Source organism: Zalophus californianus, chromosome 17 (genome assembly GCF_009762305.2).
Source record: "Zalophus californianus isolate mZalCal1 chromosome 17, mZalCal1.pri.v2, whole genome shotgun sequence".
Lineage (NCBI taxonomy): Eukaryota > Metazoa > Chordata > Mammalia > Carnivora > Otariidae > Zalophus > Zalophus californianus.
The window spans coordinates 38478133-38620473 of record NC_045611.1 but is presented as its reverse complement, the minus strand read 5'-3'; the positions used below and the strand labels follow the sequence as shown (position 1 = coordinate 38620473).

General features: G+C 48.9%; 3 protein-coding genes across 10 annotated transcripts; 1 reads left to right on the top strand and 2 right to left on the bottom strand.

Annotated features, from left to right (window-relative positions):
* The first annotated feature begins 25530 nt into the window (after positions 1-25530).
* C17H19orf12 (chromosome 17 C19orf12 homolog) lies at positions 25531-34191 on the top strand. Of its 5 annotated transcripts, none has more exons than XM_027619570.2 (3): positions 25531-25791; positions 29628-29797; positions 33169-34191. In XM_027619570.2, the coding sequence occupies exons 2-3, from the start codon at positions 29638-29640 to the stop codon at positions 33432-33434; spliced, it is 426 nt and encodes a 141-aa protein (XP_027475371.1). In that variant the 5' UTR covers positions 25531-25791; positions 29628-29637; the 3' UTR covers positions 33435-34191. The 5 variants fall into 5 exon arrangements, with proteins under 5 accessions (XP_027475371.1, XP_027475370.1, XP_027475368.1 ...); XM_027619569.1 differs by lacking the exon at positions 25531-25791 and adding an exon at positions 25830-26085; XM_027619567.1 differs by lacking the exon at positions 25531-25791 and adding an exon at positions 25830-26085 and having other exon boundaries at positions 29444-29797.
* Positions 34192-50012: 15821 nt separating this feature from the next.
* On the bottom strand, positions 50013-57398 carry PLEKHF1 (pleckstrin homology and FYVE domain containing 1). Of its 2 annotated transcripts, none has more exons than XM_027618950.2 (2): positions 57317-57398; positions 50013-51639 (listed from the first exon to the last, which is right to left on the bottom strand). In XM_027618950.2, the coding sequence occupies exon 2, from the start codon at positions 51620-51622 to the stop codon at positions 50789-50791; it is 834 nt and encodes a 277-aa protein (XP_027474751.1). In that variant the 5' UTR covers positions 51623-51639; positions 57317-57398; the 3' UTR covers positions 50013-50788. The 2 variants fall into 2 exon arrangements, with proteins under 2 accessions (XP_027474751.1, XP_027474752.1); XM_027618951.2 differs by having other exon boundaries at positions 50013-51635; positions 57317-57380.
* Positions 57399-86712: 29314 nt separating this feature from the next.
* POP4 (POP4 homolog, ribonuclease P/MRP subunit) lies at positions 86713-99474 on the bottom strand. Of its 3 annotated transcripts, XR_003524243.2 has the most exons (8): positions 99246-99474; positions 97010-97062; positions 95181-95404; positions 93672-93749; positions 93444-93505; positions 91713-91814; positions 89202-90738; positions 86715-88737 (listed from the first exon to the last, which is right to left on the bottom strand). XR_003524243.2 is itself a non-coding variant. In XM_027619450.2 (7 exons), the coding sequence occupies exons 1-7, from the start codon at positions 99250-99252 to the stop codon at positions 90648-90650; spliced, it is 648 nt and encodes a 215-aa protein (XP_027475251.1). In that variant the 5' UTR covers positions 99253-99466; the 3' UTR covers positions 86713-90647. The 3 variants fall into 3 exon arrangements, 2 of the variants coding, with proteins under 2 accessions (XP_027475251.1, XP_027475249.1); XM_027619450.2 differs by having other exon boundaries at positions 86713-90769; positions 99246-99466; XM_027619448.2 differs by having other exon boundaries at positions 86715-90738.
* Positions 99475-142341: the final 42867 nt, after the last annotated feature.

Genomic DNA, 142341 nt, shown 5'->3' with positions numbered 1-142341 from the left:
GCCTGAGCAGAAACTGCTTTCAAGTCTGGGATGGTCAGATTCTCTCCTGAAGTCAGAGAACTGGCAAGATTCCCAGGGTCCTGCCCTGTCCTGCTGCGGATTTAAAGGCGATGTTCTGGGTAAGAAATAACAAAGTACCAACTGGACAACTCTGCAGTGCTTTATTATTTGTTTGCCTTAAATACCTACTTTCTTGTCTGAGCAACAGTGTAGAAAATGAGTGGGTCTTGTTCTTAGGACATCTCAGAGGTGCTGGCCCAGCCTCTGCCTCTGGTACCCCAGAGGTGGCAGGGGTGGGTGCCCTGTCTGCTCAGGGAGCCCTGGTTGAGGTGCTCAGCAGAGGGCCAGAGAGCCCAGCCAGAGAGACGCAGCACCCCAGAAGCGCCTCCATCCTCAGTACCTTTGCCCTGGCTCTTCCCTCTGCTCAGCGCTCCTCCCCAGATCCTCGTGTCTCCTTGTCACTTGGTGCTGAGTACAGATGCCTCCTCCTCAGGGACATCTTGGACCACCTGCTTCCCAGCATCTCACCTTGCTTTATTTTTTGCTGTGCCTGTACTGGTATCCGAAGTGTCCTCTCTGTTGGCAGAAAACGAGGGCTCTGGGGCAGGAGTGACCCCTCTCTACGCCTATGGCTCAGACCCATGGTGGGGAGAGGGAACCCCCCCCCCCGCCCGCTCCAGTGCCCACGGCAGAAGGCCTGGTAGAAGTCTGTGGAACGGAGGAGAGGGAAGGAACAACTCGCTGCAGAGGTGGCCCTGATGGTCACGTGGCTGAGACGGGCGAGCGGGGCTCCTGGCTGTGGGACCACCCATCCCTTGTCCTCTACCCCCAGAGATGCTGATCTAGCTCCCTGAGGTGTAAGTGTTGGCTGGAGGGTGAGTTTTAAAACTTACTGATTTCACTGTTATTGCCTTAATTCTCCGGTTTTCTGGGTCTAGAGGACAGGCCAGAGCGATAGGGACCTCTCTCCTGCTCCGAGTCTTTGCCGTGGCTCCAGCCCCTGCTTCCCTGTCTGGCCGCCGCCCATCTCTTTCTCCTCGCCTGCCCCTAATGGAACCTGTTCCCTGCCTGGCATTGCTCGGACGAGCCGCACAGCTTTCCTTTGAGAAACCACCTCTCTCCACTCTCAGACCCTGCCCTTGGGGTGCGGCCAGTAGTTGTATCCCATCCCCCTGCCCCAGAGCAGGCTTGCAGGTGGCCTGGGTTCCACCCAGCAGAGGGGAGGACCCCACGATTTGAGCCACAGCTGTGGCAACCCTGAGGATGGCTTCCAGCCAAAAGGGTGAGTCCCTGGATCAGGCCGGTCCTGAAGCAAGCCTCAGCCACGGGCTTTTCAGTTATGATCGTGTTTCCCTCCATGCCGAAGCCAGCGTGCCTGGCCCCTTCGTGCTGCTGGGAGGCCCCTGATGGATCTGTGCCTGCCCTCAGCCCCTGTTCCATGGAGACTTCTTTCCCTGTATACACAGAGCTCCGGGTGGTCTCGGCCATTCCCCAGGGAAGAGACGGTTGGAGACCCCATGAAAACAATAAGGGTGTGTGTGGGCTGGCGTGAGGTGGAGTTGGGGGCACTCGGAGCCCTCTGGCCCAGGAGCTTTGCCCTGCTACACCCCACTGCATTTGTCAGCCGGGTTATCAGAGTGGCCCCGGGGGAGGCACATGTGACAGAGATGCCAACAATTAGGTTTGTAAAGCTCCCTGTGTCAATTTGCTCTGAAAGCAGTGAGTACATCTTTGTCAGGGTAGAAGCTCATCTTCACACTCGGAAGCTATGGAGGGTAAGCATTTTAAGCTGCAAATATTGTTATTCATAATAGGTTGGCAAATATTTTCAGATTAAGCTAAGTGCCAAACTCTGGAATTATGACAGTGAATCCTTCGGCTTTCCGTGATCATTCTTCTCGCCTTGTTCTTAGGCTGGGAGACCCTCAGAGCAGGCCCTGTCCCTAGGGGCTGGGCGGTCTGACCTTCCCCCATAGCAGGCGTCCCCTCCCCACTTCCCACCCTGGGACAGGGTCCACGTGCTCGTGGACACCTCTGGGGGTGGGCCGTTCACACCTTCAAAGGCATAATGCATTCCACAGCTGGCCTGTTCTGAATCTCAGAAGATGCTCTGGGTTACATAACCCACTCTACCAGTCTTGTGTTTAACTATGGTGATGGCATGCCTCCGTGTAGTCGCCAAAAACCCTCCTCATGTGCTTACCGGGCACCTGACCCCTTTGCCAGGATTCAGAGGAGAAGGAAGTGTGACCCCTACTCAGGAGGAGCTCATTCCTGGGAAGTAGACGAGAGCACATGCAGCCCTTGTGTCAGATGGAAGAGGGGAACCGGGGTGCTGGCGGATCTCAGGGGACACCGAGGGTGGCCTCGAAGGATGGACACAGCATGAATCTGCAGAGTCGGGGGGATGGGGGGTGGCTTGTGGTTGCCGGGCCCTCCCCACAGACAAGGACAGGTGGTAGCATCCTTTTGCCCAGGGCGGGGCATGCTTGAGCGGCCACACAGGTGGGGGGGGGGGGGGCGGCAGGTTGGGGTCCGTGTGTTCAACAAACAGGCCGTGAAGGCAAGGCCTCACCGCGGTACTGCACTGCTGCTTTCTTCCAGGGGCTCCCTGTGCGCAGCCTCGGCAGCTCCCCGCCATCGTGGCTGCCTCCCACCTCTTGGGTCCCTCCTAGACCAGCTCTGTGATGGAGGGCTCCAGAACCGGGCCCTCCACCCCACCTGCTGCCCTCCAGCCTCCCTCCCCCAGAGCACCACAGCTCCGTCTCCCCTGGGGCTCCAGCTGAGACCTGGGAGTCATTCCTGACACCCCTTCTCTTCTGTGCCCACATGCGAACCGTCATCAGGTGGGGGCCCCGCTACAGCGCGTCTCATACCCCGTCTGCTCCCCTCCCCACCCGCTGCCACTCTGCTCCAAGCCTCCTCCTTGTTCACGGGCCTGGACCCCCAGCTAGCCTCCGGTCTTAGCTCCGGATGCCATACAAATATGCCACAGGGTGGGCGGCATGAGCAACAGAAACTTATTTTCTCCCCGTTCTAGAGGCTGGAAGCTGGAGAGGAGGGTGCAGCAGGGTCAGGTTTGGGTGGGAGCTCTCTTCCTGGCCTGCAGACTCTGCCTTCTCCCTGTCCTCACACGGCAGAGGGAGGGCAAACACTCTGGTGTCTCTTCTGATAAGGACACTAATCCCCTCACGAGGGGCCCACCCTTGTGACCTCGTCTAACCCCAATCACTCCCAAGGGCCTCACGTCCTGATACCATCATATTGGGCATTAAGGCTTCAGTATATGGATGGGGTTGGGTACAGACACTCCTTCAGTCCATGACACTTCCTCCCAGCCTCCCTTACTCCCCGCAGTCTCTGCTCCTCACATGGGGCCCTGTTTTAAGTCAGTCTGATCAGCTTTCCTGCAGGCCCCGACCTGCCCCCCCACCCCCGCCTAGTGGCCTCCCATAGCTTCTAGGACAAAGCCCCATGACCTAGTGGGTCCAGAAGGCCCTGCAGGCCTGGCCTGCCCCCTCCTGCCCCCGCTGCTCCTGTCTCCCCCTCACCCTCAGGACACGGAGGCACAAAGTGTTTAAGGGACTTGAGATAGTCATATAGCTGCAGTAACAGAAATGTGGAAACCGTGAACGATGGAGGCCCTGATTTTTCCTGCCTTCCCCCATTCCCCAGGCCCTGACTCTCAAACCCTGAGAGGCAGCCCTTCACCCCGTTCTGCAGGCTGGCTCCCCCCCGCCCCCAGCCAGCTTCCACCTCTCGTGGACAATTCTCCCACCTCTTCCCACACCATCAAAAGCTCTCTCCTGTGCACAGTGCCTGTAGGACCATATGAGACAGGCACCTAATCAAATAAACACTCGGGGCTAATGGGCTGTTAGGAGCCAGTGGGTGACAGGGCCGCCACGGCAGGTCACACTCTTGTCTTTAACTGGGACTGTGGGGGGGGGGGGCTACCAGGTCTCAGTGAAGGACCGGCACAATGGTGGGGTTTGGGGTAACACATCAGACCCAACTGAGTGGTGATGGTATGTGATCAAAGGGTATTTTTCTAGCAACTCCTTGTAGTCTAAAGTTGATCTTGGTTACTCAAAGGAAAATAATGAAAGGAGACCTTTTTGCCCCTAAATGAAAGTATGTACTAGGAAAGATGGTCTTAATGACAGGGCTGGGCTTTGTCTCAATACGCCCACATCCCCAGTGGGGCTCTGAGCGGCGGGACTGGATACCTGGAAGTCTGGACCCAAAGGGCATTGGCTGTGTGCAGACTGGCACCTGTAGGGAGGGGGTGGGTGGGGAACACGGGCAGGTTGGGTGAAACCGGCCTGGGTAGTGACTCAGCACAGCGACACCAGCATCTGTGTGACTATGGAAAACCCTCTCCCCGTCTGAGCTTCATTTTTACCCCATCTGATCAAGGGTGAGAGGCGGCTGCAAGAGGACACTGCTGCCCAATCTCAAGGACCCACCCCCCCCCACATCTTACTTACTAGCTGAGTGAGCCGCCCCTGAGAGTGCATCTGTAACAGGTGCCCGGTGCACCAGGAGCCTCGGGGCTCTGGGTACAAGGCCTCTCCAGCCACCTGCTTGGCAGCATATATAAAAAAGAAAAAGGGAGGCCAGTCGGGAGGGGCATGGCCAGCCCTGGGGCGCAGAGGAGGGCAGCCCCGGAGCCCAGTCTGAGGTCACTTTAGCTGTCGCGCCCAGGACTATTTCCAGTGTCACTGGGGCCCATGGAGATGCATTAGGAGCCAGTAAACATCCTGTTACCTGGAGGTCTCCTTGCTCAAAAGGCAAGGAAGAGGGCCTGGCTTCTCGGGAAAGTCTGTGTCCAGGAGAAAGGATACTGGCCACACAGATGAGAGGAACCCAGTCTGTGAGATGGTTATTTTCTTGCTACCCAAGGGGAACTTGACTCTGTGCGGTAAACCCTGGGCTCATGTGTGGGGTGCTGAGCTTGAGGAAGTAAGTCGCATGTAGACACTGGGGTGCTGGCAGGAAGAGGGGCCAGCACCCCAATCCCACCTAGGTGTTTGCTGAGCTCAGAACCTGCAGGCCCAGCAGAAGAAGACAGCTGGGGAGTGTGCTCCTGGGAGCCAGGAGGCTAACAAGGACACAACAATGGGTATAATCTCGTGTCAAAAGGTGGAGGACGCTGGAGTGTCCTGGGCAGGGAAGCTGGAAGGGACCACCATGGAGTAAGTCTGGGAAGAAAGATGGGGGCCTCTGCCCACCCCAGGTCCCTGCAGTCCCCTGAGAGTGAGGACTTCAGCAGGTTCCGAGGCTCCAGGAAAAGGAACATGGAGGATGGCGGGGGAAGGGGGCCCGGGATGGATGTGTAGATCAGAAGGCAGCTCTTGGTGGGACTGAAGGGGTCCCGGATTGCCCCTCAGAGGCGGTCTGTGGGTCCAGAAGGGGCCAAGGTGATGCTGACATATCATTCCCCATAGAGAACCCTGAGGGGGTGGGAGCGGGGATTGGAGGCAGTACTTGGTAAAATGCAGTAATTTTACTTTTTCCATCATTGAAAGGCCATGGCCACAGAGAAGTGCTGGGAGACACAAACCTCACAGCCCAGAGCTGGCAAAACCACAGTAAATTATGATCATCGTCTCCAAGATCAAGTACTGAATCAACTTAAAACAAATCCTCCACTTTTTTAAGCCTTATTTTGTTAGAGCAGTTTTAGGTTTACAACAAAATTGAATGAAGGTGTAGAGATTTCCCATTTACGCCCTGGCCCCACACAGGCACCCCGCCCCCCGGCGTTAGCCTGTCCCCACCGCAGTGGTGCATTTGTCACTCTGAATGAGGCCGGCACAGCGTCCTCCCCAGCATCCATGGTCTCTGGTTTGCTCTCAGTGCTGTCCATTCGAGGGGTTTTGACAAATGTGTCATGACCTGCATCTATTATTATGCCTCATACAGGGCATTTCCCCTGTCTCCAAATCCTCTGTGCTCCAACTATTCATCCCTCCCCTACCTCCCTTTTTAGGACCACTTTTTCAAAGACCCCAACCTTCACCTAATGCTCGCTGTTTTGAGTGTTAGGAATTGAGGAACTCCCAGGAAGCAGGTAGGAGGATTTTGACTCCAGGGTTGGAAACATTTATCAGAGAAGCTGCTGGTCTTTGACAAATGTCTCTCTCTCTCTCTCTCTCTCTCTCTCTCCTTGAGCAGACCTCACGGGGTCCCTGATTCCATAGAACTAGGAAACCTGGTGAATGCCAAGCTTCCTGCCAATTCCGCAGAAGAAAAGTCTCCACCTCTCCGCACAGCCCCATGGCTCCATCTGCTTAGAGAGCCCAAGAGCTCGCAGGGACCTTCCCCTGCCCAGCCCCCTTCAGTGACACGCACAGGGGAAGCAGAAACCCCCTCTTGTGTGCACGTGCCCACAGATGACTCAAACTTCATTTTCTTCTTGACACCAGACTTTCTTCCTGCCCAGCATGTCAGCACCTTGGTCTGACTGTAGCATGTTCTAAAATTCCACCAATAAAAAGGAGATGAGGGGCACCTGGGTGGCTCAGTAGTTGAGCATCTGCTTTCAGCTCAGGTCACGATCTCAGGATCCTGGGATCGAGCCCCGCACTGGGCTCCCTGCTCAGCGCGGAGTCTGCTTCTCCCTCTCCCACTCCCCCTGCTTGTGTTCCCTCTCTCACTGTCTCTCTCTCTCTCTCTCTCTCTCTCTCTCTCTGTCAAATGAATAAATAAAATCTTAAAAAAAAAAAAGGAGATGGGAAGCAAATCATTTATGAAGTGGGGCTGAAAATCCTGACAAAGGCCAAGCACTTCATGAAGTTGATGAAAATAGTGTTGGAGAGTTTCTGGGATCATGTGGAAAGCCCTGAGCCTCTGGCCAAGTTAGATCAGATAAGGATCAAAAGAAAGAAAATTGACAAAAATGTTGACTTGTAGGAGTTCAAAGGAGAATGATTCAAATATCAAATAGTTGAAGCCTCACATGTTTTTAGAAGAATGATATTTTTGTGATCACCTTGTGGAAGTCATAAGTAAGGGAGGCCACAGCATGTCATCATGCACTTTTGCCAGAAAAGCATTCTCCCCCTAAAAATAAAAGTTACGAATAATAATGCGAAAGTTATAAATAAAATATAATGAAATAAATAAATAAAATAAAAAAGTTACAAATAGAAAGTAGTCAATTCATTCTTTGTCCTAGGATTTAGAGCATAGCGGCCATAATAACCTAGATTTTAGTTAAATTTAGTAAAATATTGAAAACAAACTTATTTTCAGTAGTTGACAGATTCAATTTTGAAGACAATAACCAAATCATATTTTGTACCCATTTTAAGTGGCTTCTGTTTGGGGCTTTTTGTCAGGTTCTGAGTGAACAAAGATGTCCTAAGGAGTCAGATTTGTTGTTTGTTTTTGCTTCTGATTTTTTTAAAAGATTTTATTTATTTATTTGACAGAGAGAGAGAGAGAGAGAGAGCACAAGCAGGGGGAGCAGCAGGCAGAGGGAGAAGCAGGCTCCCCGCTGAGCAGGGAGCCCGATGTGAGACTTGATCCCAGGACCCTGGGATCACAACCTGAGCCGAAGGCAGATGCTTAACTGATGAGCCACCCAGGCATTCCTTGCTTTTGATTTTAATGAAAATGATAATTTATGACTGATCAGATTGCACTAAAATTATTAATGTATTTTTTCTAAATTTTATTTGGAAATTACCTTAAACCTACATAAATGTTGCAAAAATGGAACGAAGAACTCCTGTATATCTGTCCCTCACTCAGATTCTCCAAATGTTTTCATGTTACCACATCTGTCTTATAATGATCTCTTAATTGATAGATAGAAATATAGATGTATAATTTCTTTCCTGAAACACTTGAGAATAAGTTGCAGGTCTACTTCCCCTTTCTTCTTATTTCTGTGTATATTTTCTAAAAACAGAGACATTGTCTTATACAACCATGGTTCAATTATCAAAATCAGGAAATAACTGCTGATATAATAGTGTTATCTAATCTATGGATCTCATTCAAATTTCACCATAAGTTGCTCTTTTTGACCTTGTGGGACCTACTGATGTCTTGGAAGAAGTTCCAAAGAGATGGAAATCCATTCATGTATTCATCCAACCAACCAACCAACCAACCAACCAACCAACCAACCAACCAACCAACATTTACTGACCCCTTGCCATGTGCCAGGGACTATGCAGTGGTTGGAAACCAGAAAGGAATCCTACATAGACCCTCTCCTCAAAATGATTTTATTAAACTAAGAATCAAAATGTCATGAATAAAATAACACCTCAGTACTCTCTATCACAATATAGTCTGAACAGCACAATGGTGCCCCATTATGACATTAGGCCAAGTGGACCTGGTAAGCAGCAAGTGGCAATCACTGGATATCCTAGTAAGAAGAAACGCCAAGGGTAGGAGGTATACCCTAGAAATATTCAGGGGACTGCCATATGGGTGAGGTTTTTTTTTTTTTTAAAGATTTTATTTATTTATTTGAGAGAGAGAGAATGAGAAATAGAGAGCACGAGAGGGAAGAGGGTCAGAGGGAGAGGCAGACTCCCTGCTGAGCAGGGAGCCCGATGTGGGACTCGATCCCGGGACTCCAGGATCATGACCTGAGCCGAAGGCAGTCGCTTAACCAACTGAGCCACCCAGGCGCCCCTGGGTGAGGTTTTTAGAAGTCCCACTGGCCTGGGACATGGCAGGGCTCCTGTCTAAGGTAACGCATGAGCAGTGACAATTTTGTTGTATCATCTCCTACTGAGAAAGAAGCACAGTGCTGGGTGCACTCCTGGGAATCTAGGAGCAGCACACTTGGTAATATTTCTCTTAATCCGTTACTCAGATGACTTGGAAGCCTGCCATTTTTGAGGGAGTCCAGAGCAAGAGGGCTGTCCAGAAATCTGCCCTTCTACTAAGGTAGTGTGCCCTGGAGGAACCAATGGTGATAGACTCAGTACCCACTGTGATGGAGAAGCGTTCCATGTTGAGTCTCTGGCAAGCCCCAGTGGGAGAGTCACAGAGTACACCTTCAGGATTCTGGAGAAAGACCATTCCTTCTGCTCCAGAGAACTACTCATAGTTTGAAAAAGAGCTTCTGTTGTGCAACTGGGTCTGGTAGAGACTTAGTACCTACTCATCGGAGAGCAGTTACTGTGCTCTTGGGCTAACCATAATGAGTTGGCCATGGTCAGACTCATCGAGTCATTGATTGGGAGGGCATAATTGCATTCCATTATGCAATGAAAATGGTGTATTCGGGATCAGGCCCAAGGAAGTCTAGCAGGAACATATAAATTATGTGGACAGGTGGCCTAGACCCTTAGATCATCTATCTCTGATGCAATGACACTTCTCCCTCAGCTCACACTTATAGCCTGCTATGGTCTGAATGTTTGTGCCCTCCCCCTAGTTCGTATATTGAATACCATCCTAACCTCTAAAGGTAATGGTATTAGTAGATAGGGGCTTTGGGAGGCCATGAGGATGGAGCCCTCATAATGGGATTAGTCCTCTTATAAAAGAACCCCAGAGAGCTCCCTGGCCCTTTCCACCATGTAGGGACACAGGGAGAAGTTGACGGTCTGCAACCCAGAAGAAGATGGTCACAAGACACCGGAACTGCTCGCGCCATGAGACTGGACTTCCCAGCCTTCAGAACTGTGAGAAATAAAGGTTTGTCCCTGATGTTTTGTTATAGCAGCCCAAAAGGACTAAGATATGGTCTTGAGGGCACATGGTGGGGTGGGGGAAGGATGTGCCTGTGTCCCGTTGATGGAGGAGGAGAAAACATGGACCTGGTTCAATACGTGGGCACTAAGTAAAACTATTGCCCTCAGGCTGGGACAAGGGTGGCACATAACTTGGGTGAAAAATATATCAGTGGTGAAGATAAATGTTACTGTAATATTTAAAAAGTCAAAATTAATGCAAAAAAATCCATAATGAGTAAAATACCAAAATTTGCAATAAACACCAGATGAGTAACAGTACTGGGCTGGGCTATATTTGAGGTTGAGGCAAAAGGAAAAATCAGTGATATTAATCTATGGAAATGGGCACAGGTACACCAATTCTTGGATTTATGGTAAGGCTCCTCCACCCCAGAAAGCATCTTCTGCAGAGGAGGCACTTGGCATCCAGGTAGATAAGATGATTCCTCCTGTGGATCCATCGTCAGCCACCCCACCGCTTGGGCAATAAATAGTTTCATGAATGGCATGGCCAAGGTGACCAAGATCAGGCTATACATGGGCCCAGCATCATGAGTTCCCTCTTATTATGGATGATCTGGCTACTGTCACTGCTAAATACCTTATCTGCCAGCAACATAAACCAATACTGGGTCCTCCATATGACACCATTTCTTAAAGAGACCAGGCCACTGGTGAGAAGTTAATTATATCAGATTCCTTCTGCCCTCGAGGAAACAGTGATTAGAGTTTGCCAGAATCCACACTTATTCTAGAGATGGATTTCCTCCCCTGCCATAGTGCCTTCACCAGGATAACCATCCAAGTACTTACAGATGCATGGTTTATTGGCATGGGATTCAAACATTGCCTCAAGCCCAGGGATCTCTTTTTTAGCAAAGGAGGTAGACAATGGGCTCATGACCACAGGATTCATCCAGAAGCAGCTGGCCTGATAGAAAATCAGAATGGCCTATTACAAGGCCATGAAGGGGAAAACTTGGGGACAACAAGCTATGTAGCTGGGGTGCTATCCTTTAGACTACAGTGTATGTGCTAAACCACACGTTGGTCCTATGTTCCCAGCAGTGGAAATAGATGGGTCCAGGAACCAAGGGGTGGGCGTTAGAGTGACTTCTCTCATCATCCCTTTCAGTGACTGACTTGAGAAATCTGTGCTTCTTGTCCCCACACCTTGGGTGGCGCTCTGGTAAATTAGTGGTCTTGGTTCTTGATGAGGGTGGAGGGGGTGGAGGGCACACTCTTCCACTAGGGGATATCATAAATGTCACTGAACTTAAAAACATAACTACAGCCTGGTCACCTTGGGTTTCTCAAGTAAGTGGGCCAGAGTCGGGGGGTGGGGGGAAGGAATGCCTAGCACAACTGGATTTCTACTTGCAAAAGAATGAAGAAGGACCCTCCACCTCACGCTATACCCATAAATCAACTCAAAATGGGTCAATGACCTGCATATAAGAGGTAAAACCATAAAACTTTAAAAAGAAAAATAGGGCTAAGTCTTCATGACCTTGGATTTGGAAATGGGTTCTTAGATTATGACACCAAAAACATGAGCAACACAAGAAAAAAATAAATTGGGCTTCATCAAAATTTAAATGTGTACATCAAAGGACATTAGCAAGAAAGTGAAAAGATAATCTATGGAAAAGAAAAAATATTTGTAAATCATATATCTAATAAGAGTTTAATATCCAGAATACAGTTGACTCTTGAACAATGTAGGGGTTAGGGCACCGACCCACACATAGTTGAAAACCTATGTATACTTTTTTTTTTTGAAAGTTTTTTTTTTTAAGATTTTATTTATTTATATTTGAGAGAGAGAGAGAGCCAGGGGCAGAGCAGAAGGAGAGGGACAAGTAGATCCCAAGCTGAGTGCAGAGCCCTCCGTGGGCCTCTATCCCATGACCTTGAAATCAGGACCCAAGCCAAAACCAAGGATTGGCACTCAACTGACTGAGCCACCCAGGTGCCCCTTAAAATCCATGTATAACTTTTGAGTCCCCCAAAACTTAACTACTAGTATCCTGCTGTTGACTTCACCAATGACATGAACAGTCGATTAACACATATTATGGATATGTATTATATACTGTATCCTTACAATAAAGTAAGCTGGAGAAAAGAAAATGTTATTAAGAGAATCAGAAGCAAGAGAAACTACATTCGTAGTACTATAGTGCATGTATAAAAAAAAAAAATCCATGTGGGGGCACCTGGGTGGCTCAGTCGGTTAAGTCTTTGCCTTCTGCTCAGGTCATGATCCCTGGGTCCTGGGATTGAGCCCCACATTGGGCTTTCTCCCTCTGTGCTCACTCTCTCTCAAATAAATAAAACCTTTTTATTTTTTTATTTTTATTATTTTTATTTTTTAAAGATTTCATTTATTGATTTGACAGAGAGAGACACAGCGAGAGAGGGAACACAAGCAGGAGGAGTGCGAGAGGGAGAGCAGGCCTCCCGCCGAGCAGGGAGCCCGATGTGGGGCTTGATGCGGGGCTCGATTTCAGGACCCTGGGATCACCACCCGAGCCGAAGGCAGACGCCCAATGACTGAGCCACCCAGGCGCCCCTAAATAAAACCTTTAAAAAAAAAATCCACATGGAGGTGGACTCACACAGTTCAAAAGTGTGTTTTCAAGGGTCAGCTGTATATAAAGAATTCCTACCACTCAACAACAGAAAGACAAACAACTCAATTGGAAAATGGGCAAAGGACTTAATAGATATGTCTCTAAAGAAGATCTACAAATGCCCAATGAGCACATGAAAAGATGTTCAACACCACTGGTCCTGAGGGGAATGAAAATCAAACCATTAACAAGACACCACTTCACACCCATTAGAAAGGCTAGTATAGAAGAAAACACAGAACACGTGTTGGTGACCATGTGGAGACGTTGGAGCCTTGTGCCCTGTTGGTGGGAATGCACTCACAGCTGCTTCGGAAAACAGCAGCCTGGTGGGTCCTCAAAAATTTAAAAATAGAATAGCCAGAGATTCCATTCGCAGGTATATATCCCAAAGAATTGGAAGCAGGGACTCCAACACATACTTGTATGCCAATGTTCTCTGCAGCACTAGTCACAATAGCCCAAAGGTGGGAACAACACAAGTGTCCATCAACAGATAAACGAACAAACAAATGTTGGTTGACACACAGTGGCATATTATTCAGCCATAGAAAGGAATGAGATTCTAAGACATGCCATGACACGGATGAACCTTGAAAACACTATGCTGAGTAAAATAAGCCAGCCACAGAAGGACAGATATCGTATGATTCTGCTTATATGGAATATCTAGAATAGGCAAATTCATTGAGACAGCTGGTAGATTAGGCTACCAGGGCCCGGGGGAAGGGGGAAAGAGGAGTTATTGCTTAATGGGCATAGGGTTTCTGGTTGGGTGATGGAAAAAATGTTTTGGAAATAGTGGTGATGCTTGTACAATATTGTGGACATAATACCATTGAGCTGTATACTTAAAAATAGCAAATTTTGTGCTATGTGTACCTACAACAGTGAAATGTAGCGATTACAGTAGAGTGGAAATCAACCCTGATTATCATGAAGGATAGCGGTGTTGCTCCACAATGAGGGCGGGCCGGGCATGTCTCGACTCAGGGGAGTCACTGGGGCATCTCTTGGCGAGGTAACTGGGCAACTGAAGCAACCATGGGCTTAGAGCAACTAAGGACTGAGAACGCTCCGGGTGGAGGTGTGGTCACCTCACCTGGCACAGGGTTTAGACAAGCTACAGTGCTGGCCAAGAGGGAGGAAATCTAGAACGGTTGGAATGGGAGGGAGATGATGAATATCACTTGTGGCTCCAGGGCCATCTGCAGTAAAGATTTTGGCTGGTCTCTGCCTTGAAGACTTGGTGACAGATTGGAGTTAAGGCGGGGCAGGAGTGGATCTGAGGGGTAGGAACGTGGACTGTCTCAGACATGTCTTAGGCACTGGCCCATTTTCCCTAGGCCTCAATGCCAGTTGTACCTGTGGTGCAAGCCTCAGCTTACCTTGCGCCGATAGCACCTTGCCTCAGGGGTGTTTTTGCTTTTGGCCCCCGGGTTTCCCTAATGCCATGGCAGGGGATGGCGGGAAGAGCCCGTTCCGCATGCACCGCGGCCTAGAAGTGCAGGAGATTGTCATTCATGGGAACCTTGAGGAGTGGGGACCGGGTGGATAGTGGGAGTGGAGGGGGGTGGGGGGCGGGGGGCGGGGGTGGGTGGGGGGACTAGGTTGGAGGGCCGTGAGGAGATGGGGTGGGGGTAGGCAGAGAATTCTGGGAGGCCTTCCCCAGGCAGCTGGGAAGTCTGCACAGGGCTGAGCCCCCGCTGCCTACAGCAGTGAGCCTCCAGCCTTGATAACGCATCCTTGCACGGGCTTTCCCCCCTTCCCTTGTGCCACTTCTTCCCGTTCCTCATCCCGGTCCCTAGGGTAGCCTCTCAAAGAAGCCATCCTTGTTCACGGCCTTTTCTCAGGCTCTGCTTTGGGGGAAGGACCTAGGTTAACACCGTGTCTCCAAATTCCAACTCCCTCTGGAAAAGCACTGAGGTAGACGAGTGGGATTTCGGTCCCTGTCAGGCGAAAAAGGATAAGAACACAAAGTACTTAAGATACTTGTTTATCACACAGACGTGGTTCTGTAACCGGCAGGCGGTCTTGAAATTCTGCGGAATCACAGGATGTGCCTAGTTATCAGATTGGGCATATAGAGACTAATTCCATCATGGCAAAATGGTGAAGAGAGAAGTCATTGTCGCTGTACAGTTCCCACTAAGTGACATGCTTCCTCTGTTGGATTACAATCCCTAGCAGCGCCTTGAGCTCTCGGCAGCGCCAATGCTTCCCGGATTTCCTGATCTCTAGCTCCCCCTCGTGGTGTCTCCGATTCACGCTCTGAGTTTAGCTGTGAAGCCTAGAATCTGGCTTCCACAAAAACTAGGATTAGGGGAAATTTGTTGTAGAAGCTACTTTTAGTGCTTTTTCTCTAAAGAGAAGTCATCAGGTGTTTGAACAGAGGTGCTACCTCTCTGTTTAGAATAAATTATCATGTCTTATGCTTTGTTCCTCCAGCAAATAACTGTTGAGTGTCCAAGTGGTCTGTAGAGCATGAGATTTCGATTGAAAACGCACCACCTTTCCACAGATGAACAGCTAAGGAGGGAGTTAAACCAGGATCCAAGCAGGTGTGTGCAGGGGAGACAGATGCCACTGTTTGCTTCAATCCCAAATCGGAATTCATCATCCTACCTGGCTCAGGAGCAGATATGGGGAACATATGCTCTCTTTATAGTTTGCCCACGATCAATCTCAGTGCATCAGTGCAGGGTGATGAGAGCTGTCCTAAACGTCTTATAAAACAAAAACACAACTTTGCTTTAATCAGGGCTTAGCAGCTTTAAATTTAGTGGGGTTAAGTCTTTAGCACACTCCAGTGGGGCTGATTCTCATACACTTCGGGTAATTCATATGCATGAGAAGACATTATCATTCTTGGTGCAGTTTTGAAAGGAGGTATTAAGGGTGAGAATTTGATTTTAAGTGATGGGAAGAAAAAAAAAGGTGTGAATTTAGCTCTAGACTCTGCAGAGGATAAAAGAAGATGTTATATTTCTGTTTGAGACGTTGCGAATCACTCCAGAATGCCTCTGACCTTCTCCCTCAGTCCACCTGTCCACAAAATGGCTGGGATTCACTCTGTTGTGCCACCTCTCTGATAGTCTTTGGAGAACAGACAATCTTAGAAAACCCCTCAAATCACTGCATGGACAATAAGTTGTTCTGCAAAGTGATGGTATATATAGAATACTTTTTAAAAGGTACTCAGGATTTGGGGTGCCTGGATGGTACAGTCATTTAAGCATCCAACTCTTGGTTCCCATTCAGGTCATGATCTCATGATCTCGAGGTCCTGAGATCGAGCCCCATGTCAGGCTCCACACTCAGTGGGGAGTCTGCTTGAGATTCTCTCTGCCTCTCTCTCTGCCCCTCCCCACTCTCTAAAATAAATAAATAAAATCTTAATAAATAAGTAAGTACTCAAGATTTGTCAATTTTCTCAAGATGATATTTTCTTTGTGTTAATCAGCGTCTCGTGGGCATGTATGTATATCTATGAATAGCTAGAATTAAAAATTTCTAGTAAAAAAAACATAATTGACTAGGATGCTTGTGTCTTCTAAGAGGAAGGGGGTGTTGCATAATTCATTATGGGACTACAATAAGCCATTATACCCATAGCTGCCCTCCATTTAGAAGAAAGGTGGGCACCAAACCTAAAAAGGCGACCACGCTAAAGGTAAGGTGATAGTTTGGAGCTTTGGACCCCCAACTGCTGACAGCTGGTGTGAATGAAAATCTAACAGACACCAGCTACGAACGGGGAGAGTGCAGCAAGAGTGTGGGAGTGCACTGAGGCTGGCCCATTGGGAAGAGAGTAGTAAGGTAGGGAGAGCCTGGCTGAGCCCCAGAAACTTGCAAGAACAAAGAAGTCTCAATATTCTCTCTCAGGCCACTTGGTGGCTCATGCTGTCACATCTCACCCTCTCTGGTCGCTGCAAACCCTCAAAGTCTGGGACACCAAGCACTTTGTGTTAGAGTCGCTTTGGGGACGTCCTGGGAAGATCTGGACTCCCCATTCATTCGGGCCTGGCAAGCGGAGCAGAGAGGATTTCTGCCGCAGGAGCTGAGACAGGAAGCTGAAAGAGGAACCAGGAGGACACAGGCTCCTGGGGCTCCCGCTCTGTCCCCCCATCCCTCTCTGGCAGTCTTTAGGACTCTGTGCTGACATTCCACTGTAAGTGGACTGAGAGCTTCAGCCACTTTTATCTATTAATGTGAAGGGTGACTTCCATTAAACCCGAAAGACCTGGAGACACGAAAAAGGCTGATTAGGTATTTAACAATTATTATTAATGATAGTCACTAGTGAATATCAACTTTGTACTAGTCATTCCTTAGGTGCCAAAGATATAGGAGTAAAGGAGATATAGTAAGTTCCTCTCCTGTGGATCTTTCATTCGGGAGGGGGAGTTGTGCAAATGAGAGGTGCTCCATAAGGGGTGTGATGCTATCAAAATTCTGTCTTATCCAGGCTGTTTTTCTACTAAAGGTTTCAGTTGCAGCCACCTCACTGCAATGCATGGGTCACTGCAGATTTCTGATTTCTGACGAAGGTGTACGGATCCCCAACTATGGCCCTCAGGGCTTGCTGTCCTTCCCGAATCCCCCAAGTGACAGCATCACCTATAGTCCTCTCTAGAGCAGTATAGCACCAGCTGCCAGCCATTTGTCTCCTTATGTCTTCCCTCTCCATGACCTAAGAGACCCATGATGAGGAATCTTCTCTCTCTTCACTACTGTTCTATTCCCCAATCTGGAAGGGGGCCCTGATTCCATGTTTGTTGGACAGATGGCTGGTTTGGCTGTGACATGGGATACCATTAATAGCAACTGACCACTTGGTTTGAATTGACTACAAAGACAAATAAGAAATAGTGGCTTTAGCCACATAGCACTCTCCTCTGGAGCCTCAAAACACCCCTGCCAAATAGTATTAATAATAACTACTTGTGGTAACCAGTCTCCAAGAGAGCTCTCAATGATCCTCACCTGTTGTATTCGTACCTTTGTGTAGTCCTTGCCATACATATTGACAAATGCTGGGCTGCATGACCCATAGGATGTTGAGGAAGTGATAGTGTGAAACTTTCAAAGCTAGATCATAAAGAGGTGTGGCTTCCGCTCTGTGTCTTGGATCATTTGCTCTGGAGGAAGCCCACTCCTTCGTCATGAGGATGCTCAGGCAGCCCTCTGGAGCAGCCCGTGTGTGGAGAAGCTGAGGCCTCCAACAGCCATATAAGTGCGCCATGGTGGAAGTCTATCCTCCAGCCCCAGTCGAGCCGTCAAATGACTGCAGCCTTATGACCCCAGCTGGAACTGCCCAGGCAAAGCATTTCCAAATTCTTGAGCCACAGAAACTGTGAGATGTATGAGACCTTTATTGTTGTCTTAAGCCACTAAGTTTTGAATTAACCCATCATGCAGCAATAATCACAGATAAGGTGATGTTAGTGTTGATTCTTGATCCAACGATTGACATTTCCTCAGTCTGGTATATATTTTAGAAAAGGAATTTTAGAAAGTGTTACATTTTTTAAAAGTTGCAACGTAAAACCTTAGCCTTCCCAGGACATGGCTGCCCCCAAGCCTCCTATACAGATTCTGGAGTTTCCCTTCAAGAAAAGCAGGCTGAGTAAAGTGAGAGCACTGATGGTCTACTTTATTCCCACAGTCAAGGTGGACAGCAGGAGTTGTCTGACTCAGAGGACTGACGCCGGGATCTGGCTGGGAGGAGACCATCCCTTTGCCCACTGTGCATCCTCCTCCAGGCTCAATTATCTCAATAATACAGGAAAGGAAGACTGTATGTTATGTAAATAAGACAAACATTCAGCCACAATTCAGTTTTACTGAAATGGCATGCAAATTACTTGCTGGACCTTAGCAGAAAGCAGCCCGGTGAAAAGGCGGGGCCTTGGGAGCGCGGTCACATTTCTTCAAAAACCCCCACACACAATGTTCCACTAGGGCTTCATTACTTGTCAGGTGCGCACTGGACTGGCTGGGCCCTTTGTCTTGCTTGCTTTGCTGAGCTGGCAGCCAGTGTGGCGCCCTCCCCTGCTGGAGCAGATGTGCCCAGGGCCTTTGTTTTCAGGGTGAAGCAATGCGGGCTCCCCCCAACCCCGGTCCCCAGGAGCTGGGGCATGGGGGGCCTCCACTGTGGTCCCCCTCTCCCTATGCCAATGTCTTCCCCAGATTGTCTGCTTCCTTATCGGAAGCTGCTTGCTCCCACCATGTATGCGCTGTAATTTTCGAGGTTCCTGGAGATGTTTTGAGGAGCTTAGTTGAGAGAAATCCCTTGGCAACTCAGATCGCTCTGTGCACAGCCGACTCTGGCCCGGCCGCCACCAAGGCCACCAAAAGGCATGGGCCTCTGATCCCTGGGACAGGGCGCTGAGGGCCCTGCTGCTCGCTGACCTGGGCTGGCTGCTGGCTTGGGCTTCGATAGCAAAGCCTGATGGCGACTGAAAAGAACATCCTGCGGTGGGGACTTTGACCAAGGAAGGGGGAGCGAGTGCTCAAGGCCAGGCACCTGCGGGAAGCTTGGTCATGGTCAGAGGAGGGGGCCTGGTAGAAATGGCTACTGGGGGTGCTGGATGCTCTCTGCATCGCTGAATTCCTGACCCACGGAAATTGCCAGAGGTGATACCTGCTTATCTTCCCACACCTTCACCTCAAACTCCCCATCACCAGGGCCTGAGTACTGAGGTGAATGGAGCATTGTTTACCCCAGTGGCTAAGCCATGGGAACCCATGGTAATAGGGTGAGTCTGGGCTCTCATAACAGGAAAGGGATGTGTGCCAGGAGCCCCCCTGTCCCTGCTGGTTTCCATCCTGACGTCAGGCACGTGCTCCCCCAAGGCAATTGAAATTTTGCAGTGGACAGCCGGCTGTGGGATGGGAAAGGGGGTGGAGGAGAAGGCAAGACCCCAGGTGCCCCCCAATGCTGCTGAACCTCGAAAGAATGCTCTGTGAATTCCAAGGTGCCTCTCTTCTAGGAGCTCCAACTATGGGATCGTTTTCATGTTGGAGAATTCCTAGAACATTCTCCTGTCTTCTTGTCTCCATATTCATAATGTGTGCGTGTACTTTACCCCCCTCAGCCTCCCTGCCTTCAAAGGCCCTCAGCAGCCCCCACGACAGTGGCCTCCATCCCATCCCTGCGAGAGAGTGTGCTATGGAGAGAACAGAGGCCGCGAGGAGTTTTCCTCCGATTCTGTTACTGACAGCGTAACCACGGAGAGTCCTTTCCTCTCTCTATTTCTTGGGGAGCCCAAGAAATCATCTGGAAACCAGGGCGCCTAGATTTTAGCTCCATCTAGTTAAAGACTGTGATTGGGGAGCCTCGGCTTTTCCCAGGGCTCAGGACCTGTGACCCCATCAGCAGTTCTGGGCTCTAAGCTGAGAGTGTGTTTCACCCGGGACGTGTGGAAATGGTGGCTGGTCTCACAGGTGGCTCTGTGTGTGGCTATTTGGGAATTTTCATGGTCCTTAAATCCTTTCATTATGGAGAGGTCCCCTGGGCCTAAAGTTAGATTTGATATCCAAGATTTGTGGACCTTCCTGGAAGTGGTGACTTCCTGGCAGCTAAGACCATCATGCTGGAGTCAAGGAACATGTTTCCAGATCTAGGCTGGGCTTCCAACAGCTGGGAGTCCGACACCAGTGAATTAAGGGGGGTACTCCTGCCCCCTCCCCCCTCCCCTCTTCTCCCCACCCACAGAGGATTACCATCGAAATAGGATGTTACTTAACTGAACTGTGCCTCAAGTATCAAGGTCTCTATTGTATATTCACTAACATTATTTACTCCTTCTTGAAATATTGTTTATCAGGTTCATTCAATACAAGGTCTCTGGGTATTCCTTCAGCAATTAAAAAAAAATTCAGTACTATGCACTGAATTATGTGCCCCCAAATTCATGTTGAGGCCGTAAGCCCCGGTGTAACTGTCTTTGGGCATGGAACCCATAAGGAGGTAATGAGGGTTCAAGGAGGTCATAAGGTGGGGCCCTGATGTGATAGGATTCATGTTCTCAGAAGAGACACCAGAGACTTGGATCCTCCATCCCCACCACAAACACAAAGAAGAGGTCCTAAGTGCCCACCGCAGGATGGCAGGCCTGCAAGCCAGAAGATCTCTGAATGAATCCTGCCTGGCCAGCACCTTGATCTCGGGCTTCCAGGCTCCAGAACTGTGGGAAATCAGTGTTGTTTAAGCCCCCCAGTGTACGGTAACTTGTTATGGCAGCTTGAGCAGACTAAAGCACACACATACAACAACGCAGCTAGTAGGTTAAAGAAACCGTGTGCACCACATGCTAACAACACACAAACAAATAAACACCAGGGGGACTCAGCCACAGTCTGTACTGCAGCAAACAAACAAACAAACAAACAAACACCAAAAGACAAAAAAAACCCACCCCGCATTCTGCCATTTGAACAAAGTCTTGAACACACCAAAGTTTAATACAGAAAACAAAAACAACCAAAGCAGCATTAAAGTAGAAATTACTCGGGAAAGAGAATTTCCATCCTATGAGCAATTTGAAATAAAAACTTCAGAATCATAATAGTGACTCTACCATCATTTTCTGTAATAAAATATCTATTATAACTGGTTTGACAATACAATAAAAGTCCTATTGTTCCAGAAACTGTATTCTAACTGAAACAGGATAATTATAGAAGTACCTGCATGAGAATTGCATGTTCAACAGAACCATTGAAAATCATTCTTCTCAGACTGAAAATAAGTCTTCCAGGTACAGAGAACTCTTCAGTGAGATCTCAAATGGAAGACAAGGTGGCTGTTTTATTTTTTCAAATCTTTTATAGCAGCTTAACCTTCCAGAGCCCCCTCAGGGCATCTGTAGCTCGTCTCCAAGCGCCCATCCGGATCTGAGTTCCACACTTACTTGGAATACTAAAATCTGATGGTAGATTTTGAAGTGGGGCACCTCTCTATTCTTTCAACAAACAGATTTTAGGGTGAATCTCAGTTCTATCAAGTTCATTTTGTAAATTCTAGCTTGGAATCTCTAGCTTTTAGAGCAGCAGACCCCTGGAACATTCTGCAGAGATCCAATCGTGCGTTGAAGACGATCTGGTACTGCCGCTCCCCCTGCCTTGCAGTTTACAAGGCACTTTCCTCTCTGGCCCTCATCCGTCCTCACAGCAATCCCAGGGTGTTGAGAGCAAGGATTCCTATCCTCATTTCATAGCTGAGGAAATTGGGGACCGTCTGCATAGAAGCAGGGGCAGGGGATTTGTCTGGAAACTGCATTTGCACTGTGAGCATGCTGTTCTTACTTAGTTCGTCTTCTTTATTTGATGTGGCTTTGGGGAAACTGACAAAAGAGTAGGACCCCAGAGGGCCTGTCAGCTGTCCCTTGTCACCTGACTACTGACTTCTGATGCTCCATCCCAGTAACTTGACGCTTGCAGGGCTGGGAACCTGGAGGAAATTCACGAAGCAGTGATGGTGGCGGAGGGACCAAGGGAATGTGCAGGGAGGAAATAATAATAATAATAATAATAAATAATAACGCACCATGGCAAATATGTCGGGGGAGGCGCTAAGTGATGACAAGGGGACAGGGTAGCTGTCTAAAAATATTTGAAGGATGTAAACACCGATTATTTAGAAGAACAACGATGAAGCCCGGGACAGGCTCATTACCAGTCCCAGAGCCAGCTTGTCTGGCAACAGCCCTTGCAGAACTAAGCTCCTCCATGACCAGAGGCAGGAGGCTCTGCGCACAGTGACTTTGACGCAAGGCATGGGCTGAGTCTGCTAGTTTCCTTGTACCAGCAAGGACCATGTGCACACTCAACATGCTTATCATCACGGCTGGTATCTGTTGACTTCCTGGTGTTTGGGGTTGAATTGTGTCACCCCGAACAGATATCTGTAGTCCTAATCCCTGGTACTTGTAAACGTGACCTTATTTGAAAATAGAGTCTTTGCAGATGCAATCAAGTTAAGATGAGGTCTGTAGGGTGGGCCTTTATTCCAATATGACTGGTGTTGTTATAAGCAGAGGGAAACTGGGGCACAGACACAGACACACGGGGCCTGCCATGTGATGACAGGCGCAGAGGCGCTGCTGCAAGCCAAGGACTGCCAAGGACTGCCGGCCACTCCCAGAAGAGGCAAGGAATGATTCTCCCCCACAGATTTCAGAGGGAGCTTGGGCCTGCCAACTCATTGGACTCGTCTCCAAAACACAGACAATAAAGTCCTGTTTTAAGCCCCCTAATTTGTGGTCCTTTGTTATACCACCCTAGCAAACTAATAGATCCACCTGATATGTGCCTGGCAGTGCACTGAACATCTCACATCTGAAAGGAATGGCATGCATCCTGGGGAAAAGCCTGGAGGCAGGGGAGACCTCCTCTACCCCCAGCGCTGCGAGGAAGGGGTTCCCAGGCCCACTCTGTGGGCTGGAACCTCTCCTGACACCAAACCCTGGCTCTATGGCTGCCTTGGGGCAAATGACTGGCTGCAAGTCTGGATCCAGATCCCTGGGAATCCCTAAGCACAAGACTGTGGTGCCTCCTTAGAGGTAATTTAAAATACAAACAACACTGACCGTAAGATTTTAGTTTTCAAAATGACATTAAGTTTACTCATATGCTTTAATTAAGAGGTCGCAGGGGTTTATGTGTGTGTACCCTGTTTGTGGGATCATCCAGCCCTGGGTCTGGGTGGGATTATCCTGAAAAAGCCATATAAGTTAGGAGCTGGCTAACTGGAACTCTGGAAAAGGTGGGGGGGAACAAGGCGCCGGCCTCAGAGGGCCGCATGGCGCCCGGGCTGCACTCCTTCACATCCAGCCTCTGCCCTCTACCCCAGCCCAGACGCATTCTAGGTGGACCTTGCACCTTGCATTTTCCTCAAGCCTGGAGAGGCTTTCTGGGGACCCTGTTTCCCTTTGGCCTTTGATTCGGGATCTCTGACCCTTAGGCCAAGAGATGCTCCTCCCTCCCCTCAGCAGGCGCAGGAGAGAGCCCAGGGACCTTGGGAAGCCTAAGGTGCTAAGTTAATGTTTGGTGAATGTACGGGCCAAAGTCCACTGCTGGTTCTGTGAACAGAGCCTCGAATACTGGGGGATTCTTGGACCCCCAGCATCGTGGGCTGGGGATGGTGGATTGTGAAAGTGGGAGTGGAATCCGAGTTCCTGCCTCTCTGGGCACATGAGGCTCACATTTGGGACTCTGGAGATGTTTTCCATTTTCACACCCTATGATATAAACAAGAGTAATCTAGATCCCTACATATTACCTCCTTTAGTCTTCAGAATAACCCTTTGAGGTGGCACTATTGTCATTTCCCCCAAATGAGGGAACTGAGGCATAGAGAAGTTGCATGACTTTCCCGAGGTCACCCAGCCAGATCTAAGGACGGTAAGCATCATGACAGCCCTGTCTGGATGCTGGGCCAGTGCACAGTCACCATGATGGGGGCCCCACTGTGCACCCCACATTCACAGGACCTGCTCTGCGGCAGGCCTGGGTGTCACTAGGAGACTGTGGTACATTGATGGGCTTCCGTGTGTGCAACCATTTTATGACTCATTCATATCAGAATGAAGGTCCCGGGTTGCTGACAGGTGCAAAGTTGGCCGGACTTCCTACAGCTCACCTTCTCTGGAGGGCCCCGACTTTGCAGTTTCTTTTCCTTCCAGCATCTTTCCTGCCTACCAGTGCTCCCCTCCCCACCTCTGGGGGAGTCAGCTGCCCAATTCTTTAAGGAGTCGCCAGAGGGAGCTGCCCACAGAGCAATGGGAGAATCTCCCCCAGGCCTGAGCCTGGAGATGGCTGAGCTGTTCTTAGCCTCAGTGAACTTTCACTGTTGAAAGTCACCCAAACTCAAGCAAAAGCTCCTGTTCAGAAATGAAGGGGTTATTTCACTGTGCCCAGGGAACCCTGCTTAATGCTTGAGGCCCTTTCTCACAATGACAGGAGGTAAACGGAAGTAACAAAATGATGATAGTTCAGAGTCCAAAGTTTCAGTTCTGTAAGATAAATAAATGCTGGGAATCTACACAGCATACTGCCTATAGCTAATAATATTGTATTGTACACTAAATGTATACTAAAGAGGGTAACTCTTATGTTACGTGTTCTTAACAGGCACACAGACATACACAGGTGATAGTAATAAAAAGGACAGGAAGAAACTTCTTGAGTGATGGATACGTTTATGGTATAGATTGTGATGATGGTCTCACAGGTGCATACTTATCCCCAGACTCATCGAGTTGTATACATTAAATATGTACAGGTTTTTTAAGTCAGCTAATATATATATATTTTAAAAACCACCTTATTGGGGCATGTGTATACTCTAGTATAGATAGATGTGTGTGTGTATATGTATGTGTGTATATAGATGTGTGTGTGTGTGTGTATAGATGTGTGTGTATATAGATGTGTGTGTGTATAGATGCGTGTGTGTGTATATAGATGCGTGTGTGCGTATAGATGTGTGTGTGTGTATATATACTTACACACTCCCAAAACACTTTCCCATTCAAAAGAGGAAAAAGAAGAAAAAGAAACCCAACGGCCCTGGCAGTGTGAGAGGCCCATCCTCTGCGTGTGTCCAGCATCCTGGAAAGCCCGGCAGAGTGCTGGTTACAGCGAGGGCTTTGAGCCAGGTGGACCCAGGTTAGAGTCTGAACCCGGACTCTCCGTACCTGGGTGGCCTTGAGCAGACCCCCGTCTCTGCACCTCTCTGTAATATGGCAGTGGTAACCGCGCCTGGGTGGGGGGACAGCGGTCAGGATTAAGTGGGCTAGTCCATGGGAAGCCCCCAGAGCCTTTGTCAGATTTGAGATGGATCAAGGCCAGACCCTGTGTGTATGGGATGGGGGGGGTCTTCTCCATACTTCCTCTAAATTACTCCCTGCACCGCCCCCCTCCACCTCTGCCCCCTCCCAAGATGCTCCCCAACCTGACTCCCCCTGCCTTTGGAACCCTAGGAGTAAAGCCAGCGCTTAGCCTTTCAAACCCCACACCCAGGGACCCCTGGTGCCGGCACCAGGTGGGCGGGGGGCGGGGGGGGGGGCAGCCTATGTTGGACTTTGGCCCATACGCTCAGGAAACCTTGGGCTTCCGGGGGCCGCTGGGCTCTCTTCCGCGCCCACTGAAGGTTAGGAGGAGGCTCTGTAAGCCCGAGGGTCGGAGATCCTGAATCAAGGGCCAAAGGCGTCTCCCAGCTTCAGGAAAGTGCGAGAGAAGCCCCGGTAAAACGCACGCGGGCCGCGGCAGAGGGCTGGTGCCGGGCGGAAGGAGCACAGCCTGCGGCCCACGGGGACTTCAGCCCGCCACACCCAGGCCGGGCCGCAGGAGGAGGAGGAGCGCCGCCTGCGCCCTCGGGCTGCTCGGGAGCCGGGGCCGGCTGGCTACGCAAGCGCGGCGCGGCGCGGCGCCTGGTGAGTGGGGACCGGAAGGCCCCCCGCGCGGGCGAGCCGGAAGGCGGCGGGGGGTGGGGCCTGCGCGCTGGGGCGGCCGCGGGGCCCGGAGACCCTGGCGGGGCGGGGCGGCGGCCGCAGGAGCGCGGGCCTGGGTCTCCGCTGGGCGGGGGCCGCGTCTCCGCAGGTGAAGAGCTGGGGCGCCCAGGGCGCGGTGCGCGAGGCCTGCGGGCTGCGAGCCGGCCCCACGTCGCTGGGGTATTCATTTGCCACATGAAGACACTGAGGCACGGGGAGGCTGACGTCACGCCAGAAGTAAGCGACAGCGGCCCAGTTGGGGTTAGAATCTGGGCACCTGGACTCAGGGCCCTGGCACCCAGCGGTGCGCCCTGCAGTGACCCAGGTGCGTGTATGACCGCCCCAGTTACCCACGTGTATGTGCCATCCTCAGTAACCCGGGGGTGTGTGTCACCCTCCTCTGTGTCTCAGGTGCGTGGGTGGGGCGGCAGGGCTTATATATGCAGGACAGAGTCCTAGGATACCTGGTGAGTCAGCACCCCTGGCCTCGCCCTGCGGGGAAACTTTGGTGGGGACTGGTCTAAACAGGGTGCCCGGAGGTCTGTGCTAGCTCTAAACCCTTCCTCTCCCTGCTCTCTCGCAATCTGGTCCATCTCCGAAAGTTGGGCTGCAGTCTCGGGGATGGGCTCATCTCCCACCTTCCCCAGAACCTTGCTGTCATCAGCAGACCAGCCCGGTGCCTGCAAGAAAGCAGGGCTTCAAGTGGGCATTTGCCTTCCCTGTGGCTGGCAGATGGCTTTCTGTGACCAGAGCCCGTGTTGTGGACAAATCCGATTCTGAAATAGGTGTGATATGGGGAGGGAAGGCCCCATTCCCACCCTCTGAGGTCTGTCCCCATCAGAGTACTCTAACTCCCTCCTCCCTCCTTACTGGCTTCCTTGTTGCTTACAGACAAAGGCAAGCCTGGAACCGGGGTGGGGGGGTGGGGTAGGGGGGTGGGGTAGGGGGGGGGTGGGAGGGGTGGGGGAGGGGGAGGGGTGGAGACACAGGACTGGCTTCCTTCCTCAATCCCGCAAGCCTAGAGAAGTCAGAAGGCTGGGCTTTCTAGCAGGGAGTCAGGAGATGGGGTGACAAACCTTCCTTCCACAAGTCTATTGATGCTCTAACGTCTAAAATCATTCTCACAGGGAAATTAAACCAGCTTTGTCTTGGATTGAGGCAGCCACAGTGTTACCTCTTCCTGTGGTGCGGAGCTGCTGAACCCCGCCAGTGATGGGCCACGTCCTCCCCTGCCCTCCCACACACCGGGACACCTGCTGGCCCTCCAGGTGGACAGAGCCCTGGGCTCCTGCCTTGTGCTGGTCTGCCTGGGCTGAGTGGAGGTTGGGAGTAGCCTTTGCACGATGATGCCTTATTAGCCCCTGTGGGTTTATAAGAAGTCATTCAGAGCAAATGGGAAGCTAGGTTTTTGATGGATACTCTAGTATGAAGTGGCTGATTCCTGCCTCCTTTCCATGCATTTTCTTGCTGTGCAGAAAGTGTTTCCAGAGTGCGGGTCCATAATCCTGCAGAAACCCTATTTAGGAGTGGTGTCTGGGCAGAGTGCCCCGGCCAGGAAGCCAGCCTTGCAGACCATGCTTGGGGTCTTCACGTGCCTGGAAATGGGAAGCTCACTGCAGCCTCCAGAGGGGCCTTCCCAGGACCGAGCTTCGTGCCCCTTTTTCCCAGCATAACTGACAGATAGAAAGCTGGATATAAACCAGATATAAACTATGCAACGATTAGATGTTTTACAGGAGGAATGTTAGGTTTTTGAGCTAAGGTTTTACCATGATATTAATTCCTTTGGTTATCAGTATTTGAAATAAATTAGTTTTTGAAATAAAACTCATTTTGTTTACATAGCTTCACAGAACCGTGGCTGTGAATCAAGTCACATCCTCCATCCCCTCGTTTCTCAGTGACTTCTGCCATGTACAGTTCCTTTGCTGTTCTAATGCTGTTTTATTATTGTGACCTATGTGTGTGGACAAGTCATGACCCTTAGGTGGGCTCTCATCTGCAGTGGAGGAGGTGGCATGGACTCCGTCTACAAGGGGTTGCCGGTAGTGAGCAAAGGGGCAGGAATCCAGAGGTGTATTGGCAGGTCCAGGACACATGGAGCCAGAGCAGGGGCAGGCACACCTGAGTTCTTCACCAGTCCCTTGAGCACCCCTGCCCTGCCCCTCTGCTGCCTCTACACCCCACTTGGTCAAACAGACACATTTGGGGTGCTTGTTTGCCCTTTCTGAACTCGAGGACTAAGTAGCCGATGTCAAATGTCTGGGTCATGCTCTCTTAGAGTCTTGCTGTCCAAAGAGGGCTTAGAGACCAGCTGGAGGCTTGTTCCCAATGCAGAATCTCAGCCCACGCATACTGGCTGCATTTAACAAGGTCGGCAGTGATTCTATGCGCTTGTGGAGAATTGCTGAGCTCAGAACATTGCAGGGGCCAGAGCACAGGACACTTCTTACCTCTCCTGGCATGGCAGAGAAGTTCTGAACCCTGACTGTGGTGATCCAGCAGACCCACAGACTCATTCTAGGGGCTCAAAATTCTCTCCCAGGACTGGGAGGAGGATTTTACGTGAGAGGCTGGTTCTGGATTAACCTTGGGTCAAAAAAGAGATGTAACCAAGAGTTATTGAGCAATAGGGTGTGCCCCAAACTTTGTCGAGTTCCTGTAGGGACTGCTTGCATAAAAAGGGGAGTGATGGAAAGGAAGTGCCCTTCGAGCTTTGGGTCCAGCTGAAGCCAGAAGAAGCACCAGCTCGTGGCCACTTTGATTTTACTTCTGGGCCCGGCCAGGTGGCCTGTCAGTGTTGTGGGTCCCCATTCCCACAGACCCTGGGGCAGAGCCCACCCTCCCCTTGCCCTGCCTATCTGCCAGTTTCCCACCAGTGTGGCAAACAGTTTCCTGACTGCAGAGAATTGTTCCAAGGTCATTATTCCAAAAGTCCATTTGTCTGTCTCTCCAAACATATGCAAACCCCCGGAATTCTTTGGTTTATTTCATTCTCTGGTTGTTTCATCTTACTGGTTGTCCCGTCCCTGCCTTTAATACCCCCCATGCAGAACTGGATGGGCCTTAGGAGTGGTTGCTTTGTAGAAAAACCAGTGGTGTGTCTCAGTAACAGAATATTCATTTAGAGCCATCATGTCTGAGGGCCGCAGTGTTCCAGACTCACCAGGTACCTCTGCATCCATTCTACTCAGACCTTTCCAGAATCCAGCTTGTAGGTGGCTTATATCCCTTTTACTGGTGAGGAATCTGACGCTCTGCTCAGGGTCCCAGGGCCGGCGGGTGTGGGCACAAGGCCAGGGTGGTCACAGAGTCCAGTACTTTCCCCTTCTCTGGCTTGGCCGGAGCTCCGTTGCCCTGTCACACGACAGAGGACTGGAGGCTGGGACTTTCTGCCCTCCGCCAGGCTCTGTGCCCTGGGGATGCCTGAGACAGCAGGAAGGCCACTGATGCAAGAGAGGGCACGCTTTCCTCACTTGTGATGAACCACTGCAGCTTGCGGCCGGGCTTGCTCCGTAATCTTTCGTAAATCAGAAGTTAAGCAGAGGGCAAGGAAGACCTTTCATCCATTCTGCTGATTCTGTTTGCTTATTAGCTAAATGCTACCTGGCTTCGTCTGTGACAAGGAACCTCTCACACGGCTGGGTGCCGGTTCTGGCTACGGCAGAGCTCCTGTGCTTTACATGAGGACTCATCCTTGAAACTCTAGCAAGAGTAACATTTGTGTGCAGATGCTCTGACGCTCCTTAAAACTCTCCCTTTGAAATGCTTCCTTTGAGGCTCGCCAAGATGCCCATCGTGGTGGAAGACATCATGAAGCTGTTGTGCTCCATCTCTGGGGAGAGGAAAATGAAGGCGGCCGTCAAGCACTCTGGGAAGGGCGCCCTGGTCACAGGGGCTGTGGCCTTCATGGGTGGTCTGGTCGGAGGCCCACCCGGACTAGCTGTTGGTAAGTCAAGCGCCTCACAGGGGCAGCCAGCCTTGGGGGTGTTGTAAAAAAAGGCCTTTGAAACCACAGAGACCTCATAAAATTCTCTGTCATGTGGGAGATGTTTGTTGAGTTGAGATTGCTTCTGTGACTGGATCTTTGTGTCCCTAATTCATCCTGTTGAAAACACAGGCTTCGGAGTGTGAAGGTCTCAGAAATGCAGGGCATTCTTGCAAATGGCATCTGTGTCAGCAGCCCTGGAGGGTGCCTCTCCCCTCAGGGATGTGTCCTAGCGTCTGAAGACATCAGGGTATCCTGGGTGCCTTGGATGGTCTCCTTGCCCCGTCCCCATTACATGTCCCTGCGGAAGGGAACCAGGGAGGAAGCTGTATTTGCTGAGCACCTCCTAGGAGCAGGTGCCGTCTGGCCATTGTACATGAGCTCATTCAGAGAGACTCCCCATTCTGACAGCAAACAGTCTAATGCAACAAATATCCTAGAGGGGTCATCCCTGCCCCCCCCCCCCCGACCCCCGCTTTTCCCACCTGCTTCTCCTTGAGAGCCAGTTTCTGGCAATGAATGGAGGTTTGGCTGATTTTTCCCATCATTCCTTGGAGCTAGGATGGGGTTGCTTCCTTGGGCTTATTAGAAGCAGGAAGGATTCCCGCGTGGCCTGAACCGTGGGCCAGGGTGGCATCAGAGAGCTGGCTGCTGTGTGGGCCTGACTTGAAGGGGGCTTGGATTACGCCTCCGTGAGGTGCCTCAGATGGACCCTGCAACATGGGAGCGGCAAAGGCCTGGACTGCCGTGTTGGGCTCAGCAGACGCATTGCTGAATGCCTGCTCTGTGCTGGGCAGCCTGTGCTGGGGACGTGGGAGAGCTCACAGTTCGGCCTGCAGTCCTCCCATGAATACAGGCTGGAGAGATGACTGCTGTCTGTCCGGGTTGGCTTCTGCTTCTGGCTCCCAGCATGGCTTCCTGCCCTGTTCTGCCTTTCCGTGGCAGGGTTGGCATTCAGGGACATTTCATGACGCTGAGATCACACTGGGGAGTAAATCAGAGTGCGCGTGGCCCCAGACCTTCCACCCGTACATTTCTCTTTCCAGCCTGTGAATTAGTGAGTCCTGACTTCAGCTTCTCACCATCCAAGAAGCAGCCAGTGAGGGAGGAAACACGGCCATTGCCTCCTTCCTCAGTGACATTCTGTATCTTTGCCCCCCGCCCCCATCTAATGTGCTCAGGGGAGGGCTTGCTGGGATCATTTATCATGTGGCTGTTCCCAGGTGCCATGGTGGGAGCATATATCTTGTTCGGATGGTGTCAAAGCTGGTAGAGAACAGGATGTCTGCCAGGAGAACCCGGGGGATTCGCTACTTGCAGCCCCTCGTGGGTGGGAGCATCATTTTACCCAGAAAATCAAGGAATTTCCCCTTGTCCAAAGAGTTAGTAATTTGCTGGTCGATATTCCTGGTGACTTTTTGCATTAAGTGCTGCTCTAAATCAAATATTGATGTTCTCATAAAGGTTTAGTGCAGATGAGTGCAACTCTTGTCGGTTCTAAGCGCTTTACGGGTGTCATGGGGAGAAGTTCAGTACAACTTGTAAATGACTGGTTTTCCCTCCCCGAATCCTCCCTTCTTTTGGAGCAGAGAGGAGGGCTGTCCAGGGGCAGTGTTCAGCCTCCAGGGCCCGATGCTGGCCGGGGCTCAGCCCCAGGAGAGCTGCGTGCTTCCAGATGCCTCCACATTTGGCTTCCTGAGAGGGTTGCAGGTTTTACTGCCTGTTGGCGGGGTCCAGCCCACAACCGGGTTCTCTCTGGCCTGGGCTGTATTCTCTTGGATAAACCTTTTATTTTGGAATAGTAGTAGAATCACAGACAAGTTGGCAAGACCGTGCAGAGAACTCCCACATGTCCCATACCAGCTTCCGTCCCCCCCCCCCAACATTACCACCTTGTGTTACCATGGTGCACTTGGCAACAGTAAGAAACCAACACCGATGTATCACTATTAACTGCTCTCCAGACTTTATTTGCCAGTTTTTGCATTAAGTTCTTTTCCTGTCCCAGAATCCACCTCAAGATTTCACAGTGCATTTAATCCTCATGTCTCCTTAGTCTCCCCAGGTCTGTGACAGTTCCTCAGACTTTGCTGCTTTCATGGCCTGGGTAGTTTTGAGGAGTACTGGGCAGGTATTTGTAGAATGCCTCCCTGTTTGGGTCGGCCTGAGGGCTTTCTCTTGCTTAGCCCGGAGTTATGGACCTTTGGAAAGCTTACTGCTGACGGAGGTGGAGCGCCTGTCTCATAGCTCCATTTCAGGGACATGTGACATCCACAGGCCTCCCTGGCGATGTCCACCTTGATCATCTGGTTAAGGTGGTATTTGCCAGGTTTGTCCACTGTGAAGTTAGTGTCTCTCCTTTCCACACTCTGCTCTTTCAGAGAGAGTCACTATGTCAAGCTGGGCTGCATCTATTAATATCTGATCATCAATATTTAAAAATCATGGGACTTTTTCAGGATACACATCTGGCATTCTGTGTGGTAGCAATGGGCTGGCAAGGGGTAGCCACCGCCCCTTAGGCAGGGACCCAGCTCTCCGTCACCCACAGGCTCACTCAGCCCTATTTATTCCTCTCAGCTACCTGCCTGGCACCTGAGTTTGAGACCCCTGCCCCAAGGCACCTTCCTGTAGCAGACCTGCATCCCACCTGATCAGATAGAACTTTCCGTTGACATAAGGGCTTTTAGTCCCAACATCATGAACCTTAGATCTGATCATAAATTTATACTTAAAAATAATGGTTATGCCCTTTTGGGGTCACAGGAAGAGAAATAGTTGAATAAGTTATATTTGATAGTTATCATCATACAACTCTGGCGGGCTGGCATGAAAAACAGTTGCTTCCAGAGTAAAGGTCTCCTTCTCTGTCCCCAGGGTCCTTTAACCATGGGATTTCCCTAGAAATTTCCTAAGTTCAGGGGCAAAGGGCATATTATGGAGAAAACTCAGCCTCAGCACTGAGATGATTCTCCTTGAAAAAGCACTTGCTTCTCAGCTGTCTCCTTTACGATGAGAGAGAGTTTTGTGGGAAGCAGGAAACCTGCAGGCCCTGGAGAAGATTATTGTTAGCAGAGCTGTGAGGTGGGAGGTGCTTCGTGCTGCATCTGTGAGTGCACAGCTTGGGGAAGGGCACTTTGGGGTGTCAATTATCTGAGCCAAATGGACCGAAGATCCCATAAACCCTTTTCCCCTACACCGTGGGGTGGAGCGGGCACGAAGGCGAGCCTGTTCTGGCCCCCGCGTGAATGTGCCCACTCGTCATGGCAGCCGACGTGCTCTCAGTAAGAGCACTGATTGAACCAACTAATTGAACCTTCCTTGTTTTCTAGGGGGTGCTGTCGGGGGTCTACTAGGTGCGTGGATGACAAGCGGACAATTTAAGCCGATTCCTCAGATCATAATGGAGCTGCCGCCTGCTGAGCAGCAAAAGCTCTTTAATGAAGCCACCGCCATCCTCAGGCACCTGGACTGGATGGACGCCGTGCAGCTGACCACGCTGGTCATGGGCAGTGAGGCCCTGAAGCAGCAGCTGCTGGCCATGCTGGTGAACTACGTCACCAAGGAGCTCCGGGCCGAAGTTCAGTATGATGACTAGGTCGCTCCTCCTGGGAAGTGCGGGTCTCATTTAGATGATTCTCGGGACTCACAGGAGGGGACAGGGGAGTTGGGGAAGCCCCACATCATCAGTGTGTTACCTTAAATGGAGTGAAATCTGCTGGAGCGGCTACTACTATGCTGTATCATGTTCTGGAAATTATTTATGAAGATGTTGTGTTTTGTGACAACCCTCTCGCTGGGAGGCTGGTAGGAAGCGAAGCCCTGCCTGCTCCAGACATGGGTGAATCCACTGTCACTCATATGGGAGCGTAGCAGGAGGCCCTCGTGTTCCATCTCCTCACCTGTGAAGATGAGCCCTGTCCGAAGCACCCGTTACAGGACTGGTTCCTTCCCCGGGGCCCAGGGTCTCAGGACCTGAGAGCTGGCCCGTGCTGGAATTCACGTTTTCCCTCATGTGCCCCTTCCCTGACCAGTGACTCTGAGTGGCCCCACACAGGGTCAGTCGCCTGTTGAGTGAAGCCACAAACATCCAGGCCCCCAGCCCTTCTCTGTGCAGCACACCTGGGCTCTCACCCTCCCAGGGGCTTCTCTCCCCATCGGACAAGTCGTGGTAGTTCTTGAGTTTTGCTTTTTAAAATTAAATACTTCCAGCCAAGAGTATTGCTTTTTCTGACGTGGTAGGATCTAAGCAATGTGTCCACCCTGAATTTCCCCTAATACCGTATTCACTTTGCTTTCAGAACCGTTACTTGACTAGGTGTCATCAAATTGCAATAAATGTTTTCTGAACAGGGCTTTTCTCACACATTTTCTGTAAAAGCATCTCTAACACCCAGGGTCATTAGGGAAGGTTCTGGATTTGTGGCTTTAAAGAATGACAGACGCCTCCCAATTCCAGTGCCTGAGACCTGACTGTCCAGGTTTTCCTGTGTTGGCTCCTCTGTGCTTCCAGTATGCGCACACTGCCCGAGCCTCCGCAGGCCCCCAGGACCTGGGCCAGGGCAGCAGCTTGGGGCTCTCTCTAAGGGGGAAACAGCACAGGCCGCCCTGGGGATATGGAAGGAGGCACTCCTGCTGAGGAGAAGTGGTATTCTGACATCTCTGTGTGTGAAAAGAAAACTTCAGGATGAATTAGAACCAGTGCTGATTTAGGCCAGGGGAGGGACTTCAGTGGACATCAGGGCAGGCTCTCTGAACTAGGACCCCGTGTCCCCTGGGTCTGGGACAGTTGGGCCCAACACACAAGCAATGAATGGGTGAGGCTTCCCCCACCTCCCCAACAACCTTCTTTGAGAACTCACGGACATGGGATCCTAGCTCAGAGGTTCTGCCCTGATGTCCACTGAAGGCCCTCCCCTGGCCTGCCTGCCTTTATTCCTGGGAAAAACCCTGACCCAGCTCCTGACCAGTGTCCGGTCAGATGGAGCAGGCCTCGCTGAGTGAAGTCAGCCTGGACAAGCTGGGTCCTGGGGTGACTGTGATGGGCATTGGGCCCGAGAGGGCAGCCCAGACCTCAAATCCTGTCTCCCCCAGGAGGTGAAAGCACTTTACTGGCTTTTCCCTCAGGCTCTCCTCTCGGCTCCTGTGATTTTAGGATTCTTATTTCTGTGTCTCCTTGGCAAAAATTTTCATTTATTTATTTTTTAATAGATAATTCCAGCCTGGTACTTAGAAGACTTAGAAGACTCTAGACAGTACAATGGAAAAGCAAGGCTTCCTCCACCATCAACTCCTGCCCCAGGCCCCTCCCCAGAGGCAGCCGCTGTACCAATTTCTTGTGCATTCCTTACGTCAGTTTTTAAATAGTCTTTGAAAACCATTCACTTCCTTTTATTTGTCAGTGTTGATGGATGAAAACTTAGAAGAATCCAGCAAAGGATAATGAAACCGCTACAAATTTTACTGCCCAGAAAATCACTCTTAATACATTTGATACATTTCTTGCAAACCTTTTTTAATGCTATGTATGCACATTTCCAAAATATTTCCATTCTTACTGTTTAGACCTCTTTGATGCTTTTATCAATTAACATTTGTGTTTAATTTAAAACTCCTTGTAAATATGTGTATATATATGTATATATGTGTAAATATGTGTAATCATACTTAGCCTTATCCCTGGTGTGGTTTTCATTGCCCCGATGAATAGTTTTGTGTTAACATTCTGTTCATATTTTAGACTATGACAGATAGTATTTTGGATAGATACCTCAAAATGAAATTGCTGGATTAAAAAGTATGCAATATTTTTTAAGGTTTTATATTCAGTCAAAATTCCTTCTAGACAGTAAGCATCGGTATCACTCTCCCTGCAACAGTGTTTGGGGGTACACATCTCACTGCATCCTCACCAAGAAATAGGATGATAGTGTCTTAAACTTTTGTTGATTTGATGGGTGATTACGGACATCTTGTGTTGATTAGTTTTTCTTTGCTAGTGGGGGTGACAAGGCTGGGTCACCTCCTGGTGGTCATCTTCCCCGGTGGTGTTGAAAGCCCCCCGGGCCCCTGTGGCTGATTCCCAGCAGAGGGTGAGGGGGCCCTGGCCTGAGCAGAGGGCTAGCTATGGGCTGGCCCCCTGTGGCTGGCAGGGCGGTGGCGGGCTGGGCAGTGGCAGCGGGGTGGCCAGGAAACAGCAGGGGGCTGCCAGCAGGGCAAAGGGGCAAGCTGAGGAGGAAGCGTTGGTGGGGAGACCCAATAATTATAAAAAGAAACCATCTGTTCTGGGCCCGTTATTAACCTGCTTTGGGTGTTGACATGACAGCGCCAAGCAAGATTTTTCACAGGCAGATGGTGTATTTTTAGCTAGAATGAACTTTTTTATTTTTCTGTGTTTTTTTTTTTTTCAGATGTCTGGCTTGGAAGTAAACATGACTGGGGTGTGTTGCAATGCTGGGTTTGTCAGGGCTGGGGCTCCAGGTTTGGAAGGAAGCGATACTCCCCCCATTAGTTATTGAGAGGTGCCATCTAGTGGGCAAGTAGGCGCATCCTCTCTCTTTTTCCTCCCTGCCTTCCTAGGTCACCTGCCAGGCCAGGATGTGGCTCCACCAGAAAGTCCTTTTATGAGTTCCCCAGGGGACGGGGACTGGGGTCTTCCTGAGGTTTTTTTTTTTCTTTAAATTTTTTATTGTTATGTTAATCACCATACATTACATCATTAGTTTGTGATGTAGTTTTCCATGATTCATTGTTTGTGCATAACACCCAGTGCTCCACGCAGAATGTGCCCTCCTTAATACCCATCACCAGGCTAACCCATCCCCCCACCCCCTCCCCTTCCTGAGCTTTTAATAAGCCATGAACAGAACATCAGCCATGTCTCCTGCAACCTTTTTTACAGATAAACCAGAATGTGTCTCAATCCTGAACAATAAAAATATGGCAATTAAGAAATGCCAGGATTCGGAGCACCTGGGTGGCTCAGATGGTTAAGCATCTGCCTTCGGCTCAGGTTATGATCTCAGGGTCCTGGGATCGAGCCCCACATCGGGCTCCCTGCTTGGTGGGAGGCCTGCTTCTCCCTCTCCCTCTACTGTTCCCCCTGCTTGTGCTCTCTCGCTCTGTCAAATAAATAAAAATCTTAAAAAAAAAAAAAAAAAAAAAAAACGCCAGGATTTGTCTACACCACACAGGGAAGAGGGACCGTCTGATGTGTTTTCTGTTTGTTGGAGGAGATAAATGGCTTCTTGGACCATTGTGATAACAGTGGGTCAGGAGGTGAAGCTCGGGCCCGGCCCGCTGACTTGCAGCCTTGGGCGGCTGTGAGTACCTCAAATGCTGGCTAGCAGAGGGAGCCGAAAAGTGTTTCTCTAAACAGATATCGAGATGGTGGCTGTTTCTTTAATTTGTGTGAGTTTTAAGGGAAGGACTTTACTCATTTTCATCTGCAATTAAGCAAATGCCAGGATAATACCCAGGAAGTATCTGTTACCTAACAATTAATTGGTAAAAATAAACACAAACGCTCAAACCCGCAACTGGTAGGGGCATAGGAAGACAGCACGCGCGTGCGCATGGAGCACGCACGCACGAACAGACAGAGCACGCACGCGCGCACAGACCGAGCACGCACACGCGCACAGACCGAGCACGCACGCGCACACAGACCTCGGAGAACGTACCTGGTGTTACCGTGCGCTGGGAGGGTGATTTGAAGAAAAAAGTCACAGGAACCCTAAGATTGTATATAGTTTGCAGCCAGCACTTTTCACTTCAGGGAAGACATTACAATAAAATAATTCAAATGGAAAGAAGATGAGGATACTCCTAGCACTGCTGTTTAAGGCAGCAGAAGAGAAGGGAGCCAGCCCAGTGCTGAGCAACAGGGACAGAGTCAGACTGCCTTTGTGGGCAATATCATAGCCCTTTTCGATAAGTAGCCAACGGGGATGGGTGTATGAAATTCAGTAGAACTGCTCCACACACATTATTTACCGTACAGCAATCTCACACGTACGTGCATGCGAGGGGGGAATAAAGAGAAAAACCAGTTGTAACAGGTGCTGGTGACCTACGGGCTTCCCGGGCAACGAGATCATGGCTCAGAGGAAGCCGTGCAGGCAGCCGAGAATCTCTAGGTGTGGGCATCTTGTGCCTCGGGCGAGTCCAGTGTTGAAAAATGTGCATTATTTACCTGTGCCTAAACCAAACGAGAACCAGCCTGGTCCCCAGCTCCCTGGGGCTGCCTCCCAGGGACTGTCCAAGGACGCCTGCACTGGGCTCCAGGCTGTGTCCTCACGAAGCTGTGTCCTCATGAGCCGGCCCCGGGGCCCCTACCTCCTCTGAGGCATGGCCCTGCTGTAACACGCACTTGGAGGCTCATCCCCAGGTGGCGGCACAGACGTCGCGGCAGGAAGGCCTGCCATGCTGGGGGCTGTTTTGGATGTGGGGTCCTCCCCCTAGGGTCTCTCCAACAGAATCTCAACAAGCCACAAATGTCAGCCACATATATAATTTTAGATTTTCTAATAACCACATTTTTAAAAAGAAGAAACAGATGAAATTCATTTAATAATGTAATTTAACCTGGGGCGCCTGGGTGGCTCAGTCGTTAAGCGTCTGCCTTCGGCTCAGGTCATGATCCCAGGGTCCTGGGATCGAGCCCCGCATCAGGCTCGCTGCTCCATGGGGAGCCTGCTTCTCCCTCTCCCACCCCCACCCCCCACTTGTATTCTCTCTCTCACTGTCTCTCTCTGTCAAATAAATAAAATCTTAAAAAAATAGATCATTTCTTAAATGAAAACAAGGGAATAACTCTTTATGACCTTGTATGAAGCAATGTTTCTTAGATATGACATAAAAACACAAATGATCAAAAAAATAGATAAATGGGACTTCATCAAGATTAAAAATTTTTGTGCTTCGAAGGACACCATCAAGAAAGTGAAAAAAAAAAAGGAAGAATGGGAGAAAATTACAAATCAGATATCTGATAAGGGACTAGTATCAGAATATATAAAGAACTCTCACAGCTCAACAACAGACAATCCAGTTCAAAAATGGGCAAAGGATTTGCATAGATATTTCTCCAAAAATGATATTCAGATGGCCAATAAGCACATGAGAAGGTGCTCAACATCATTAGTCATCAAAACCACAATGAGATACCACTCTCCCCTACTCTGATGGCTAAAATAAAAAAGGCAATGACAAGTGTTGATGAGGTTGGGAAGAAGTTGGAACCCTTATATGTTGCTTGTGGGAATGTAAAATGTGGCAGTTCCTCAAAATATTAAGCACAGAGTTACCATAAGACCGAGTAATTGCAGTCCTAGATATATGCCTCAGAGAACTGAAAACATATCCAAACAAAACCTTGTATATGAATGTCCATTAGCAGCATGTTTTGTAACAGCCAAAAAGTGTTCACAATCTAGATGTCCATCATCTGGTGAATGGATAAAGAAGGTGTGGTCTATACATTGTATATAATATGCAAGGGGATATTATTCAGAAAAAAAAAAAAGGAATTATATACGGATACATGCTACAACATGGAGGAATTTGGAAAGGTGCTAAGTGGAAGAAGCCAGTCACAAAGGACCACATATTGCATGATTCCACTTGCATGAAATATCAGAATAGGCAAGCCAATAGAGACTGAAGGCAGATGGGTGGTGGTCAGGGGCTGGGAGAGGGGAGAATGGGCAGTGAGCTCTCATGGGTGTGGGGTTTCTCTCTGGGTTGGTGAAAATCCCCTGCGATTAGATAGTGGGATGGGTGCACAATCTTATGAATACACTAGCAAAAGTGAATGGCAAACTTAAAAGGGTGGACGGATTTTACGGGATAAGAATTATATCCCAATAAAGCTGTTTAAAAAGCAATTCTTCCAGGGGCACCTGGGTGGCTCAGTGGATTAAGTCTTTGCATTTGGCTCAGGTCATGATCCCAAGGTCCTGGGATTGAGCTCAGTGGTGGCTCCCAGCTCAGTGGGGAGACTGCTTCTCCTTCTGCCCCTCCCCCCCTTCTCTTGCTCTCTCTCTCACACTCTTTCTCAAATAAATAAAATCTTTTAAAAAAGAAAAGCAACTTTTCCATCTCCAGCCACTGCTCATTTCTCTTTTGCCCTTTGCAGTGAAATTCCTCAAATGACTTTGCCAGTTTGGCTCCCATTCTCTGGTGCTTTCTGGCAGGCCCCTGCTCCCACCACCCCACTAAATGGTCTCCGATCACGGTGGCCACCTTGTAGGCGACCACTGCACATGACGTCCACGTCACTGAACACGGGCTCGTTCTCGGTCCTCCTGCCGCCCGACCACCCCCTCGGCAGCATCTGGCAGGCTGCTCCCTTATGCCCACCGCTGCCGCTGCACCGGCCGGGCCCCCCAACCCCTGGCCGGCTGCTCCTCCTTCTCCACTTCTGCTGCTCCCACGTCTCCTCTCCCACGGGGCTCAGGTCCCACACGGTGCTTGACAGCTCAGACTTCCCTCCTGGCCCTAGTCCGTCCCGCACAACCGCCCACTCGGTCTCCAGCTTTACACTCGGAAACTGAGCTCCTGGTACTCACACTCCCCTCTCAAAAACCACAACAAACCAACAATCACCACAACACACCAGGCCCTGCTTCATCTCCCCTGCCTCTCAGTCATCTCCAGCTGTTCTCCCGCCCCCCTGCTCTGCCAGCCACACTGGCTCCTCTCAGCTCCATCTCCAGGCTGGGGATGTCCCCACCCCAGGGCATTTGCACTTGTTGCTTCCTCTGCCTTGGCTGTCCTTCTCCCAGATATCTGCCTCCTTTCCTTCAGGGCTTGACTCAAGGTCACCTTTTCAGTGACGCCTTGCCTGGCCACTCGATCTGAAATTGTAGCCACCCAGCCCTCCCCCTCCCCCTCTCTGCGTTGTTATCTGTAGCCCTCAGTCCTTGCAACATCCTCCATTATATACTTATTCCTACCCCACCCCCACGGAGAGGACCTACATCAAGAAGGGTGTTGAGATCATCTTTTCAGAAAACAAATCAACAGATGAATGGATAAAGAAGATGCGGTATATATACAATGGTATATTACTCAGCCATCGAAAAAATGAAATCGCCATTTACAACGATGTGGATGGAACTAGAAGTGATTATGCAAAATGAGTCAATCAGAGAAAGACAATTATCATATGATCTCACTCATATGTGGAATTTAAGAAACAAAACAGGGATCATAGGGGAAGGGAGGGAAAAATAAAATAAGATGAAATCAGAGAGGGAGACAAACCATACCAGACTCTTACTCTAGGAAATAATCTGAGGGTTGAGGAAGGGGAGGAGGGTGGAGGGTTGGCGTAACTGGGTGATGGGCTTTAAGGAGGACAGGTGATGTAATGAGCACTGGGTGTTATATGCAACTGATGAATCGCTGAACTCTACCTCTGAAACTAATAATACACTGTATGTTAATTAACTGAATTAAAATTAAGTTAAATTAAATTACATTACATTTTAAAAAAGGACACAAATGGATAAAGGCACATCGAGGGAGCTGAGCTAACCAGGGGCAGGCACGAGTGTTTCCACAGTGCACCCCTCTGGGTTGGGCATCTTCCTAGTGCTGGAAAAGACCCCAGAGATATGAGAGAGTATACTACCCTTTTCAGTTGTGTTTGTGATCTTTCTCTCTTCACTAGTGCGAGCTCCACGAGCGGAGGGCTCTTTGTCCGCTTCACAGCTGTGGCCCCAGGGCTGTAGGTGCTCAGTAAACACTTGGGGAAGGAAGGAAGAAAATAAAGGCAGTGGGCAGGTTTTCTCGGGTTTCGTTTTCCATCTCACCTGCATGCAGGGCAGGCCTAACACCCGCACCACCTCGGTCTCCCACCCCCACTCCTCCCAGCGCTGGAGAAAAGGCTGCCTCCCGCCAGCCAGGTGAGGGGAGCTCCGAAGTCAGGCTGGTGTCTGAGCCCTCGTTCCAAGTGACCCTCCAGGGTCACAGCAGTGAGACAGCCCTACAGTACCAGGTGCTGCTGAGGAGGGGAGCACCTGCAGCCTCGTCTGCTGAGTGGTGCAAACTGGTTTAACTACTGCAGGGAACTCTCGGGCAGCATCTGCTAAAGCCATATATGTGTATGTCCCGTGGCCCAGCAGTGCCAACCCTAATCATGTACCTGAAGGAAGTGAGAGCTTCGTCCACCAAAGATATCTACGGGAATGGTCACAGTGGCTTTATTCGTGCCAACTCCCAACTGGAAACAACCCAAATGCCCATCCACAGTAGAGTGGACACACAGTTGTGGAGGGCTCACTCAATAGAATATTCCACCACTTGAAAAACACCGACTACAGATGCTCATGACGACATGGTTTGAACAAAGAAGTCTGGACAAAAAAAAAATGCATACGATATGATTCTATTTATATGAAGTTAAAAAAAAACAAGGTAAAACTTGGGTGAACACCAGTCACCCTTGGAGGCAGGACGCTTGGGGAGGGCCTGAGGGAGCTATCTTGCCCTAGGAGGTGCTCATATGCATGCACACTTACGTGCACGCGCGCGTGTGTGTGTGTGTGTGCACGTGTGAAGTCTCACTGACTTAAGATTTGTGCAATTTCCTAGATGTAGGTTAGACCTCAATAAAAACCCCCAAAGCCCCAGGGGGTGCTCCAGATAGCTGACTGCCCCCACTTATGAACTATGTGTCACCCCTTGCTAATTTCCTCCTCATTCTGCTCTGAAGACTTATTGATTTTCCTAACTGCTTACTCCTTGACCTTTGTAGAAGAGATCAATGTGCAAAAGACCTTGGACCGAACAGTGGAGGACCTGGGTACTTTCAGGAAGCCCCTCCTTGCCAAGCTCAGTGTTTCTGTATCATTGTTGTCCTAACTTGATGAGGACTGGATGGGCTTTGTTTCCCCAAATCAGGTTTGCATCTGAATTATGTTTGTTCCTCAGAGTTTGACTCATGTGATAATCAGCTTGTGCCTGAGTGAGATGTCGCATTGTTTCTGACTTGAATAAAGGAAACAATCACTGTGTCCATTGTGCTTTTGAATGCGCTGTTTTCATATCTTGGAGCTGTTCATCACTGGGTGGGTTTCTCCCTAATTGAATTGAAATCTGCACAGTGTCTCTGTGACAGCCTCATTCTGGGATGAATGTAGGGCCCCTGATCCCTTTCCTGGGACCCTGCTGAGAGCCGGGCTGTGACCCCCTGCCACGTGACTCAGGACCACGCCTCTCTGCACAGGTGGGAGAAGTGGACGTGGACCCTCACAGCCCTCAGGACACCCTCTCAGTCCTACCAACTGCTGGTTGTTCCGACCCAGATTCTATGCTCATTTCTAGAGCCGGGATGTGAATGGCCCAGCTGCACAGAAGCCAGTAGCCAAAGCAAGGAGGGGGAGGAACACTCCTATTCTTGCCTTTATTCCACCGCCCCGCACGCACTACCACACCGCGCTCTGACACCGCACGTGGGGGACTCCCCCCACCAAGCGATTCTCTGCAACACCAGCTCGGTGTCCTACGGTTCGGTTTGGTTCTGACGTTCTCTCCCCGACCTTAGCGCAGATGCCACAGACCAGACTGCCCCCACTTCAGACAGCAGTCACAAGTCCAGGGGTGTCCCCTGTCCTTCTCACTGACCAGCTATAAATCAGGGCTCCCGTGATCCCCTCCTTGGGTTTGAGAATTTGCTAAAAGAGCTCACAGCACTCAGTGAAATACATTGACTGGTTTATCACAGAGGTTAGGATAAAGGCTACAGATGAATGGCCAGATGAAGAGATGCGTAGGGCAAGGTATGTGGGAAGGCTGCGGAGCCTCCCCACCACCCCAGGGGCCACCCTCCCAGCACCTCTGCATGTTCACCAACCCAAAAGCTCTCTGAACCCCTTACTTCTGGGGTTTTTATGGAACCTTCACCATGACTGATCGTTAGCTCAGTTTCTGGTCCCCCTCCCCTTCCGGGAGAATGAGGGGTGGGACCGAAAGTTCCAAGCTTCTAATCACAGCTTGGTCTTTCTAGTGCCCACTAAGTTCTGCCTCATTAGGACACCAGGCACTCCTGTCACCCGGGAAATTCCAAGGTGTTTGGGAGCTCTGTGCCAGGAATTGGAAGTAGAGACGAACAATTTTTTTTTTTTTTAAGATTTTTATTTATTTGACAGAGAGAGACACAGCGAGAGAGGGAACACAAGCAGGGGGAGTGGGAGAGGGAGAAGCAGGCTTCCGGCTGAGCAGGGAGCCCGATGCAGGGCTTGATCCCAGGACCCTGGGATCATGACCTGAGTCGAAGGCAGACGCTTAACGACTGAGCCACCCAGGCACCCCACTTTTTTTTGTATTATTTCATGCCAGTGAATACCAGGGTGTGAGTACCCAAAGGACGAACATACACAGGTGAGCCATGGGTGCCCACCACGCTGTGAACCCCCTCCAGCAGCAGGGGTCAGGGAGTTGGGAGCTGGCCTGTGTTTCAAGGTGAGGACATGAGTGTAGAACAGAAGGGCATGGGGAGCCTGGGCCTGTCCTGGGGTGATGACTACATCCCAGCCCCCAGCCAGACTCCCTCTCCCTGAGCGCCTCTGCCTTGACGCCACTCTCTTAGACCAGCTCTAGCTCAACCCTGGGGGAAAGAGATTAGCTATAGTGGCTAGCTTGGCCCAAGCCTGAGAGGGTCCCTCTATGTTCTGGGTGGGGGTGGGGACTCCAGGAGGCTTGGTTGGGATACAAAGGAAGGCATTTTGGTATTTTGAGAATGTTGGCAATTTGCAACTGCATAAAGTTTCCTTCTGTACACACAAAGGAAAACTTGTGTGTGTGTGTGTGTGTGTGTGTGTGTGTGTATCTTTGTGTGTGTGGTTCCAGAATCCTGGAAGCCTGGGTTCCCACACCCGGGGTGTCGCTATGGGCAGCTAGGGGGCATGTTAAGCCCCACTGTGTGGGGAAACAGTGGGCGGCAGCAGCACGGACGACTGGCTCCTGGCACCCAGCTTCCCTCCCTCCCAGCTTGGGAGCTACTGTGAGCAGAACTGCTCTCCAGAAAGCCTGTTCTTTGGGGTCAGAACATCTGACAGGACCCCCTAAAGTGACACTCCGGGGATTGAAATTTCCCCTTGTTTTTGCCCAGAAATGTCTGGCTTGGTCTTCACCCCCAGCCCCCTTCTCTTCCTCCCTGCCTGCCAGCCTTTCTGCTTTCAGCATTGGAACATTCCAGTCAGATCTCGCTCTGTGGTGGTGAGGGGAGCCAGCAGGAGAGAGGACTCTGGGAAGACATGGCACAGGACTCTGGCACTGTCCCTGATTCGTGAGTGTCAGGGGTGCACCTGCCCCGGGGGCCTCGGCTCCCCAGCCCAAACACTGAAGGAAATGGGGAGGAGCACCCGAGAGCCTCCTGGATGTTCACTCTCCCTTCCTGAGTGTGAGCCCCCGCCCTCACTCTCGATTCCTCCCTTTTAGACTGCTCCAAGAGCTAGTCTGAGGCTGTGACATGGGGAGTCTGGGAGGGCAAAGTAGGAGGCGGGCTGAGAGGGGCCCGAGGGGTGTGTGCACCCGTGTGTGCACAGGGCTCACTGTCCATTGGGATAAGGACTCTACCTTGTGCCACCTCTGTGGTCTTGCCTGAACCACTCCCTCCAGGGCCCTATGGAAGCTCCTTCAGGGCCCCAGTGCTCCACAGGCTCCCCCAGTTTGGGCCTGGGTTACCTAGAAAGGCACAGGAGGGTGGGGGACAGGCAAGGAAGGGTCAGGAGACTCCCCAGTGTCTGGCTCAAAGGCATGGGGGCAGGCGCCAATGGAGGCAGGACTAGCTGGTTAGGGGAAGCCAACGGGGTCAGTTTTGGATGCAGCGGCTTTGAGGTCCCGTGACCCCAGCATCTTGCAGACAGCCCCCCCCAACCCCGCCCGGAGCTAGGGGAAGGCCCAAGGCTACCTTCCATGAAAGGCATCTGTGGAAACTGGCTGAGAGTTGTGGGGGCTGCAGGTGAATGATGATTGAGCGGCCCCCTACCCTCGAGCAGCCCAGACTCGAGGGCCCACTCAGGCACTTCATGAAGGACGGAGGGTGGGAGCCAGAGCTGGGGCTGCAGGTGCTCCGGGAGCACAGATGGGCTAGCCATGCTGCCCTGGGGCAACCAGGAAGGCTGCAGAGGGGAGGTGGCAGCAGACTGGGGTCCACAGGGAGGGCCAAAGTTCATGCACAAAGGCGGATGCTGGGTTCAGAGTCAGCAAGTAGCCCAGAGAAGCCCAGGATCTGGCTCTGTTTGGCTTAGTGAGGCAGAATCCCTCCTCTGGCCTGTGACCCGCGCGGCCCAACTTCTGTCCTCTGGGCACAGGTCTCTCACTGAGTCTGCTCAGGGCTAAGGCAGAGCACACAAGTGGAGGGTGTGGGCCCCTTCACTGATGGAGCCTGGGTGCAGAGAGAGGCAGGGAGACAGTTGGCAAGCACTGAGGAGGGAGGCTTCGGGCAGCCCAGAGCCTGCTGGCGCCAGGTGTGAAAAGCCTCAGACTCGGAGGCGGCCTCTCGCCGGCCCACAGGCCTGGGGAGGGTTACTTCCTGCAGGCCTGGGTCAGAGGCAGGCTAGCGGAAGTGGTTGCCTTGGTTTGTGAGAGTGGCCTGAGAACCCCAGGATCCTGGCTGAGAACTGGGTCAGCCTTGCAGTCACTCCCCACCTGCCTCGTAGCAGAGTCCGGCGGGGGCCCTGACTTCCCCTGCAGCCTCTTCCTGGCTGAGTCCCCAAGAACAGGCTGGGGCTGGGCAGAGGCCAGGCCAGCTGACATCCTCTGAGGCCAACCTGGATGATGGCCCCCTGCAAACAGGTCTGACATCACGTCTCCAGAAAGCTCTGCCTGGGAGGGGGGAATGGGCGCTTCCTGTCCCTGCTGACAGGGCAGCACTCAGTGTCTGGGGGATGGGGCTGCTCCCCAACCCTCCAGAAAGAGGCCAGGCCCACCAGTTCTCATCCAGCACCTTGACTGGAGGCTCTAGAGGTGAGGCTCAATGGCCATTTCATTATTATCCCTTCTGCCCCCAGGTCCCCAACCTCATTTCTTACTTGATTCATTTATTCAATCCACACATGTTCAGTGTCATGGGCAGGAGGGGATAGTGAACAAAAGACCCAGAGTCCAGTCCTGGTGGAGACCACTGTCCTCTCTGATAAAGTCGTGCCTTCCTGGGGCTCAACTAAACATCACCTTCTCCAGGAAGCCCTCCCTGAGCACACAACTATTCTGGGAGCTCTGGCCACTGGCTTTGTCTATCCCTCTCTCAGGACTCAGGCCACATCCCCTTCAGACTCAGGATGGCCATGTGTAACCCGGCTCTGCCTTCCTGAGGCTGGAGGCCAGATGGGTCTCAGTACGGGGCAGCCAGGTTCAGCATCAGCATCAGTGACCTGCAGAGGCGTCCCTCAGTATTCGAGTCCTGTAGGACCACTGCAGCCCTGCCCAGGGGTAGGTCAAACTCTCAAGGGAGGCCCCTTTGCCCTGAGGTCACCCTGAGACTTCACTTTCCACCTGGAGCGACCTCCATCAGGGCTGATGCCACAGGGGCGCTTCAGGCAATGCTGAGGTGGTGGGTGCCTCTCAAATGCATAGGCCCGGTCCTCGGACCCTCTCCCAGCCCATCTCCATCTCCATCTCCATCTCCCAGGAGGAGGGGCAGGGCAGGGCAGGCCCCTCCCAGGGCTGAAGGATCAGCCTCTGGCAGGAACACGGAGTCCAGGCACGGCTGGGAGGAAGGATTCCTGGGCTGTGGAAGGGAGCACTTGGCTGGCAGGACAGTGGGTTCCCGGTCCTTGCCAGGCCCTGTAAGCAAATCCCCAGGAGAGAGCGAGGGCTGGGACATAGGCCCAGCAGACCCAGCCCTGCGGCCAGACCTCAAGCTTCGTTATGGGAAGAGGGAACATCGCAAAGAGCAGAAGCATTGATTGAGCCCTGAGAACTCCTGACCTCCTCCATGCGAGGGGGGCGGTGTGGTGGCCAAGGGCCAGGGTCCGCTATGTGGCCTCTACTAGGGGCAGCTCCAGAGCTTCGCAGGACTCCACCTGCTGGGGAAGTAGGTGAGAGAAAGCAGAACCCCCTGGCAGCCTGGCGGGCAGCCAGCCCCTTCTTGGAACAGCCTGGGGGGCGGCTGGAGGCAGGGCTTGGCCTGACCCATGACCCAAGGCAGGCTGACGAGGCTGTCTCTAAAGGGGACCAGACCTAAAGGAGTCAGAGATGGGGTCTCCTGAGGCAGCACCTTCCCTTCTCGGGCCCACATCTTTTCTGGGAGGTCCCGCTTCCTCCCAACACATTCCCCTCTGGGCTTCAGTGGCCGGGGCGCTGACCATCACCGACCCCCCACACTGGCCCAGGGCAAATGCTCGGCCGGAGGCATTTATCTTGCTTCCTGGTGCACCATCTGCTGTCAGTCAGAACAGGGGAGGGGCCAGCCCTTTAGGAGGAGGTGGGGACAGCCACAGCTTGCCGTCCACCCCCCACCACCGCAGGCAGATGCGGCCTTAGTGGAGCCTGGTTCCCCTCTCAGGGATCCTAGGAGTCTGGGGTGGCTGTCAGGCGGCTCTCTGCCTCAGCCATCTGCACACAGCTACCAGGCAAGCTCTGGAAAGCAAAGAGCAGACTTGCTGCCCTGTGGAAGGTTCTAGTGGCTCCTGGCTCATCTGAGCCGGCCCCACCACCCGTCTGGCCTCAGTCCAGCCATGCTGCTCCAGAACACCTCCTCTCCTCAGGGCCTTGGCACCTGCCATTCCCTCTGTCTGGAGCACCACCTCTCTAGCTGGCATTGCTCTCTTTCTCACCATATGCGGGGAGCTCACCCCTGCGGAGTGCTGCCGTCCACCTGCCCACCACGTCATGCCTCAGTCCCCGCCCCTGTCACAGCACACCAGGACTGACACCACCTGCCCCAGCCTGGCTCCTTGGCCAGAGGAGACACCTTAAGAGTGGGGACCTTGTGTGTCTCACCCACGGCTGTGTCCCCAGCACGTGGCATGGCACACAGCAATGCGTCTGCATGAATGAAGGCCCCCCAAAGCTTGCGGCCACTCAAGCCCTGAGTCCTTGCAGGCCCTAATAGGTGGGGGTACTAGGGGAGCAGGCCTAAGGGTCTCGGGCTAAGGGTTGAGCCAGAAGCTGCCCAGCCCTGGTGAGGAGGGCATGGCTCTCGGCCACCTGCCCTGCACGCTGTAGGCAGTCCTCTTCCTGTCCACATGAAAGCTGCCCGGTGCTTCTACTCCCCCTTCACCAGGAAAGGGAGGCTCCAGGAGAGCGGGGCTGTGACCAGGAGGCCAGTGGTTGGAGCTGGGCACTCCCTGCCCCAGCCCCGGCCCTGGGGTGAAGGGATGGGGCTGCCTGGCCTGGCTGTGAGAGGGTATCTGATCCGTCTTCAGGAAGTTGCCCCTCATCCCATGACCTGTCCTGCCCTGAGCCCTCTGCTCAGGCAGAACCAGCCTAGACCAGTTTGTGTGGCTCAGGGAGGCCAAGGGCTTGAAAACCAACAAGTTGTTCTTGGAAGCACCTCTGACCCTCCCTGCCGGCCTCCCTCTGCCCATGCAGGAAGGCGACAGGCAGGCCTGGGGCCTGGCACTTTACCTCTTCTACCCTCCCTCACAGGGGTGGCTCCCTGTCAACAGCTGGCTGGAGCCTGGCTGTCCCTGGAAGCCAGCGACCAGCTGAATCGGATGTGGTACTCTAGCCAGACCCTCAGGGTTCTATCTGCACAGGAAGACTTGAGAACCGGCCAGAGGGCGATTCTTCCCCCAAGGTCTGGAGCCCTGATGAAGGGGTTTTAGGCACAGGGTCATGTGGGCTAGGGGAGGCTTTCCTGGTCCCAGAGTCACTACTTCTCGCTGACAGTGACCTCCCCCTCCACCACAGTGGGCTCTGGCCAAGGTCAGCCAGGCAACAGGGAAAGACCAGAGCAGAAGTAAATCAGGAGACCGTGTTGCCATGGGCAGACCATGTCGTGCTGGGCCATGGGCAGAGCACCCAGGTGGACGGGGCCATGTCCTCGGGAAGCAGCCCAGGTGTGGCATGAATGTCTGACCCCACTGTGCTGCCAATGTTCCCAGGACACCCAGCATGGGGGATGGTTGCGGACATCCGCCACCGCGCATGGTTTGAGCCCCTGATGAGCTGTGTCTGAAGCAAGTCATTCCTGAACTTTTTGACCAGGTAAGTTAATAAGTGTTCTTTTTATTGTTAAATCAGTCTGGGTAGGGTTTCTGTCACTTGCAATGAAGGGTCCTAACAGAAAACACTGCTTTCCCCAGCCACAGGGGACAGGACCAAGGGGCATCAGACACCTGGACATCTGGAGTGAGGGGAGATGGGGCCAGGCGCCCGGGCATGTGCCCTGGACTCCGGGGAGCCAGGCTTCAGGCCCACGCCTGGTGGGCACCCACGGCATGGCAGACTCCAGTCTGGCTCAAGGTGAGCTCCCATGCCTGGCCTGAGAAGGCCCAGCCAGCCAGGCAGGTGAGCGTCAGCAAGGTGCATGGGCAGATCTGGTTTCCAGTCCTCCCAGTCTTCCCTGGGGGGGGGGTCACTTGTCTGGGGGGCAGGTGCTGGGGTGCACGGCCTCAGGGGACCTCACTCCAGTCCTATCTTCCCTCTGGTCCCGAAAGGTGCCTGGGGTTGTCTAGCTCAAGGCATTATCTGGGACCACAGCTCTTAGGGCTGAGAAAAAGGCATTTATTTATTTGTTCCTAACAGGCCCGAGTGTTTTGAGTTCGCTAAGTGGACAGAGAATTACCTGAAGTGGAAAAGAAGGATGCCAATGTCCAGCACAAAGGCACTGGGGTCTGGAGAGAAAGAGCCACTCCCACTGTGCCTGCCACCCGTGGGGCAGGGTCCTGGGGGCGGGGTGCAGCGCGGGAACTCTGCTCTCTCGGGGCCCAACGATGGAGTCTGCTCGGATGCAGGAGGGACCGGGAGGCCCTCCCTCACAGCCGCAGATCCCGGTCAGCTGTGGAAGGCTGACCAGGAGGCGCCCGAGGCGTAGAACTCCACACCGCTGGGCCAGTCGCCGTCCCCATTGCCCTCCTTGTCCTCGTCAGAGTCCTCCTCGTCCCCGCTGGATGCCCCGCAGCCCGCCCCGGCCGAGTGGGCCGGCTGCCCGGGGGCCCCCGCGTGCAGCTCCTCCTCCTCCCGCTTCGGGGCGGCCAGCTGGCGGTAGCAGAGGCTGCAGACGCGCAGGGGCTTGGGCGACAGGCGCGGCAGGAGGAAGCGCTCTCGGGAGCACTCGGCACAGACTACGAAGCCGCACTTGCGGCAGTGGTGGCGCCGCGTGAGGGCCGAGAAGCGCGTCTGCGTGCAGCGCATGCAGATGTCCGTGGCCTTGTCGGGGATCCAGGGCGCCGCGTGCTCCGTGCTGGGCTGGCGGCCCGTGGCCAGCAGCTGCCGCCGCACACACTCCTCAATGTGGCTGATCCACTCCTGGCGCTCCGTGCTGGAGGCGGCTGACACCACGAAGGACTTCTTGGCCGTCCGGATCATCCAGCGGTTCTTGGCCTGCGCGGTCTCGGGCAGCGGCTCGAGCGTCACCTCCTCCAGCGGGATGATGTGCTGGCTGCGGTACTTGCGCTTATGGAGCACGATGCTGCCGTACACCAGGATGTCGTTGAAGAGGAAGAAGATGCGTGGCTTGGCCTTCTTGCGGCACTCCTTGGTCAGCATGCCCTCGCCCAGCAGCACGCGGCCTGGCAGGGCCAGCGGCTGCCCTGATGCCCCGAAGCAGCTCTCCACGGCCGCGATGCGCTGGCTGTTGATCTCCGTGTTGGCCAGGTAATCCACCATGTTCTCCGGCAGCCTGGCTGTGGGAGGGGCGGCAGGTGAGGGAGGCGCCGGACCCCAGACCCCATGGCCCTCGCATGCCAGCCAGACAGGCCACCACAGGGCCCAGATGGCCAGCCAACCGCACAAACTCGCTGCCCCAGAAGCCAGAGCCAACTCTTAGACAAGGAACTGCCGAGACATGAAGGGGCGGTCCCCAGTGAGGGGCACGTGGAAGCCAGCCCGGGACGGGGAGGCAGCAGTGAAGATGTGTGGCTGAGCCAGGCCACCACTGTGGCCAGTGGGGGCTCAACTCCCTGGGGACCCTTGGGAGCCAGGGGAGAACGTGCCTCAACGCTGTCCACCCCAAGGGGCAAGGATACTGAGCCCCAACTCCCATCAGGGGCTCCCAGGAGCACCACAGACCTGGCACTTTGGGCCTGCTCCAGGTGGGACAGTGAGTGCCAGGCACCGGTGTCTGCAACCCTAACCCATCACAGACTCCGCCATCCACCAAGCCAAACCATCACAGACCTGCAGCCCGCTCCCTCGGCCCACGGCTCAGTGGTCACCACTGCCTGCATCACAGGTACCACGTGCTGACTGCTTCCTCCATGTCGAGCATGACTATCTTATTTAGTCCCCACACCAACCCAAGGAGGTAGAATCCCCCAGTGACAGGGGGGAAACTGAGGCTCTGTAGGTAGGGGGCCCAGAGCTTGTTTCCCGGGAGACAGTGCCATCCTCCATGGAGTGTGAGGCCCACTCTGTCCTCCTCTGCCAAGCACGAAATGTCAGTGGCCCAGATCTCATCCAGTTCTGTCCACACACACTGCCTTTGACCTCCAGACTCATGGCATTGAAGACCACCCAAATCCTGCTGACTCCCGCGGTCAAGCCTCCAGCTGTGGCTTCTCTCCTGCGCTGTTAAGCACGGACGTCCACCTGCCCACGCGATTTCCTACCTGCTCCTCTAAGAAGGTCCTCAAATTCAACATGTGCCTAACACAAACCCAGCTTTTCCCTCCAGTTCCTCTTTTCCATAAACAGAACCACCATTCACCCATTTGTTCAAGCCCCAAACCTAGGACTCATCCTTGAACCTCCTCTTTCCTGTACCCCCAACGGTCACCTCATGAGCAAGCTCCACCATCTTTATCTCTCACCACTGGCCAGAGTTTGCCCACCTCTCACCACACAGCTACACGGCTGGATCCACAGCAGAGTGCCATCATGTTTTGCCTGAACTAGGCTGTCCCATGCTGGCTCCTTCCTGTGACTGGGCTCTCGGTCCTCATCTCCCTTCAGAAAGGGTCTCTGACAACCCCATCTCAAGTACAGGGTTGGCAAACTATGGCCTGAGGGTCAAATCTGGCCCACAGCCTGTTTTTGTAAATAAAGTTTTATTGGAACACGGCCACACCCCACTTAAAATTGTCTGTGGCCGCTTTCAGGCTGCAATGGTAGAGATGACTAGAGGTGACAGAAACCACGGGTTGTAAAGCCTAAAGTACATACTATGTGGCCCTTTACAGAGAAAGTTTATTGACCCTTTCTCTAAGATGTTACCCTAGGACTTACCAGGACCAGTATTTTCTTATCTATCATTTGCTTACATGTTTTGTATTTCCATTTCTGGGTTCTAAACTCCATGAGGGCAGGAGCCTTGTCTTGTTCACTACAGTATCCCCAGTGCTTGGAACAGTGCCGAGCACACAGTAGGTGTTTTGCACCTACTGTGAAGTGAATGAAGGAACCCTTCCAAAGCTCCCCGAGGGCCCCCCATGCATAGAGTCAGCTTTACTTCCTGGAAAGAAGCAGGTGAGAGCTGACTTCATGGCCACTGCCAGGTGCACACAGGCACACACAGCATGACCCTGGCCAAGCTGATCACACTCATGGTATTTCTGGGTCACCACACTGCAGTTCTATAAGTCAGACTACTTGTGGGAAGCCAGAGCAGGGCTCAGTGTGGGGGCTGGATGCATTGCACAAGACGGGTGCTCAGTCCCCTGAGTCACATACCGCTTGCCCCCTTCAGACCACAAGGCATCCTGAGAGATGCTGCCCACACCACCTTATGTAAGAACGACTCTTTTTAGGTTGCTAATCTTGGCTGTGCGTTTCAGACCTCGCTGATTACTGGTGACAGCCCTGGGCTGTCCTGCTAGGACCAATCACTGGGTCCCTGCTGTGGACAATCTGAAAAAATTCCAGAGGCCATCCCCCTTCCCCCCACCGGCTGGGCTGAGTGCTGGCTAAGGGCTCCACTGGAGGAGCTCAGACCGCAGCCGAGGGAGACCCCCAGGAGCCATGAGTTCAAGACCTGTGGCAGAGACAACAGAGACGCCTAGCGGTGGGGGAATGGTTCCCACAGCTGGGCCACTCACACGCAGGAAGACCTCCGGCAGCTACTACAACTCACCCAATCCATGCGGGTCAACGTGGAGTGACAACAGACATCAGACACTGAGTGGAAAAAGCAACCTGCCAAATGGTAAGTTACAGATTGTGTGTAGATATTACAAAATGGTGCAAAAGTGTTCAAGAACTAGATATTCGAATGAAGATGGAGAAGATGGAACTTTACATGCATGAAGGTGGCTACTATTAAAAAAAAACAACAACAACAACTTAAAAAACCCAGGCAATAACAAGTGTTGGCAAAGACGTGAGGTTGAAACCCTGGCGTGCTGTTGGGGGAAATGTAAATTGGTGTAGCACTAAGGAAAAGAGTATGGGGGCTCCTCGAGAGATCAAAAATAGAAACACCATCTGACCAAGCACTTCCATTCCTGGGTGTCTCCCCACCAGACGGAAAGCAGGGTCTCAAAGTGGTATTGCACACCCACGTTCATGGCAGCATTATTCACAGTAGCTGGGAGGTGGAAGGAACCCAAATGTCCATCGACGGCTGAACGGCTGAACAGAATGTGCAACAGAAAATTATTCAGCCATAAAAGGAAGGAAATTCTGACCCCTGCTACCACATGGATGAACCCCGAAGACATTTTTGCTCCATGAAATAAGTCGGTCACAAAACAACAAATACAGTACGGTTCCACTCCTATGCGGCATTGCAAGTAGTCAAATGCATAGAGACAGAAAGTAGAAAGGTGGTTGCCCAGGTTGGGGGGCAGCGGGAGGAAGGAGAGCTGTTATTTGATGGGTACAGAGCTTCACTTTTGCAAGATGAAAAGAATTCTGGAGATGTTTCACAACAATGGAAATATACTTAATACCACTGAACTGTACACTTAAAAAGGGTTAAGACAGGTTAAAAACAAATGATGGACCCAAATCAAAGTCAGCTGAAAGTGGCCTGGAGAAAGGGTACCTGGATATAACCAGCAATGGAGGGGGGGAAATGCATAACGCACCTACTCTGGGGATGCACCTGACACAGGGCTTTGTCCTGATGGAACTTGTTCTCTCCTCTCCTCCACTCAGAAATAGTCTGTGTGATTTGTGAGAGAAGTCTGGGGCCCCACCCTGGGAACCCTGGAAAGCAGGACCTAGGAGGGGCACCCAGGTCCACCCTTCTGGGAGAGCTACAGTTGGGGACACCGCTTATCAGAGAAGGAGGTACCTGGCCAAGATCACGGAGGTGGGGGGTCAGAATGCTGGCCCCTTGTACTGTCCTTTGGCTTCTTCTGACTGGGGCCAGGCTGATTCATCGCCGCCCTTCCTTCCATCCAGCCCCAACCAGGCCCACGGTGCTCTCACGTCTGCTGGATTTCACCTTCCAAATGTGTATCATAAGTCCTACCATGTGCCAGACACAGTCCTACTGTGCTTGGCACCAGGTGACAGACAGCAAAGAAGTAGGGACCAGGCCCTTTAGTAACAGACTCCCTAGTGGGACAGTCAGACTAGTAAGTAAATCAACAAGGTAATTTCTGATTGTGTGTGCTAAGTGCTGTGAAGCAAAAGTCTGATCTGCCTGACAGAGCTGGGGTGGGGGTGGGGGTCAGGCAAGGCCTGGTGAGGAAGTAACCTTGCACCAACCCTAACACTGTGAAAGAGCCAGTCATGCAAAGGCCGGAGAAAAGAATGTTCTGGGCCCTGGGAACAGCTCAAGAATCTGACCCGTGGAGGCCATAGAGGAAGGAGTGAGGGGTAAGAGGTAAGGTCAAAGGGGCCAGCAGAGGCCAGTCTTGAAGGTCCAGAGGCCAAATGAGGATCTGAGGTTTTCTCCAAGTACACTGAGGAGAGTGCCAGATCCAAGTGTCCTTTCCTTCCAGAGGGGCTGCCCCTCAGCCTTGTCTAACCCTGTGTTTCCTGGAGGCTCTTCTCCAAGAAAAAAAAAAAAAAAGTAATAAGGAAAATAAACCAGAGGTGCTATTAACTAGGAGCTTACAGCTCACCAGCTACAACTGTAAGCACATTATAAGTATTCTCTCACTTAATCCTCACGAAAGCCCCACGGGGGAAAGTACCACCCCCATCATCAAAATTACTGCCCAAGGGCCCAGTCGAGTGATGGGGGAGCCCAGCTCCAAGAAGGCTGTTCTTGACCAAAGACAGAATCAGAAATCCTCAAGTCCAGAGGGCAGGGTCCCTCTCCAAATGCCTGATCCCCTGCCCCACCTCCCCAACCCCATACCAGCCCAGGGATCTCTTGGGCTGGTCTGGGCAGGTCCCTTAGCTCAGCTGGGCTGCCTCACCTCCTGTCTTGGCAGCCCTGAGGGCTGACGTGTGCAGGGACACAGGCCTAAGTCAGAGTCATCTCTCGGCCTGCACAGACCCCAGTGGAAATTATGTGCCCAGGAACAGCCCAGTACTAAGTGGAAGCTCTGTGCCAAGAATGACCCCCGCAATGATCCACCCTCCCCACTGGCTTTTCACCCTCTGGGGTGAGATAAGAACTTTGTTCAAATTGTAAACCAACATTTTCCTTGCACTGTGGAGATCAAATTTCAGAGTGCCTCTGAACTTTGGAACCTTCTGGAACCTTTGGAAACTTCCTTCTCCCCCCTGTAAAGGGGGCTGAAGACACCACTGCCTTGCTTAACTCTTCGGTGTTCCGGAAGAGGAAAGGGAAGGAGATTCCCGCTGATTCCAGGTTGGGAAGGAACTGCCATCTCTGTAGGCCGACCTTAGTGACTTCCTCTGTGAAATGGGAGATGAAGCCCTGCCATTCCTTCTGACAACTCCTACCCAAAATCACAAACTCCAACGCCTTGGGGACCAGGCTGTTCCATAGTGAGAGAGGCCAGAGAGGACCAAGGCCACCCAGAAAGCACTGCCACTCTCCCCCCGCCACCTCCCGGGTCCACTGGGGCAGCTGACTCTGCTCACGTGTGCAGACCCCGAAAACTGGGACCAAGGAGTGAGGCCCCCACGGCGGCGTCAGGCCAGGGCTCTAGCGGAGATCCCCGCCGCCTCAGGGGGCAGCACCCGCGGGCGCCTCCGGACCTCCTCTGCTCACAGGTCGCGCATCCCAGGGACCCGGCCTTGACCCCGAACGCCCTTACTTGTGCACACCCCGCTCTGCCTGGAGCCCCTGCAGCCTCCACCTCGCCTCCAGCAGCCCCAGCCAGCAGTAAGCGCCCTTCTCCGCGCCTCTGCTCGGGCTCAGGGTCTGAGGTGGCCCTTGCTGCGCGCCGGTCCCGCCCAAGCCCCGGAGCCACCTCGACAGGGCGGCCGGGGAGACTGGAGGCGGCGGGCAGGCGACCTGCCTTCCCCTCGTGTCCCTGCCAGGCCCGGGGCCCTTACCTCCTCCGCCGGCTCCCTGCGCGCCTGCGCCCCGCCCGGCACCCCTCCGCGAGCCTGCTCTTGGCCGCAGAGGTCCGCTCCGGGTCTGGGCGCCCACTCTCGCAGGACACGCCCCTCGCGGCGGCTCCGCCAATCGGAGCCCCGGCGCGCGGGCGGGGCCGGTGCCTGGGCTCCCGACTCTCGGTGCCTGACAGCCCGGGAAGTGTAGGCGGGCAGAGCCCCCCAGAGTTAGAATGGGCACGCGGTGCGCGCCCGCCGTGGGCAGGACCTGCACAGAGTTACTTTTCGGGACCTCCCAGGGCTGGCTCTCCAGTCTGACTGCCCCAGGCCCCTGCCCATTTCCCCCTGCCGCTCCCACCTCGCTGGAGACAGTCCTCGCAGGACTCCCAAGCGAGGCCTTGGAGTTACTGTGCCTTGTGCCGCCTCTGGCGGGCCTCCCTGCTGCTCGCTGACACAGTCATCTCCTCTCAGCACCCGAGAAACCAATCATCATCATATTAACAATCAGCAGCATTTAATCCTTTTTATATTTTAAAACTTTGTACAGTGGAAACTTTCATAGAAAGAGAGTCCAGTTTAGTGGACTCTAATGCGCTCATCACGCACTCCAACATCCAGCAGGTTATGCTGCCTCCCCACCCAGACCCTCCCCTGCCTCCTGGGACCCTGGAATGAAATTCCAGGCCTCACCCCTCCAGGAGGCCTGTCCCAGCCTCCCTCTGGTCCCCTCCCCGCACTTCCTTTCACACTGGCTTCTTCCTGTTCCTCAAAACCCCAAGGTTGTTCCCACCTATGGGCCTTTGCACGCCCCTACCTCCAGATCTTCCCATGGCTGCATTGTTGGCATTCAAGTGTCAGCTCAAACTGCCATGTCCTCAGAGGTTTCCCTGACCACGCAAAGCAGCTCACCGCCTCCACTCCCGCCCCCCGACCCTCAGCTACCTCACCCAGTTTTATTATTTTGTAAATTATTTCTCCAACCCAAAGTCATCTTATTCAGTCACTCATTTATGTGTTCATGGCTTGTCTCCCTCACCTAGGCAGTGAACCCCATGGACTGGACGATATTGATCTTGTTCCTCTCTTTATCTCCAGTTCTGAGAACCGATATGAGCACTTGGTAGAAACGTGGTCACTGTCCCACAGTGACAGTTTGTCGTGCCAAATAGGGCAGACGCTGGGCACTTTGGCGAGGAGCCAGCTCAGGCCAGTGCAGTGTCTGCCTGCCAGGACCAAGGCCAGAGACAGCAGCAGGCACAAGAGCTGATCCGGCCTGGGGGCTGGAGCCAGGAGGCCTGAGCAGAGCAGTGGTGACCTGCCCTCCGGGGCGGTGTGGGCAGAGCCTGTGAGGTAGGGATGGGCCTCTCCTAGCCCAGGTGGAGCGAGGCCAGGACATGGGCTAAGGAGGGAAGGGGATGAGGCAAGGGAGGAGAAGGGAGGGAGAGGCCCAAAGAAGAGGGGTGGTAGGCAAGTGAGAGGGCCACCACAAATGGCCTTAGCAAGCCCACCTCCCCACCACTGCCACGAGCCCCCCTCCACCACCTTCGCTGCTGTTACCTCCGCAGTAGGACAGACAGTGCTTACTGAGCACCCCACAGAAGCCACGGGCTCATAAAAGTAAACATGTATACAATGCATGGCAAACCTTCATACTGAGCTCTTTCAGATAAAAATCAGGATTTTCACCTTCTCATAAATCAGAGGATTTGAAAACACGGTCCCCATCTCCTCGTGGAACTGTTCCCTTCAGATTGGGCACATGACCCCATTCACGACAGTCCCACCTCACTCTGTGATTTCCTTCTCGCCCCGCTTTACCTGTTTATGTGCTTCCGGTTGACTAAGCATCTGCACTGAGGAGTCCTGACGGTACAGCGGGGCCTCTACACCAACAGAGGAGAAGGACACAAGGCCCAACCACCCCAGAGGCTGACGTAGAATCAGGCAGGTCAGTTGGGACCCCGGTAAATGCCATCCCAAGTGTACACACTGCTTGTTGCTGGGGGCTGGTGGGTGCTGGAGGGGGACACTGAGCTGAGCCTTCAAGGCCATGTTCCATGACTGCTTCAGGACCAGGTCCCCACCTCCCTAGCAAGAGGGGCTTCGTGGGGAACGTAGGCCCTGCCTGGGATGAGGGCACCACGGAAGGGAGCCAGAGAGCCTTTGAAGGCAGGATTATCCAGTTTGAGACAGCACCCTGGCACCTAACACTGCTCCTGGCATGCAGCAGGTGTCCAGAAAAGGGAGGCCTTTTCATGGTTCTGGGAAACCAGAGGGAGGAGGCACACCCGTTGGTCCTGGAGGTGGGAGAGACCCCAACTAGCTTTGTCTCACTGCTGTTCCAGGACCCACTGGGGCCTCAGTCTCCTCCTCTGTCCTTGATTCCAGCGCTGACATTCTGGGCCTCAGGGTGGAGACAGCGGAGACTCTACTCATCTAGCCGTCTGCCCCTTCCCAACAGGGACCAGCTGTGGGCGGAGAAGACCTGGGCGGAGGGCCTGCCCCTCCAAATAAGAGGAAAAACTCGTGACTCAGGGAAAGGCAGAAGTTGACTCAGCCAAGCCACAAGCTGTGGAAAAAATGAGTTCTCCCTGAGGCCTTTTTTTTTTTTTTTCTCCTGGGGTAAGAAGCCCTTTCTGAGGGAAAGCTGGCTTCCAGACTTGGGGAACCAGGCTTTCAGGAAACTGCCAAGGCTCATGATTTTCAAGTTAGGAGTTCCGGCAAACACCTGGGTGGAAAATGCCAGAAATTTATATTGGATCTTTTTAAGTTTTGTCTAAGTGCCACGCGCTGTGTGCTAAGTACTCCATATTATCTTATGTCTCCTCAGCCTACACCTGTCATTCCCCACCTTGGGCTTATGACAGTGAGGCAGACACAAAGCATTTAGGGTGAAGGATCCCCACCAGCACAAATGTTGCAGCAAGAGGCATGAAAACAAACGGGGCAAAGTAGTAACAGGGGATGACCTAGGTCAGAGGGGGGCAGACTTTCTGAAAAGGGTCAAATAGTCAACAGTTTGGTCTCTGTGAGCCCCTCCGGGCTCATGGCATGGCAACTCAGCAGCTCCGCTGTTGCCCCGAGCACAGCCCTCGCCAGGGTGCCAGCCCGTGGGCAGCTTTGCTTGGCGACGCTCACGGCTGACTGTCCAATCAGGTTCGTGTGTTAGGAAACTTTATTCTCCTTTTCATTTTTTTTTTCAGCCACTTAAAAATATAAAGGCCATTGTTAGCTCATGGGTCATGCAAAAACAGGCCAGAGGCTGGAGCTTGCCGACGACCCCTCACCTACAGGTGGTCGTCATTGCTTTCTTACAACTCTTCCGCTCAGTTGAAAATATTCAAAACAGAAAGTTGGGCCAACAAGTAAAGGGGAAAAAAAGCAAACGGCGGTTGTCCTACGTATCATGGGGCCTCATGGACTTGACTTCAAGTCGGCTCGCTCCCCACGATTCTGCATGCTGCTGTGCTACACCTGAGGCTGGGTCTGCAAACCGTGGAAATGTGGACATTAGGGAAGGATTTCTCGTGAAACGGTTGTGAAGATTAATTGTAGAAGAGGAGCCCCTGAGAGGTTTGGAAACCGATTTCACAAGAAAATCTCTCAAGGTTGTTGGATTTTTTTTAAAGGAGTGTTGGATCCTGGATTGCTGAAGTGTCGGATTTGAAACCGAGAGGAAATGTGCACTCTGCGCAACCACAGAACAGCAGTGGCCTTCCCCGCCCCCCCCCCCCACCTGCCTCTGCAGGGTCAATATTTACCCCTTCCTGTGTGTGTTTGCCCATGCGTGTCATTCCAAGTCTGCACCTCCTTGTCATGTTTGCAGGCAGTATGGGTCTGTTTCCCATCATGGGTGCCTCCGTGAGGCTCTGACCAGGCCCAAGGGGAAAACAAGATACACGAGAAGAGAAAACTGCCCTTTGAAAAATGCTTCGGATGGATGAAATAAATATTGCATTAAAGATCATCTTCAGAATGATTTAGACACCCCTACTTTCTCCAAGAGGGTAAACCAAGAGGCCTCTGACAGCACTGGATTGACAAAGTTCCATCTGGGTCATCCATTCCTTCCACAGTTACTGGACACTGTGCCACAGCCAAGCGGTGGAGGCAGAGATGAAGGGGGCACGGCCTCTGCCCTTGGGAGGCTCGCAGTCGAGCAGGGGGCAGACCTGTGGAACATATTCGTCCATGAGGAGCCAGAACCGCTCACCCAGAGCAGAGGACAGAGGTCATATCAGATGAGAACTGTCTGGGTTGGATACCACATCTTGGAGCACAGTTTTGGCACCAGAAAATCAGTCCTTGGGGTCTGGCTGGCAAAGAAACTCTTCATCTGCTGCATTTAAGGCAAGAACAGGAATTTTAAGGACCAGGAAGATGCAAGCTAGAGAGAGAAAAAGGCCCAGCGCGTGGTGTGGGAGAGGGCCAGGGGAGGCTTTCTGGCTGAGGAGTGGGGCTGGGGCAGTCAAGAAAGGCTTCAAAGGACAGGAATGGGTGATGTTCCATTTGAATTACTTGCTGGGCTGCCGGAGATGCCCCATGTTTTTGGCCATTACCCCTCAAAGCTTCATGAAATCCACACCTTTGCTGCCAAGCATGCAAATTATTATATCCAACTTCCACGGCGGGCAACGTGGCAACATCTATCACGTTGAGAAAGGGCGGCCCGTCTGTCCAGCTAGTCCCCTCTTAGAAACTTATTCTTAGACATTATTGTATTTGTGCAAAAGGATATATGCTCATATCTATTCATTGCAGCTTCACTTACAATAGGGAAATAATGGGACAACCTAAATATCCATCGACAGGGGGCTAGTTAGATCATGGACATCCATACCGTGGCTGGGCTCACCGCAGTTAAAGGGAAGAAGGCAGGTCCCTATGACCTGCGGTGGAACGATTTCCAAGATCTATTGAGAGAAAAAAGTAAGGTGCAAAAAGTGTGTGTAAACATGTGACTTCCTGCATGAGTATGTGTGAAAATTATTGCCAGAACAATTCGTGAGAAACTAGTGCCAGCGGTTACCTCTGGGGGGGAAATGGATGGTGTGGACCTGTGATAGAGGGACTCACATTTTATACTCTTGTCTAGTTCCCTCCCACACTGCACAGGTGACCCTGTGTGACCAGGGGAGATTGTGGAAATGACCGTGTGTGACTGTCCAGGCTTCTGCCTTGCTCTCTTGGATCACTGGCTCTGGGGGAAGTCAGCTCCTTCGTCCTGAGGCTGATCAAGCAGCCCTGGGGAGATGGCCGTGGAGTGAGAAACCTCAGCAGCAGCTTGCTGGCCATGTGAGGGACCATCCGGGCCCAGGGAAGACCCAAGGTGACTGCAACCCAGACTGACACCTTAACGGCAACCTTCCAAGCGACCTTGAGGCAGGACCATCCAGCTAAGCCCCTCCCCAACTCCTGACCCTCAGAAACCATGTGACGTCCCAAATGTTTATTTTCTCAAGCCACCAAATTTTGAGATAACTTGTTACACATCAATTTGTTATGCATCCTTTTATTTCTTCTAGACATTTTACCTTGTGCATTTGTGCATGTCCAAATAGTGGTGGTGATGCTACTGATCATAATCCTAACTGTCTCCACCACATGGACTGTGTGTGCAGTACTTTGGGGCGATCAGCACTAGGATACCTGAGGTGGAGAGCTGGGAACCAGCACAGGGCAAGGAGCCCTGCCTAAGTAGGACTCCACGTAAGTGCTCAGAGAAGGGGAGGAGGAGCCTACCTTCCAGGTGTGTATTTGCAAGGGGGGGGTGGTGACGTGTGTGTGTGTGTGCGCAGTGCACGTGCAGAGCTTGAACAGCCCTCAGGTGCAAAGTTTCACACCAGGTGCCTATAGGCCCACAGACCCTTTCTGTTTGGCCAGCACACTGAATTTTAAAATCTGAACTTGACACCCACCAGGATTGCTAAAATTGTAAATGTTGACAATGTCAAGTGTTGGCAAAGATACAGAGCAAGTGGATTCTCATAGGTTGCTGGAGGGAGTATAAATGGATACAACTATTTGGAAAACCATTCGGCAGAGTCTACTGAGCTCAACATATGCTATCCTATGGCCCAGAAAATCTACTCCCAAGTGTATATCCAAGAGGAAAGAGGGCATGTGTCCACCAAAATCCATGTGCAAGAATGTTATTCATAATAGTAAATTAATCAAAGCCAAGCAGGGGTTCATTGAAACCTCTGATCTATAACCAATTAGCCAACACAGGTGAAAACCTAAATTTGTGACTAGAGTCTGAAGTGGGAGGGGGTCAGACTTCTGGGACTGAGCCCTTAACCTGTGGGATATGATGCTGTCTCCAGGTAGATGGTGTCAGAATTGAGTAGAATTGTAGGACACCCAGCTAGTGTCTGAGAATTGCTTGTGTGTGTGTGGGGGGGCGGGAACCCATACATTGGAGGTGGGTGCAGAATGTTAATGCCCTGCCCTTCCTGCTGCAGGGGCCATGGTGGATAGATGGTCCAGAAGCTGCTCTTCTCAGTTCACTCCTTCCATGCCAAGACCCTACTTCATCCAGGCTGCTCCCAGACAATGTCTGAGCATGCAGGGTGCTAATACTGGTACGTTTCTGTGAGATGTGGGACCTTGGGCAATGTCTTAGTTTAGGCTGCTATTACAAGTTACAAACAGGGGAGCCTAAAAAGTAAAAAATTATTTCTGACTCTCCTGGAGGCTGGAAGTCTGAGATCAGGGCACCGGCATGGTTGGGTTCTGGCGAGACCCCTCCTCTGGGTGGTAGACAGTCATCTCTTCCTTGTACCGTCATATGGGGGAAAGAGAGACCTAGCTAGCTTTTCAGCCTCTTCTCATGGGGGCACTAATCCCATTCATGCGGGCCCTACCCTCACGACCTGTGTACCTCCCAAAGGATCAAATCTTATCACATTGGGATTAAGTGTCAGCATATGAATTTTAGAGGGGACACACTCAGTTTGTGTCAGGCTCCCTTGGCTCAGGGATTGTCCACTGGCCTAGCGAAGCTTTCCTGGAACTGTTGTGAAGTTTGAGACTCTTTCTACTCTATACTTCCTTCTCCCTCTCTTTCTGGGTGTCCCACCAATGGAGTAGTCTGCAGGCTCTGCCCACCTTTCCTGGAAACCTCTTCTTTATCCTTCATGGGTCTTCCCTCTAATTCATGGGCTGCATGTCTGCTCTTGTTTTGGTGTCTGCTTATTGGAAGACCCCAACTAGACACGAATGTACCAGTGATGCTCCCACCACCCAAGACCCCACCCTCCAGACACTTAATGTCTCCAGACTCCCTGCCTCTGCTCTGCCCTCCCTTTACCTCCTGTTTCCCAAACCCTCACCCTTTCCTCCTCTCCAACTGAGGTAATGGAAGAGCTTTAATTCACCCTCTCTTCATATCTTAGAGAAACTTTCTTTTTCTTTTTTTAATTAAAAATTAAAAAATAGTTTTTAATTTTTAATGGAGATATCCTTGACATATAACATTGTTAGTTTCAGGTGTACAATATAATGATTCAATATTTGTATATATTGCGATCAACACACTAAGTCCCACCTGTTTATTTTGCTTTTGATGCAAAAAACCATCACCAAGACTGATGTCAAGGAGCTTCGCACCTATGTTTCCTTCTAGGACTTTCATGGATTCAGGGCTTACAATCAAGTCCTTAATCCATTTTGAGTTAATTTTTGTTCATAGTGTAACACAGTGGTCCAGTTTCATTCTTTCTCATGTGCCTATCAAACTTTCCAACACCATTTATTAAAGAGACTGTCTTTTCCCCATTGTATGTTCTTGGCTCCTTTGTCATAAGATAAATGATAGTATATGTGTAGACTTATTTCTGCACTCTTGATTCTGTTCCACTGATCTATGTGTCTGTTTTTATGCCAGGACCGTACTCTTTTTATGACTATGGTTTTGTGATACGGTTTGAAATCAGGGAGTGTGAGGCCCCTGCTTTGTTCTTCCTTCCCAGGATGCTTTGGCTATTGGGAGTTTTCTTGAAACAGACAAATCATCACCTCTTTCCTGATACCTTCTATTCCTGTTTCTCGAGACAGACTCCAGCAGCATCTTCAAAAAAATGCCCCATCAAACTTCTGTGCTTAGACTCCATAAAGAGGATGAGGAAGGAAAATGTTTTAACAAATGGTGCTGGGATAACTAGATGTCCAAATGCAAAAAACCCAACTTCCAGCTCCATCATGTATCTTATACAAAAATTTACTAATGATGGATTGGTGATCTAAATGTAAAACACCAAACTATAAAACTTTTAAAGGAAAACATTGGGGAAAATCTTTGAGCTTGGGTTAAGCAGGGAATAATCAGATAGATACCAAAAACCTGATCCAGAAAGACAAAAGATGAAAAATTCGACTTTATCAAATGTAAACATTTGTTCTGTGAGGTACACTTTTCAGTTATGAAGAGAAGGCACAGGCTAGGGGTGTGTATTTGGAAATCTCATATCTGATAAAGGGATATATATTCAGAATACATAAAGAACTCCTGAAACTGAACAAAAAGGGAACAAACTGTCCAATATAAAATGGTCAAAATATTTCAGTAGATGCCTTCCCAAGGAAGATATATGGATGGCAAATAAACATGTAAGAAATAATGAATATCATTAGACATTAGGGAAATGCAAATTAAAACTGTAACGAGATGCCACTACACACCTAGTTGAACGGCTATAAAAACATGGCTCAGTCGGTTAGGCATCTGCCTTCAGCTCAGGTCAAGTACCAGGGTCCTGGGATCGAGCCCCGTCTCGGGCTCCCTGCTCAGTGGAGAGCCTGCTTCTCCCTCTTCCTCTGCTGCTCCCCCTGCTTGTGCACACACTCTCTCTCTCTCTGTTAAATAAATAAATAAAACCCTTTTAAAAAAACAGAACAAAAATGACAATACCAGGAGCTGGTGAGAATGTAGATCAACTGACACTTTGATTCTTTGCTACTATGGTATATTCATGCAGTGGAATGAAAAGGAGCTCAGTCCTAATAAGGCACAAACTACTACAGACCCAACAAGGCTGGATCGCAAATGTGTTGTGCTAGAAGAATCCCACACTCAGAGGCTCCATCCTGCATGTTTCCATTGGTAGGACATCCTGAAAGGCAAAACTATAAAGATGAAGACCAGACCAGCGTTTTTTCTAGTTAGGTGTGGGGTGACTGCAAAGGAGCAATATGAGGGTGAATTTGGGGGCTTTGGGTTCTGATTGTGGTAGTGGTTGCAATGTCTACGTTTGCCAGAACACATGACACTATAAACTAGCAGAATGACATTTAGTGTAAATTAAAAAATAAAAACAAGTATTAGTAAAATACATAATTATGTAATCTGTGATTTAGACTCTCCTAGCATATAGAGTATTTCCCACATTTGTTCTTCACATGGTTGCCGATTACACTGGAATTTGTGTGTGTTTCAAAAGTTTACTATATTAGATTTTCAAAAAAAAAAAAAAAGGCAATGTCTGGGAGTTGGGGTTTGGGGGCCATCTAGGTGCTAAAGAAAATCATGCTGGAAAACTTCCAAGGTACCTATTGTTAAGAGGGGGGAAAAAAAGCAAGCTTCCATTGTCAGGAGCTTCTTATATTCAGCTAGGAGTCCTTCAGCTATTTCCTGACTGGGAGGCCAGAGTAGGAAATTCCCCTCCCCTTTTCAAAGCCCCAGAGGGAATTTCCCAAGTAAAGTGCCAGTCTCCTTCCCACAAAGCCTAACAAGCAAAGCTCAGAATAAATAAAAATTAATTAGCAAAATCAAACACATACAACAACAAAAACAACAAGCAAAACCTTGCACACCAAATGAAATACAACTAGGAAGAAACAACAAAACAGAACAATACAAAGACCAATCTAGGCATAGAAAGTCTTTGGCAAAATAGCATGCCAAAAATCCTTCTAAAGGGGCAACTGGAGTTAAGAGAAACAAGATTCCAGAAATGAGCTTAGTTCTTAGTGCTGCCCTGACCCCTCACCCCAACCCCCAAAGCTGTAAGGGGGAAGAAGTGGGGGAAGGATCCTGCTGGAGCCGTAATACCTTCCAGTCAGAGACAGACAGACTGAGGTCCTGAGCAGCTCTGGGAAGAGATGTGGAAATTATTAGTGGCCTCCACGCCCCCGCGGTCTCCAGGGTCTTATGGAGGCAGGTCGGACCCCCTGGCCTAGCGTTGATTTTTCCTGGCTGGGGAGCACAGCTAGAGATGGAACACAGAACAATCATGTCACATTGCTCTAATTTTCTCCAGCCACAAATTCCATAGGGACTCGGGAAATGGATAGCTGCTTCTTGGGTCTGACCAAACCTCGGAATGTCTTCCCACCTAGAGCTGCCCTGTACTTTGATTTCCTTTGATTGCAACAACAACAAAAAATTTCTAGACCCCAGAGGCAAAATCTGTTCTTATTTCCCATCAAAGTCAGCACTAAGCTGTACCCAGGACGTATGTGCCCTTGTCCTGCCCACGTGTTGGTGGTGGGCATCTCACCATCCCACCTGCTTTGCCATCTAGAGCTCGCATTGCCTATTTGGTACCCAGGGGTTTTGCCTGGAGCTTACGGCCAAGCCCCTGCGGGAACTATGGGGCAAGCAAATGTCCACCAAACGGAGAGCCACTGACTCCTCCCCGAAGCCCCCTCTCACCCCCCCTCACCAGGCTGTGAGAGCTCACAGGGCTGTCCTGACAGTCCGGTATTAATAGAAGAAAGTACAGAGAACTTAAAACAGCCCATGTCGGGATTGGCCTTGGCATTACATAAGGGCCCTTTTAAATTGTGTGTGTGTGCGTGCGTGCGTGTGTGTGTGTGTGCGCGCGCGCGCGCACGCACATGTGTTAACAAAACTTTAAAATACTGTAAAACAAACAGACCCCCCAAAAATTGCAACAAAAACTCCCAAATCCTTCATCAAATTAAATCTCAAGGTTTAAAAAAGCAAACAACACAGCACCCAGAGGCTTACCTTGAAGCCCCTCTCTCATCTCCTGTCCTCCCCCAGCCAGCCACTTGGATCTCTTTTGGCTGATTTGTCTGCACCATGCAGGCTTGTTAAAGTCTTGTCGTCAGTCTCAGCCAGACCTGAGGGTTCCTGAGCCGCTGAGCCCAGGGGACTGTGCGTGAAGTCAAAGACTGACTTTGCAGCTTCTTTGCAGAAGAGATCAGCCCCCCTCTGAGTGTGTGGACTAGTGCACTAGAAGTGTCGAAGGCAGTGCAAGGACACCGCAGCTCCCTGCATTGTGACCAAGAGTGATTTTGGTATATTTATTTCCTGTTTAAGAACGTGGGTCCCTTTCTAGTTTTCATTCTCTGGTGTTAAAAGTGCCCTGATCCCCCTGTACCCTTGCCCCCCACCCTCTCTGACATGAGCACTGGTCACACCGGGCTCTGGCTACAGTCAGGGTCAATTAGGGATAGGGTTTCACCTGGCCAAAGGGTGTTTGACTATCTAGAGTCCAAACCTTCTTGCTCGGTTTACATTTTTCCTGAATTCATCCTTTAAAGCATAGAACAGACTTTCCCAATGGGCAGTGCTGCATCTAACTAAAACCTGGAATGCATTGGAATATTTCCCAGTTCTGAGCCCAGAAGGCAGTTTTCCTTTCAAGGTCATAGCATACAGTTGAGTAGGTTGTTCACTGCACAAAGAGGCTCAGCAGAGATGAGAGAGAGCCAACATCCAACCTTCACTCCACTTTACCAGCTGTGTTCTACAGGCTGCACCAGCCCAGAGGGGGCACCCTTTTTAAGTTGTCAGTCTAGAAAGGTAACTTGCAGAGGATGGAGATTCTTTTTCCTTCCACGGCCCACAGTACAACCCCCGTTGAATTATTATAGGCTCTCTCATTGCACAAACCAACCCTCGATGCTTCTGAGCAGGTGAGTCCTCTGGGTCTCTAGGAGAACAGCCTGGAGATGGTCTTCATGAAATTCATCCTTAGAATCAATGGTTCTCGACTGCGGGCAGTTTCGCTCCCCCGGGACTTTGCCCAATGTCTGGAGACGTTTTTGGTGGTCACAACTTGGGGTACTCTTGTCTTTAGTGTGTGGAGGCCAGGGATACCGCTAGACATCCCACAATGCACAGGACAGCCCCCATAACAAAACATTGTACAGCCCCAATGTCAACAGGGCCACTGTTGAGAAAGTCCATTCAAAACGAACATGACAGAGCCATCAACTAAAGCAGATTGTCCTGTTGCCGTTCTGGGGGTGCCTGGCTCATCGCCAGCTACAGCCACGATGGCTGTGTCTATATGCTTAGTTCCCGTTTGCCCCTGCCCAGCTCTTGGGAAGGTCTCACTTCAGTGTTGGAGCCTCGGCCTGTGTCCTTTCAGCTCAGGGGTGACCAGCGCCCTTCCTTTCTTCCATCCTCTGCAGAGAGGGGCTGCAGAAGACGAGGAGGCCCCTCGGGGGAAGGGGAGCTCTGGGGCAGGCGCAGGAAGGCTCAGCTGCCCCCACCATGCTGGTCTCCTTGCCCCGCAGCCACCTTGCCTCTCCCGGGTTGGGCATCAGGGAAAGCGGTGGTTTCCACAACATACCTGTAGGCCCCTCAAGCTGCTGCCTCCTGAGCCCTCAGAGGCTTGGAAGACCAAAAGCCTGATACTGGAGTTTGGAGTGGTTCTTTGTCATTAGTGTCAAAATCCAGGTCATTGTTCTTTCTCAGTGTGCAGGCTGGCGGCTTCCTGCTACAAGTGGTCTGTCTTTCTCTCATATCTGGACTTTTGCTGTTTTCTGGAACACTCTACCCTTTGAATTTCACTTTGGAAATCCAGTCTTCAGGGTCAGGCGGACTGTCCCCCCCACGGCAAGGCTCCCCTGACCCCCAGAGTGAGGTGCAGGCCCTTCACACTCTTCTTTTCCACCCCCAGCGCCCCGGCGGTCCCTGCTCCTGCTCTGTGGCTCAGCATTCTGTGACTCGGCCTCCCTGGAGACTAAGGCCCAAGGACAAGGGCCATGGGCTCAGTCCCCATGTGCACACCCACAGTAATTGCTCAATACTGGTTTTTGTTGATTGGAGTCTCTCCTTTGAAGCACAGCTGTTGTGAGGGAACACAATAGAACTGTTCCGAGGCCAGCTGCCTCCTGTTCAGCCATACTCCATACACGCAGAAGCTGTTTTCTGTAGGAGGAATCCCTTTTGGCTCTTGACATCAGAGTTGCATTTGAAAGTGCTGGTGTGTGTCTGCTATTTATGGGACCTGTGTCCCTTGGAGGTCTTCTGCTGGAGAAAGAAACCTCACGTCCACACCTCAGCTCATGGAACGTGCAGGGGGTCCCTCATATCTGAGGACAACAGCTCTCAGAGAAAAATCCCTTAACATGAGTCAACTCACAATCAGAGAGAAAATAAAAAAAGGAAAAAGTGACTTGACCTTCAAAAATGTAATAAAATTATGAAAGTGTTTATCTTCCATTTAACAAAACATAGGTCACGCTTGTAAATGCCCCAACATTCTCAGAATGAACAAAGCTTGAGTCATGTGGGTTTGGAGAAGGCATCCGTCTTCAGACACGGTGTGTGATTGCTCGATGTGATCTCCTTCACTTCATGTGTGACTCCGGCTTCTTGGTCATTAGAGTCAACTTTTGCAAAAACATTTAATTATTTATCAATTTTCTTTTTTTAAAAAAGATTTTATTTATTTATTTGAGAGTGAGGGAGAGAGAGTGAGCTGGAGAGAGCCCAAGTGGGGAGGAGAGGGAGAGGCAGGCTCCCCGCGAGCAGGGAGCCCGATGCGGGGCTTGATCCCACAACCTCGGGATCATGACCTGAGCCGAAGGCAGATGCCCAACCGACTGAGCCACCCAGGCACCCCTATTTTGTCAGTTTTCTTAGCCCATTGAAATTCAAATCGTTCTCTTTTGAAGCACCTGTCATATCATTAACCTAGTTGATGTTCTCCAACTATTATCTGGTCTGTTATATTTTTCTTGATGAATTGTTCATTTTATCAAAATGAGACATTTTTTTAAAAAAACATTTTACCTTGAATTCTAATTTTTAAAGCTAATAGCATTTTACCCTACCCCTCACATTGTTAGTGTTTGCTGAACAATCTTGAGGCACACAAATATTGCCAAAACCGTCTTTTCCATTGCTTTAATTTACTTTTTTTTCTAACATGACAAGGTACAGTGAATTTCTCATCTAAAACCCACATTCTTCATCCCCATTCTCCACCCTGGTACCGCAGAGCACAGCACCAAGGAAAAAAGACTCTTCCTGAATCCATCCATCTTCAGGGGAGTCACAAACATATCCTGTGGCCTTATAGGTCACGTAAGTGTGACCTCTGACTTGCAGGTCTGAGTTTGGGGCCCTTTAAAAAGGGTGTTTGAGCAGAATCATCTTAAGGCTCGGGCAGCTCTAAGGTAGCAGTAGTAACACCACTGGGCACGTGCTGGGCGTTTTCTGTGCTCTAGGCAGTGTGCTAAGTGCTCTGGCAGAGTCACTCGAGCCTAGCAACATCCCAAAGAGGGTAGCTCCACGATCAACCCCATATTTAATCTCATTTTGCATGGAGGAAAGGGAGGCTCAGAGAGTTTACAGGACTTTGCGAAGCCACCCTGCTAGAAAGTGGCAGAACGGGGGGCGCCTGGGTGGCTCAGTTGTTGAGCGTCTGCCTTCGGCTCAGGTCATGATCCCAGGGTCCTGGGATCGAGCCCCGCATCGGGCTCCCTGCTCTTTGGGGAGCCTGCTTCTCCTTCTCCCACTCCCCCTCCTTGTGTTCCCTCTCTTGCTGTGTCTCTCTCTGTCAAATAAATAAATCTTTAAAAAAAGAAAGAAAGAAAGTGGCAGAATGGGGACTGTCATGCAGGGCTGTCTGAATCCAGAGCTCCTGCTCTTGGCTATTTATATGTACGTAGGACCCCTTACCTTCCCTGGGTCTGCCTCTGTTTCTTTCTGGCTGCTTCCTGTTTCACCATTCGTGTCTGACCGTGTACGGAAGCTGAAGCTAACCCTTGCCCTAGGGATTCCTGTGTCTGACCCTGCATTCCCTAGGTCTTCCAATTTTGCCTTCATTCTTGTTAGTGTAACCCAAAGGTGAGTGGGGTCCCATGTGGCTCAGTCTGTGTGTGTGTGGCAGTCACAGAAAGATGGAACCACAGTCACAAAGTACTTCAGAGAACTTCCAAATCCAGGCTCAGTCTCCAGAGGAGAAAACACGGTCTCACGGTCCTGCAAAGTTCAACACGCCTTCTCTCCATCACCACTGCTTGTGCCCCCTAGCAGACGGTGGCAGCTCTCCAAGACTCCCTTTCTTCCCCACTCCCGTCTCCTGGCCCTCCAGATTCTCCCTAACACTCAGCCAGGACTCTGCTGTTCCTTTGCTTCCGCATCTTTGCCCAGCTCAGATCTTTATCCTGGGGACCAACCTCACCTCTCTGGTGACTTTAGTTTTCTGTTTTCCTTTGCCAACTGTCCAGCTCCAGCACGTCCAATGATAGGTCATTGTATGACTCAGAAAGTGAGAATCCTTTCCCCCGGAAAGCGAGCGAGCGAGAGAGAGAGAGAGAGACTGAGGAAGATGAAAATACCTTTCATCTCTGTGGCAGTAGTGAGATGCATTGAGCTGGCCCGGGAATGAGGATGATGGCATGTTGCTCCTTGCAGGGGAAGAGAAAGTATCTCAAAGTCAGACTTCCTTGCATCCTTCCCCCTTGCTTCTCTGTTGAGACATCCTATTCCCAGTGTGCAGGGACCCACTTATTTTGACAGGTGCTAGCATCCACCCAGCCTGGCGGGCCACGGTTCCACCAGGAGCAGGTGTGGCGGGGGCGGGGCGCTCAGGCCCCACAGCTGTCCTGACCGTGTTTACGTCTTCTTGAAGCAGCAGAGCTCCCCTCCTGCCTACAGACTTTTTATAATCGCAGTAAGACAACTCTGGGGAAGATCATCTTGTAGGAACTCCGGGGAGTAATCATCTAATCACATTCCGGGCTGATTTGAGGCACTCATCTGGACCAAATGCCTCCCCACACCCCAGGAGCGGCTTTAGGAGGTAGCAGCCAGGCCCCATCGAGGCTTGTTGCTTAATTAAAAACAAATTCCTGAGTAATTTATTTTTCTGTTTTTTATTATTTTTTTTATTTTTTGTCTTCCCATAAAACCACCAGCTGCAGGGAGAAGGTCGGGAGTTGGGAGAGGAAGCTGAGATTTACAGGCTGCTGAGCCGGGCACCTCACCCCTCGCGTGGGCCTGACATTACGTGGAAAGCCGTGCTGTAGGGCTGGGCCCTCCGGGGTCTTAGAGAGTGAGGGGCGCAGCCGGCAGGCCCGTGCGTGGGACACCTGGCGTCATTAAGTGATATCATCCCTCAGCCCTGCCCCGGGGTGTTGGGATGACTGCTCTGGGCTGTGCCAGACCCTCCAAAATGCCACCACCTAATTGGGCCTTAATCTGCCTGTCCAGGGCCGTTGGAGAAGGCCGGTAGTGCCGCCCGGCCCCTGCTTTGGACCCTACAAGGCGCAATCTGCACCCTAGGAGAACCTGCCCACCACTCCCAAGATGGCCTCGGTTCCCTCCCCTGAACTGGAGTGACAGATCCCACCTGTATCCCAAGGTCATTATGGAAGGATCCGAGTGGACAGTGGTGCCAGAGAAGCTGGGGTTCCCTCCCACTTGCAGGGGACGAGGAAGACTGTTTTGGAGCAGTTTTGGTTTTAAACAAGGAGACGAGAGTCCCAGCTTCCCAGGAGAGGCTGCGAGAAGGGAGGTATTCTCTTACTTCTTTGTACTAGGACTCACAGGGATGCAGAGCCTCGGGGAGAGCCAGGAGACAGGACCGTCCGTGCTCATGCATGCAGGAGAGCTGGGGGCAGGTGTGCATGTGTGTGGGTGGGTGTCACTGTGTGTTTGCAGAGGCCCAAGGGTCTCTGTGTCACATACTCTGGGGCCGAGCTGCAGGGATTCAAATCCCAGCTCCACTTAGGCAAGGGACAACCTCTCTGGGCCTCAATTTTCTTATGTGCTAAATGCGAATAATGATAGCATTGACCTTACCAGGTTGTTGTGAGGATGAAATTAGTTAATATGTGCAAAATACTTAAAATAGTGCCTGGCAAGTGCTTCTTAAGTGTTCATACACCTATGAGCATGTGCATGTGACTTCTTAAAAATTACATATATAGAAACTTCTCCAACTCAATTCACATTTTCCCATAGACTTTAATTTCAAAAATTAGGGAAGAGACTTATAGAAAGAATTTTGTCCCTATGATAAACCAGTATCACCAAGAAACAGGGGCCGATCTTTACATGACAAGTCAGGACTTCTGTAGGAATGTGTGTGCCTTATATCGGGGTACAAACCGGGGATCAATTGTGCTTAGAACTGAAAAGAAAACAGAGGTCTTTTGTCTATTCCGATTCTGATAGCTGAACCCTGCCTCTGGACCCACGGCTTCTATAGGAGAGCTGAGCCACGAATGTTCCCCTTCCCACTCTCCTCTCCTCCCACGTCCATCAACACTTCAGAAATAAGAGCCAAGTGGCCAAAATCAGCTCTGGGAAGATTGCAATCAAGAGCGGAGATCTTAAGCCACTTCAGAAAGAGGGAGCCTCTCTGGGAAATGTAAGGGTCATTCATTAGCATCTGCAGAAAAACATGCCTGAGAAGAAAGTCTGCAACAATCTGGGGTCTCAGAGGGGAAGGCCTGCCTGTTGATCCCAGGGGGCACCCCAGGGGCCCAAGACAGGGGAGACCCCACAGAGTGACCATTGGCAAAGGTGGGCTGCTGGAGGGTCACCAAAGTGGCAGCTTGCCTTCCTTGTCCGGGAAGCCGAAGGGCCTGGCGGTGGCCGACAATAGCCTGCTTGATTTATGGGGGTTGGTGGAGAGAGCAGGGCCTCAGGGCCAGTCTTCCGGGGTCCAAATCCCTGCCCTTTCATCTTGCCAGCTGCAAGCCACTTCCTGGGGCTCCTTGGGGAATTGGGAGGTTGAGAGTTGCCAGACGTGCCAGAGAACAAACCTGCTGGGTTGGCTCTCACCAGTTGGCCTTGGTGGGTAAGCACCCCAACTCCCTCACCTTCAGGGGGACTCACTGAGGGTGGGTTCCCCCACGATGCCCCCCACTGTCATCCTCTGAGAGATGGAGCTGGGTGCTCTGCAGCTCCACGTGCCCCATGGCACACGCTTTGTTGGCTGCCTTCCCTTTTCTGCCTCACCCCCCAGCCCCCACCCCATTGCCAGTGTTTATCTTCACCTCCCTCCCACCCACCACCACCCCACCTTCACCTACTTGCATTGAAATCCTGGTTTCTGGCCTTTACCTGGCTGAACCCAAAGGAAGACCGTTCCTCCCCCGGTCTTATCCCTGCCCTCCCGGCTGCTGGATTGGCAAGGACTCAACACAACAGTCCTAGCACCATCCCCAAGCCCAGCCTTTTCATTGACACCAGGCACCCTGGCCTACCTATGCTTACACATCCTTATCTACTATTTTTGTCAGCCTGGGAACCTTTCTCCCTTCCGGCAGAAATACCTGTTATCTTTGGGGAACTACACCTTTCTCTCTCTTCCGGTCCTTTTATTCAGGGAGGACTGACCCCAGTGTGGGCTCCAGAGATGGATGTGCGTTGTGAGTCTGGCCGACCAGAGCACCACGTTCTTAGTCATAGTGGTTTGGGGATGTGCGCACGATCCAGGCTAGGCCAATGAGAACCCAACGCAGGCCCTTTGCTTGCTAGTGGGGATGATAGAGCCTTGCGCTGTGAAGTTCAGGCTGCTCACATGGGAATCAAATACTTCCCACCATCAGTGGGCGGGAGGCTGAGTGAGAGTAAAGCAGACATGGAAGAAAATATAACTGAGGAGGAGAAAGGCAGGTTCCTGACAACACCTTTGAGTCCCTGAAACCAGCCATGTCTGAAGTTAGAGTTGCCCCCATGCTTTCCGGTTGCAGGAACCCGGAACCACCCCTCCCCCACCACCATTTCTTTTCTTTTTTTTTTTAAATTTTTTTATTGTTATGTTAATCACCATATATTACATAATTTGTTTTGGTGTAGTGTTCCATGATTCATTGTTTGTTCATAACACCCAGTGCTCCATGCAGAATGTGCCCTGTTTAATACCCATCGCCAGGCTACCCCATCCCCCTACCCTCCTCCCCTCTAGAAACCTCAGTTTGTTTTTCAGAGTCCATCATCTCTCCTGGTTCGTCTCCCCCTCTGACTTACTCCCCTTCATTCTTCCTCTCCTGCTATCTTCTTCTTTTTTTTTTTTTCTCAAAATATGTTGCGTTATTTGTTTCAGAAGTACAGATCTGTGATTCAACAGTCTTACACAATTCACAGCGCTCACCGTAGCACATATCTTCCCCAATATCTGTCACCCAGCCACCCCATCCCTCCCACCCCCGACCACTCCAGCAACCCTCAGTTTGTTCCTGAGATTAAGAATTCCTCATATCAGTGAGGTCATATGATACATGTCTTTCTCTGATTGACTTATTTCACTCAGCATAACACCCTCCAGTTCCATCCACGTCGTTGCAAATGGCAAGATCTCATTCCTTTTGATGGCTGCATAATATTCCATTGTGTATATATACCACTTCTTCTTTATCCATTCATCTGTCCATGGACATCTTGGCTCTTTCCACAGTTTGGCTATTGTGGACATTGCTGCTATAAACATTGGGGTGCACGTACCCCTTCGGCTCCCTACATTTGTATCTTTGGGGTAAATACCCAGTAGTGCAATTGCTGGATCGAATGGTAGCTCTAATTTCAACTGTTTGAGGAACCTCCATACTGTTTTCCAGAGGGGTTGCACCAGCTTGCATTCCCACCAACAGTGGAGGAGGGTTCCCCTTTCTCCACATCCCCGCCAACATCTGTCGTTCCCTGACTTGTTAATTTTAGCCATTCTGACGGGAGTGAGGTGGTATCTCATTGAGGTTTTGATTTGGATTTCCCTGATGCCGAGCAATGTTGAGCACTTTTTCATATGCCTGTTGGCCATTTGGATGTCTTCTTCGGAAAGATGTCTGTTCATGTCTTCTGCCCATTTCTTGATTGGATTATTTGTTCTTTGGGTGTTGAGTTTGATAAGTTCTTTATAGATTTTGGATACTAGCCCTTTATCTGATATGTCATTTGCAACTATTTTCTCCCATTCTGTCGGTTGTCTTTTGGTTTTGTGGACTGTTTCTTTTGCTGTGCAGAAGCTTTTTATCTTGATGAAATCCCAATAGTTCATTTTTGCCCTGGCTTCCTGTGCCTTTGGTGATGTTTCTAGGAAGAAGTTGCTGCGGCTGAGGTCGAAGAGGTTGCTACCTGTGTTCTCCTTTAGGATTTGGATGGACTCCTGTCTCTTGTTTAGGTCTTTCAACCATTTGGATTCTATTTTTGTGTGTGGTGTAAGGAAATGGTCCAGTTTCATTCTTCTGCATGTGGCTGTCCAATTTTCCCAACACCATTTGTTGAAGAGACTGTCTTTTTTCCACTGGACATTCTTTCCTGCTTTGTCAAAGATAAGTTAACCATAGAGTTGAGGGTCCATTTCTGGGCTCTCGATTCTGTTCCATGGATCTATGTGTCTGTTTTTGTGCCAGTACCATACTGTCTTGATGATGACAGCTTTGTAATAGAGCTGGAAGTCCGGAATTGTGAGGCCGCCAGCTTTGCTTTTCTTTTTCAATATTCCTCTGGCTATTTGGGGTCTCTTCTGGTTCCATACAAATTTTAGGATTATTTGTTCCATTTCTTTGAAAAAAGTGGATGGTATTTTGATGGGGATTGCATTGAATGTGTAGATTGCTCTAGGTAGCATTGACATCTTCACAATGTTGGTTCTTCCAATCCATGAGCATGGAACGTTTTTCCATTTCTTTGTGTCTTCTTCAATTTCTTTCCTGAGTATTTTATAGTTTTCTGAGTACAGATCCTTTGCCTCTTTGGTTAAATTTATTCCTAGGTATCTTATGGTTTTGGGTGCAATTGTGCATGGGATCGACTCCTTGATTTGTCTCTCTTCTGTCTTGTTGTTGGTGTATAGGAATGCCACTGATTTCTGTGCATTGATTTTATAGCCTGCTACTTGACTCCCCACCACCATTTCTTCATAAGCTAATTTTGAGTTTGGTTTCTGCACTTCAACTGACAGATGCAGTTGATCCTTGAGCAGTGTGGGGATTAGGGGCACCGACTACCTACCTGTGCAGCTGAAAATCTGTGTATAATTTTGATTCCCCCAAACTTAGGTACTAACAGCCTGCTGTTGACTGGAAGTCTTACATAACATAAATAGTTGAGTAGCACATAATTTGTATGTGTTATATTCTCACAATAAGGTAAGCTGGAGAAGAGAAAATGTTATTAAGAAAATGTAAGGAAGAGAAAATACATTTACAGTACCACACCGTATGTTTGGAAAAAGTCCACATGTAAGTGGACCCGTGCATTTCAAACCCATGTTGGTCAAGGGTCGACTGTACATAATTCAATCCTGCTTCGATTTCTGATTGGGAGGAGAGAATGTGTATCTATGTCTCTGGGGGTGTAGGTTCTTCATGGGCAAAGTTGGTTTAAAACCCTCCAGGGGTTGCCTGAGGAAGAAATGTGTCCATAACTTTGATCAGTTAAGATGTTTTCAGCTGCAAGGTGCAGAAACTCGAACCGAAATCGGCTTGGACAAGAAGGAATTTTATTTCACATACCAGGAAGTCAAGAAGTAAAAAAGTTTGCAGGGTTGTTGACTCAGGAGTTTGGCCATATCCTCAAGGATCCTGGTTCTCTCCATTCCTCTGCCCCCGGGGTCTTCGGGGTGGGAGCTTTCCCTCAGACTGGGCTTGGTCTCAGGATGGCAGCTGAGGCCTTCCCTCCCCCGTACAGCACCATCTAGAGGAGGAAAAGGGACGGCTTGCCTGTCTTTCTAGGCTTCATTTCTAGAAACAAACTGCTCCTTTACCACCAGTGAAATTTTGTAACAGGATAAATGAGGTTACACAGCCGTAACAAGAAAATCTCGATGTCTCAGTGACTTTAAACAACAAAGGTTTATTCTTCACTGACGCTACAGGCCATAGCAGGTCAGTAAAGGGCTCTGTTTCCAAACTCTCTCAGGAACCCAGGCTGAGGCATCAGCTGCCGTCTTGAATGTTGTAGGTGATTGTGCCCAAGGGTAGGAGGTCTGGAGGGTCTCATACTCGCAGTTAAACACTCTGGCTTAGAATGACACACATGGCTTCTGCTTATGACTCATTGGCTTGGGTTAGTTTTATGGCCTCACCTGACCACAAGGAGACCAGGAAATAAATACTTTGCTGCCCAAAGTGGGGAGAACTGGAAAAACTGGGCAGACAGCACGGACAATCACAACAACTGCTCTCATGGTCTGGGATGGGGCCACATGCCCCTTTCCACGCCAATGCCTGGCCAGGGGAGAAGGATGACCGTGCTTGTCTCAGAGCCCTTGTTGGGACGGGGCATGGAGGCTGGCCAGGTCACACAGAGGCCTCGACAGCCTGGGACTGCATCTGTAACTAGTGAGATACAGCCGGTGAGGGAATATCGTTGGCAGAAGCCAGAGAGGGAGCTGAGGGGAAGATGGCCTTAGCCCACCTGATGTGTGTCCCGATGGGGGTGACTCTACTCCAGGCTTCTGACGAGGGCGAGAGCTACTTCCATAATGCGCTCGGGAGCCTGGCTGAAGTCGGCCCCCTGACGGCACCTGGGGCGACCCTGGGAGTCTCCACAGCAGGGGGAGCAAGGCTGTTCCTGCCGTCGGTCCTGTGGGTCATGCCCGTGCTCACCAGGAGGTTTCAGAGCAGGCAGCTCAGGGACTGCTTCTGTCAGGCTTCCATCAGAGGAACAGAGCCACTAGGAGATTTCATGCCCTAAAGGATTCCTTATCGGGAGTTGACCTTATCCCACTGTGAGGGCTGGTTAAACGGTCTGCACGAAGCCACTACTTCTGTGCCTGGTCCTGGCACCCGCAGCCCGAGGGGCAGGGGATGGGGGAGGGAAGATGGGTGTGACGCGGAAGACACAAGGACAGCCGGGCCCTGAGAGGCTGGCACCGCGTCAGCCCCTCCCTGTCTCCCAGCCTCCAATTTCACCCACGACGGTGTCCTCCAGGACGGGCTGGCACCCCTCCCCGTGGCCCAGGACCAGAGAAGCTGAAGGAGGCCGCAGCCAGGACACCAGTCCGATGAGCCAGCAGAGCCGCTCGGTGTGAAAGGCGACAGCACCCTGAACCCTGCACCGGCCTCCAGGGCCCTGAGAGGGACCCAGCTGCCACTGCACCTCTGCCTCCCAAATCAGGCCAAGTGTCCCTAATGCCCACCCCTGCTAACTGGGAACCGTGCATGGAAGGGAATGCTGGGAAATGTGGTGGCAGCTCGGGTGAGTTGCCTTGATGTCAGTGTGTCCCAGGAACCCTTTGCTACGTTGCACCCGTTCCTTCCTTTGAGAGCTCAGTGCCGTGGACTTCTATTGTTATTATTATTATTATCATTGCCACCATTATCCATCCTCCCTTCTTTTAAACACAGCACCTTGGTGCCCTTGGAGGAACGATCTCTTTCCCACAGTCAGTCCACGTGTTGTCAGGGCAGAGGCATGTGATCCAGGCCTGGCCAATCAGCCCCTTGGATGTCTCAGCCACAGTCTGATCAAATGGTCAAATGAGGGTGAAGGAATTGTAGGAGTGGAGGAAGGGTATCAGGAAGAAACATATCTTTCCTTCCAGCTAGACTTCAGCTAGATGGAGAGAGTGTGAGTCTCGAACGAGCACCTTGCTGCTACGGAGGCAGAGCCTGTCTGAGCAAGGAGGCAGCACAGAGCGAAGGTACAGTAAGAGAGAAGGGGTCCTGAAGACATTGTTCCATCCTCTGGATCAAGCCATGCCTGAAGGCAGTCTACTCGGATGCTTCGATTATGGGGGCCAATAAATCCCGCCCCCCCTTAACCAGTTTGCATTGGGTGTTCTGTTACTTGCAACCAAAGTAGTCCCAACTGATGCACTTGAAGGCTGTAGGTGAATCTGAAGTCTCTCGGAGTGACGGCTCAGAGACCTGAGTACATGGGACCACAGTGGAGAAGAAATACCCACCACAGTGCTCCTGAGCCAGAGAAGATCATGGGCTTCTACAGAGGGGTGGATGAATCAGGAGCTGGGTAATAGAGGAAGAAACCTAGGCTGGAGTCCAGCTCTAAGCCTGATGATCGGTGACACCTTGGCAGGCCCCCCTCACTCCTCTGAGCACCGTTTCCTTATGCATACACCTGTCATCATCTCTTATGCCAGGTGCTGGTGCAGAGCTCCCTAGTGTAGACCCAACCTAGAGCTCCTTGTGTCTAGAGAGGCCCATTTCTACAGATAGCTGAAAGAAAACGTGAGGAAATAAAATGACCTGACATATGCGCGATCCGCTTTGGCATTTTATTCTATAGGCTCTTCTACTTCATCAAAAAAGAGAGAGAAAGCATTGATCACCGCCTGCTATGGTGACTGCAAGACTCATTAAAGTTGTTTGGAAATGACTTTTTGGAAACAGCTGCATGCACCCTCTGCAAGGCATGCTGGGATGGGCTCCAGCCTGTGGATGGGCCACTGGGTAGGGGTGTCAAGAGACACCTCTCAGGAGCACAGTCCTGCCACAGAGGTGGCCCCGACACGACCACACCAGCCGTGGGCACATTCACTGATTTACTTACTCATTCTCTAGACACCGACACTGAGCCGGCCTTTGTGCTGAGCCTGGCACTCAGGGGTGGATTTCTCAGATTCCTGGTCACAGGAACAGCTGTGTGTTTACAGCACAGTGTGAAGGGTATGACAAACCTAGGCACCCGGTATCTGGGCTCTGGGCTGAGGGGCCCCTACCCAGCCTCAAAGACCGGGCCACGTGTCTGCGATGGCAAGGCACTGCTGTTGACAAAGCCCAAGCTCTCAGGCTGGTTCTTGGAGCTTATGAACTATCCATTCAGCAACAGAAAGAGCCAGGACAGAGCATATCCTAATGAGACTTACTCCATGCCTGGCCCTCTTGGCTTCTTACAACGTGGGATAGATACTCCTATCTTACAACAAGGAAGCTTGGGCTCCCCGAGGCCGACTGACTTGCCCAGGGCCGTGCAGTGTCTGCACTGGGCTTTGAACTCAGATTTCTCTTCCACTGATTAAAAACCTACAGATACCTGGGTCCCACCTGCAGGCATTCTGGTGTAATGTTAGGGGATGAGGTCTGAGCTTAGGTACTATTTGAAAAACTCGCTACGCAGTTCTACTATGCAGCCAGGGTTGAGCAGCAGGGAGGGGACTAAGGCTGCCTGGGAAGGCCTCTCTGAGAAGGTGGTGTTCAGTGTGCTCCTTGTCCCCCCAGGAGCTAAAAGGAGCGGGATATTGAACCAGAAAGACCATCCTAGTGGGGCTGGACTGGGATGGCCAACTGCCCGGGTTTGCCTGGGACTGTGCTAAACCCTGAGTGGTCCTGGGCAAACCTGGCCTGCAGCTCCAGGACAGGAAGGAGCTTGCAGGTGGGGCTGGAGGGAGGGGGCCAGGCCATGCAGGCCTCAGAGGATTGCCTTACATGTGGGAGACCGGGAGACGTGCTCCTTCGCCTCCCTGCCGGAAGGCCTAGGATCTCTTGCCACTTGGGTTTCGGGGGCAGCTGAGCCTTTGGGTCTGAGGAAAGAAGCTGTGAGGGAATGCCTCTGATTCGGGGACTGGAGCCTGAGCTGCCTGGCTTCCGGGGGCCCATTAGCACTCCGTCTTCATTATTTAGGGCCGTGACTTACCCGTAAGTCAGCCAAAGCCAGAATGGGGCTGCCCCCATAAACGCCCCTGGAATGGGGCCCAGGTGGCTGGCAGGGCCTCCGCCGAGAAGCATCAGTCTCGCTGAGCGGCCGGCAGCTCTCATTTACATTAATTAGGCAGCTGGGTAATAGGGTGTTCAATCGTTATTGCGGTCTTTAAATGCCACGCAAGCACCGCTAGGACCCGGCAGCTGGTGGGGGGCCTGCCTTGCAGACCAGAGACCTGTCCTCACCCTGGCAGGCAGCGGGGCTTGAAATTCAGGGGGGAAGGGAGGCTTCCTCGGGGTCTGATCTGGGGAGAGGGGCCTAGCCACAAGACCCAGCCTCGGCTGGGTGATCCTGGGCCAGGTGATCTCAGTGTCCTCGGCCAGCACAGGCCACTAGGGCTGACTTCTTGGGGATATTCCAAGGTTCCACCAAGAGTGTGGCCGCGGAGGGGACAGCTTTGACAAGCGACAGGTCCCATGTGCTTGGAAGATGAGACCGTACACTGTCGAACTCCGAGTTTTCAGGCGAGACCACACAGTAAACCTTGTTCCTTGTGCTTTATTCAGGACACTTATTTAACAGATGAGGACACCGAGGCACCGGGAGGTGGCTTGCCTGAGGTCACAGAGCCAAGCCGGATGACATCCCGGGGATGTGCCCACACCACTGCTTAGCCCTGGCCCAGCCCTGCCATCTTCCTCATTTCTGACCCCGGACCCAGGGCACCTTCTTCCTCCCCAGCTGCCGATCTGCCCACCTGCCCCCTCTTCCTTTCTCTGAGAAGACTTCAGTGGCTGCCCCCACCTCCCTGCCCTGCAGGCCTTGCCCTCACCCCTCCATTTACCAGCCTGGCCGGCCGGGGCCAACCTCTGCTCACCCAGCTGCGCTCCAACCTCACAGGCCACTTGGCTGTGCTTGGAGGCTCAGGTGGAGACCTGGGGGGAGGCTTGTGGACCCAAGATCTTGGTGGTGGGGTGGTAGGTGCACCTCTCCAGCCTGTTTCTGTGTATCCCTGAGGCTGACACCCTGCGCCAGGCTGCAGATGGCCCTCACAAGCCTCGGCCTCCTTGCTGGTCTCCAGCCCTGGCTCTGGCCCCTCCCCGCCCTGGCTTCCGTCACCCTGCCCAGGGCCCCAGGCGCTAGCTGCCATTCCCAGCTCTCTCCTCCAGGCCCTACTTCCCACCTCAGTTTCCTCGGCAGGGTGTCCCTTTCCTGCCTGAGCCAGCTCCGCTCTCCAGCCTCAGCTTCAGGCCATGTCCCAAGGGAGGCCTGCTCCACCTCCAGACCTGCCAGGTGCCCCGGGCATGGGCCCTGTGTCCCTCCCCAGCCCACCCTGCACCCTCCATGGCCGCTGTCACCACCACTCACTGGGAGCCTGGTGGGGACCAGGAGGTCTGCCGCAACCACTCCTTTGTGACGGGACTGCTGATACCATGGTCCCTGGAGCTCCATGGTGGGAGAGGTGGGAGGTGTTAAGATGGTGGATTTGGTGACACACCGCCCCTGTGAGCACTTCGGGTTTCCTTGCTCGAAACCCGATTCTCAGGCAACAGCCGTGAGGGTAACAGGCACGGGAGACGCTTCACTTTTGGATGCTTAGGTAGCACCCACATCGCGGACTCAGGGGTTCCTTTACAAACACATTTTTAATAGAAGTGTAACATACACAGGAAGATCACGAATCCTAAACTACAGCCGGGGGAGCCCTCCACCACTGAAGTGCTTGTGCTTGCTGCCCCCGGCTATGGGGCCACCTTCCCGGCACTGTGCGCCCTGAGGCAGCCCTTCGGGCTCTGGTGGCACAGCGGGGACTGACACCCCTCCCACCGCCCCTCTCTACGGAGGTCCCACTCCCGCTCCCGGGGCTGGAACTTGGGCTCACTGCCTCTCCTGAACAGCGGGACTGCTGTGCGTTCAGGGCAGGGTGTGCTGGTCGGTGTGGGACAAGCCCTGATTCCTAGCGTGCTGTGAACATCCCCACTGTGGCCGGTTTCCAGCTACCAGCAGGGCCACACACCTGCTCTCCTGCGCCCTCCAGGACACCCCTGGTTTAGGGGCTGTGTAACCAGGAACGGCATTACGGTCACACGTGTTTTGGGGAGACGAAGAGCAACTAGGGGCGCTTTTCCCTCTTGGCCACCACAAGGCCAACGTCCCCAGAACAGAGCGGTGGGGCACCAGCAGCTCCCTCCCTCCCTCCTGGCAGGGGCTGCAGTTCAATTCGTGGAGACTAAATGAATCTACCATAAACACCACACTCCCTCAAGCATGTCGTTTGTGGTTGAAAATGAAGGTCAAGGGTAAATTGGGCCTAGAACTCGGGTTTCCGGACTGAGCACCAGGCTTTTCATTGAGCTCGGCGTCTCCAGGCTGGGTTGCCCAGCACCAGCCATACCTGTCTCCCCCTGCACCCTGGGTCCCGTGGGTGAAGCTGGAGATGACAGAGAGGTCCCTCCACGCCCGCTGCAAGTCACAGTGCCTTGTGGCATATAAACTCACCTGGCTGGGAAGCAGCAGGGGCAGGGCCACCGCAGCACCCGGGTGCTGCTGCTGTCGGGGGAGCCCGCCCGCCTGAAATGCTGGGAGGGGGGGGCTGGGGGTCTCAGGGTGCAGCGCTGCTCTGCCGTGGAAGGCGTCTGTCGGGGCCAGATGGGGGTCACCGCGGCTGTGTGCGGCCACCCTTAGCCACCGTCGGCTCACTGTGTTGGGTCAGACAAGTATTTAACGGAACCCTCGGGATGTAGAGGGCAGGGTTCTGGATGGCACTGAGGTTACAACGGTTACAGTGGTGGACAAGCCAGGCCAAGTCCTGGTGCTCCCGGCGTCTAGGTGCTGGGGGAAGAAAAGGATGATGAACCAGCAGGGAAGGTTCCTGACAAGTGCCGTGTACATGAGAAATGAGGTCGCTTGCTAAGGGACCGCTGGGGGGCCGCTGAGAGGGAGGGAGGGAGGCCAGCGGGGGAGAGCTGAGTGCAGAGGCGGGGGCTGCCGGGAAGATGACAACAGTCTGAGTGGGACAGCGCTGTAGGGAAGGCACGGGGGCGGGACTCTGGGGAGCTGGGAGAGGCAGGCTGGGGTTAGGTCTTGGGGGGCCCTTGATGACCCTGGTCAGATGCCGGGTTTAATTCTAAGCGTGCTGGGAAGTCACTTGTGGGTTTTGAGCAGAAGACTGGTAAGATCTGAGTCCTGCATCACAAAGGTCACCTGGCTGTGGTGGGGCCACATGTGGAGGCAGGGAGGCCGCGAGGGCCGGTGGGTGAATGACTGAGGGCAGGCGCAGGGCAGACGAGGGAGAGCCGGATGGGGGGCAGGTGTGAAGACCAGACAGGTGGGAGGGCTCCTGCCTTTCTGGCCTAAGTAAGTGGGGAGACAGAAGCCGATCACCGAGGTGGGGTGGGGAGAGGCGGAGCGCACTTGTGGAGTCCATGATTCTTGCCCAGCCACGGCAGCTCAGGATGCCACTGCATATGCAGGTGGGGAGGTCAACGAGCAGTGGTGTCCATCCCCCAATGAATGTTCACTGAGCACCCATTCCAGGTCAGCGAGTGCTTCCAGATCACTGGGGACACAGCAGCCATTAAAGCGGAGTCATCGTGAGCTCACGGGAGCTCCCCCTGGGATTAGGAGAGGCAGACGATAAAGCTCTGGATTCAGGAGTGGGGGTGGGGAGAAGCAGGGCTGCCAACACCATCTTCTGAGTCAAGTGTGCTGGAAGTAGTGGGTGAGACCAGCTAAGGGGAAAGGTGAGGAGTCCAAGGATGGAGTTCAGGGCACTCCAACGTTTAGAATATTGGAAGAGAAGAGGATCCATGAAAGGACAAAGAGGGAGTGGTCAGGAGGCGGGGGACAGTCAGGGTGTCTCAGGGGACACAGAGGTGCCTCAGGAGAGAAGGCAGGGTTAACTGTCACCCTGAGAGGCCCCCTGAGATGTGGAGATGGGAAACCGTGCCCTGGCTTTGGAAGTGTAGTTCAGCTGAGCAAGATTGCTCCACGGAGTGGTGGGGGCAAAATGGGCATGCTCCCCACTTCCTCCCCTCACCCCACTCCAGCCCCCGGCCCAGACCACCCTGCCCCATCCTCGTCTGTCCCATCTCAACGCGAGCCATGCAGCGACCCGGGATGTAGGTCCATCTTCCACCCTGGCCACCCTCTCCGTACCTAGAACTCGGTCTAAGGGACCAGGCCAGCAAGCGTTGTGTGTGCAGGTGCTCGAAGGGGAGGCCAGGACGCACTATGGCTGAACCCCACTGGGGGCCCTACCCATGCTGGAGCCCTGCTGGGGATGCCGGCCCCCACACTCCTCTGTGCAGCCCGTCCTTGCGTCTGTCTACTTAGCAACACTCGTCCTTCACAGCTCAGGAAAAATTACCAAGAATGTTATTGACTCTAATTTTAATTTGTCTAGCACTCTTGTTAATGATGTCTATTTAAGACATCCATTAAAGGCCCACGAGGTTAATTAAATGGACAATTCCAATACAGTTCTATTAGAACCCCCCTATTAAATTAATATTATAGACATTTAACAGATGTCTTAATTAGGCATTATAGCTAAGAAATGCAAACTAAATTAAAACCAAAGCCACTGTCCAGAAAGAAAGCTTTTTACCATAATTTATGGCTTGTGGGGGGAATGTTCATGTTTACTCTTCAGAACCCGAGAGATCCGTCATCTGACAATCTTTTCCACCATCCGGAAAACACCATCCCAAGAGTCCCAAATCGTATATCACAGTCCAGACGTCTGAGCTGGAAGACACTTTAGACACCATCTGGAGTCTGAGAGACCCACGAAGCTGCCTGGGCCCCGCCCCTGGAGTCTGACTGCAGCCCAGGAGCTGGCTGCTTTTAACAGGTGTCCTGCAGATGCAGGAAGTTCCAGGATCCCCCTTCAGGAAACCCTCACCTGGTCTCATGGCCCCACTTGCCAGATGGTGACATGGAGGTCCCCAAAGACATGAGGACTGGGCGAATGGGTCAGCAGGATTCCGCACCTTGCCCCGTGGCTTACAACTTCTCTGGCACCTCTCTCTTCCTACTGAACTGGGCAGAACCTGACATACCTCCTATCGGTTTGGGACTGGTAGCCAGAGCCCCCCCACCCCTTCCCACCTTCCTTCCTGCTGGCCCTGGGTCTCATGGGCAGGTGATGCCCTGGGGCCTCCACGACTGCTCTGCCAGCCTGGTCCTCAGTGTCACTCTTCACATCCCAGAGCTGCCTGGATTGAGCCCCCACCTCCAGGGAGCCTCCCTGTCCGCCCTGCCACCTGTGCATGCATTTCTTCCCCCACCACCGTGCCGGGCCCCGATGGGAGGGTGAGGGAGGAGCTCAGCGGTTTGCAGAAGTGGAAGGGAAGCTGGCGATGGAGGAGCAGCTGGACCTACGTTCCTGTCTGAGCCAGTCTTGGAACCCAGGGGTGAGGGGAGTTCAAGGTCCAGCAGCTGGGCTGGCTGAACCGGCTAGTGGCGCAAGCACCCTGAGCAGGGGTGTGGGCAGGCCAGTGTCTGAGGATGGGAGCCAGGGTGGGTACTGCAGCCTTTCTGAGGGGCTCCAACAGGGGGCTTCTGTTCTGGCTGGGGCAGCTCCACGGCTATTACGGACTGAATTATGTCCCCACAAATTCCTGTCAAAGTCCTCATTCCCAGAGTGACTGCACTGAGAAAAAGAGAAAAAGGTGAAATGAGGTGATAAAGGTGGAGCCCTATCCCATAGGACTGGTGTCCTAATAAGAGGAAGAGACAACAGATCTCTCTCTCTCTCTCCACAGGTGTGCACCAAGGGAAGGCCACGCGAGGACACAGCAAGAAGGTGGCCAAGGAGAAAGCACTCACCAGACCCCAACCTTGAGGGCACCTTAATCTTGGACTTCCAGCCTCTGGAGCGGTGCGGAAGAATGTTCTGTTGTTTACCCTGCCCATCTGCAGAGTTTTGTTACGGCAGCCCAAGCTAACACAGTGGCCATGACCCGCGCCGTCCCTCACCTTCCCCTCCAGGTGCTTCGTCCTTTTCTTCCCCCTGGAAAGGCTCCGGCCTGTCCTCTGTGGGCCCTGCACTAAGGTCCGGTCCTCCACACACAGACTCGGCTCTGGGGAATATAAAGGGCCCTCGGGTCCACTCACTTCTTGGAGAACAGTGGGTCCCTGCGCTGAGGTCTCCTGGCCCTGGAGCTCCTGAGTCTCGTCCCGAGGTGGTCACCGCTCTGCCGCTCTGTGGGCCTCTCTGGTTTCTCCCGTGCGTGGACTGACACATGAGGCCGGTGTAGCTGTGTCTCCCACAGGCCTACACTTCCAAGGCCGCAGCTGTACTGGGGTCCTGCTCCTGGGGCAGTGGAGGTGGGAGACTGGACTGCAAGCTACCCCAGCGCCCCCCACCCACCGGCCCTGTGCCACAGCTGAGGCCTCAGCCTGGTTCTGCGGAGCAGCTAGTGCAGCTTCACCGGGACGCTGCCCGGGGGCCGGTGTCCTGCCTGGCCTGGGCCCTCGGGGGACGGCACAGTCCTCGGGTGGGCTGTGGGGACAACATGGCGTCCTGGAAACAGGCAGGACAGCGGTGAGTGTTCTTGTCAAGTGTCCACGGGGAAGGGGGGAGGGAAGGCTACTAAGGCAACAGCCATTCACATGGAAACTGGAGTCCGCGCCATGAAAAACAGATTTCACAAGCCAAGTGGCACTGACAACGATTTTGGAAAGCAGCTGCATATTTACACGCTGGCCACCTTTTCCCTTGCAGAGCAGTGGGCATGAGCAGAGTGCTTGAGGGAATCGCAGCACCCAGGCCGTTCCCCGCGTGGCACATTCGGATGGTCCGTGGAAGGCAGCGACCTCCTCAGTGGAGCCCAGGTGACCACGTTACACACATAGAGCATGGTCTTCTCATCCCTGTGGTCAAAAGCATGGCTCTGCAGCCAGACCGTGGGGGTCAAATCCCAGCTCAACGCTCTCAGGTGGCGAGGCCCTGGGTGAGCGAGCACGGAGGCTGAGTCCGTTGTGGCAAAACCACGCTGTCAGAGCACAGGGCTCAGCAGCCGGACCAGCTGCCCTGTCCCTGGTGGTGCTGGGACCTGCGACCTGTAGCACAGGGACTGACGGTGGCAGCGGGAGAGCATCCGAACCAACCCTGGACCTGATGAGCCACGGACCCCACACGGATGGGCACGGGCATAACCCCAAGCCTCCGGGAGGCAAAGTGGCTGCGAGCGAGGCCTTCCTGCTCTCCTGTCAGAGTCGGAATTTACGTTCCCTCACCAGGGCCTTTCTCCTCCAGTGCGGGGGCCCAGTGGGTCACATGGACAAAGCCAAGTGACTGGCACCGCTGCTTCTCCTGGAGCAAAAGAAAAAGCTCAGGGATTTACATTTTATGATTACATAGACAATGGATTCATCACGGAACACTCAGGAGACACAGAAAAGGATGCAAAATAAAAACCTAATCATGCCACCAGTCAGGTCAACTTGTGCTTATCCTGCCAGGCTTTTCTCTCAACGACCTTGGGGTCACAATCGTCTCTGCAGCAAAGACCTCACAGGTCAACTGTCCCCTTTGCTTTGAATTTCTTGGCAGATCGTTCACTTGACCGAAGCCGGAATTTGCTTCCATAAATGTAGGAAATGAAGCCATCGATTTCCACTGTGAACACACAGTTTAGCTTGGGGATAACTGGAAAAACAAAACAAAACAAAACAAAAAACTAGGAGGGAAAAGGACAAGGAAAAAAAATCCTGACAGTTAAGTTCATGTTGATGCACAATATTATTCCTAAAATGTCTGTATTAAAACATAAGTTAACAAGAAATGGAGAGTCCACAAAGCTTAGCAGCACCAGGATTATACGGCTCTATTTTGCCATAAGACCGATTTATTCAGATTTTAAATATAACTCAACACCTAATTTTCAGGGTCAAAGGCTCTAAGCCAAACTCCCAGGAAAAGTGCTAGAAGCAGATCTTCCCACATAATTCTCAGATGGACTCATGGCTTTATGCTCAGTGATGACACATAGACACCACTTTCTGAGGTTTAAAGTGAGACAAGAATAAACAAGGAAGCGGAAGGAAGCAACGAGAAAAATCAAGCTCCAAAATTCAAGGAACCAAAACCTCCCACTGTGTTTCACAATCTCAGATTTGTGGGCAAGGGGTGTGGAAATCTTGACAGCCCGGCTGCGTACGCTCATCTCCGCTAGAACAACGAGCCCTGGCACACCGGGTGGGTGAGCCCGCACTTGCCTTCCCAGAACCCAAAGGGTCACCAGGAAGGGCAAGATCCTGGAACTCCAGGAACAGGCACTACCCTAGCTCCCCTCACAGTCTGCTTAGCTCCGCTCCTCCGGCGGGAGGCAGCTCTGGGGCAGGGGAGGGTCTCAGGCATGGAAACAGACCCACGTATCTGGAAGCAAGCCAGGCAGCCCTTCCTCCCAGCGTATCTGGCTGCAGCGGTTGGCTGGGCTCCAAGATGCCCTGGGGAGAACCATGAGGGCAGAGGGTGCGCTCACCAGGCATGCAATGTACGGTCAGCAGGTATCTGCAATCTGTGCTGATGTGCGAGGCCAAACTGACCCGCTGAAGCCACGGGGAGAGGGCTGACGAAGCTGGGTGGGCCACAGGCCACAACACCCTGAGACAGTTACATACCTTTCAGGCGGTCTTCTTTGGTGAGGATTTTGAAAACGTGCTTTGTTTCCTGTAGGAGGATTCCTGTAACACCCACATAGGAGGGGCATTTGGATTTTGTGACTGCAAAGGAAAAGGGCATTCAAGGCCTCAGCCTCGGTGGTGCTCGGGGAGCCACAACCAGCTAGGTGGGGGCGGTGGGGAGTGGGGGGGGCTCCTCAGCTGGACAGGGACCAAGCTGGATGAGAATCCCAGGTCCCAATCTCCTGCCTGTGGCTCTATAGCCTCTGGGCTGCTTTGACAAGGTGTCCTTTGGAGGGCCTGCAGCCACGGGGGTCTTGGGAGGGACTATGGAGCCAAGAGGCCACGTGTATGTCCAGCACCACCAAGACCCACACATTGCTGGGACGGGGCCAAGTCTCACTGATGGCATCTGAAGGAACACCTGTCCATCATGGCCTTCCCATGACGTCCCAAACTCTGGCCAGCATGGAATTTTGCTACAGGCTGTGGGGGAGTGAGTGAGGTGAACTGCCACCACAGGCAGCCGGTCCCTCAGCTCTCCTGACCCATGTCCCAGCATAACCCGTAGCCATTCACTGAGCACCTCCTACGTGCCTGGCACTGTCCAAGGTCAGTGCCGGGCACGGGAGTGAACAAGACTGTCCTAGGTTCTGCTCTCAAGGAGCTGATGTTCTAACGCTAGAAGGTGAATGTGACCACGTCAGATGACTGCATTTTCTGATAGCGGTAACTGTTATGAAGAAAAAACAGAAGGTAATGGGGAGGAGGGTCACTTGTAGGCCCTTGGAGAGAGTGACATCTGAGTAGGGACCTGAATAATGGGAAGCAGTCAGTCTGTGAACACACAGAACTCTGGGCAGAGGGAAGGAACAAATGCAAAAGCCCCGAGGTGGGGCCAAACCTGGTGTGTGAGAAGCAGAAAGCAGGCTGATGTGGTTAGACCTGGTGCTCGATAAAGTCAGAGAGGGCTTTTAGGCCACAGTAAGGAAGCAGAAGACAAACATGGCCTGAATTTTGGTATAAAACCTTCCCTCTGGCTGCCTGGTTGGGGGAGAAGCAGTGTGTCAGCAGGGAGAGGGTTAGGCAGCTTCTACAGGAATCCAGGGGAGACGGTGGTGGCTCGGATTCGGGTGCTAGGACATGCTGATGGATTGGTGCTGAGGCATCAGGGAAGAAGAAACGCGATCCCACCCAGGTTTTGGGCCTGAACAACCAGGGTAAACAGTGCTACCATGACCGGAGCTGGGGAACACTGGGGCAGGGGCTGAGGTGAGGAGGCCGGAGCTGTTGGGTGTATGGAAAAGTTGTGATGCCTCCCGGACATGTGGGTGGCTGTGCACAGTGGCAGTTGGATGAATGAAGATGTTCAGGGGAAGGTCTGCCCTGGATACGTCACTGGGAGCTGGGAGTCCGTACTGAGACTGACAACTGGGGGGAGATGGATGAAAGGGACTTCCCATTCAGGGCTGGGGGCACGTGCCACCAGCTGTGTGCCCCCTGGGAGAGCACTAGGGGTCCCTGTGTGGAAAGGCACATAAAGACCATTTAGAGTGTATCCAAAAGGTGGCCAGAACGAGTTCAAGTAGCTGGTCATTTCCCACCCTCAATGCTGGTGACCTGGAAATACCCACGTGACAAGGAGTGTGTCTAGCCCTGTGGCACAGGGCCGCACTGCCACCGAGTGACAGTGCGGGCGTGCGGGGGACCATGTGCTCTTAGGCGAGGTACCTGAAACAAGAGCCCCGTGAAGATCTGCCTTTAACAGCTTGGCCTGAATCATCTGTGGCTGCCTAGGAGGGAAACAGAAGCCCTCAGTGTCGAGCATGATCAAGAGTTCTGAAGGGCGCACACAGGTCTACAAATTTCTGTAGCCAGCTGGCTCAGAAGGCTGCGTTTACAGTCATCGTAAGCCTTGGGTTCTGCCCCAGAGGGCAAGGCTTCAGACATGCAACTCACGTGTCTGGCTTGAGACCACCGCACAGGTCCCGAATGTATTGTTTCCAGAGTTCATGCAGAGGGAGAAAAAGACTGTACCTGTGGCAAAGTTAGAGAGAAGTAAAAAGTTAGGTGACATGAGCTTGGGACAAGAGCACAGAGCGTGGCCTGATGCCAAGGACCCCGAGCTGGGTCACTGGGGACTGGCTGTGGATGCTAGTTCTAGAGTAGATAACCCGACTGACTACAGTCAAGTGCTTCCCCCTCCTGAGCCTCAACTTCTGCTGCTAGAACCCTCTTGAGGCTAAGGAGGGGAGGAAGGGGGTGCCCTCCTTTGCCCCTCCCTCCTTCCTGCTGGCAGATGCAGCCTGGACAGCTGGAGCTCCAGCAGACCCCAGACCAGGAGGCACCATGCACAGATGGAGGAGAAGCAGGGTGCTCCCAGGGTGGCACTGCCGAGTCTCTGCCACCAGCCCGGGGCAGAGGGGCAGGGGAGTGCTCATCTGGACTGCTTTCATGAAATAAACTTCAGTCTTGCTTAACCACTACTCTTTGAGGTCTTCTGCTACAAGAGCTGACCTGGTGAGGGGAGTAAACAGGAGCTGCTGGCTGCCAGGGACGTCCCCACATAAGGGAACAGGTCTGTCTGGAAGGTGAGTGAGCAAGTTGTGGGACACAGGGGAGGGACCAGGTGAGAGGACCTCAAAGGCTTTCCTCTGGGGTCATTATTACTGGTCCTTGTGACTCATGGGGAACCTGTTATAGGGAACTGTTGGTCAGACCAAGGAGAACCTCAGGCTCAAACTCGAAGTGGGCTCTACTGGTGCAGACACCGGAGGACACCAGAGGAAACCTGGGCAGGCAGTCGCCCCTTCCTCTACCCAAAGTCCAGCTCTTTTTGCAAGCGAGGTCACGGACAAAGTGACTGACTTTGTCCTGTGGGATGTGGGAGGCTATTTGGCTACAGATCTTGGAGCGAAGGTCTACAAACAGTCCGAAGATGAGCATATGCAGGAGCATGGCCAAGGAGGGATGATGCAGTGTCAGCTGGAGGGAGGTGCACGTCCTCCCACAGAGTGATGCCTTCTTTTCAGAAACTTCTGAAACACGTGGGCAGCATGCTCTTTGGCAATAAAACCCAGTGGATGATTCTGTCTAGTGCTATTAAAAGCTAGAAAGAGTATATATTAAGATACATCAGTCCCTCTCGTTCTAGGAAAGCTGAAAGACAAACAGCCTGCTGCCATGGGTAACAGACTCACTTATGGTATGGGTCTCATTAGTTAAGGCTAGGACCGAAGCCAGACAGTAAAACAGCAAGAGCCTCACTGTGCCTTGCTTTAAAAGCCAAGTGCAAACCTAGCCTGAATTGGTAAAGGAAGGCTGCCCCCTTGTGGCATAAGTGGGAGAGGCTCCCTTAGCTTCAGGGGAAAAGGGGCTGCCAGCCCTGCTACTGGGCTTCACAAATTCACACCCACTCCAGGAAGATCCAGCTGCCTTAGGTAGAAAGGCAGAAAGGGCTTGGCATACCTCTGCTGCTCTGGCTTAATGTCAAAGAGGCGCAGCTCCCTCCTCTGCCTGGCGGAGAGGCCTTTGGATTTTTTTTTCTTCTCTTTTTGCTTCCGGCGAGTGGAGTACTCCAGGACCACAGCCTTGCGCTGCAGCTGGTTCTCACGGGTTTGCTGGCTCATGTGGGGCGTGCTGCGCTTCAGGAAGGCCCTCACGAAGGCCTCGGCCTGCTGGGCTCCCAGAAGCTGCATGGGGACAGGGTGGCATGGTGCTCACTGTTCTGGTGGGGGCAGCCCCCAACCCCAGGCTCTCTGACAAACCACAGATAGGATGCCTTCACTGACCCATCTGTGTCCCGACTGAGCCTCACACAGCCTCTCATCTGCTGAATGTGAGCCACCCACAGCTGTCCAGATGTGAAAGTCACACTCAAAGACCAATTAGTGACTGCGCACAAAACAGCCACATCAAAGTCAACTTCCTATTCCACTTCTCTGAGGTTATTTTGACGAGGATATAAAAAAAAAACAAAACCCCAAACCCTTTACATTAGGAAGAAAAGACTTCTCTGATCCTTGGCAGGGAGGAAAGCTTGAGAAATGTATGACAACAATATTTATTCAGTCGTGACCAGATGAGGGCAAGCTCAGAGTAGAACCAAGCTGTGGCCTTGAAGGAAATGATCCTAACACTTGGGAAAATGGTACCTCCTGGTGCCCCAGGGTGGGCCACGCCTTGGGGGGTAGGAATTTTGACACGGTGCCCAAGCTGCAATCCTCTTTACGTGCGTTTGGCCCCATGGTACGTCATGGCTACTCACTAGGTCTGCTCCCCCAGATCTTGGGGAAAGGAAGTAGCAGTGCACCTCAGCTTCCTGTGCTCACTCTCTCCCACACAGAGCAGAACAGCATTTGACCGTGACCTAGCACAGACTCCTAGGACATATGGGCAAAAGAACTGTCCTGAGTGCAATTCTTGAGAGAACTCCGAACGTCACTGCCTCTCACGTTGGGACTTCCACCGTCTACTCCTCATTCAGCTGCCCATGTCCTAGGTCGGCCACAGCCCAGGCGGCACTGCCTGCCCAGGTCCTGCCTCTTGGCTGGGGATTTCCTGAAACCCTGTTGCGCTAACCAGGCTGCCAACCCCGTGAAGCTAATGTGTCAATAATCACGTTCTCCCTTATGGAGAAGGGGGCTGGCGAGGGTGTGATGTGAGACACTCGATCTTCAAGGCGGCTCACAGTAAGGATGACGGTCAGCTTCCACTTGGCACCTTTAGATACTAACTAAAGAGTCATTGTCATCATTATTATTATAGTGACAGGACAATTATTTGCTTCTTTTAAATACCTAAGTGGCCCTTCTTCAAGAAGAAACCAAATAAAGGTGTATCAGTCTTTTAAAATCTTGATTTCATGTTAACTCCCTCATTAGGAGTCCCCAGTGGGGTTTCTGCCAAACTGACAAAGCATGTTTGCAGCATCCAGATACAATCCATAAATTCCACTGAGGAAACTGATCTGCCTGCCCTCTTCAAGAGTAAAGGGGCCACCGTGACAAGGATAAATGACAGCGCTCACCAGGACAGGTTTCAGCTGGACACAGCCTAGGGTCCCCTACACAGTGGGAGATGACACAAGGAGCAAGAGGTCCCAGTTAACTGAACAAGGGAAAAAGAGGCCAGCATATGGAAACAGGCCAGCAGAACAACAGATCTTGACTAAGCCTAACTCGTCTACTGGAAAGATGAGGAGTAAGATGTGGGAAGGACATCTAAAGCAGTACGAGGTATTGAGCCATCTTTGTCATCACCTCTGCTGCTCCCAGACTTCCTGCCATGCATTGTACCTGAACGTCGAACTCTTTGGCCTCTTCCTGAGAAAAGGAATGGTAGACCACACCTGGGGGATTCAAACAAACAACAAGAAATGATCAACTCAGTTTGGGTACAGCTATAAGACCCACGACTTTTCTAACTATGAAACTATGCTTATTTAGACATAGGAGAAGATGGGGGTGCTACAAAGAGCCCAACCTTCTTGGATGCCTCTTATTATACCCTCTGGCCGCCCATCCTAGGAGTTCCAAGAGTGTGCTTTCAAGCAGTGCTTCTCGGGGTGCCTGGGTGGCTCAGTCAGTTGAATGTCCAACTGTTGATTTCGTCTCAGGTCATGATCTCAGGGTCCTGGGACTGAGTCCTGTATCTGGCTGAGCTCTAGGCGAGTCTGCTTGAGAATCTCTCTCTTCCTCTGTCCCTCCCCTCCAAGTCCTCTCTCTATTAAATAAATCTTTAAAAAGAAATAAAAATAAAACAATGCTTCTCAAATACGAATTCATGTAGGAATCTCTAGGTTCTTATTAAAATGTAGATACTTGGGCTCCACTCCCAGATCTGGCATTTCTTTCTTTTTTTTTTTTTAAATTTATTCATTTGAGAGAGAGAGAGAAGAGAAAGCATATGGAAGTGGGGTGGGGGGGTCAGAGAGACAGAGAAGGAGAAGCAAACTCCCCACTGAGCAGGGCGTCTGATGCGGGGCTCCATCCCAGGAACCTGGGACCATGACCTAAGCCGAAGGCAGATGCTTAACTTGCTAAGCTACCCAGGTACCCCCGGATCCTGTATTTCTAAGAAGTTTCAGATGCTACTGCAGTTTAGTAGATCATACTAGGAACTGACTGGTTTAATATACCACAGGTTAGGAGATTGAATAGTTGCTCTGTAAGTCTAATTAAGTAAATCATTTAAAAGTTATATGATAGAGTTTCCCAGGATGCAGATGGTTGGAAATACCACATTTTGTTGACTGTAAGATGTTTAAAAAAAAAAGATTTTTCACATTTAATGTCTATGAAATTGAGGTGTAGCATACAATAGATGGTGTCCTACACTGATAAAATACAGTAGGTCTTTCTTCAAGCTCAAAATATATATTGATCAATGTGGTTTCAACCTCTAAATAAACTCCACACTCCTGTTTCTTACTTCATTTGTGTGAAGAAGAAAAACATGGTTCTGGGGACAGAGTATGGGTATCAATGGAATAAGTATAAGACAAAGGCCTGGTTTAAGTGTCAAAAGACTTGAAAATCTGGTTTACAGGACACTCTGTAAATCCCACCCCTGCTCCCTTGTGCTTCCTTGAGTACATTTGAACAAGCAAACCGAAGTGTTTGTATTATACAATATACACAGTATATTATATTATATACAGAGTCTGATTCTCCTTCAAATGCAAGAATGGCATTAAAACCTGTTTCTAAAGAGCAACCCCAGGAATGACTTTGCTTCAACTGTCACAGGTGCTTCGATTAGACTTGAAAGTCTTTTCTGGAACAATACACATCTACCAGTTATTGAGCACTCATTACTTGCCATGCCCCTGGCTAAAAGCTATACATTTTATCTCATTATTTTTCTGAACAATCCTTTAAAGGAGATATTATCCTATAATGCACATGAGAAAACTGAAGCTCAGATATACTGAGACACATCACTTGATCACAGAGATAGGGAGTGGCAGAGGTGGAAATGAACATACTAGTCCAAAGACCAATTTTAACGTTGTCTACACTCTCCTGCTTATAACTGCCCTGGGAGCTTGCTCCCTTCTTTGGCACAGTTATTCTCCGCTCAACTCCCAAAGTCCTGGGTTACCATACCATTCCTCAGCACGCTCCCAGCGCTTTCCACCAGACAAGGGTCCTTTCCTGGAACAGCAGGCTGGGCAGGCACCACTATCAGTACCTCACAGAAGGGGAAACCAGGTCGTGGAGAGGATCGGGCCCTTAACCACTGTCACCAGGTGGCAGGTAGCGGCCAAGTCGGCCCCAGGCCTTGGGTCCTCCTTTAGCACACTAAGCAGGCCCCTTGGGGACCTGTCGCCAGCTCTGACATACATCTCTAGCTCAGAGACTGAGCCAGGCCAACCGGGACTCTGGGCCTCGGTTTCACTTATGTAAGGCGGGACATTCCCCTAGCAGTTTCATTCGGTCTCCGCTGCGAACCCGTTCACCTACCAGCACCAAGTTCCCGACCCTTTACATCCCACCCCTCCCCAGCTTAGAGGCCTTCAACCTCGCTTACTCTTCATCCTCGGCCGCTTCCGGGGCGCTCTGGTGACGTTTTCCGCAGGCGTCCTTCACTCTTGACCTCTCTTCACTGTCTTCAGCAGCCCTCAGCCATCAGAACTTCTCTTGTCAAAGTTTGGGCTGGAGCGACTTCTTGTGCCCGAGCTCACGCGCCACGCTAAGTCGCCAGACCGAGACGCTCCAACTCTCAGAGGGGGTCGCAAGCGCTCAGGCTCGCGAATGACGTCACCCGTGACGTCAATGACGGGCGCCGACCTACGGTAGCGCATGCGCTTTGAGGGCGGCTCCGCCGCCCCCAGAGGCCCTGCTAGTCCTGAGGTTGTCTCTGCTTCGTGGGGCTTTCTCAGCTCGCGTATACTGTAGGTTGGGGTGGGGGGAGGCCAGAAACCGTGGGGTTGCGGGCGGTTAGGGCGTGTGGACTGCTTGTCAAGAGCTGGAGTAGAGCGGGGCGAGACGGCCTGAAGAGGACCACGGGGACCTAGGGTATCAGGGGAGGACAGAAAGGGGTCGCGGATGGTGGGAATGAGGTACGTGGGGTCTTTAATCAGCCTTCTCTACGGATTAGCCGAGGCACTGACGTTGGGATAGACGGCTTACGCTCCAGTTTTGCCCTGCTGCTCAACTAGCTGTGTGACCTCGCTTAAGGCACTTCCCATCACCGGGCCTCCCTTTTCCCATCAGCTGTGAGTGGTTTGGGCCTGATGGTCTGAACGTTTTCTTGAGACCCAGAATGTTAGTTTCTGTCCGGAAGTTAAAAGGCAAGGAAGTGATGCTCATTGTTCTGGGGGAGGGTCCAAGAATTGGGGCTGGACGGCCTGGCGCAGACCTCTCACAAGTGACCCGGTGTGCAGCACTGCACAGCCTTCATTTCTGCGGAGTGCGGTTCAGGAGAGCAGTTTAGCCCCTCCACTTCAAGTCAGTGGGTCTCAACTTCCAGTAAGGTATAAAGTCCTTTTAAGGGAACAAAAATTCTCTAGGAACCCTGAGGTTTTATGTACACAGATCCTAGTTTGGGAAATATTGTTTCAGTTGTTTTTGGGTAGTGACCTTGTGCCATTTTGATCTTAAACATAGGACTGCAGGCCTGAACTTCAGTGGCTATAATGTGGCTGAACGTGAACCTTGTATGTATATTACCATCAAAGTGGAATTACATTTAAATGTATTGCGCTTGAAGATGACTGAGAATAGTTAGGAGTCTGTGAGACTAAGCTTGAGAAACTGCTCTTGGGGATCCATACCATGTGAACTACCAAATGTGAATTTTAAAATAGCAGCATGAGACAGCAGAAGATAGAGTCAATTTCAGTGCTGTAGTCTCAAGGGGGCCCTTTTGAGCAGGACCTTTGTGATTATGGTGACAAGGGAGAAGGCCGACTTTGGTCTTTGAGAGCTTCTTTCTTGGGGTTGTTAGGACTCTTTATCTCCCAATTGACCCCTTCTGAAGTCGACCAAGTCAGCTTGGAGGACTGCCAGTCTTCCTCGGAGTTCCCTGCTTGTGGTGGGGTGAGCACTAAGAACTGCAGTTACTTTGTAATTCCCTGATCACTAAATCGTTTTTTAAAAAACCAAATAAAGCACTTTATTTCTTCAGGAAATAAATGTCTGTGTATGCAGAGTGGCACCTGTCCTTACAGATACCGGTATTATTGTGATTGTTGTTTACGATAGTAAAAACTTGGAAACCACTTCATATTCAACAATAGTGGATTAAATAAATGAAGTATGTGCTAATTAATTAGGTTAATTAAATGTATTGCAATCAGAGGGTGGGCTTCAAAAATTCAGATTCCTCAGCATCCCTGGAGATTCTTATTTAGTATGTGAATCCTAAGAATCTGTATTTAAAAAAAAAAAGTTCCCAGGTGATTTTGTGAGTAATTAGGTTTGGGAACTATAGTATGGTACATGATAAAACTTAATATGATAGAACACCACACAGCCATTAAACAAATTACAAATTTTTAAAAGGTTACAAAATATTAACATCAAACTAAGTGTAAACAGAAAAAGGATTGGAAAGACATATTACTGTATAGGAAGTTTTTAATGGCTGTATAAGTGAGCTTATGAGACATTATTTTTTTCATTTTGTCTATTTTCTAAATTTTATTCAGAGAAAATAAAGACTTTCTTAATGTTTTTCTTTTTACACCTATCCTATGAGTGATACATTTTCAAACATGGCTACACATGTGTTTTCCTACTAGTGGCTTTGTGAAAGTTCCACAGGAAGTCAGAGTTTGAGAGCATCATTGCAAATGATCATCCCCCCCCCGAACAACTTGTGAAAGACTTCAAACGTGCAGAAAAATGGAAAGAATTCTACAGTGAATACCCGTATGCTTTTAAGTTCTACAGTTCATATTTTGCTCTCTTTGGGCAGGTTTCTTTTGATCGATGCTTTAAGACATTCAGACTACTAGGTTGAGAACGCAAAAGTTTCATATTTAAGCTCAAAAGATTAAACTTCAACTACTATTAAGTAAGTGCATATCTATGAAAGTTAGGACCTACCTTATATATAAATACACAAATATGGCATAGAGTGAGATGATGCCTATGTTAAAGCAGAGCCTGTCACAGACGACGTAGTTGGACAGGACAGCCATCATTATTTACAGTCTCATAAAACTGGCACAGTCCCTGGGGTGCCTGGGTGGCTCAGTCATTAAGTGTCTGCCTTTGGATCAGGTCATGATCCTGGGATCCTGGGATCGAGCCCCACATCGGGCTCCCTGCTCCATGGGAAGCCTGCTTCTCCCTCTCCCACTTCCCCTGCTTGTGTTCCCTCTCTCTCTCTCTCTGTCAAATAAATAAATAAAATCTTAAAAAAAAAAAATAAAACTGGCACAGTCCCTGAAGCTCAAGATTAAGAACGTCTCTTGCCCCTTGATCTGTATCCTGGTCTAAACATGGCATATTGATTGACAAGGGGAGCTGGGAGTGTTGGTGGTGGGGGACCTGGACACAGTGGCACCAGCAATCATTCCTCAGGCCTAACAGTGCCATAGGGGACTCCCCGTGTGACAGAGAGTGAGGAGAGTAGGCAGAAAGGTTCCAGTCATAACACTGGACATTCCTGCTGGAGAAGCCCTTTCCAGCTAGGCAATTGGGTGCTCTGGCTACAAGAATCAAAGAGCTGATGCTCAGAGGAGGATGACATACCAGGTCCTCTGGTCAAGAGACAGCACTGTGCTCTAAGTCAACTTAAGGCCACTCATTTATAATTCCAAGCAGCAGGGGCTACAACACTTAGCATGTGTGGCCAAATATCAGTCTTTGAAATCCAGGTCTTTCAGTCTCAAAATCCAAAAGTCACTCTTCAAGGCTACCTTGATCCCAGATGTCTAAAATACAACATTATAGATTCTTCCAGTTCCCTGAAGAAGTTTCCTTCTCAGCTGAACCCACCGAGGAAAGCTCAGTTTTGTTTTTCATGATGGGAATGTCTGAATGAAGAGGAGGCTCTTTGGGGTCCTAAGAGATCTCCTTCACTGGACTTAAGGGGTAATTGCTGAGTCATTTGAAGGATTTGGCAGGGAAATCATTGCAGGCTTCATGGAGAATGTGTGCATGCAGCTCACACTTCCCCTCCCCTGTTCTGACCTGTACTCAATGTTGGGGAAGCAGCCATTGACTCCAGGCCTATGAGCTATGTGTTTACATATGTATGAGTCCATTCTGGGCCAAAATATGAGAAAGTGGGTGGGAGAAAGGAACTGATATTAAATCACCCCAAACTGGAACTGGGGCAAGGTCAGAAAGCAAAGAGACCTGGGTTTTGTGCTATTTGAGTCCTAAAGTCCTGCTGGAGGTAGGGGACAGACTTCCCTTTCAAGATATTTGAAGCCAGAAGGGGACGTGAAACTGTTTAAAATTCTGACTTAGTGAAGAGATGAGGCCCTCAGCATAGCTGCCTGACAGGAAAAGGTGTGACCTTTCTGAGAGATGGGGCTACCTCTTAGTTTCCTTCAGTTTCCTCTGTTCTTTAATACTCAACATACAGCTTAAAATTTGAAAAGCAATATATCTGACATGCGAAGAAGCAGGAACTGTCACCCATAATCAAGAGGTGATGTGTATTAAGGAGGGCACATATTGCATGGAGCACTGGATGTTATATACAATGAATCATGGAACACTACATCAAAAACTAATGCTGTATGGTGACATAACATAATAAAACATAATAAAAAATAAATCCCACTTTTCTAAGGAAAAAAAAGAAGAAATATCACAGAACAGAATCATAGATGACCCAGATGTTTAAATTGGAAGACAATACTTTAAAATACTTTTATAATACTTTAAAATCTTTACAATGCTATTACAGGAGGAGGAGTCCTAGGTGGCAGCATAGGACGATCCCGAACTCACCTTTGTCCATGAACACACTGAATCTATAACTACACTGTAGAAAAATTCTTCCTGAAGAAGCAACTGAGGGCTGATGGAAGAGCTGCTGCACAATGAAGGATACAGGGACCACATAGAAAATGGCAGGAGAAATGGAGATACAGTAATGTTGGGGACCCCACTCCTGATGCTATGAGCTATGATAGGGAGAGACAGCACTGAGGGACCCACGTGCAGATTTGCTTGATCTGCAGCAAAGGAAAACAAAACAAAACAAAACAAAATGGTGATTTAAAGGGCAACTAGACTATAAGTAAAGAAACCCCTTTACTAACAGAGGGTCCACCAATGGTGGGAAGCAACTCCTGGAACTCTGTCTGGGTTTGGAGGCACTGGCAAGCACCATTGTTTATGTTTCCTCTCTGTCTTGGTAGCACAGATGGGAGCAGAGCCCAGGCATTCTGGCTGATCCACCACCTCAGTGAACCTAGGCCCCTAGCCCACTGGCTCTAGCCATTCCCCCTATGAGGCCTGTCTGCCCATGTTCTCCCCAGCTCCAGCCATTCCACTGGGGTGGCTGGGGCATGGAGCACCCTGAGGCCCACTGGCCCATCCCACTTCGGCTGCAGTGGTCACATAAGAGCACCCCCTGTGTGGAGGGTCCCAGCCTGTGACCACCTCAGCTCTAGCCATACTGCCAGGGTGGCACCAACCTGGAGCATCCCAGGACCACCTGGGCCAAGCTTGCTCCAGTTTCAGCTGTTTTGCCAAGGTGGCTCCAGTATGGAGTACCTTGGAACTGCTATCAGCCCACATACTAGCTCCAGATGTTCTGCCAGCATGGCCCCATGGAGCATCACAGGAGTACCTGGCCTATGCTCACTCCCATCTCCAGCTCTCCTGCCTGGGTGGCTCTGGTATAGAGCCCCTGGAACTTTTTGGCTCATGCCTACCTCAGCTCCAGCCATGTCACCAGGGTGATCCTGGACAAAGTGCCCTGAGACCTCCAACCTCCTCCTGTTACATCTCCAGCCAGCCAGCCAGCCAGTGTTGCCAGGCACATGCAATTTACACGGGACATTCCTACACAAGGCTACTCCTTCAAAATGGTAGAGAAAGCTATTCTGCTTAATTCACAGAGACAAACAGAGTCAAACAAAATGTGGAGACAGAGGACTATGCTCCAAATGAAAGAATAAGATAAAACTTCAGGAAAAGAACTAAATGATACAGAGATAAGCAATCTACCTGATACAGAGTTCAAAGTAATGGTCACAATAATGCTCACCAGACTTGAGAGAAGAGTGGATGAACTCAGTGAGGACTTCAACAAAGAGATAGACAATATAAAATCAATCAGAGTTGAAGAATACAATAACTGAAATGAAAAATACAATAGAGGGAGGGCACCTGGGTGACTCAGTCAGGTAAGTGTCTGCGTTCAGCTCAGGTCATGATCCCAGGGTCTTGGGATTGAGCTCCACATGTGGCTCTGCACTCAGTGGGCAGTCTGCTTCTTCCTCTCCCTCTCCCTCTGCCCCCCCACCCCCTGCTCATGTGTGTTCTCTCTCTCTCAAATAAATAATCTTAAAATAATAAAAATAAAAGAAAAATGAACTAGAGGGAATCAATAATAGAATAGGGGATTGAAGGAATGGATCAGTGACCTGGAAGACAGGGTAGAGCACCCAAGCTGAACAGCAAGAAGAAAAAAGAATTTTAAAAATGAGGAAAGGTTAAGGGACCCCTGGGACAACATCAGCCTTACTAACGTTCACATTAGAAGGATCCCAGAAGAAGAGAGAGATAAAGGGACAGAAAACTTATTTGAGGAAATAATGGCTGAAAACTTCCCTAACCTGGGGTTTGAAACTGATATCTAGGTCCAGGAATCCCAGAGAGCTTCAAACAATGAACCCAAGGAGGGCTGTGCCTTGAAACATAGTAATTAAATGGCAAAAAGAATGATAAAGAGAGAATCTTTTTTTTTAATTTTTGTATTGTTATATTAATCACCATATATTACATCATTGGTTTTTGATGTAGTGTTCCATGATTCATTGTTTGTTCATAACACCCAGTGCTCCATGCAGAATGTGCCCTCTTTAATACCCATCACCAGGCTAACCCATCCCCCTACCCTCCTCCACTCTAGAACCCTCAGTTTGTTTTTCAGAGTCCATCATCTCTCATGGTTCGTCTCCCCCTCTGACTTACTCCCCTTCATTCTTCCTCTCCTGCTATCTTCTTCTTTTTCTTTTTTCTTAAAATATGTTGCATTATTTGTTTCAGAAGTACAGATCTGTGGTTCAACAGTCTTGCACAATTCACAGCGCTTACTGTAGCACATACCCTCCCCAATGTCTATCACCCAGCCACCCCATCCCTCCCACCCCCAACCACTCCAGTAACACTCAGTTTGTTTCCTGAGATTAAGAATTCCTCATATCAGTGAGGTCATGTGATACATGTCTTTCTCTGATTGACTTATTTCACTCAGCATAACACCCTCCAGTTCCATCCACGTCGTTGCAAATGGCAAAATCTCATTCCTTTTGATGGCTGCATAATATTCCATTGTGTATATATACCACCTCTTCTTTATCCATTCATCTGTCGATGGACATCTTGGCTCTTTCCACAGTTTGGCTATTGTGGACATTGCTGCTATAAACATTGGGGTGCACGTACCCCTTCGGGTCCCTACATTTGTATCTTTGTGGTAAATACCCAGTAGTGCAATTGCTGGATCGAACGGTAGCTCTAATTTCAACTGTTTGAGGAACCTCCATACTGTTTTCCAGAGAGGTTGCACCAGCTTGCATTCCCACCAACAGTGTAGGAGGGTTCCCCTTTCTCCACATCCCCGCCAACATCTGTCGTTCCCTGACTTGTTAATTTTAGCCATTCTGACGGGTGTGAGGTGGTATCTCATTGAGGTTTTGATTTGGATTTCCCTGATGCCGAGCGATGTTGAGCACTTTTTCATGTGCCTGTTGGCCATTTGGATGTCTTCTTTGGAAAAATGTCTGTTCATGTCTTCTGCCCATTTCTTGGTTGGATTATTTGTTCTTTGGGTGTTGAGTTTGATAAGTTCTTTATAGATTTTGGATACTAGCCCTTTATCTGATAGGTCATTTGCAAATATTTTCTCCCATTCTGTCGGTTGTCTTTTGGTTTTGTGGACTGTTTCTTTTGCTGTGCAAAAGCTTTTTATCTTGATGAAATCCCAATAGTTCATTTTTGCCCTGGCTTCCCGTGCCTTTGGCGATGTTTCTAGGAAGAATTTGCTGCGGCTGAGGTCGAAGAGATTGCTACCTGTGTTCTCTAGGATTTTGATGGACTCCTGTCTCACATTTAGGTCTTTCAACCATTTGGAGTCTATTTTTGTGTGTGGTGTAAGGAAATGGTCCAGTTTCATTCTTCTGCATGTGGCTGTCCAATTTTCCCAACACCATTTGTTGAAGAGACTGTCTTTTTTCCATTGGACATTCTTTCCTGCTTTGTCAAAGATGAGTTGACCATAGAGTTGAGGGTCCATTTTTGGGCTCTCAATTCTGTTCCATGGATCTATGTGTCTGTTTTTGTGCCAGTACCATACTGTCTTGATGATGACAGCTTTGTAATAGAGCTGGAAGTCCGGAATTGTGATGCCGCCAGCTTTGCTTTTCGTTTTCAATATTCCTCTGGCTATTCGGGGTCTCTTCTGGTTCCATACAAATTTTAGGATTATTTGTTCCATTTCTTTGAAAAAAGTGGATGGTATTTTGATGGGGATTGCATTGAATGTCTGGATTGCTCTAGGTAGCATTGACATCTTCACAATGTTGGTTCTCCCAATCCATGAGCATGGAATGTTTTTCCATTTCTTTGTGTCTTCTTCAATTTCTTTCATGAGTATTTTATCGTTTTCTGAGTACAGATCCTTTGCCTCTTTGGTTAAATTTATTCCTAGGTATCTTATGGTTTTGGGTGTAATTGTAAATGGGATCGACTCCTTGATTTGTCTCTCTTCTGTCTTGTTGTTGGTGTATAGGAATGCCACTGATTTCTGTGCATTGATTTTATATCCTGCTACTTTACTGAATTCCTGTATGAGTTCTAGCAGTTTTGGGGTGGAGTCTTTTGGGTTTTCCACATACAGTATCATATCTGCAAAGAGTGAGAGTTTGACTTCCTCTTTGCCGATTTGGATGCCTTGGATTTCTTTTTGTTGTCTGATTGCTGTGGCTAGGACTTCTAATACTATGTTGAATAGCAGTGGTGAGAGTGGACATCCCTGCCGCATTCCTGACCTTAGGGGAAAAGCTCTCAGCCTTTCCCCATTGAGAATGATATTCGCTGTAGGTTTTTCGTAGATGGCTTTTATGATATTGAGGTATGTACCCTCTAACCCTATACTCTGAAGAGTTTTGATCAAGAAAGGATGCTGTACTTTGTCAAATGCTTTTTCTGCCTCTATTGAGAGGATCATATGATTCTTGTTCTTTCTTTTGTTAATGTATTGTATCACGTTGATTGATTTGTGGATGTTGAACCAGCCTTGCAGCCCAGGGATAAATCCCACTTGGTCGTGGTGAATAATACTTTTAATGTACTGTTGGATCCTATTGGCTAGTATTTTGGTGAGAATTTTTGCATCCATGTTCATCAAGGATATTGGTCTGTAATTCCCCTTTTTGATGGGGTCTTTGTCTGGTTTGGGGATCAAGGTAATGCTGGCCTCATAAAATGAGTTCGGAAGTTTTCCTTCCATTTCTATTTTTTGGAACAGTTTCAGGAGAATAGGTATTAATTCTTCTTTAAATGTCTGATAGAATTCCCCTGGGAAGCCATCTAGCCCTGGGCTTTTGTTTCTTGGGAGATTTTTGATGACTGCTTCAATTTCCTTAGTGGTTATAGGTCTGTTCAGGTTTTCTATTTCTTCCTGGTTCAATTTTGGTAGTTGATACATCTCTAGGAATGCACCCATTTCTTGCAGGTTATCTAATTTGCTGGCATAGAGTTGCTCATAATATGTTCTTATAATTGTTTGTATTTCTTTGGTGTTGGTTGTGATCTCTCCTCTTTCATTCATGATTTTGTTGATTTGGGTCATTTCTCTTTTCTTTTTGATCAGTCTGGCCAGGGGTTTATCAATCTTGTTAATTCTTTCAAAGAACCAGCTCCTAGTTTCATTGATCTGTTCTACTGTTCTTTTGGTTTCTAGTTCATTGTTTTCTGCTCTGATCTTTATGATTTCTCTTCTCCTGCTGGGTTTAGGCTTTATTTGCTGTTCTTTCTCCAGCCCCTTTAGGTGTAGGGTTAGGTTGTGTATTTGAGACCTTTCTTGTTCCTTGAGAAAGGCTTGTATTGCTATATACTTTCCTCTCAGGACCGCCTTTGCTGTATCCCAAAGATTTTGAATAGTTGTGTTTTCATTTTCATTGGTTTCCATGAATTTTTTTAATTCTTCTTTAATTTCCTGGTTGACCCATTCATTCTTTAGTAGGATGCTCTTTAGCCTCCATGTATTTGAGTTCTTTCTGACTTTCCTCTTGTGATTGAATTCTAGTTTCAAAGCATTGTGGTCTGAAAATATGCAGGGAATGATCCCAATCTTTTGGTACCAGTTGAGACCTGATTTGTGACCTAGGATGTGATCAATTCTGGAGAATGTTCCATGGGCACTAGAGAAGAATGTGTATTCCGTTGCTTTGGGATGGAATGTTCTGAATATGTCTGTGAAGTCCATTTGGTCCAATGTGTCATTTAAAGTCTTTATTTCCTTGTTGATCTTTTGCTTAGATGATCTGTCCATTTCAGTCAGGGGGGTGTTAAATTCCCCCACTATTATTGTATTGTTGTCAATGTGTTTCTTTGCTTTTGTTATTAATTGCCTTATATAATTGGCTGCTCCCATGTTCGGGGCATAGATATTTACAATTGTCAGACCTTCTTGTTGGATAGACCCTTTAAGTAGGGTATAGTGTCCTACCTCATCTCTTATTACAGTCTTTGTTTTAAAATCTAGTTTGTCTGATAGAAGGATTGCCACCCCAGCTTTCTTTTGGTGTCCATTAGCATGGTAAATGGTTTTCCACCCCCTCACTTTCAATCTGGGGATGTCTTTGGTCTAAAATGAGTCTCTTGCAGACAGCATATTGATGGGTCTTGTTTTTTAATCCAATCTGATAGCCTGTGTCTTTTGATTGGGGCATTTAGCCCATTTACATTTAGGGTAACTATTGAAAGGTATGAATTTAGTGCCATTGTGTTGCCTGTAAGGTGACTGTTACTGTATGTTGTCTGTGTTCCTTTCTGATCTTTGCTGCTTTAGGCTCTCTCTTTGCTTAGAGGACCCCTTTCAATATTTCTTGGAGGGCTGGTTTCGTGTTTGCAAATTCCTTTAGTTTTTGTTTGTTCTGGAAGCTTTTTATCTCTCCTTCTATTTTCAATGAGAGCCTAGCTGGATATAGTATTCTTGGCTGCATATTTTTCTCGTTTAGTGCTCTGAAGATATCTTGTCAGTCCTTTCTGGCCTGCCAGGTCTCTGTGGATAGGTCTGTTGCCAATCTAATGTTTCTACCATTGTAGGTTACATGTCTCTTCTCCCGAGCTGCTTTCAGGATTTTCTCTTTGTTTCTGAGACTCGTAAGTTTTCCTATTAAATGTCGGGGTGTTGACCTATTATTATTGATTTTGAGAGGGGTTCTCTGTGCCTCCTGGATTTTGATGCCTGTTTCCTTCCTCACATTAGGGAAGTTCTCTGCTATTATTTGCTCCAATATGCCTTCTGCCCCTCTCTCTCTCTGATAAAGAGAGAATCTTAAAAGCAGTAAGAGGAAAGCAAATAGTTATTTACAAGTGAAACACCATAAGCCTTCCAGCTGATTTTTCAGCAGAAACTTTGTAGGCCAGAGGACAGTGGCGAGATATATTCAAAGTGCTGATAGGAAAAAACCAGCAACCAAGAATACTCTACCTAGTAAGGTTATCATTCAGAATTAAAAGAGAGATAGAGTTTCCTAGACAGACAGAAGTTAAGGGAGCTTTAACCACTAAACCAGCTTTACAAGTAATGTTGAAGGGACTTCTTTATGCAGAAAAGGAAAGGCCATATGTTGAAATAAAATTATGAAAGGAAATAAACTTCATTGGTAAAAGCAAACATATAGTAAAAGTAGTAGATCAGTCACTTATAAAGCTGGTATGAAGGTTAAAAAACAAAAGTAGTAAAGTCAATTATTTCTAAAAAAAAATTAGCTAAGGAATTCACAAAATAAAAAGATGTAAAATATGATATGATATTATAACCTAAACAAGGGAGGGGTGGGGGTAAAAACGTAGTGCTCTTAGAATGTGTTTGAACTTAAGTGAAAGTCAGCTTAATATAGGGTGATATATACTTGGCATGTTCTATATGAACCCCATGGTAAAAACCAAAACCTATAATAGATAAGCAAAAAACGAAAGGAAAGGAATCCCAACATAACACTAAAAAAAGTCATCAAACCACAAAGGAAAGAGTAAGAGGAGAAGAAAAGAACAAAGAACTCCAAAACAAGTATAAGACAACAAAATGGTAATAAGTACATGCCAATCAATAATTAAATGGACTAGATGCTCCCATCTAAAGACATACAGTGACTGAATGGATAAAAATACAAGATCGGGGGGGGCAAGATGGCAGATGAGTAGGGGACCTCATTTCATCTGGTCCCTCGCATTCAGATGGATATCTATCAAACCATTCTGAATACCCATGAATTCAGCCTGATATGTATGAAAATATATCTGGAATGCTACAAGCAGAACAATGACTGTTTTTGCAAGGTAGGTGGTGCAGAGTTGTGAATATGTGGGGAAACATTGGAAGACGAACGGAGGAGTGAGGGGGCCTCCATAAACTGGCTACCAGAGATTGATATAACACCAGAGTGCAAAATCTGAACCCTTAGAAATCTGCTCCAGTGAGAGACATCCCTTTCTGAAAGGGGCTCAGGGGATGAAAAAGGCAGAATTCTAGGTGGATCATTGTGGTCTCAGGATCCCAAGAGACACAGAAATAACAGGGGTGCCTGAGCTGATAGAGTGCCCAAGAGGTGGAGTGGGGAAACTGGTTATGGTCAGTGAGCCCAGGAAGGATTCTCAGCTCTGTTCACCATAAACCGCGAGCTGGGCCGGTAAGGAGACCACTCTTTGCCTGAGCACCCTGAGAAGGACTGAAACATGTCCCTGGGAGGGACAAAATGGCTGTACCCATGACTGGGCAATAGCTCTCAGGGTGGTGGTGGCCTCAGAAAGGACAATAGGGCAGCACCAGCTGTGACCTGGGAGCAGCGGAGCAGGGTGTGTACATGAGCCCACAACCACTGGTAGTTGCAAAGACACAAAGCAAGTAACACTTGGAGATTAAAGAGCATCCTATTAAAGAATGAATGGGTCAACCAGGAAATTAACGAAGAACTTAAACAATTCACACAAACTAATAGAATGAAAACACATCAGTCCAAAACATATGGGATACAGCAAAGGCAGTCCTAAGAGGGAAGTACATAGCAATCTAAGCCTCTCTCAAAACAATTAGAAAAATCACAAATACAGAAACTAACTTTACACCTAAAAGGACCTGGAGAAAGAATAGCAAATAAAGCCTAAACCAAGCAGGAGAAGAGAAATAATGATAGAGCAGAAATCAATGAACTAGAAACCAAAAACAAACAAACAAACAGTAGAACAGATCGATGAAACTAGAAGCTGGCTCTTTGAAAGAATTAATAAGATCAATAAAACTCTGCCCAGACTTATCCATGAGAAAAGAGAAAGGACCCAAATTAATAAAATCATGAACGAAAAGGGAGAGACCACGACCAATATCAAGGAAATACAGACAATTGTTAGAACATATTATGAGTAACTATATGCCAACAAATTAGGCAATCTGGAAGAAATGGATGCATTCCTGGAAACTTATAAACTACCAACATTGAAACAGGAAGAGGTAGAAAATCTGAACAGACCAATAAATGGCAAGGAAATTGAAGCAATAATCAAAAACCTCCCAAAAAACAAGAGTCCAGGGTCAGATGGCTTCTCAGGGGAATTTTACCAAACATTTAAAGGAGAAATAATATCTGTTCTACTGAAGCTGTTTCAAAAAAAAAAAAAAAAAAAAAAAAGAAAAGAAATGGAAGGAAAATGTCCAAACTCATTCTATGAGGCCAGCATTACCTTGATCCCAACACCAGACAAAGACCCCATCAAAAAAGAGAATTACACACCAACATTCCTGATGAACACGGATGCCAAAATACTCACCAAGATCTTAGCCAATAGGAACCAACAGCACATTAAAAGGATTATTCACCATGATCAGGTGGGATTTATTCTTGGGATGCAAAGGTGGCTCAACATTCACAATCAATCAATGTGATAGAGCACATTAATAAAAGAAAAGACAAGAACCATATGATCTTTTCAATTGATGTAGAAAAAATACAGCATTCTTTCTTGATGAAAACTCTTCAAAGTATAAGGATAGAGGGAACATATCTCAATATCATAAAAGCCATTTATGAAAATCCCACAGTGAATAACATTATCAATGGGGAAGAACTTAGAGCTTTTCCCTTAAGGTCAGGAACACAACAGAATGCCCACTGTCACCACTACTGTTCAACATAGTACTGGAAGTCCTAGCCTCAGCAGACAACAAAAAGAAATAAAAGGCATCTGAATTGGCAAAGAAGAAGTCAAACTCTTTCTCCTCACAGTTGACATGATAATTTATGTGGAAAACCCAAACAACAATCCCAAAATTGCAAGAACTCATACAGCAATTCAGCAACGTGGCAGGATAGAAGATCAATGCCAAGAAATCAGTGCATTTCTATACACAAACACTGTGACTGAAGAAAGTGAAATTAAGGAATCTATTCCATTTACAATTGCACCAAAACCACTAGATACGTAGGAGTAAACCTAACCAAAGTGGTAAAGGGTCTGTATTCTAGAAACTACATAATACTTATGAAAGAAATTGAGGCAGACCCAAAAAGATGGAAAAACATTTCATGCTCATGGATTGAAAGAATAAACACTGTTAAAATATCTATGCTGCCCAGAGCAATCTATTGCATTCAAGGCAATCTGTATCAAAATACCATTGACATTTTTCACAGAGCTGGAACAAACCATCCTAAAATTTGTATGGAGCCAAAAAAGACTGCAAATTGCCAGGGGAATGATGAAAAAGAAAACAAAAGCTGGTGGCATCACAATTCCTGACTTCAAGCTCTATTACAAAGCCGTAATCATGAAGACAGCATGGTACTGGCACAAAAACAGACACAGAGATCAATGGAACAGAATAGAGAACCCAGAAATGGACCCTCAGCTCTATGGCCAAATAATCTTTGGCAAAGCAGGAAAGAATATCCAATGGAAAAAAGACAATCTCTTCAATAATTGGTGCTGGGAAAAGTGGACAGCCACATGCAGAAGAATGAAAGTGGACCATTCTTTTACACCATACACAAAGATAAACTCAAAATGGATGAAAGCTCTAAATATGAGACTGGAATCCATCAAAATCCTAGAGGAGAACACAGGCAGTAACCACTTAGACCTCTGCCACAGCAACTTCTTGCAAGACATGTCTCTAAAGGCAAAGGAAATAAAAGCAACAATGAACTATTGGAACTTCAGTAAGATAAAAAGCTTCTGCATGGCAAAGGATTCAGTCAACAAAACTAAAAGGTAACCCACGGAATGGGAGAAGATATTTGCAAATGACATGTCAGATAAAGGGCTGGTATCCAAGATCTATAAAGAACTTCTCAAACTCAACACCCAAAAAACAAATAATCCAGTCAAGAAATGGGCAGGAGATATGAACAGAAACATCTCCAAAGAAGACATCCAAATGGCCAACAGACACATGAAAAATGCTCCACATCACTTGCCATCAGGGAAATACAAATCAAAACCACAATGAGCAGACATTTAATGACTGAGCCACCCAGGTGCCCCAAACATGATGAAATCTTATCATTCTGAACATGTATGGATCCAGAGGGTGCAAGGGTAAGTGAAAAACTCAAACAGAAAAAAGACAAATACAATATGATTTCATTTATGTGTGGAATCTAAAAAACAGAGCAAACAAACAAACAAAAAACAGAATTAGACTTTTAAATACAGAAAACAAACTGGTGGTTCCCAGAGGGGAGAGGAAGTGGGGGGGGATGGGCAAAATAGGTGAAGGAATTAAGAGTTACAAACTTCCAGTTATAAAATAAATAAGTCACAAGGATGGAAAGTACAGAGTAGGAAACATAGCCAATAATATAATAACCTTGTATGGTTAGATGGTGACTACACTTACCATGGTGAGCATTTTGTAATGTATAGAATTGTTGAATCACCATGTTGTACACCTGAAACTAGTATCATATTGTATGTCAACTACACTTCAATAAAAAATACTATTACAATTACATTGAGTAACTTAGAGGAAAAAAGGGACAAAGTGGTTAAAAAGAGGAGGAATTTCAGCAGAGAAATTCTATAGCTGAAAAATGTTTTCAGTGTTTCCTGTGATGGCAGTGGCCTACATGTGCAAACTTAACCTTTTTATAACTACTGAGAATATATCTCCAGACCACACACACTTTCCTTTTTAATCATCTGATAAGCAGATATTTACCTGCCGAGCGCTCTCTGGGCCCCTGTGTCTTGCTTGTTAAATGAAAGGTGCCCTGGGCTGGGGCACCTGGGTGGCTCAATTGGTTAAGTGACTGCCTTTGGCTCAGGTCATGATCCTACCGTCCTGGGATCGAGCCCCACATCGGGCTCCCTGCTCAGCGGGAAGCCTGCTTCTCGCTCTCCCACTCCCCCTGCTTGTGTTCCCTCTCTCGCTGTCTCTCTCTCTGTCAATTAAATAAATAAAATCTTAAAAAAAAAAAAAAAGGAAGGTGCCCTGGGGACTCTTACCTGCCCTCCTGAAGCCCCTACTGCCCTACTGGAGAGGAGTCATGTCCCGGAAAAGGTTCTCTGCGAGCTCTGGGCCCTGAGGGCCACGTCCCAGAGCCTCAGGCAACTGGAGAGCTGGGATGTGGAGCTTGCCCTCTGGAAAATGGCTCCAGGTCCGGGCTGGACTCTGAGTCATTTTCTAATCTTCTCAGTAGCCAAGTAAGACCTCATTAATGAGGGTCTGTTCCTGTTTGTCAGTGAAGTAATAGGGAGGATGAGCTACAATTTATCCCTGGTGCTGGCCTACAGAGCAGTCAGGGCCTAGCTGGGACAACAGCCCTCTTGGTGAGCTTGGAGGGGCTCCTCTATTTGTCACAGTCCTCTGGACTCAGTGGGGACACCTGGGAGCTATGAGGGTATCGATGGCAGATCCATCTCTAGCACACTCCTGGAGGCCTGTTGGTCTCTGCTTTTGGTGCACTGATGGCAGCCAGGGAGGCCCCCACACGTGGCTCATAACCAAGAAGAGGGCCCAGCTCATCTGACACAGGGTTGTGTGGTGGGGAGAACATGAGGGGACAGGTGGTCTGAGGTGCCAATGACAGGACACACTAGATTTCTGACAAAGGTTGAGTCAGCTGTGAAATCTGCTTTCCAATATAATGAGGTTCCTTGATGCCTGAAGAAGAACTGACTTTAATGTTAAATCAGCCACTTAGGTTAAGACAGGTTATATTGGCATTTATTATTTATTGGTTTACATTTTGGGAAGGAGGGGGGAAGGTTTTAGAATATTAGACGTAAATGCTGCCTTGGGTCCTCAGCTGCATATCCCAGTGTGTCGCGAGATGGCAGCCTAACACAAGGATTGAATCGGTGGCTGGCAGCCTCCTCCAGAGTCTTGGAGTTATTTTCCTCCCAGCCTGTCAAAACCCGGTTTACCATCCACTTCAAAGAATTGCAGCCCTGGGTACTAAAAACCACGACCATCCAGGAGATGGGGTTATTTCTCTCCAAACAATGTAACTTGAATTTGATCAACACTTTCCCTGTCATAATGGATGGTGACCGAGTTAAGTGGTTTAAACAAGATAGAGGTTAAAAGGAGAAAAGAATAATGAGACCTTGGGGAGAGGCGTGACTGTGGTTCACATTTGGGAATTGATGGTGCATCAGTGAGGTGGAGGGAGAGGAGGCGAGGAGCGGTTCCGCTGGCTGGATAGAGGGTAGATTGCAGCGGGGCCTGGATGGGGCTGCTTAGAGGAAGGTGAAGGAATTTCCACTTCGTTGGGGTTTGTTTGTTTTTGGAAGTGTCCTTTTTTCTTTTATGATGAAATGATTTTCTGCCCAGTGCCCTTGTTATTACCACGGAGAGAGACGCTCCTACCCGCAGAGTAAATAATACAACATGGGGCAATGATGTATGTCTATACATGAGCTCATGAATTTCATGTGACAAGTGTCCTTTTCTGTGTTCATGGAGGTAGAAATCAAGACAAAGGGAGTTGAAGCTACTTAGCAAAATTGCTACCAATTAAGCTTTATTTATTTATGTGTTTAGACGTTGGACACTATCTGGTGACATTTATTTGTGACATCTGGGTTAGGAAGCCCTGGAGTGTAGTTTTCCCTCCTCCTTATCAAGGAAGAGCAAGTGCTTGTGGGAGGGAGGCAGAAGGTGGCAAGGGCGGTAGAACGGGGTGCTGCCCCTTGTTTTTCAGGCTGACTGTGGGAATCCAGTGCAGGAGACCCACGGACATGTAGAGAGCATCTGTGAGGGATGCACAAATGACTGTATGTCGGCAATCCACTGAGAGGCACAAAGAGGGGTTGCCTCATGCTTAGGCAGAAGAGGTTACTTTCTGAGCATTGTGAATCCAGGAGCACCATAAAATACCCCTGTCCCCCATCCCCACCCATATAGTAACAGGCATGCTCCTGCTCCAAGAACCAGGGTGCTGGGAATTCCAATGGAGAGTCATTCCTTCAGGGGGAGCATTCCTTTTTCCAGAGGTATAGCTTTTAAATATAAACACTAATTGAGGGTAGTAAAGAAACTCTGCCATGTGACAAGTTAGCCCCTCACCTGGCAGTTGAGTCTGGTCTAAGGAGTCAGGATGGGGATGGGGGGTGGAGAACAAGGGAGGAGATAAAAAGTGACTTGGCTCATTTCACACTTTTGCCTCCACAATGAAAACCTGGACTTAGAATTTCATCTGAGTGGGCACAGTCCTGAGAGTTTGACTATCTTGGTTGGCTGTAACTGAGGAGAAGTAAAATGTTTTCCTTCTTTATTATTTCCTGGCCTTCCTTCCACTGAGGATCTTGATAAAACTGTATGTAAAGACCTCTAGAAAGGCAGGTGTGGGGAGCCCTCCTGTGCCTGCCTCTTCTATAAAGTGGGCCACTTTTCTTCACCTAGCTATGCTGGGCACTAAGTTCTGTTTGCCCCGAGGCTGATTGCTTTAGGAGGTGATTTCCCTTCCCTCTTGGAGACACACATGCTGTCCTTGAAAGTACAGAGCACAAATTTCTCATTGTGCATGAAAGTTATCTGTTATTAATGCAGAGTCCTGAACAGAGAACCAGTCCTGAGGTTTGGGCGTGCTGCATTGGAGGTATATAAATTCATTCTGATGCCAAGGAGGACCTTGCTTTATTTTTCTTTCATTAAGTAATTGATTAGTAGCATTGATTAGAAAAAAAATTATGCCTTGTTAACCATATTCTCAGATGAAGATCAATGAAGTTAATTTTTAGTACATCAATTCCTGCATCAGGCACTAATTAGAAGGGATAAAGCTATGCAATGTGTTACTGGATGAGACCCGGGACAGCCACACCTTCAAAAGGTGCCAAGGAAATTTGATTTTTACTAACATATAATAAAATGGGAAATTGCACCTGATAGATGGAGGTTTAAAGCTGTTCCAGTACTCTAACATGAATACCATTTGATGCTCCCTAAGTATCCTTCTGAGAAGGAAAAATGACAGAGCTGGGAGCAGCTCCTGCTCCTTGTACTGCAGATACGAGCCTCCCCCTCCTTCCCCTCCAGCATACATTTTCTTTCCTAAACCCCATATCTTGTCATCACCGGGGGAAAACTTTATGTTGAGAGATGACAATTGACTGTGTCAATTGCAGAGAAAGCCAGAAATCATCTACCAGTGAAGGTTTCTAGGGTCAGAGTATAACACATTGCCTTTTTTTAAATGACTTTTGTGTGTGTGTTTTGGTCTTCTGAAGGTGGGCGTGAGTAATTGTCACCTTCATGAGAAATGCATATGGTGTGAGAGAAGGTGCAGAGTTTTTGGACAGCTAGCCAGGAAGTGGATCAGAGAAGCACTGGCTTCTGGGTTCTGGGAATCTGGAGTGTCAGACCTCTGCTGCAGAATCACTGCATTGGCCTGTGACGGATGAGGTGTTGCAGAAGAGGAGGAGCCACCACAGGTGGAAGGTCTAACTGAGTCATAGAATCTAGTCTAGTCTGGATTCTCAGGCACTGAGCAGGAGAAATTCCTTACTGGTGGCATCTCTTTACCTGTAACCTCTTTATAGCCCTTGCCTGATGTTGAATTGTAATGGCAGGATGTTTTATGACTCTTGGGCTTGGGGCACCTTGACAATTTCCTTTTTCCAACTGCCCATTTGACTTTAAAGCAATTCAGGTGGTTTTCAGCACAAATTATTGTTAGAATAACCAAGTGCCATTTTAGAGGAAACAAAAGGTCAAGAAATTAGGATTAAATGAAATCCAAAGAGAATGTAGTCAGATGATTTGGCCAATTTGACCATCAGGGTACACTGGGTTGTTAAGAGGAATAAGGAGGGTACCTGCTTTCTTGAGGTTTTAAAAATGGAATAACCAGCCACCTACTCTAGATAATGTTGCTATTCCTCACTCAGTGGCAAGAGGTTGAACTAGTTGGTGTTCAAGGTTCTCTTGGCTTGAGGACTTCTGTGGTCCATGAGTGTTGTATGATAAATTAGTAGGTGTGGTGTGTACTGGGAGCTTTTGGAGGTCAAGACCCCAGACTGTCTGCTATGAGCTAAATTGTGTCTCCCCCACCCAAGATACATATGTTGAAGCTATAATCCCCAATGTCATGGTATTTAGAAATGGCATTTTTGGGAAGTAATCAAGTTTGTGTGAAGTTGTAAGCATGGGGCTCTCATGATGGGATTAGTGCCTTATAAGAAGAGACACCAGAGAGCTTGCTCCCTCTCTTTCTACCATGTGATGACACAGTGCAAAGGTGGCCATCTTCAAGCCAGGAGGTGGGCTCTTACCAGAAACCTCAATGCTGGCCCCCTGAACTTGAACTTTCAGCCTCCTAACAGTGAGAAGATAAATTGTGTAAGTCACCCAGTCTGTGGAATTTGTTGTTATGGCAGCCTGTGCAGGCTAAGACAATGCCCAAGGAGGTTCAGACTGCTGTGTCTGTAGAGGGGCCTGATGATCTGCATCAGTAGGTTATTTGTTACAGGTGGTGGACAAGTTTGGTTAACCCCTCCAGGCAATGGTCCTGGAGACTTCAGTGGACTCTCAGTCTCATGAACTTTACTAATTTTGGTGAGACACTCCAGGTGTCCTCCCCCTTCTACCCTGTAGACTCTTAACTCCTGCTAAGAAAAAAAAAAAAGATCAAAGGATTTTAACTTTGTCCTTCAGAGATTTCTGTCTATCTTGAAAAAAATACAAAACAATTAATGACCTTATATCAGAAATCCTCCCAGTAGCACTCTTTTATGGTTAAGGACATATGGACATATGGAGTTTTGCTGCTCAAGAATGAGCAGGATAAAAATCTGGAATTCAGGGGGCCTCTGTCAGGAGGTATATCCCATTTGCCAGTTCACAAGTTGGTCTGACAGTTTCATGGATGCTGGTAGAACCCACCAGAGTCCTGGGTCAGAGGCCAAGGACTCCATTCTCACAGCAGTAACAGTAGCCCATAATCAGCATTTTCCGGTACTGGTTCAACCCAGTGGGTTGTGTGACAGGAGAAGAATGTTTAGGACCTCTGAATTTTTGTAATGGGAAGTCAGCATACCTGTCCTTCCCTCCAGAAGGAGAGCAAGTCTTTCAAGGTTGTTCACTGTACAAACATCTTTGAAAAGATAGTCCAGAACAAAGGCCACCAGTGCCTCTGCTCAGAAGATATGCAGAAATGTGACAGACCCATGAAGAACTGTCTCCCAACATTTCCGTAACCCATGTCCCACCTTATCTGTCTTTACCCCTGCCTCACACTTCATGCTCAGTCATAACAAACTGCTTGTTTCCCTGCTTCATAAGGCTGCTTGTTTGTGATGCTTTCTTCCTTCCCAGATGCTTTCTGCTCATCCTTTAGGGCTCAGCATGAGTGCACTGTCTCTGCACTGAGTTAGAAGACCCTCCCTGGCAAGCTTTCTATGGAAGACCATGAATTCTTTGACAAGGAGTACAGGGTGTGGCAACTTTTCCAGAGTGAAGAGCCCCATCTTGGTTTCCCAAGGCCATCTACCATCATTGCCACTCTAATGGATCCTAGGCGAATTCAGATGTGAGTGTGGCTCATCTTTCCATGGGAATCTTTCCTGCTCTAGCCAACTGCAAACGCCGCAAAGACAGGGCTCTGTGTTGGGCACCTTGGCAGAGTGGCAAGCAGGTATTGAATACATGTTAAGTCCTCTCTGATGGGTGGGCTGTTTGAAGCTGTGACTCGGCAGGGACAGTACTGGCCAAGCAGACATGTGCTGCTGATCTGTGCTGTAGTGAGGTCTTTCTCAGACATTGGGGTTTCCTGCTGGACACAATTCTCTAAAATTGTATTGACCTGTGGACTCTTTTGCAAGTAGCTATAATCTCTGTGAGAAGCAGCCCCTACAATGTACCAAATTTGTTGAGATCTGGGTTTAGATGTTTTCTGTTAATTAAAAAGCTGCATTTTCTCATTTTGAATTATGGAAGGTAATTCCTGGGAGAAGGAAATGCTTCTGTGTTCACAAGTTTTCTCCCCTACAGAAGACAGAAATTCAAGTTAATCTGGCAAATGTTTATTGAGCATTTATAATATATGGGGAAATTAGGAGCGTAGGAAGTGGGCATTAATGACAACCTGGTCCCTGACCTCTGGAAGTTTCTATCCAGCAGGATGGGATCATGGCACTGAGTGAGAGCAAGTCCTGCAAATATTAGACAGATAACCAGGAGACAAGACTTGTTTGCCTGCATCTGGAAGTGGAGCTATATTATTTATCTTACTGCATAATAGATGACCCCAAAACTGACTGTCTTAAGAGAATATTTATTATCTCAGTTTCTGTGGGTCAGGAATTTGGGAGTGGGTTAACTGAGGAGTTCTGGCTCTGGGTTCCTCATCTTGTAGCCCAGACACCAGCCACAGCTTCAGTCAACTGAAGGACTGACTTGGGCCCGAGGGTCTACTCCCAAGAATGGCTTGTCCACCTGGTTATAGTCAGAGGACCTTGGTTCCTTCCTACGTGTGTCTTTCCACTGGGCTGTTTGTTTGAATATCTTCACAAAATATCAGCTAGCTTCTCCCAGAATCAGTGAGAAAGCAAATGAGAAGCCATAGTATCTTTTATGATCTACCCTTCAGAGACATCATCATGTCTGCAATATGCTGTTGGTTGCACAGGCCAGTCCTCTTCAATGTGGGAGAGACAATACCAGAAGACAGGGATCATGGGGGAGCATTTTGGAGGCTGGCTACCAGGGTTGTCTCCTGCTAGAAAAGGGACCCAGGAGTGGAGAACAAAGGTCCCAAATGTCCCTGTGTCTGTTCTCACTCCTGACCAAACTGACAGCTTCTGTGGGGACTACTGGAACCTCCGCCTCAGGCTGCAGGCAGCAGTGGTAACTCTGAGTCTGCTCCGGAGATATTGCTTATGCCTGCTTGTGATCACAGAGATGTCTCTGTTTCAAAGAATTTTCCTGGCTGGGCAGTGAGAGAAGCAGCAGGTGGCTGTGCACTCTGCTCACCCTCTGAACTGGCTCCTATGCAATTGCTCTCTTTTCTTCACTTTGCACCTTCAGTACAAATCTTCCTCAGCCCTTCATCCAAGGGATGGTTGTTCACCTCTCTCAAAAAAGAAGCTTTTGCACTGCTGACCTAGATTGGTCTCAGCAAAAGTAAGATGTGTTTTCTTCCATGACCCAAGGCAGTCAGCCCCCAAATGAAGTTTATTTAATAAAGGAATTAGTTCAAGTCAAATTCTTGAGATGGAGTTATGGGTTCATTTGAGGTGAAACTGAAGGGGCAGCATGCTCAAAAGTCAAGAAGAAGCTAATGAACACTTTTCTAAAGCATACATGTTGCACCATCTGAAAGATGCAGTACTTCTAGAATGACATTTTCATTTTCCAAGCTTGTGGCTTACTGTCTCTCTCCTTCTCACACATATTATGTAGAACTACATTCCATCAAGATGCACATGTAGGCCATGGCTTGTTGTGTTCGTTTTCCATTCCTGGAGCCGTGCCCCCAGAGCTGATGCCTTAGAGTGATTCTTGTAGGGAACATTTGTTGTTTGTGCCTCCTGGCATGCATTCCTCCCCACCCACCCCCCAGGAATAAGGTGACTGTTCTTCATTTTTAGCCCATGTGCATTCAGTGAAGGTGAGGCCATCCTGGTTCACCCAGTCAGCACATTGAGTCCCTCTGGCCCTGGCGATTGGTTCCAAATGAGCATATGATTCAGGTGAGGTCAATTAGAACCAGGAGTCAACTCCAGAACTTTTGTTCAGCTGGTGAACTTGCTGCCATTAGCTTACCACATGCAGCTGCCTGTGCATCAGGTAACCTGGGAGTGCTCTGGACTGAGATGCAGCCAAATCCAGCTCCATAAATTCTCTTTTGGCTTCAACCAGTTTGGATTGCCATGTTCTATCAATATGATATACTTCTGCATTGTAGAAATAAGGTGGTTGTACCTCTCCTATATGGAACTTAATGCTTCAGGACAGATACTATGGGGAATGGATTTCTTTAATGTCTTGTCTATGTCACACCATTTGGGTGACCCAAGGCTGTCCTAAACTGTGGCCTTGAGCACCATGTTATGATGTCCACTATCTCAGTGCATTGATGGGACTTACTGCTATTGCTGCAGGGGATAGGTCTCAGAGTTGCAATCTTTGGCTGCTAGAAACAAATCTGAGGCTTGTTTTCAGTCTTTCATAGGCTGACATGTGACCTGCCCAGGTGTTGTCAACCTCTCTTGTAAACTGGGAGAACAGTACATGGATTGCAGAATTCCTCTCTCTCTAACCTACTATTTTCCTGCTTTAGCACTCATTCTTCCCTCTTGGCAAGGGACAACCCTTCCCACTTCCCATCTCCTGGGATCTTGCTCCATCAATTATCCTCCTTCTTCCATATCTCAGGCTCTACCTGTCCATTGCTTTTTCTTCCTCAGACTATGCACAGATTAAAGATTGGATACTGAGCAGAAAGTGTCCCTTCCACTCCCAACACCTTGGTCCTGCCTTCCCCTAGCTACTAATCTTCTTCCCTTTTCAACCAAGCTTCTTGATAGTATGGCCTGTACTACTTCTGCCCATCTCATTCACTCACCCCTACTTCAGTATTCTCTGGTAAAGGGGACCAGTTTTCCATATTGGCAAAGCCAGTGAAACAAGCATATGCAAAGTCACAGCACAGGATGTACTCATGGCACGGGTGGCATTGATGCCCACAGCCTCTGGGGCAAGGACACCTGGAGCCCTTCAGTTTCTTGAAACTCTACAAGCCCTGGGTTCCACAACCTCGTCTCTGATGACCTTTCTACTTATGTCTTTCTTCTACATCATAGTCTCTCTTGTGCATACCCTGCCCCTGTGGGTTTTATATTTAAGATAGTGCCCTTCCTCCACTACAAGATCCCTCCAGTTGCACTTATGATTTATTTATTAGTTCTATGTACTTGCTCCCAAATATTTATCTCTGGTCCAAACCTCTCCCATGAGGTAAGTGACTTTCCAGGGAGAGGGAAGTCCACACAAAGCCCAGTAGTTTCCTCAAGATGAGGAGACTGAGTGGAGGATTCAGGGAGGCCAAAGTGGCAGACTACCAGAAAGGGGTGAAGAGAGATAGATAGGAAAGGAGGTTAGAGAGAGAGAGAGAGAGAGAACACACTCTGGATTCTTCAAGTTCCATTCAAGTTTTCAGCTCAGTACCAGTCAGTGCATGCACGTGAGGAAACTATTTGAGGCAACTGAAAGAACCACTGGAAAGAAGAGGGTAGAAAAACCTCTGAACTCATATAGGGCTGGAATAATCATGTTCCCAGTAGCAAAAGTGGAAAAATCTTGTAATACACAGGGCATCAGGAAAAATAATCATTACTCCATAATTTAGATAAAATGGACAGATTTCTTGAAAGACACAAATTATTAAAGCTTACTCATGAAAAAAGTAGATAACCCAAATAGCCCAATATCTATTAAAGAAATTAAATGTATAGTTAAAACCTTCCCACAGGGGAACCTAGATGGTTCAGTCAGTAGAGCGTGTGACTCTTGATCCTGGGGTCATTAGTTGAGTGTGGAGCCTACTGAAATAAAACACAACAAACAACAACAAACTTCCCATAAAAAAAGAAAACAAAACAAAGCCAAACTCCATGCCCTGGTGGTTTTAGTATAGAATTCTACCAATCATTTAAAGAAAAAAAAGTCAATTCAATCCAAACTCTTCTAGAAACTTGAAGATGAGGGAAGAGGTCCTAATTTATTCTATGAGGCCAGCATTAACTGTAATTTTAAAATCAGAAAAGACATTACAAGAAAAGAGGACTGCAAATTAAGATTTCTCATGAACATAGATGCAAACATTCTTAACAAGATTTTCGCAAATTGGATCCAACAAAACATAAAGAATACATCACAATCCTTATTCTAGGAACATAAGCACAGTTTAACATTTGAAAATAAATCAGTGTAGTCATTTTTTAGGTTTTTCACAGAAGACCAGAGGTCTGAGATTAGTGTAGTCATTTTTAACAGACTATAAAGGAAAATCATATGATCATCTCAATAAGTATAGAAAATAATGTGACAAAAATCCTACATCCAAACATGGTAAAAAAATTGGCAAAAAAAAATAGTAAACATGGTAAAAAATACATGGTGACTTTTCTGATTTGTTTAGTGGATATTTTCCGGGGATGTCATTACCCTGTTGGCATTTTGTTCTCTCATTCATCTATTGTCCTCTGGACAAAATGACAAGACAGAAAAGATCACCTCAAAAAAAAGAACAAGAGGCAGTACCGACTGGCCAGGGACCGAATCAATATGGACATTAGTAAGATGTCGGAACTAGAGTTCAGAATGATGATTTTAAAGATACTAGCTGGGCTTGAAAAAAGCATGGAAGTTATTAGAGAAACGCTTTCTGGAGAAATAAAAGAACTAAAATCTAACCAAGTCAAAATTAAAAAGGCTATTAATGAGGTGCAATAAAAAATGGAGGCTCTCACTGCTAGGCTAAATAAGGCAGAAGAGAGAATTCGTGATATAGAAGACCAAATGATGGAAAATAAAGAAGCTGAGAAAAAGAGAGATAAACAACAACTGGATCACAAGGGCAGAATTCGAGAGATAAGTGATACGATAAGATGAAACAACATTAGAATAATTGGGATCCCAGAAGAAGAAGAAAGAGAGAGAGGGGCAGAAGGTATATTGGAGCAAATTATAGCAGAGAACTTCCCTAGTTTGGGAAAGGAAAGAGGCATCAAAACCAGGAGGCACAGAGAACCCCTCTCAATAAAAATAGGTGAGGGGATGGAAAGCCATTTACCATGCTAATGGACACCAAAAGAAGGCTGGGGTGGCAATCCTTATATCAGACAAATTAGATTTTAAACCAAAGACTATAATAAGAGATGAGGAAGGACACTATATCCTACTTAAAGGGTCTATCCAACAAGAAGATATAACAATTGTAAAACACCCCAACATCTACTAGTAAAACTTATGAGCCTCAGAGACCAAGAGAAAATCCTGAAAGCAGCTCGGGAGAAGAGATATGTACCTACAATGGTAGAAACTTTCGATTGGCAACAGACCTATCCACAGAGACCTGGCAGGCCAGAAAGGACTGGCATGATATCTTCAGAGCACTAAATGAGAAAAATATGCAGCCAAGAATACTATGTCCAGGTAGGCTGTCATTGAAAATAGAAGAAGAGATAAAAAGCTTCCAGGACGAACAAAAACTAAAAGAATTTGCAAATACGAAACCAGCCCTACAAGAAATACTGAAAGGGGTCCTCTAAGCAAAGAGAGAGCCTAAAAGCAACATAGACCAGAAAGGAACAGAGATAATATACAGTAACAGTCACCTTACAGGCAATACAATGGCACTAAATTCCTATCTTTCAATAGTCACCTTGAATGTAAATAGGCTCAATGCCCCAATCAAAAGACACAGACTATCAGATTGGCTAAAAAAACAAGACCCATTGATATGCTGTCTGCAAGAGACTCATTTTAGACGCAAAGATATCCCCAGATTGAAAGTGAGGGGGTGGAAAACTATTTACCATGCTAATGGACACCAAAAGAAAGCTGGGGTGGCAATCCTTATATCAGACAAATTAGATTTTAAACCAAAGACTGTAATAAGAGATGAGGAAGGACACTATATCCTACTGAAAGGGTCTATCCAATAAGAAGATCTAACAATTGTAAATATCTATACCCCTAACAGGGGAGCAGCCAATTATATAAGGCAATTAATAACAAAAACAAAGAAACACATCAACAACAATACAATAATAGTGGGGGACTTTAACACCCCCCTGACTGAAGTGGATAGATCATCTAAGCAAAAGATCAACAAGGAAATAAAGACTTTAAATGACACACTGGACCAGATGGACTTCACAGACATATTCAGAACACTCCATCCCAAAGCAACAGAATACACATTCTTCTCTAGTGCCCATGGAACATTCTCCAGAATACATCACATCCTGGGTCACAAATCAGGTCTCAACTGGTACCAAAAGATTGGGATCATTCCCTGCATATTTTCAGACCACAGTGCTTTGAAACTAGAACTCAATCACAAGAGGAAAGTCAGAAAGAACTCAAATACATGGAGGCTAAAGAGCATCCTACTAAAGAATGAATGGGTAAACCAGGAAATTAAAGAAGAATTTAAAAAATTTATGGAAACCAATGAAAATGAAAACACAACTATTCAAAATCTTTGGGATACAGCAAAGGCGGTCCTAAGAGGAAAGTGTATAGCAATACAAGCCTTCCTCAAGAAACGAGAATGGTCTCAAATACACAACCTAACCCTACACCTAAAGGAGCTGGAGAAAAAACAGCAAATAAAGCCTAAACCCAGCAGGAGAAGAGAAATCATAAAGATCAGAGCAGAAAACAATGAACTAGAAACCAAAAGAACAGTAGAACAGATCAACGAAACTAGGAGCTGGTTCTTTGAAAGAATTAACAAGATTGATAAACCCCTGGCCAGACTGATCAAAAAGAAAAGAGAAATGACCCAAATCAACAAAATCATGAATGAAAGAGGAGAGATCACAACCAACACCAAAGAAATACAAACAATTATAAGAACATATTATGAGCAACTCTATGCCAGCAAAGTAGATAACCTGGAAGAAATGGGTGCATTCTTAGAGATGTATCAACTACCAAAACTGAACCAGGAAGAAATAGAAAACCTGAACAGACCTATAACCACTAAGGAAATTGAAGCAGTCATCAAAAATCTCCCAACAAACAAAAGCCCAGGGCCAGATGGCTTCCCAGGGGAATTCTACCAAACATTTCAAGAAGAATTAATACCTATTCTCCTGAAACTGTTCCAAAAAATAGAAATGGAAGGAAAGCTTCCAAACTTGTTTTATGAGGCCAGCATTACCTTGATCCCCAAACCAGACAAAGACCCCATGAAAAAGGAGAATTACAGACCAATATCCTTGATGAACAGGGATGCAAAAATTCTCACCAAAATACTAGCCAATAGAATCCAACAGTACATTAAAAGTATTATTCACCACGACCAAGTGGGATTTATTCATGGGCTGCAAGGTTGGTTCAACATCTGCAAATCAAACAATGTGATACAATACATTAACAAAAGAAAGAACAAGAACTATATGATCCTCTCAATAGATGCAGAACAAGCATTTGACAAAGTACAGCATCCTTTCTTGATCAAAACTCTTCAGAGTATAGGGATAGAGGGTACATATGACAATATCATACATTCCATCTATGAAAAACCCACAGCGAATATCATTCTCAGTGGGGAACAACCGAGAGCTTTCCCCCTAAGGTCAGGAATGTGGCAGGGATGTCCACTATCACCACTGCTATTCAACATAGTATTAGAAATACTAGCCACAGCAATCAGATGACAAAAAGAAATAAAAGGCATCCGAATTGGCAAAGAAGAAGTCAAACTCTCACTCTTTGCAGATGATATGATACTTTATGTGGAAAACCCAAAAGACTCCACACCAAAATTGCTAGAACTCAGACAGGAATTCAGTAAAGTGGCAGGATATAAAATCAATGCACAGAAATCAGTGGCATTCCTATACACCAACAACAAGACAGAAGAAAGAAATTAAGGAGTCGATCCCATTTACAATTGCACCCAAAACCAAAGGATACCTAGGAATAAATCTAACCAAAGAGGTAAAGAATCTGTACTCAGAAACCTACAAAATACTCATGAAAGAAATTGAGGAAGACACAAAGAAATGGAAAAACATTCCATGCTCATGGATTGGAAGAACAAACACTGTGAAGATGTCAATGCTACCTAGAGCAATCTACACATTCAATGCAATCCCCATCAAAATACCATCCACTTTTTTTTTTTTTGCCTATTAAATTTATTTATTTTTTTTAAATTTTTTTATTGTTATGTTAATCACCATATATTACATCATTAGTTTTTGGTGCAGTGTTCCATGATTCATTGTTTGTTCATAACACCCAGTGCTCCATGCAGAACGTGCCCTCCTCAATACCCATCACCAGGCTAACCCATCCCCCTACCCCCCTCCCCTCTAGAACCCTCCGTTTGTTTTTCAGAGTCCATCATCTCTCATGGTTCGTCTCCCCCTCTGACATACTCCCCTTTTCTTCCTCTCCTGTTATCTTCTTCTTTTTCTTTTTTCTTAAAATATGTTGCATTATTTGTTTCAGAAGTACAGATCTGTGATTCAACAGTCTTGCACAATTCACAGCGCTCACCGTAGCACATACCCTCCCCAATATCTATCATCCAGCCACCCCATCCCTCCCACCCCCAACCACTCCAGTAACACTCAGTTTCTTCCCTGAGATTAAGAATTCCTCATATCAGTGAGGTCATGTGATACATGTCTTTCTCTGATTGACTTATTTCACTCAGCATAACACCCTCCAGTTCCATCCACGTCGTTGCAAATGGCAAGATCTCATTCCTTTTGATGGCTGCATAATATTCCATTGTGTATATATACCACATCTTCTTTATCCATTCATCTGTCGATGGGCATCTTGGCTCTTTCCACAGTTTGGCTATGGTGGACATTGCTGCTATAAACATTGGGGTACACGTACCCCTTCGGGTCCCTACATTTGTATCTTTGTGGTAAATACCCAGTAGTGCAATTGCTGGATCGAACGGTAGCTCTAATTTCAACTGTTGGAGGAACCTCCATACTGTTTTCCAGAGTAGCTGCACCAGCTTGCATTCCCACCAACAGTGTAGGAGGGTTCCTCTTTCTCCACATCCCCGCCAACATCTGTCGTTCCCTGACTTGTTAATTTTAGCCATTCTGACGGGTGTGAGGTGGTATCTCATTGAGGTTTTGATTTGGATTTCCCTGATGCCAAGCGATGTTGAGCACTTTTTCATGTGCCTGTTGGCCATTTGGATGTCTTCTTTGGAGAAATGTCTGTTCATGTCTTCTGCCCATTTCTTGATTGGATTATTTGTTCTTTGAGTGTTGAGTTTGATAAGTTCTTTATAGATTTTGGATACTAGCCCTTTATCTGATACGTCATTTGCAAATATTTTCTCCCATTCTGTCGGTTGTCTTTTGGTTTTGTGGACTGTTTCTTTTGCTGTGCAGAAGCTTTTTATCTTGATGAAATCCCAATAGTTCATTTTTGCCCTGGCTTCCCGTGCCTTTGGCGATGTTTCTAGGAAGAAGTTGCTGCGGCTAAGGTCGAAAAGGTTGCTACCTGTGTTCTCCTTTAGGATTTGGATGGACTCCTGTCTCACGTTTAAGTCTTTCAACCATTTGGAGTCTATTTTTGTGTGTGGTGTAAGGAAATGGTCCAGTTTCATTCTTCTGCATGTGGCTGTCCAATTTTCCCAACACCATTTGTTGAAGAGACTGTCTTTTTGCCATTGGACATTCTTTCCTGCTTTGTCAAAAATAAGTTGACCATAGAGTTGACGGTCCATTTCTGGGCTCTCAATTCTGTTCCATGGATCTATGTGTCTGTTTTTGTGCCAGTACCATACTGTCTTGATGATGACAGCTTTGTAATAGAGCTGGAAGTCCGGAATTGTGATGCCACCAGCTTTGCTTTTCTTTTTCAGTATTCCTCTGGCTATTCTGGGTCTCTTCTGGTTCCATACAAATTTTAGGATTATTTGTTCCATTTCTTTGAAAAAAGTGGATGGTATTTTGATGGGGATTGCATTGAATGTGTAGATTGCTCTAGGTAGCATTGACATCTTCACAATGTTGATTCTCCCAATCCATGAGCATGGAACGTTTTTCCATTTCTTTGTGTCTTCTTCAATTTCTTTCCTGAGTATTTTATAGTTTTCTGAGTACAGATCCTTTGCCTCTTTGGTTAGATTTATTCCTAGGTATCTAATGGTTTTGGGTGCAATTGTAAATGGGATAGACTCCTTGATTTGTCTCTCTTCTGTCTTGTTGTTGGTGTATAGGAATGCCACTGATTTCTGTGTATTGATTTTATAGCCTGCTACTTGACTGAATTCCTGTATGAGTTCTAGCAGTTTTGGGGTGGAGTCTTTTGGGTTTTCCACATACAGTATCATATCATCTGCAAAGAGTGAGAGTTTGACTTCCTCTTTGCCGATTTGGATGCCTTTGATTTCTTTTTGTTGTCTGATTGCTGTGGCTAGGACTTCTAATACTATGTTGAATAGCAGTGCTGAGAGTGGACATCCCTGCCGCGTTCCTGACCTTAGGGGAAAAGCTCTCAGCCTTTCCCCATTGAGAATGATATTCGCTGTAGGTTTTTCGTAGATGGCTTTTATGATATTGAGGTATGTACCCTCTATCCCTATACTCTGAAGAGTTTTGATCAAGAAAGGATGTTGTACTTTGTCAAATGCTTTTTCTGCATCTATTGAGAGGATCATATGATTCTTGTTCTTTCTTTTGTTAATGTATTGTATCACGTTGATTGATTTGCGGAAGTTGAACCAGCCTTGCAGCCCAGGAATAAATCCCACTTGGTCGTGGTGAATAATCCTTTTAATGTACTGTTGGATCCTATTGGCTAGTATTTTGGTGAGAATTTTTGCATCCATGTTCATCAAGGATATTGGTCTGTAATTCTCTTTTTTGATGGGGTCTTTGTCTGGTTTTGGGATCAAGGTAATGCTGGCCTCATAAAATGAGTTTGGAAGTTTCCCTTCCATTTCTATTTTTTGGAACAGTTTCAGGAGAATAGGTATTAATTCTTCTTGAAATGTCTGATAGAATTCCCCTGGGAAGCCATCTGGCCCTGGGCTTTTGTTTGTTGGGAGATTTTTGATGACTGTTTCAATTTCCGTAGTGGTTATAGGTCTGTTCAGGTTTTCTATTTCTTCCTGGTTCAGTTTTGGTAGTTGATACATCTCTAGGAATGCACCCATTTCTTCCAGGTTATCTAATTTGCTGGCATAGAGTTGCTCATAATATGTTCTTATAATTGTTTGTATTTCTTTGGTGTTGCTTGTGATCTCTCCTCTTTCATTCATGATTTTGTTGATTTGGGTCATTTCTCTTTTCTTTTTGATCAGTCTGGCCAGGGGTTTATCAATCTTGTTAATTCTTTCAAAGAACCAGCTCCTAGTTTCGTTGATCTGTTCTACTGTTCTTTTGGTTTCTAGTTCATTGATTTCTGCTCTGATCTTTATGATTTCTCTTCTCCTGCTGGGTTTAGGCTTTCTTTGCTGTTCTTTCTCCAGCTCCTTTAGATGTAGGGTTAGGTTGTGTATTTGAGACCTTTCTTGTTTCTTGAGAAAGGCTTGTATTGCTATATACTTTCCTCTCAGGACTGCCTTTGCTGTATCCCAAAGATTTTGAACAGTTGTGTTTTCATTTTCATTGGTTTCCATGAATTTTTTTAATTCTTCTTTAATTTCTTGGTTGACCCATTCATTCTTTAGTAGGATGCTCTTTAGCCTCCATGTATTTGAGTTCTTTCCGACTTTCCTCTTGTGGTTGAGTTCTAGTTTCAAAGCATTGTGGTCTGAAAATATGCAGGGAATGATCCCAATCTTTTGGTACCGATTGAGACCTGATTTGTGACCTAGGATGTGATCAATTCTGGAGAATGTTCCATGGGCACTAGAGAAGAATGTGTATTCCGTTGCTTTGGGATGGAATGTTCTGAATATGTCTGTGAAGTCCATTTGGTCCAGTGTGTCATTTAACGTCTTTATTTCCTTGTTGATCTTTTGCTTAGATGATCTGTCCATTTCAGTCAGGGGGGTGTTAAAATCCCCCACTATTATTGTATTGTTGTCAATGTGTTTCTTTGCTTTTGTTATTAATTGCCTTATATAATTGGCTGCTCCCATGTTCGGGGCATAGATATTTACAATTGTTAGATCTTCTTGTTGGATAGACCCTTTAAGTAGGATATAGTGTCCTTCCTCATCTCTTATTACAGTCTTTGTTTTAAAATCTAGTTTGTCTGATATAAGAATTGCCACCCCAGCTTTCTTTTGGTGTCCATTAGCATGGTAAATGGTTTTCCACCCCCTCACTTTCAATCTGGGGTGTCTTTGGGTGTAAAATGAGTCTCTTGGAGACAGCATATTGATGGGTCTTGTTTTTTAATCCAATCTGATAGCCTGTGTCTTTTGATTGGGGCATTTAGCCCATTTACATTCAGGGTAACTATTGAAAGGTATGAATTTAGTGCCATTGTATTACCTGTAAGGTGACTGTTAACTGTCTGTTGTCTGTGTTCGTTTCTGCTCTTTGCTGCTTTTAGGTTCTCTCTTTGCTTAGAGGACCCCTCTCAATATTTCTTGGAGGGCTGGTTTCGTGTTTGCAAATTCCTTTAGTTTTTGTTTGTTCTGGAAGCTTTTGATCTCTCCTTCTATTTTCAATGATAGCCTAGCTGGATATAGTATTCTTGGCTGCATATTTTTCTCGTTTAGTGCTCTGAAGATATCTTGCCAGTCCTTTCTGGCCTGCCAGGTCTCTGTGGATAGGTCTGTTGCCAATCTAATGTTTCTACCATTGTAGGTTACATATCTCTTCTCCCGAGCTGCTTTCAGGATTTTCTCTTTGTCTCTGAGACTCGTAAGTTTTACTATTAGATGTCGGGGTGTTGACCTATTTTTATTGATTTTGAGAGGGGTTCTCTGTGCCTCCTGGATTTTAATGCCTGTTTCCTTCCTCACATTAGGGAAGTTCTCTGCTATAATTTGCTCCAATATACCTTCTGCCCCTCTCTCTCTCTCTTCTTCTTCTGGGATCCCAATTATTCTAATGTTGTTTCGTCTTATCGTATCACTTATCTCTCGAATTCTGCCCTCGTGATCCTGTAGTTGTTTCTCTCTCTTTTTCTCAGCCTCTTTATTTTCTATCATTTGGTCTTCTATATTGCTGATTCTCTCTTCTGCCTCATTTATCCTAGCATTTAGTGCCCCCATTTTTGATTGCACCTCATCAATAGCCTTTTTGATTTCGATTTGGTTAGATTTTAGTTCTTTTATTTCTCCAGAAAGGGTTTCTCTAATAACTTCCACGCTTTTTTCAAGCCCAGCTAGTATCTTTAAAGTCATGATTCTGAACTCTAGGTCCGACATCGTACTAATGTCCGTATTGAGTAGGTCCCTGGCTGACGGTACTACCTCTTGTTCTTTTTGCTGAGGTGATTTCTTTCGTCTTGTCATTTTGTCCAGAGGAGAATAGATGAATGAGAGAACAAAAGGCTAACAGGTTTACTACGTCCCCAGCAAATATACTGTATACAAATCAGAAAAGACCTGAAACCAGGGGAAAAGAAAGGGAAAGAAAGAAAAAAGAAAGAGAAAAAGAAAAAAAAAAGATAAAAAAGATAAAAACAAAAACAAAACAATTCAAAAAAGGCAGAATATGATCAAATATGATCAGGCTAGTGCATAGATCAGTGCCACACACTAGATTTTGGGCGTATTTTGGTCTGTTAGAAAAAAGTGCCTCCTAAAATTTTAAAGGAAGAAAGACATATATGTACAAAATAAGGGTTGATACAATGAAGGGATGGAAGATGTCTGTAAAGATGAAAATTATAAAAGATTTTATAAAAGGACTTGGTAAGATAAGTTGTTTGAAGAAAGAAAGAAGATTTAAGGAAAAAAAAAAAAAAGGAAAAAGGGAGAGAATGTGATCAGGCAGGAGACTAGAACAAAGCCATACACTAGTGGTTTAGGGTATATTTTGATCTGTTAGAAGAAACTGTACCTCAAAATTTTAAAGAGAGAACAACTTATATATATATGCCAAAAACAAGGATAACTACTATGAAGGGATAAAATATGACTCTAAAAATGAAAAAAAAAGGGATTTATAAGATGTTGGTTGAAAAAGGGAAAAAGAAAAATAAAAAAAAGTCAACAAAAATTAACTTTGATGAAATAATGAATCATGGTAAAAAAAAAAAAAAAAAAAAGAAGCCATGAATCTATGTGCAGTATTCCCCTAGCGCTGGAGTTCTCCTATTCTCCTTGATCGATCAACTTGGTCTTGGCTTGCTGGCTGTTTGTGTTGATCTTCTGGGGGAGGGGCCTGTTGCTGTGGTTTCCAAATGTCTTTGCCGGAGGCGGAATTGCCCCGCCCTTGTCTGTCCGGGCTAAGGAAGCTGCTCCAGTTTGCTCTCAGGAGCTTTTGTTCCCTGCAAGCTCTCGGTACAGCTTTGGAGGACCAGGGCGAAAATGGCGGCCTCCCAGTCTCCGCCCGGAGGAGCCGAGAACTCGGGGCCCCACTCCTCAGTGCGCCCCCAGAGAAAAGCAGTCACTCCCGTGTCCCCGGTCTCTGGCCGCACTCCGTGCTCACCCGGCCTGTGATCGAGCGTTGCTATCTCTGGCACCCGACCCCGCTCGGAGTCTCCAAACCCAGCAGATCCCTGCAGTGCGTTCCCGCACCGCTCCTCCCCGGGAAGGAAGGGGAGTCTCCCCGGATCTGCTGCTTGTTGGGTCCTTGCTGGGGGAGCCGTGCCCCGACTGGGCCGCAGATCTCAGTTTATGGCAACCCCGAGCTGAGAGCCCGCGACTCTGCTCCGTCTCTGCAGCCGGCTTCCCCGCCCCGACACCTGGGAGCTCTGCCGCACTCAGGCGCCCCCGGTCTCTCTGTGACCCCAAGGGTCCTGAGACCACACTGTCCCGTGAGGATTCCACCCCCCGCTTAGCCACTGCAGCGACGTCCCTCCGCCGAGCCAACTTTTAAAAGGTCCGATTTTGTGCTCCGCGGCTCTAGAACTTGCCAGAAGCGGCCGGCGGAGGCCCCTCCCCCGCCGTCTATCCTCCCGAATATCGCCTCGGATTCACTTCTCCGCACGTCCTACCTTCCAGTAAGTGGTCGCTTCTCTGTTCAGAGAGTTGTTGCTACTCTCCTGTTCGATCTCCTGTTGAGTTCGTAGGTGTTCAGAATGGTTTGATCCCTATTCAGCTGAATTCCTGAGACCAGACAAAATCTAGGTCTCCTACTCCTCTGCCATCTTGCTCCGCCCCCCCTTTTTCTTTTTTCTTAAAATATGTTGCGTTATTTGTTTCAGAAGTACAGAACTGTGATTCAACAGTCTTGCACAATTCACAGCGCTCACCGTAGCACATACCCTCCCCAATGTCTATCCCCCAGCCACCCCATCCCTCCCACCCCCAACCACTCCAGTAACACTCAGTTTCTTTCCTGAGATTAAGAATTCCTCATATCAGTGAGGTCATGTGATACATGTCTTTCTCTGATTGACTTATTTCACTCAGCATAACACCCTCCAGTTCCATCCACGTCGTTGCAAATGGCAAAATCTCATTCCTTTTGATGGCTGCATAATATTCCATTGTGTATATATACCACATCTTCTTAAAATACCATCCACTTTTTTCAAAGAAATGGAACAAATAATCCTAAAATTTGTATGGAAACAGAAAAGACCCTGAAAAGCTAGAGGAATGTTGAAAAAGAGAAGCAAAGCTGGCGGCATCACACTTCCAGACTTCAAGCTCTATTACAAAGCTGTCATCATCAAGACAGTATGGTACTGGCACAAAAACAGACACATAGATCCATGGAACAGAATCGAGAGCCCAGAAATGGACCCTCCACTCTATGGCCAACTAATTTTGGACAAAACAGGAAAGACTGTCCAGTGGAAAAAAGACAGTCTCTGCAACAAATGGTGTTGGGAAAATTGGACAGCCACATGCAGAAGAATGAAACTGGACCATTTTCTTGCACCACACACAAAAAGAGACTCAAAATGGTTGAAAGACCTAAATGTGAGACAGGCGTCCATCAAAATCCTAAAGGAGAACACAGGCAGCAACCTCTTTGACCTCAGCCGCAGCAACTTCTTCCTAGAAACATGGCCAAATGCAAGGGAAGCAAGGGCAAAAATGAACTATTGGGATTTCATCAAGATAAAAAGCTTTTGCACAGCAAAAGAAACAGTCCACAAAACCAAAAGACAACCGACAGAATGGGAGAAAATATTTGCAAATGACATATCAGATAAAGGACTAGTATCCAAAATCTATAAAGAACTTATCAAACTCAACACCCAAAGAACAAATAATCCAATCAAGAAATGGGCAGTAGACATGAACAGACATTTTTCCAAAGAAGACATCCAAATGGCCAACAGAGACATGAAAAGGTGCTCAGCATCGCTCAGCATCAGGGAAATTCAAATCAAAACCTCCATGAGATACCACCTCACAGCAGTCAGAATGGCTAAAATTAACAAGTCAGGAAACGACAGATGTTGGGGGGATGCGGAGAAAGGGGAACCCTCCTACTCTGTTGGTGGGAATGCAAGCTGGTACAATCACTCTGGAAAACAGTATGGAGGTTCCTCAAACAGTTGAAAATAGAACTACCATACAATCCAGCAATTGCACTACTGGGCATTTACCCCAAAGATACAAATGTAGGGATGTGAATGGGCACGTGCACGCCTTTGTTTATAGCAGCAATGTCCACAATCGCCAAACTGTGGAAAGAGCCAAGATGTCCATCCACAGATGAATGGATAAAGAAGAAGTGGTATATATACACAATGGAATATTATGCAGCCATCAAAAGGAATGAAATCTTGCCATTTGCAATGACATTAATAGAACTGGAGAGTGTTATGCTGAGTGAAATAAGTCAATCAGAGAAAGACATGTATCATATGACCTCACTGATATGAGGAATTCTTAATCTCAGGAAACAAACAGAGGGTTGCTGGAGTGGTGGGTGTTGGAAGGGATGGGGTGGCTGGCTGATAGACATTGGGGAGGGTATGTGCTATGGTGAGCGCTGTGAATTGTGCAAGACTGTTGAATCATAGATCTGTACCTCTGAAACAAATAATACATTATATGTTAAAAAAAAAGGAAAATAGCAGGAGGGGAAAAATGAAGGGGGGGTAATCGGAGGGGGAGATGAACCATGAGAGATGATGGACTCTGAAAACGAACTGAGAGTTCTAGAGGGGAGGGGGTGGGAGGATGGGTTAGCCTGGTGATGGGTTAAAGAGGGCACATTCTGCATGGAGCACTGGGTGTTATACGCAAACAGTGAATCATGGAACACTACATCAAAAACTAATGATGTAATGTATGGTGATTAACATAACATAATAATAAAAAAAAACACAATTTTGTCAATCCAATAAAGAACTTCTGTGAAAAACCTGCTAACATCATACTTAATGGTGAAAGAGAAAATACTATTCCATAAGATTAATAGCAAGACAGGTATGTACATTCCTACCACTTCTATTCACTTCTATGCTGGAGGTGGTAGTTGGTGCAAGTAGGCATGAAAAAAAGAAAGCCAGCATACAATTAGTAAAGGAAGAAGCTTAGCCATATTACTTTGCTGACAGCATCTATCTATGTAGAAAATTATAAGGAATCTACAAAAATAAAAACAGCTATGGAACTTAATAGTGAGTTTAGTAAGTTTGCAAGAAAATGATCAATATGAGCAAGCACATTACATTTCCTTATTCTAGCAATAATGAGAAATTTATATTCAAAATAATGCAATTTATGATAGCATCAAAAGTTTTTACTACCTACAGATAAGTTTGGCAAAAGTTGTGCAAGTCCTGTAGATTTAAACCTATAAGACACTGCTGAGAGAAATTAGACTCACATAAACGTGGAGACATATCGTGTTCATGGATCAGAAGATTCAATATTGTTAAGGTGTAAGTTCTCTTCAACTTGACTTATAGATTTAACATAATCTCAATAAAAATCCTAGACGTTTTTTGTAGAAACTCACATGCTAATTAAAAAATTTATATGTAAGTGCAAAGGTCCTAGGTAGCTAAAATAATTTGGAAAGGAAGAACAAAGTTGGAGGACTTGCACTAACTGGAAAGGGAGCAGGTAAGTGGTCAGTTGTGCTTGGGGTTTTATGTCCAGGCATGGTTTGGCAAATCATCCACCCATATCTTATTGTCAGAGTTGAGTCCTTCTGGGTTACAGACTGGGTGTTGGCCAACCCTGATCCTCTTGGGTTGCTTTCATCCACCACATGCACCTCTCCCCCAAGCATCTGTGTGCTTTTGGCTAACAGACCATACCTGAAACATTCTGTGGGATGTTTTTGAACACCAGAGCCTCCTCCTTTCTAGGTAGAGAATATTTTCTCACTTGGAGCATCCCATAAACATGATTGCCTGTTCTGGGGGAAGAAAAGACCAGCATCTTTGCCTTGAGGTAGGTCAAACGTTGAGGTGTAACTTATACTTCAGAGCTTCCCAAGGGATCAGGCTGAATCTGGGACTTCACTGAGAATCACACCCTTGCTTGCCCTCTCCCTTCTCTGTGCTGCTTCCCCGCTACTCCCTTACTGGCTTCTTTAGGAGCACTTTTTCAACAGATCAGTTGCACCCAAAAGAAGCAAGTGCCAGTAAGCATCTAACTAGTCTCACTGCTCCTTTTTTAAAATCTAACTTTGTGTTTTAGAGACTTGAGTCTAGACTTCCTTTTTTTTTTTTTTTTTAAGAAACCTCTTCCATGTGTCTCCATCAATGAGCTCTGTTTACATGTCTGCTTCCCTTCATTAGACCAGCTCTCCTGCAGTCAGAAACGAACCATATTCATCTGAGTGTCCCTGGTGCTCATGTGACTTGGCGACAGGCATACAGTAACTGCTGGATGACATACCATTCCTGAACTTCACATCTCTTCATGAGGTTTTACTGCCAGGGTAGCATGGGGCGCCTTTGAGAGTTTTTTTTTCTCTGCTGCCTCCCTGACATGGAGAGTTGAGATATCCAAGAAGCCAGCTGGAGAGGGAAGTTGTACCCTTGCTGCTGTTCTCAGCTCAGTTTTCTGAACTCTGGGATTTGCATGAAAATTTTAAATCATCCCTGCCCCCCCCAGGCATTACAGCTCCCAAATTACACACTCTATTGCTTTGCAATTAAGCAATAATGCAATTAGAACTAATGCAGCAAAGATGATGATTTGTGGGGCCCATTCATAAAAATGCTTTATTTAAATATTAAGCTCAGTGCAGAGAAAGAATAAACAGACATATTTTTTTTTCTTTTCTTCTTTTTTACATAAAAAAGAATTGGTCTCAAAACAGTTGTGGGTTTTATGAGTCATCACGTCTGTTCAGCCTGTAGCTTTCTGCCTTGAGATGCATCAGAGGAGTCTCTCCCTTGTGGTATCCACTTTGCTCATCTCTGCCAGGCAGTGGGGGTGGCTTTGCAGGCAGATCACGTCCTTGCAACTTGTGCAGCCCCTTGGATGCTTTGCCAAGCTGTTTCCTGGGGACCCAGTGACAACAGCCTCATACCTTCCACCCTTCCCTCTCCTGGGTCAGTGTATAGGTGGGGAGGCAGTGCAACAGAGGAGGGACCATCAAAGCAGAGCTCTATACTTGGAGCACAGGATTTCTGTGGCAGTGGCCCCAGGATGGGCTTCCCTGGCATTTCTTTGTCAGATGGGGACTCCAGACTGACATGGTTCCCTGGCTCCCAAAGCAGGTCTGGTGAACATAATACAGAGAGCAAAGCAAGTGCTTCACAAAGCACAATGTCTCACACTGTGATATAGTCACCTTCCCATCTTTTTTATTAAAATAGTCTTCCTATTTGAGATGGTAGTAATAATGGTTTTTCTGATATTCTTGCTCACTAGAATCAGGTTCCCAAATGGTTTTGTATTAGGTTGAACCATGTGAAATTGATAACATTCAGATTTGACATCTTTGACCTATGAAAATGGCAAGTTTGCTGCAATTTGATCATTTTGACCAATAAAAATGGCATTTCAGATGGCTTGATCTAATAATTTTACTAATGCAAGAGAAACCAACCATCTGGGGCCCAGTGGTATGGTGGAACGGTCTTCATGCTAGAGTTTAGAATCAAGTTTGATTTCCACATTTTCCAGCAACCTTGGTACCTCATCTCACCTGGATGAAGGTCAGCCCATCTGTGGAGTGGGTCTATCCTCCAGTTTCCCAGGGTCATGTGAGATGATGAGCATTAAATCACCCCTTAAAGGAGTAAAGAGCCCTGTGCATGCAGGGTTAATGGCCTGCAGTTGGGATGATTTGTAATGATCAAACCTTTGGCTTGGGCTTTCTGGGAACAAAGTGTTCCTTCTGGGGACCAGCTCTGGGGACTGGACAAGGTAGAATTGGGGTGCTAAATCCTGTATGTGCCATAGTGGCCTCTCATCAACAGTCAGAACAATTGGGCTAAAAGTGCAAAAATCAATCCATCAGTTACTTTGTTTCCAGGAGGTTATGCAACCAGTTCGGATCTTTTAAAAAAAGAAATAGACTTTAAGAAAAAAAAACCCTAAAATTCAGTTTTCTTTTCTCAGGGTGGCTTAGAGACCACGTTATTTATAAAATGTTTTGAAATTCTGAGTAAGAGTAATATCAAAGAGGAAAAAAGGATCATTCTTCAAGAAGACATTTCTAACTTCTAAACCTCATAAAATGACTTTACTTAATATTCTATCTATCAAAAATCTCTACTAACTATATTTTTGTACGGGGCTTGATACAGCGGTAAATGATATTCCTATTATAGAGCTGGAGGGATCACAAGATTCTCAAATGACTCTAGGACCTCCAAGACCATGTAGTTCAGTCTATTCAGTCTAGTCTGTCTTTGGAGATTGTGAATGTTGTTGGTTGCTTGCCCATTTTCAGTCACCCTTCCCACCTTAGTGTATGCCAGCTCCATTTCCAATAGCCAGCATCTGTATCTCTCTGCCTCAGGGCTCCTTTGTCACTGGGCACAGCAATCCAGAAGCTCTGAGAATCAGCAGGCAAGAGTTGGTGTATAA

Bases quoted from the DNA above. Each gene is read 5' to 3' on its own strand.
- C17H19orf12 (XM_027619567.1), top strand. From the start codon at position 29,614: ATGCTTCCTTTGAGGCTCGCCAAGATGCCCATCGTGGTGGAAGACATC. The intron at 29,798-33,168 runs GTAAGTCAAGCG...CTTGTTTTCTAG, and splicing joins CCCACCCGGACTAGCTGTTG to GGGGTGCTGTCGGGGGTCTA.
- POP4 (XM_027619448.2), bottom strand. The intron at 95,405-97,009 runs GTACAATGCATG...GTCCCCATGCAG, and splicing joins CCAAAGAGTTCGACGTTCAG to CTTCTGGGAGCCCAGCAGGC. The intron at 93,750-95,180 runs GTATGCCAAGCC...ACTTTGCCACAG, and splicing joins ATTAAGCCAGAGCAGCAGAG to GTACAGTCTTTTTCTCCCTC.
- PLEKHF1 (XM_027618950.2), bottom strand. From the start codon at position 51,622: ATGGTGGATTACCTGGCCAACACGGAGATCAACAGCCAGCGCATCGCG.